The 120,848-nt window shown below is 42.5% G+C and overlaps 4 protein-coding genes across 14 annotated transcripts; 2 read left to right on the forward strand and 2 right to left on the reverse strand.

The window, feature by feature from the left end:
* Positions 1-32,064: 32,064 nt before the first annotated feature.
* Positions 32,065-59,398, forward strand: LOC115148991 (calphotin). Of its 2 annotated transcripts, XM_029691388.1 has the most exons (9): positions 32,065-32,406; positions 48,940-48,975; positions 49,136-49,247; positions 49,441-49,581; positions 49,685-49,753; positions 55,385-57,571; positions 57,838-57,900; positions 58,717-58,819; positions 58,963-59,398. In XM_029691388.1, the coding sequence occupies exons 2-9, from the start codon at positions 48,963-48,965 to the stop codon at positions 59,059-59,061; spliced, it is 2,787 nt and encodes a 928-aa protein (XP_029547248.1). In that variant the 5' UTR covers positions 32,065-32,406; positions 48,940-48,962; the 3' UTR covers positions 59,062-59,398. The 2 variants fall into 2 exon arrangements, with proteins under 2 accessions (XP_029547248.1, XP_029547249.1); XM_029691389.1 differs by lacking the exon at positions 49,685-49,753.
* Positions 59,399-59,514: 116 nt separating this feature from the next.
* On the reverse strand, positions 59,515-66,018 carry plp1b (proteolipid protein 1b). Of its 2 annotated transcripts, none has more exons than XM_029691390.1 (7): positions 63,794-64,079; positions 63,197-63,383; positions 62,747-62,903; positions 62,199-62,376; positions 62,004-62,077; positions 61,729-61,794; positions 59,515-60,823 (listed from the first exon to the last, which is right to left on the reverse strand). In XM_029691390.1, the coding sequence occupies exons 1-7, from the start codon at positions 63,831-63,833 to the stop codon at positions 60,749-60,751; spliced, it is 777 nt and encodes a 258-aa protein (XP_029547250.1). In that variant the 5' UTR covers positions 63,834-64,079; the 3' UTR covers positions 59,515-60,748. The 2 variants fall into 2 exon arrangements, with proteins under 2 accessions (XP_029547250.1, XP_029547251.1); XM_029691391.1 differs by lacking the exon at positions 63,794-64,079 and adding an exon at positions 65,863-66,018 and having other exon boundaries at positions 60,576-60,823.
* Positions 66,019-67,524: 1,506 nt separating this feature from the next.
* LOC115148994 (neuroligin-3) lies at positions 67,525-92,561 on the reverse strand. 4 transcript variants are annotated; one of them, XM_029691396.1, is made up of 8 exons: positions 92,344-92,561; positions 88,916-89,597; positions 88,046-88,105; positions 87,395-87,454; positions 85,882-86,031; positions 84,928-85,113; positions 71,840-72,629; positions 67,525-69,890 (listed from the first exon to the last, which is right to left on the reverse strand). In XM_029691396.1, exons 2-8 carry the CDS (start codon positions 89,397-89,399, stop codon positions 69,020-69,022), a joined length of 2,601 nt encoding a protein of 866 aa, XP_029547256.1. In that variant the 5' UTR covers positions 89,400-89,597; positions 92,344-92,561; the 3' UTR covers positions 67,525-69,019. The 4 variants fall into 4 exon arrangements, with proteins under 4 accessions (XP_029547256.1, XP_029547253.1, XP_029547254.1 ...); XM_029691393.1 differs by lacking the exon at positions 88,046-88,105 and having other exon boundaries at positions 87,404-87,454; XM_029691394.1 differs by lacking the exons at positions 87,395-87,454; positions 88,046-88,105.
* A 3,098-nt stretch (positions 92,562-95,659) lies between these two features.
* cchcr1 (coiled-coil alpha-helical rod protein 1) lies at positions 95,660-108,190 on the forward strand. Of its 6 annotated transcripts, none has more exons than XM_029691398.1 (21): positions 95,660-95,981; positions 96,449-96,740; positions 96,848-97,015; positions 97,184-97,301; positions 98,935-99,129; positions 99,254-99,417; positions 99,518-99,632; positions 99,872-99,973; positions 100,136-100,279; positions 100,440-100,550; positions 100,997-101,103; positions 101,369-101,481; positions 101,632-101,704; positions 101,887-102,011; positions 103,023-103,211; positions 103,416-103,517; positions 103,676-103,827; positions 104,344-104,491; positions 104,654-104,689; positions 107,354-107,506; positions 107,929-108,190. In XM_029691398.1, exons 1-20 carry the CDS (start codon positions 95,915-95,917, stop codon positions 107,491-107,493), a joined length of 2,661 nt encoding a protein of 886 aa, XP_029547258.1. In that variant the 5' UTR covers positions 95,660-95,914; the 3' UTR covers positions 107,494-107,506; positions 107,929-108,190. The 6 variants fall into 6 exon arrangements, with proteins under 6 accessions (XP_029547258.1, XP_029547257.1, XP_029547259.1 ...); XM_029691397.1 differs by having other exon boundaries at positions 107,354-107,495; positions 107,821-108,190; XM_029691399.1 differs by having other exon boundaries at positions 107,354-107,495.
* Positions 108,191-120,848: the final 12,658 nt, after the last annotated feature.

The following is a 120,848-nucleotide window of genomic DNA, read 5'->3' on the forward strand; positions in this document are numbered from 1 at the left end:
TACTTTCAAACTTTCACCACAGTTCTCACCTCAGATCAACATAATTTAGGGTAGCCTACTCAGGTAAAGCCAAGGAAGTGTGATATTACAAATACTTTTAATTTTCTTGAATCCCAATTGGAATCTGTTCATATTAGACCTGAGGGTTTTTATGTACGTCTGGGTCACAGACTGAGTGGGTGTGGGCGGCCTCACTTCCACATGGATAGGGGAGTTGGGAGCTTCGACCTGGGGCCAGGCAGCTTTTTAACTGGGGTTTTTGGTAATGTGGACTGGCTGCCCCTGTCCTTATTCACAGCCGCAGCAGCAATGACAGCACAGTGTATGAGCTTGGCACTGGTGGTCACAGAGCTCTGAAGGGCACGGCAGGGTATAGAGGTATGACAGTCAGGGTGCAGGGGCAGCCGCTTGGACACACACAGAGCTGACTCCATCACTGGCTACACTTTGACTTCCATCTCCCACCACTTTAGCTTCGTTTTTATCTGCTTCTTCTCCTCTGCCTTTTCTCTCTCATTATAATTTGCCATCTTCCTCTCCATGTCCTTCTCTTTCTCATTGACCTACCTCTTTCCCTCTTTTCTTCTCTTCCTTATGCTTTACCTTCTCTCTTTCCCTCTCCCCTCTCACTCCCTCCCATGATCTCTCCCTCTCCTTCTCTAGCCATCTCTCTTTCCTGCTCCTTTATCTTCTCCTTCTCCTTTGGTTTGTCTTTTTCTAGTAGTCGACGAAGTGGATTCTTTTTTAACTCTGTATGATCTCCGGAGGTGGATGGAGTTGGGGAACGCAACAATCAGAAGTGTAATTAAATTAGATTAATCATTTAGGGCAAATAAAAGTGCATCAATGGAGGTCTTGCCAACCAGCACACATGCATTATTGTAGCAAAATAATATTAATTAATATCAATGGGAGAAGTGAAAATATGGTTGAACTCAAACAGATGCTGCTTAGTTGCTGACTTCTAAAGATGTCTGAAAGTGAACGTTGAAGGAGTTAAAGATGCTGCAGGCCTCCTCCGGCTTGAACGTGACATCATCCTCACAGAAGTCCACCAGGTCCTGTTGGGCCTGCAGTAGAGCTTACACCTCTGCCTCCTCCAGCCTCCCCTCAGTGCTCTAACAACAGACCACAACAAAAGTCTTGCAAACTACCTTTCATAACTTACGATTGTTAGTCCAAATTCCAATCAAATTACTCACAAATTACTTAACTTTATATTGTATTTCTGAAACATTTGAAATGGCAGTCTTGCGGCCTTATTTTGAGGTATTATACATTATTTTACAGGAAGCACTTACCTAGAGAAGGGATTTGATTTGCTGTTGGAGAGCAGGTTCAGTCTGAATTCTCATCTGTAATGCAGTTAGTCTGCTGTGCAGCTGAGACAGATGCCCATGCACCACATCCACAGACAGTCTGATGGGTGAGAACAGCAAAAGGTGAGATTAGTCTGTAAAGGGAAATAACATTGTTATTTACAATGGACTGAATGAGTGAATGAAAGAATGAGTGAATGAATAGATGAAGGAATGGCTCAATAAACCAACCAACCAACCAACCAACCAATCCACATAATTGATTACTTTACATCTGTTTTTGAGCTGGGTAAACCCCTAAAGCATGCAAAAACTGTTACAGTTGTGGCCAAAAATATGGGCACCCTTGCACTTTTTTCAAATAATGCAGCTGTTGAAATAAAAAAAAACATTTTGGTATCCACGTATGTCTTTGGTTTGCAGTTGAACAAAACAAAACAAAAAAATTTGAATAACATACCAAATGTTAGCTTATTACACAAAGAAATCCTAAAACGACACGGACAATGTTATTGGCACCTTCTAGAAGTAGTTTGAAATCATTTGATTTCAAGCAGGTGACGCTCCTTTACTTTGGAATTGAACTCACATATGGTGAGTTGCAGGTGCCTACAATATAAAAATAACTAATTCAACCAGCTTTAACAGAGGAAAGGACTCATTCTCCTGTTTTGCGTCACTATGTGTGCCGCAATGAGCATGGAGAAAATAATTATGAGGTCAGACACAAGATTGTAGCCAAGCATGGACAATCTCAAGGCTACAATTCCATCTATAGAGACTGTGATGTTCCTGTTTCCACCGTTCGTAATGTTATCAAGAAGTTTAAGGCCCATGGCACTGTAGCCAACCTCCTTGGACATGTCGGCAAGAGAAAACTTGATGGAAGATTGCAGCAAATGATTGTTTGAATGGTGGAGAAAGCACCTCAATCAACTGCCACACAGATTCAAGCTGACCTTCAGACACAAGTTATGACAGTTAACTCGCACCATCCATCACCAACTCAATGAAATGGGGTTATATGGTAAGACACCGAGGAGGACCCCACTGCTGAGAGAGAGACTTAAGAAAGCCCGACTGCAATTTGCTAAAACACATCTGAACATGCCAAAATCCTCTGGGAGAATGTCATGTGGACAGATGAGACCAAATTAGAGATTTCTGGTAAAGCACACCATCTTTATGTTTACAGAAAACAAAATGAAGCCTTCAATGAAAAGAACACCTTCCCCACAGTCAAACATGGAGGTTTGGGGATGTTTTTTAGGGTTGCTATGCTGCCTCTGGCACTGGGTGCCTTGAACGTGTGCATGGCATCATGAAACCAGGAGAATACCAAGGCATTTTGGAGCGCAATGTCGGACCCAGTGTCAGAACGCTGGGTCTCCGTCAAAGGTCATGGATCGTCCAGCAGGATAATGACCCCAAACACACTTCAAAAGGACTCAGGAATGTTAAAGACAAAATCCTGGACTATTCTGAAGTGGCCAGCACTTAATCCCATTGAAAACTTGTGGAGAGATCTGAAAACAGCAATTGGGAGAAGGCACCCTTAAAATCTGGGAGAACTGGAGCAGTTTGGACAAGAGGAGTGGGCCAAACTTCCAGTACAGTGAAGGAAGCTCATCGATGGCTGTAGGAAGGGCTTGATTGCAGTTATTTTGACCAAAGGCTGTGCTACCAAATGAAGTCTAGGGTGTCAATCATTTTGTCAATGCAATTTCTGTTTATTTTCTGAATTAAATGGATATATTAAGTTCTGAATCAAAAACAAAGGTTCTGTAATATTAACAGTGAAATAAAGAATTGTGGAGACCAAATACTTTGGTCAATTTCAACTTATTTTTAGGGAAAATTGTGAGTTACTTGAAAAGTGCAAGGGTGCCAATATTTATGACCATGACTGTATAATGCTGCTTCTTTTCTGTTTTAAGCATGTGAGAACTATGTCAGCAACTGGTCATGAAGCACCCATAACATCCTAAGTGTGTCACTGAACTGGAGGCTGGACCCACATGGCTCAGCGTGAGGGCAAAGGACAGCAGGGTTAGGTCTTTCCTAATGGCTTCCTTAGAGGGGACAGACATTATTATTTCCTTTCTGAGAGACCCAAGCAGGACTGTTTTAAGAGTCGAGGCCGGCTCTAACCTTTCGGGGGCCCTAAGCAAGATTTTGTTGGGGGCCCCCCATCTCGTGGCAAATCATTTAAGTGGCCCCTCTCTTGACAGCGGAGATAAACATTTACGTTTTTAAAGTAAATTTCCTGCAATTCTACATATTTTGCCATGGGGCAGAGAGAAAGATTTTGCAATTTTATAACAATTTGAATGCAATTCTACTCATTTTGCGATGGAGCAGAGAGAACTTTTGCAGTTTTACAGCTTATTTCCTGCAATTCTACACATTTTGCCATGGGGTGGAGACATCTCTTTGCAGTTTTAAATGCCTACAAGAGAGAATTCACTTTTTTTTCTTCAGCTGAAAGACAATGTCCATAGTTTGCCCATGATGTTGCAAAATTATTTAAGTCAATAAGTCATTGTTTTAGTCAAAGTATGATATATTTGGGATTGAAGTGGGAAATCCGACGTGGTAACTTTGGATATTATCCATGCCAATGCCGTGTGTTTCACCTATGATATGACATTCTAATACTTTTCAGTCTACGTTTCTTTTCAGGGCAGTTTTATTTGAATGTTACCACCCACCAGCATGGCATTGTTTATTAATCAGAAACACCTGCAAAGTTCTTCCTCTAAATTCCTACAACTCAAAAAACAATTCATGACTTATGCCATGTTAAAATGACATGGGAGTGAGAATGACTAACAAAATCAATGGGGGCCCGCTGGAGGTCAGGGCTCCTGGGCGCATGCCCTGCGTGCCCAGTCAGCATTCGGCCATGATTACTACAAGTTTAGATAGCTGGCTAGACTAACTACCAATCAAAGATTTGACATGGCTAATTTTCAGCTAATTGAGTGACTGACATAATGAGAGAAATTGCTGATGCACAACCAAATTTTGAAATTGCAGCTGGGGTTTTTTACTATTCTTACTCTCAGACCCCGACTGAGTTTGGGGAGGGTTAGAGGGCCTAACCGACTGCTTATGTCGCATATGCCTGAAAGGAGTGTTATAACATCCATTTGTGAAGTATTTAGCAGATTTTTACCATGACCACATAATGCAACAGGTTCATGTCTGGTTGGTTGGCTTTAGTGTCAGCGAGTTTGAGCAGAGAGGCGATGCGGAACCCAGCAGCATTACCTGTGTAACCTCCCTGTTGATGAAGGTCAGAAGGTGTGACACGATCAGATCATTCCCTCCCACTTCCACTCATTCATACTCATGCACTCAACACATTTGGAAAGAAGAGAGAATAATGGTTTTCAATATCTGGCTCCATTGGCTGTCTAGGTGCCAGATGACTGCTACTCCCGGCATTCATGTAGTTTCCTGCCCTCGGGACCAGCCGTAGGATGGAGTGCAACTCTGGGCAGCTCAAAAGCTATAAGAAAGAGAGAAAGAGAGTAATGTCACTAAGATCAAATCAACAGGCAAGTCAAATAAATCTTCTAAGAAAGTTCAGGGATCTGAGAAAAACAATCACAATCACTCTGGCTCATGCGATCTCCTCACCTGTGGCTGCAGACACCATGTAGCATGCTGAAACACACAGTGAAGACCAGCCACCAAAAAAAAATGTAATCACCTGGGTACCTCCACTAGTAGGAGCATGAAGAGGTCAGAGTCTTCAAGATGGTTATGCTCCGCCCGGTATGCCCTCAGACGTCTCTCCTACAGAACAGGACACATGAGTCAGTACTCTGTAGGACAGAAAACCATGTAGACATAAAGACCTCTAAATACAGACAGATGATATGAAGAGACAGACAGAACTCCACTGTACCTCCTCAGTCTCAGGCAGCATTTTGCACAGTTCACTGAGCATGTCACTCCCATAATGCTGCCCAGCCCCCTGTTTTCCACTATCTCCCTCACTGCATTATGAAGACATGAGACAACAGCCATGAGTTATAATGAGATATAACATGGGTCATACCTCTGTCTCTGTTTGTTTGGCCAGGGGCATGTTACATGGCAGGGATTACATTTTAAAAAAGTCTGATAGTGACATTATGTTGTAAGCCTGATGAAAGTGGGCTTAAAATATGTTTCCCACCTCTTGAACTGCTGGAGGAAAATCCCTCCGTTCATACTGTGCTTACCTGTAGGCATCACCAGAAGTCAGACATACAGAAACAGAGAATAACAGTCAGAACAACAATCAACATTGTTGCTTGATCCTGAAACACCTCTATTATTCCCCAAATGCTGTCCCTTTTCATAAATTGAGCATCTTTTTAATCCTCCCTTTCTTACATGTCACTGTCCTTCCTTTCTTCACTTTCCTACCCTTGTTATTTCACTCTAATTCCTGATGATGTCATCCTATGACTGTTTATGTGCTATATAGCGTCTTGAATAGATTCAGAGATGGTATGAACAACTAAAACAACATATTGCAGTGTATTTTTAGCATATCTAAAGACGGTAATTACATTTATATTGATTAAAGGTCTATTTTGTGCAATTTTACAGCTGGGCAGGACCCTGTTCGACTATTCAAATCCCATTCAGGGGAAGTGTGACAGTACTACCAATCAGATTTTCATAAAATATAAAAGCTGTTTACATGAATGGTTATTATATTTCAAACCAATAACAAATATTAATTTTAACACCAAAAGCTAGATTGTTGAATTATAATTGGCAGAATGACAGCCTTCATTCTAGAGCAAGGTTTAATAGTATGGCAGTTTTTCATGGTTTTCAATGGGTCACCTCATCTAAGAAACCTGACCACACACACTAAAATGACGTTACACTAACCAAAACAATTTTTGTCATTCAAAGAACACATTCAGCAACAACCCAATAACATCTGTTGTGATTAGGTTGCCAAATTACCATAGTACAGTAGCCTACCCTCAAACACAAAATGTTCTACTACATCTGATGTTCCACTAATGCTGACTTTACCCTAAATGCCATGCCAATATACACTACATATACAAAAGTATGTGGAGGGAACAATCCAGACGTTTTTATGTGAAAATAAATAAATACAATTTCAGATTTCAATCTTCAACAGGTCTTAAACAAAGTATGCCATGACTATGAAAATGTTTTGTTGAAATTTAGATTATTCTATAATCAAATCTCAACAACACAAAAAGTGTGAATTTTTCTCCATTCTCCATTGATTCAGAATATATCATTTTCATAGTTATGGCAGGCTTTGTTTAACCCTTTACACTCGTGGGAATTGGCTAATTTGGATAGGGCTACATGTAAATGTTTCTTACAGAATAAATATGAAAAGCATATGCATAAACCATGATAGCAATTCAAAGGGAACAATTTGGAGAAAATTGAAAAATGATTAGACCAAAGATGAGTACACAACACCTGACAAGACTAAATCCAAACATTACACAGTTTATGTGCATTATACATTTACTGTACTTTTTTTTGCAGCGTTTGTTGATAATGAAATATGAAAATACTCGGGATACATTCAGTATCATGATAAGACTATTCCTGGAAAATCTGGGGGTACGTGCAACATGAGACAAAGAAATTATTAGGGTTTAAGTGAGAGAACTAACTGGTGTCTCGAAGTGGCCACCACCTCTCCAAAGTTTGCAGAGTTCCTAAGCAATTTAAATGCACTTTTATGACTCAGTCTTCAACTATAAGCTACTTTTTGGAGCTCTCCTAGCGGTGCCGTTGAAGAACTAGAGCAAGCACACTTGTAGAACCCTGCATCCCCACAATCGCACAATTACTGTTACACACAATTACACATAATTCAACCACTATTGGGTTCAAATACACATTTCGATTTGTGAACAGGCATCCACAATCAATAATAAGTGATATCCGTATCGCCGTAGACTACACCACTACTGGTGTGATACAAATTTGCATTTCTTCTTTATAATAAGTTTAGGAAGCAACATGTGAAAATGTCCTATTGATCTGATGGTCTAGGTCTTAGACTCTAAGACATTGGTCGCTCCCGTGGGGGACCCAGGTTCATATCCCGTATGTTACAATGGTGCTCAACGTGGGCGGTCTCTTATGGAGGAGATCAAAGGGGGGTAAATGTAGCGGCCATGGTTACTTCCAAACCAATGTCTGCCCTTGGCACAAGAGGGAATTTCCTCTTGGTCTAAGACGTTATTTGCCTCAATGAGTGACCCAGGTTAATATCCCGTGTGTTACACTAGCTAGCTAGAAAACGGATCTACACACACAATAATACCAAAGACAGTACAGTAGAAATTGAATAAAAATCCCTGATCACACTTGTAGGTGATGTCATGGCGACGTTGGCTAACTAAGCTCACGCGTAGAAACGTGAGCGAGAACAGATAACGTTCCTAGAGAATGAGTTGAAGAAAATGCAATCCCAAAATAATGAGCTGTGTGAGAATGTATCTGAACTTCAAAAGTACTCTCGCAGGTGGAATCTGAAAATCCAAGGTGTAAAAGAGGTAGAGGGAGAGAATATTAGGGAAGCAGTCATTAATATCCCGGGAAAGGTGGCTCCGTCTATCAAAGACAGGCTAAGAGACGTGATTGATGTTGTACATCGACTTGGGAAACGAAGATCTGATGGACCCCCTCGCAATATCATCTTGCGCTTAACTCTGCGCCATTACAGGGACATCATCTGGAAAATGGCCAAGGAGAACGAGTTTCTGGACGAGAAGAAGCTCCGCATCAAAGAAGCTCAGATACCGCAGGATCAGGCTGCCAGAGAGAAACTGTGGCCGCTTATACAGAAGGCTCGACAAGAGGGAAAGAAGGCTGGGTTCAAGGACCCACACACATTTATCGAAGGAAGAATGATTACTGGGTAACTCGGTTGACATTAACCTAATTGGAACTGTGAGTACTACCTAGAGTACAGTTAAGGTACTGCCACAAATAAATGTACCGTTCGAACTACAACTGATGAACACTTGCCAAAAAAAAGAGAGAAGTAAATAGATTAATTATTCTGTTAACCACCGCTACCTCAGCCGAGCGTAGTTTTCCGTCGGAGTAATCCTCTCAAGGTTCATTGTTTGTTTTAATGTTCACATTACTATTTGTGTAATCTAATTTGTGTTCGTTCTTTTTTTAATGCAGTTCGTTTTCAATTCACTCAATATCGTTAGTCTGAATGCTAGGGGTTTGAGAAATCTTACAAAAGGAAAGCTTTATTTTTATATTGTAAACACAGTAACGCAGATGTTGTCCTTCAGTAAACTTATTCGGATGAAAGTGATTTTACATTTTGGATAGCACAATGGGGAGATATGGCCTATTTCAGTCATGGATCAAATCATTCTGCTGGTGTTTTGATACTTATTCGCAAGTTTAAAGGTGACGTTCTAGAACCCATCTTTACAAGACAGATGGGTCATAGTAACTGTTAAACTTGACTAAATCTTTTCATCATTTGTAATGTATATGGACATAACTCACGTGCTCCTAATAAGACCCCTTTTACCAGGAAAGTACAGGATTTAAGCAACAAATACTCAGAGGCTTTTCGAATTATTTCAGGGGATTTTAATGAAACACCTGATGCACCTGCTGATCGTTTTCCTCCTAGAACGAGTCAATGCCCTCAAAATAGCAATATTATCACTACATTATGCAAGGATCTCTGTGTTGAGGATGCCTGGCGTTATTTCAATCCGGATGCAAAGGGTTATACCTGGACCAACAAAACTATGTCACGTAAATCTAGAATAGATTTAGAATAGAATTTCCCCTTTTTTGTTACAATTTGTTATAGATGTAGATCATCAGTTGGCTCCCTTTTCTGATCATCACTTGATTTCCCTGAATTTACAAGCTACTAAAAAAATCAAAAGGTACTTGAGGATATTGGAAATTAAACACTTCTTAAAGATACTACTCTCATTGAAAACATCAAATCGTTAGCTAAAGATATTTTTGCAAGAAAAGACTTGGGTCATGGAAGTAGATGGGAATTTTTCAAATGTAAAAAGTCAGAGTGGTAGCCATTAAACGTGCCAAAGAGCTGATGCAATTAAATAACCTTACAGAAAAAGAGATGATGCGCAAGCTTGACAGTTTTTTAAAGAAAGATAATATATCTGAAGAAGAGGCGTTTGTATTCAAGTCTTTACAACTAGAATTCGAACAGCTTTACACAGATCTGGCAAAGGGTGCCTTTGTAAGGTCAAGAGCAAAATGGATTGAAGAGGGGGAATAAACACTAGTTACTTTTTTGCACTTGAAAAGAGAAACTACAAAAGAAAATCTATAACTGCACTCAAAATTAACAATGTTTTATGCAAAGATCCCATTACGATATCATCATTTGTCAATTCCTTTCATGAAAACCTTTACAGCTCTCAATTTCAGGAAGATGGTTGTGAAAGCTATATTTGCCACATTCAGAATTATGTCTCTGTAATTGAGGATGATTTCCACTCAGTTTGCGATTCACCTCTGTCAATTGAAGAACTTAGAGAGGCTCTGAATTCAATGACAAAATGGAAATCACCTGGCCCTGATGGCCTGTCAGTTGAATTCTATCGACAGTTTTGGGAGTTACTAGAAGACCCGATTTTATTTAATGAAAAAAAAAAAAAAAATCAAGATTGCATTAAAAGTGGGGAAATGGTCTCCACTATGAAACAGGGCCTTATTTCATTGATTCCGAAGCCCGATAAAGACCCTTCTCTCGTTGACAATTGGAGACCAATTAATTTATTGAATATTGATTACAAATTGATTGCTCTGGTTTATGCCAAAAGATTAAAGAAATTAATAGGTACCATTTATAAATGAGAGTCAAACAGGATTTATGAAGGGACGTCTCATAAGCTCTAACATTCGTTTAGTCTTGGACCTTATAGATTATTCAGATGCAATTGACTTATATTTTTGGACTTCTGTAAAGCCTTTGACACAATTGAACATGAATTTCTCTTTAGGTCTCTTAAACCTTTTGGATTTGGTGAAAATTTACCAAAGTAATTTGCATGTTTTACAAATATATAAATAGTTCTGTGCTACTAAACCTTAATACTTCCAAAAGATTCAGTATCAACAGAAGTGTACGACAGGGGTGCCCAATTTCACCATTTTTATTCATTTTGGTTGTGGAACTTCTATCTCTAGATATTCTGAATAATGCAAATTTGTATGGCTTAACCATTTTTAACAAAGAAAACAACATTTCCTTACTGGCTGATGATACTACTCTTTTCTTAAGGGACAAAGACCAGGTCGCCCATGCCCTTAATGCTATAACTGCATTTTCTATTGCATCAGGATTAAAACTGAATGTTTCTAAATGTGAAATCTTATGTTTATTTGACCCTGATGATAAAGAAATAGAAAATATTCCTGTAAAGGACTGTGTTAAATATTTAGGAATACATCTGTCAAAAAAACACTTAGTCAGACAACATTTGAATTTCTCTCCTAAAACTAAGAAAACCAAAAATATATTCAATACTTGGCTACAAAGAGATCTTTCAATACTTGGGAGAGTACTTCTGTCCAAGGCAGAGTGACTGTCTCGTTTTGTGTAACCCTCATTATCGTTATGTGTAAATCCTGCTACTTGTAATGAGATCAATAAGACCTTTCTTGACTTCATCTGGAAAAATAAGTCTCACAAACTAAAAAAGTCACTCCTTTCTAACAAAAGAGCTAAAGGCAGTCTAGAAGTGTTGGATTTTGTTGTCATAAATAACACTTTCAAGATAAACTGGTTGAAAAGATGTTTGATCAATACTGATTCAATATGGTATTTCATTCCAAATAATGTGTTTAATAATTTGGGAGGTCTTCAGTTTTGACTGAAATGTAATTATATTCCTGAAAGATTACCTGCTAAATTGGCTAGATTTCACCAACAAGCTTTAATGGCCTGGAAAATATGTTTCCTGCACAATTTTTCCCCACATAAAGCTCTTTTGTGGAATAATTCAGACATAACTGTAAGGAATAAGTCATTGTTCTACCCCAGCTGGCATTAGAGGAATATTGACTTTGTTCTTGATGTTTTCGACAACAAGGGTAATTTTCTCACATATGAACAATTTATAACATTGAAAGAGTTTCCAATATCTTTCAGAGTTTATTTCTGTGATCAAAGCCATTCCCAGTGGTCTAACTACACTAATGAAAACTCTTCTTAGCTTTGGTAATGATCACAAAGTTTATCCAGATCTTAGATTGGAAGGCGTGGGCTTACTTGAGAAATCTTGTTGTAGTAAATATATAAGACAAATTCTTCATTCACAAAACCAACTTACACCGAGAGGAAAGTTTTTCTGGATCATGCTTATTCCTGACATTGTCTGGAAAAATGCATGGTTAAGGCCTTACAAATATTGTATACCAAACAAAGTTAAGAAAGTACACTTCACAATTTTACATAAGATATATCCATGTAATTCTATGATATCCAAATTTTTGGCAATTGATGATATCTGCGGTTTCTGTGAAAAAGAAGGTGAGAATCTGTCACTTGTTCTTTGAATGTAAATTTGTGTCAGAATTTTGGGAAAACCTTGCAAAATACTTATTTACCATTATTTACCAACACTACCTATGTTTTTGACATGAAATATATAATATGTTACTATTGCAGTGATAACAAGACCACTGAAATGATTGTGAATTTTTTTATTCTTGTTGCCAAATACTTCATACACAAACAAAAATTCAAAAATTCTATACCAAAATTACATTTTTTTGATTGAATTTAACTTTTATTAAAACATTAACCCTAGTGAACAATAACAAGAATGACATTTTCCTAAATCATTACAATAAGATTTTTTCAGAGTGATTACAATTGCACTAGAATTGTTTATTTTTTTTATATTTTTTGTTTGTTTCAGTATTTTCTTGTTAATACCTACGTTCTGTTTTGTATGATGTAAGAATGTAAATTGTTGATCTGTAATTAAAATAAAACAATTATAATGCGTAGAAACGTCATCAGGTCTAATGACGGCCGTCTCGCGTCAAACTGCGCATATGCTGGCTGTCAAATCAAAGGCACTCCTATGATGTTATTTTCTACGAAAATGTAAACGTGTCAGTTTGTCACTTTCACAAAGTTGGAGTATTAACATGTTCAACTACTTAAGACATTTGCTCGAATCTAGGTTATGACTTTAGATTTCTCATTGACTTCTCAAACCCCAAACCCAGATTCAGAATATACCATTTTCATAGTCATGAGATGCTTGGTTCAATAACTATTGTGGAGAGAAACCCGAATAGCCACCGAATATCCAATATTAAAAAGTTACTTTAACTTTTTGGCTGCAGTTCAGTGTTGCCTCCAGCAATATAATTCCACTTACTAAAGTTTTACAACTTTTGGACTGTCCAAGCGCCCGAACCCGATGCACTGAGGTAAATGAGGCTACCCCTACCCACCTCTGATTGGGATGCACCACTGAGCTTGGTGTTCTTATTTTGTAAACCAAATCAACGTCTGACAAATGCACTATGTAAATCTTCTCAAAGTTTAAATCAATCACCTGAGTAGCAGTAAAACACTTCAAGGTAAGGATATTCTTGTCTGTGCAGTCACCAAAGGACATGGAATAGGATAACTCGGAAACACATTGCTCACAATACTTCATTCTGTAGCTAGAGGACTCCTGGTACAGTATCTCCAGGAGTGATAAGTATAATTATTTTGTCTTTATCTGTTGTGGTCTAGTACTGTTTTTTGATAGGTAGGGCCATCTACTTTAAGTGTTGCCTGTCTTCCCAGTGCCCTACTTGGTGTGTGAACTGCTGACTGCTCATAATTTGCAGATAATTGTAGACACATCAACAAGGATCAAGGGGCAGGGCAATTTGTGACCTGTTTTGGTAATCAGTGGCTGTGTTGGAGGGGGAGTCGTTTCACCTCTGCTAGGCAATCAGCAATTAGTACAGGGAGGTGTGCGTTCCACCTCTGCTAGGCAATCAGCAATTAGTACAGGGAGGTGTGCGTTCCACCTCTGCTAGGCAATCAGCAATTAGTACAGGGAGGTGTGCGTTCCACCTCTGCTAGGCAATCAGCAATTAGTTCATGGAGGTGTGCGTTCCACCTCTGCTAGGCAATTAGTGTTAGTACTCCAGTCTCCCCTGGCGTCTCAGCGGCAGATGTAAGCGGGGATTGTGTCAGTGGTTTTGTTGCAAAACTAAGACGGTTCTGCAGAGTTATTTATTTTTTATTTGAGGAGTGCTCCACATCACTCTCTCAATTGAGTATCTTACCTAGTTATTTTCAGATCTCATTTTTGCTCTGTTGGAGCTTTGGCAACTATGTGTGTCAGTAGTGGTTTTGTTGCAAAACTAAGACGGTTCTGCAGAGTTATTTATTTTTTATTTGAGGAGTGCTCCACATCACTTTCTCAATTGAGTATCTTACCTAGTTATTTTCAGATCTCATTTTTGCTCTGTTGGAGCTTTGGCAACTATGTGTGTGTTTTCGCACCTGTCCCCTTGGCTGCAATCCTTCTAATTCAGTGTACCCTGTGCGCACAACCCATGTGGAATTCCGGGTCTCTGGCAGCATTTGGAACTGCCAAACTGCGGTCAAGAAAGCCAAGTTCATCTCAGCCTACAGTGCATTCGTAAAGTAATCAGACCCCTTGACTTTTTCCACATTTTCTTATGTTACAGCCTTATTCTAAAATTTATTAAATATTTTATTTTCCTCATCTACACACAATACCCCATAATGACAAAGTGAACACAGGTTTTTAGAAATGCTTGCACATTTATTAAAAATAAAAAACAGATCATATTTACATAAGTATTCAGACCCTTTGCTATGAATCTTGAAATTGAGCTCTGGTGCATCCTATTTCCATTGATCATCCTTGAGATGTTTCTACAACTTGATTGGAGTCCACCTGTGGTAAATTCAATTGATTGGACATGATTTGGAAAGGCCCGCTTGGAGTTTGCCAAAACACATCTAAAGGACTCTCAGACCATGAGAAACAAGATTGAATGCCAAGTGTCACGTCTGGAGGAAACCTGGCACCATCCCTACGGTGAAGCATGGTGGTGGCAGGATCATGATGTGGTGATGTTTTTCAGTGGCAGGGACTTGGAGAGTAGTCAGGATTGAGGGAAAGATGAACGGAGCAAAGTACAGAGTTCCTTGATGAAAACCAACTCCAGAGCGCTCAGGACCTCAGACTGGTTCACCTTCCAACAGCACAACGATCCTAAGCACACAGCCAATACAATGCAGGAGTGGGTTCGGGGACAAGTCTCTGAATGTCCTTGAATGGCCCAGCCAGAGCCCGGACTTGAACCTGATTGAACATCTCTGGAGGGACCTGAAAATAGCTGTGCAGCGACACTCCTCATCCAACCTGACAGAGCTTGACAGGCTCTACAGAGAAGAATGGGAGAAACTCCCCAAATACAGGTGTGTTAAGCTTGTAGCGTCGTACCCAAGAATACTCAAGGCTGTAATCGCTGCCAAAGGTTCCTCATCAAAGTACTGAGTAAAGGGTCTGAATACTTATGTATTGTTAGATTCTAGGTGAAACTTGGAACATTGTTATACGCAGAAGCATAGTATATAAAGGAGTGAAAGAGATTGCTTTTTACATCAGAAGTTAATGGTTATCTGTAGGAGACAGATGGCTTTGGAATGTGTTGGGTGAACAGGAGGAAGTCACAGGATTGCTATAGGGGAAGCGAATGGACATCTGTGGATTAGGTGAAGGAGGGGTTGAGGTCAGATCCCCTGAAGGGAGAAATGGTTTATTACCCTCTTCCTGTCGAACCATAAAATGTAAGGATTGGAGCGAAGGAGTACCTAAAGTGGAGTGTGTGTGTGTGTGTGTATATATATTACTTGTGGTGGTGGAAACATTTTTTGGTCTGAATACAGCTGTGTTGACCCTTTGGGAAGAATTAAAATTGGTTAAGCTTCTCTAGTGTCCGTGAGTTATTTACTGAAAATTAGAACGTAACAATATGTGATTTTTTATTTTTTTTGCCAAAGATTTCTAAAAACCTGTTTTTGCTTTTTCATAATGGGGTATTGTGTGTAGATTGAGGGGGGAAAAAATGATTTAATCAATTTTAGATTAAAGCTGTAATAACAAAATGTCAAGGGGTCTGAATACTTTCTGAATGCACTGTAAAGGTGAAACTAGGATGCATTCTTCAAATCTATTAAACTATAACTATGATAATTAACCTATTCAGAGAAACCCGATCACAACCCAAAACAGTGGTATGAAGTATTGAAACTGGTAACCTAATGTTGGAGAGTAGGACATTGTTCCCAGGTGGATGACACAAGGACAGCCAGAGATGAATTGCTTAATCCCCCCAGTACTGTGGATGTGTTTCGATTTTAACTCTCATCAGGTTTTGTTTCACACACGTGCGCACACACCAGACCACGGGAAACATACAAAGGCAGGTTTCACTTGCTACCGCTGCAACATTGTATAGTCATATCCCTCAAAGCTATTGGGTTTAATTCTCTACAGTTGTTTTAATCATTCATCTAAATAGGATGTTTACAAGTAGAGCTGCATTATACTGTTCTGTGGTCACTTTAACACTATCAGATTTAATTGTTTACTTAAAGTAGCTATTGTTGTCTAGATGGATTCTGAGGAACACGAAACATTATTCCTGATCTTACTGTATAAATACATTCCTTTGTTGCTGGGCAGGTTCTTCCTGCCAAAAATGTGACTGGGCCAGGAGACCTACGTCAACCTTTGTTGTACCGAGGAAACATTGTCTTTTCCCTGTCAGATACCATGACCGTATCATGCACTGTTGTCTCTTTTGAGTTCAAGGTACAGTGAATATACAGAAAATAAGTTTGGTTTTAAATAGAGCTTTGACTGGAGTACACATCTAACATCCACTCAGAGCTGTGAGCTACAGTTCTACTGATGGGCTCAAGTGGGAGCCAGACACCCTAGTCTCTCTCATGGAGGCTACAACACCACCATCTAGTGGTGTAGAGAGCTCAAGCTGCAAAATATATCACCTGGTGTTGATGGACGTTCCCACTGACAGCTAGGAGGACGCCTCCACATGTATTATGTTATCCGTTACGTTTTAATCGTAAGATTATACACACCAGCACACACATCCACTGTTATGTATCATATCTAAGTGGTAGGAGGAGTAACACTTTTTATCTGTTGAGATGCCACAGGAGAGAGCTTCCTCTGCCTGGTATCTCAGCTGCATTCCTTAGGCCCTCAGACTTACCAAGGCAGATCAAAGAAGGAACATGCATGTGTAAATGCAGTGTATCAATTACACATTGCTCTTGTCTACCTTAGCCCCTACGAGCATGTATGCCAACACTGTTGTATGACGAGTGTCTCTTTCAGGTCAAGCTGTGCCATATTTATGGCCACTGGCTGGCATTGGAAATAAAACACTATAATTGTATTCATCATTATGTTTTAGATTGTTTATTTGTCCCTTTATGAATTACACTCTTTGGAATTATTTGTGTAAATATTATAGTTCTGAGTAATAAAACTGCCAAGCGTGCTCTTCCATTTTTTAAAATGTGTTATTTCACCTTTATTTAACCAGGTAGGCCAGTTGAAAACCAGTTCTCATTTACAACTGCGACCTGGCCAAGATAAAGCAAAGCAGTGCGACAAAAACACAGAGTTACACATGGGATAAACAATCGTACAATCAATAACACAATAGCAAAATCTGTATACAGTGTGTGCAAATGAAGTAAGGAGGTAAGGCAATAAATAAGCCAATAGTGGCGAAGTAATTACAATTTAGCAATTTACACTGGAGTGATAAATGTGCAGATGAGGATGGGCAAGTAGAAATACTGGTGTGCAAAAGAACAGAAAAACAAAAACAAATATGGGGATGAGGTAGGTAGTAGATTGGATGGGCTATTTCCAGATGGGCTGTGTACAGCTGCAGCGATCGGTAAGCTGCTCTGACAGCTGACGCTTGAAGTTAGTGAGGGAGATATAAGTCTCCAACTTCAGTGATTTTTGCAATTCGTTCCAGTCATTGGCAGCAGAGAACTGGAAGGAAAGGCGGCCAAAGGAGGTGTTGGCTTTGGGGATGACCAGCGAAATATACCTGCTGGAACGCGTGCTACTTGTGGGTGTTGCTATGGTGACCAGTGAGCTGAGATAAGGCGGAGCTTTACCTAGCAAAGACTTATAGAAGACCTGGAGCCAGTGGCTTTGGCGATGAATATGTAGCGAGGACCAGCCAACGAGAGCATACAGGTCGCAGTGGTGGGTAGTATATGGGGCTTTGGTGACAAAATGGATGGCACTGGGATAGACTGCATCCAATTTGCTGAGTAGAGTGTTGGAGGCAATTTTGTAAATGACATCGCCGAAGTCAAGGATCGGTAGGATAGTCAGTTTTACGAGGGTATGTTTGGCAGCATGAGTGAAGTAGGCTTTGTTGCGAAATAGGAAGCCGATTCTAGATTTAACTTTGGATTGGAGATGCTTAATGTGAGTCTGGAAGGAGAGTTTACAGTCTAGCCAGACACCTAGGTATTTATAGTTGTTCACATATTCTAAGTCGGAACCGTCCAGAGTAATGATGCTAGTCGGGCTGGCAGCGATGGGTTGAAGAGCATGCATTTCATTTTACTAGCGTTTAAGAGCAGTTGGAGGCCACAGAAGGAGTGTTGTATGGCGTTGAAGCTTGTTTGGAGGTTTGTTAACACAGTGTCCAAAGAAGGGCCAGATATATACAGAATGGTGTCGTCTGCGTAGAGATGGATCAAAGAATCACCTGCAGCAAGAGCGACATCATTAATATATACAGAGAAAAGAGTTGGCCCGAGAATTGAACCCTGTGGCACCCCCATAGAGACTGCCAGAGGTCCGGACAACAGGCCCTCTGATTTGACACACTGAACTCTATCTGAGAAGTAGTTAGTGAACCAGGCGAGGGCGTCATTAGAGAAACCAAGGCTGTTGAGTCTGCTGATAAGAATACAGTGATTGACAGAGTTGAAAGCCTTGGCCAGGTCGATGAAGACGGCTGCACAGTAATGTCTTCTATCGATGGCGGTTATGATATCGCTTTGGACCTTGAGCGTGGCTGAGGAGCACCCGTGACCAGCTCGGAAACCGGATTGCATAGCAGAGAAGGTACGGTGGGATTCGAAATGGTCGGTGATCTGTTTGTTAACTTGGCTTTCGAAGACTTTAGAAAGGCAGGGCAGGATAGATATAGGTCTGTAACAGTTTGGGTCTAGAGTGTCTCCCCCTTTTGAAGAGGGGGATGACCGCGGCCGCTTTCCAATCTTTAGGAATCTCAGACGATATGAAAGAGAGGTTGAATAGACTAGTAATAGGGGTTGCAACAATTGTGGTGGATAATTTTAGGAAGAAAGGGTCCAGATTGTCTAGCCCAGCTGATTTGTGGGGATCCAGACTTTGCAGCTCTTTCAGAACATCAGCTGTCTGGATTTGGGTGAAGGAGAAGGGGGGCGGGAAAGCTGTTGGCCGGGGTTGGGGTAGCCAGGTGTAAAGCATGGCCATTATGCTTCAGTGTTGGGGAGTAGTGAATTACATGTAGTTCAAATAGTAATTTAACTACATTTTGCAGTAACTTGGTGGTAGTTGAACTAAATTAAAATTAAAGTAGCTAAAATTGATTGTGTAGCTCAATGAAGTGACTTGTAAATGATTTGGACATGAAGCGCGGAAATGATAATATACTGTAGGTACCATTGACTTGCATTGGATTTGTGCCACAAATGCTAAAATGTTCTAGCTTTAAACAGTGGCCAGGTAAACAAAACCAAAGCATGGATTACTGTCATAACTTGTCCATAGACTGCTTACAGGGTAAGCAACCTGGACTCTAATTTGTATGATATGTTATATTTGGTATGGTATATATTCATTTGTGGATGTCCATCATACATTTTTTTATGATATGTTATGGATAACAATTCATATGATATGTTGCAAATTGCAATTCACATAATATATTACGAATTACAATTTGTTGTGACTAACGTTAGCTAAGTGGCTAGGTGGCTAACACTAATGTTGGCTAGGTGGCTAACGCTAATGTTAGCTAGGTGGCTATAGTTAGCTAGGCTAAGTGTTAGGAGTTAGGTTAAAGGGTTCAGGTTAGGGGAAGGGTTAGCTAAAATGCTAAGTAGTTGCAAAGTAGCCAAAAAGTAGTAAGTAGCTGCAAAGTTGCAAATTAGCTAAAACTGTAAGGTTGTCTGTGATGAGATTCAAACATGCAAACTTTGTTTACGTTATACGACCACCAATCCACCCTGACCAACCACCCTCCTTTCATTTTTGCCTTAAGTAACCTTCTGTCTTATTTAACCATCCCAAATGTAACATATCTTAATAATTTAAGTGTCCCGGATTTTCATTTAATACGTTATGTCTAGTCTATGAGAACAGGCTGGGTTAAGGAAACCAATGTGTAATTTGGTTGAACTATCCTTTTAATAATGGTGGCTTTAGTATCTGTGTCACATAAGTAACTTGACAATATTTAGTGTGTAGAGACTCAAAGCCGGGGGGAAACAACTGGTTCTCACATTATGGTATGAACGATTATCTTTCTGCTTTTATTGTTATCGCTAAAAAGTTTTCACTGTCTGGTGCTACTAGTGTTAACCTCATTATTCACACATTATTCACATCCTCACAGAAACAGAGATCTTCTGTTGAATCTGACAATTAATCTTGATGGTTGTACAGTCGTCTCAAAAAAAACTGTGAAGGACCTCGGCGTTACTCTGGACCCTGATCTCTCTTTTGACGAACATATCAAGACTGTTTCAAGGACAGCTTTTTTCCATCTACGTAACATTGCAAAAATCTGAAACTTTCTATCCAAAAATGATGCAGAAAAATGTATCCATGCTTTTGTCACTTCTAGGTTAGACTACTGCCATGCTCTACTTTCCGGCTACCCGGATAAAGCACTAAATAAACTTCAGTTAGTGCTAAACACATCTGCTAGAAACTTCACTAGAACCCAAAAATTGATCATATTACTCCAGTGCTAGCCTCTACACTGGCTTCCTGTTAAGGCAAGGGCTGATATCAAGGTTTTACTGCTAACCTACAAAGCATTACATGGGCTTGCTCCTACCTATCTTTCCGATTTGGTCCTGCCGTACATACCTACACGTACGTTACGGTCACAAGACGCAGGCCTCCTAACTGTCCCTAGAATTTCTAAGCAAACAGCTGGAGGCAGGGCTTTCTCCTACAGAGCTCAGTTTTTATGGAATGGTCTGCCTACCCATGTGAGAGACGCAGACTTGGTCTCAACTTTTAAGTCTTTATTGAAGACTCATCTCTTCAGTAGGTCCTATGATTGAGTGTAGTCTGGCCCAGGAGTGTGAAGGTGAACGGAAAGGCACTGGAGCAACGAACCGCCCTTGCTGTCTCTGCCTGGCCGGTTCCCCTCTCTCCACTGGGATTCTCTGCCTCTAACCCTATTACAGGGGCTGAGTCCCTGGCTTACTGGTGCTCTTCCATGCCGTCCCTAGGAGGGGTGCGTCACTTGAGTGGGTTGAGTCACTGACGTGATCTTCCTGTCCGTGTTGGCGCCCCCCTTGGGTTGTGCCGTGGCGGAGATCTTTGTGGGCTATACTCGGCCTTGTCTCAGGATGGTAAGTTGGTAGTTGAAGGTATCCCTCTAGTGGTGTGGGGGCTGTGCTTTGGCAAAGTGGGTGTGGGGTTATATCCTGCCTGTTTGGCCCTGTCCGGGGGTATCGTTGGACAGGGCCACAGTGTCTCCCGACCCCTCCTGTCTCAGCCCCCAGTATTTATGCTGCAGTAGTTTATGTGTCGGGGGGTTAGGGTCAGTCTGTTATATCTGGAGTATTTCTCCTGTCTTATCCGGTGTCCTGTGTGAATTTAAGTAGGCTCTCTCTAATTCTTTCTTTCTCTCTCGGAGGACCTGAGCCCTAGGACCATGCCTCAGGACTACGTGGCTTGATGACTCCTTGCTGTCCCCAGTCCACCTGGCCGTGCTGCTGCTCCAGTTTCAACTGTTCTGCCTGCGGCTATGGAACCCTGACCTGTTCACCGGACGTGCTACCTGTCCCAGACCTGCTGTTTTCAACTCTCTAGAGACAGCAGGAGCGGTAGAGATACTCTGAATGATCGGTTATGAAAAGCCAACTGACATTTACTCCTGAGGTGCTGACCTGTTGCACCCTCTACAACCACTGTGATTATTATTATTATTTGACCCTGCTGGTCGTCTATGAACATTTGAACATCTTGGCCATGTTCTGTTATACCTGGCACAACCAGAAGAGGACTGGCCACCCCTCATAGCCTGGTTCCTCTCTAGGTTTCTTCCTTGGTTCTGGCCTTTCTAGGGAGTTTTTCCTAGCCACTGTGCTTCTACACCATGAATTGCTTGCTGTTTGTGGTTTTAAGCTGGGATTCTGTACAGCACTTTGAAATATCAGCTGATGTAAGAAGGGCTTTATAAATACATTTGATTATTCTACATGCAATGCATGGTCGTTCTGAGAAAGTTGCACATATACCCTCCTGTGTCATGCAAACTATGTACCCTCCCTCCTTAACCTGTTCTTTTGCATGCCTATGTATGTTCCAATTAGATTAACACCAAGGTTGGCTCTAAGCTAAAGAACATGGTTACCACACACAAGGCTATCCCAGACAACCCTGAGGCTACGGCTGAGGACAGGAACAAATACAAGAAGTCCCGTTATGACCTCCACAGAGTTATCAAACGAGCAAAAGGCCAATATAGTAATAAGGTGGAATCATATTACACAGGCTCCGCTGACCGCCACATGTGGCAGGGGCTACAGTCCATTACAGATTACAAAGGAAAACCCAGCCGTGATCTGCCCAACGATGCCTCTCTACCAGATGAACTCGATGCATTTTATGCATTCTTCAACAATAACAATACCCTTCCGGGTGTGACGACCCTCACCAACCCAGATGACCGGATGATCTCGCAGATGTGAGTTAGGTCTTTAATCAGGTCAAGGTCATGGGCTGATGGTTTTCCTGGGTGCGTTCTCAGAGCATGCGCAGAACAGCTGGCAGGCATATTCACGGCGATTTTCAAACTCTCCTTGACCCAGTCTGTAATCCCCACATGTTTTAAGATGACCATCATCATTCCTGTTCCATGTAGCACTCACATCTGTAATCATGAAGTGCTTTGAAAGGCTGGTTATGGCATAAATCAACTCCATCATCCCAGACACCCTAGACTCACTCCAATGTGCATACCACCCCAACAGATCCATCGACGACGCAATCTCAATTGCCCTCACCCACCTAGATAAGAGGAATACTAGTGTGAGAATGTTGTTCATTGATTACAGCTCAGTGTTCATTGTCCTCTCCAAGCTCGTCACCAAGCTTATGACCCTGGGACTGAACGCATGCCTCTGAAACTGGATCCTGGACTTCCTGACAGGCTGACCCCAGGCAGTGAGGGTAGGCAACATCACCTCCGCCACGCTGACCCTCAACACGGGGGCCTCGCAGGGGTGTGTGCTTAGTTCCCTCCTGTACTCCCTGTTCACCCACGACTGCGTGGCCACGCACAACTCCAACACCATCATCAAGTTTGCTCACGACAAGATGGTAGTAGGCCAGACCTGGCAATGTGGTGCTGGGACAACAACCTCTCCCTCAACGTCAATAAGACCAAGGAGCTGATCGTGGACTACAACAAAACACCCCCATCCACATTGACGGGGCTGCAGTGGAGAAGGTCGAAGGCTTCAAGTTCCTCAGTGTCCAAGTCACTAAGGACTTAAAATGGTCCACACACACATGCACAGACGTGAAGAAGGTGTGACAGCACCTCTTCCCCCTCAGGTGGTTCAAAAGGTCTGGCATGGGTACATACAGTGCATTCAGAAAATATTCACACCCTTTGACTTTTTTCCACATTTTGTTGCGTTACAGCCTTATTCTAAAATGGATTAAATAAATACAAATCTTCAACAATCTACACACAATACTCCGTAATGACAAAGCGAAAACAGGTTTTTTAGAAATGTTTGCAAATGTATTAAAAATAAACAACAGAAATACCTTATTTACGTTTTCAGACCCTTTGCTGTGAGACCCGAAATTGAGCTCAGGTGCATCCTGTTTCCATTGATCATCCTTGAGATGTTTCTCCAACTTGATTGGAGTCCACCTGTGGTAAATTCAATTGATTGGACAGGATTCGGGTTTGTAAAGGCACACACCTGTCTATATAAGGTTCCACAGCTGACAATGCATGTCAGAGCAAAAACCAAGCCATGTGGTCGAAGGAATTGTCCGTAGAGCTCCGAGACAGGATTGTGTCGAGGAACAGATCTGGGGAAGGGTACCAAAACATTTCTGCAGCATTGAAGGTCCCCAAGAACACAGTGGCCTCCATCATTCTAAAATGGAAGAATTTTGAAACCACCAAGACTCTTCCTAGATCTGGCGGACCAGCTAAACTGAACAATCCGGGGAGAAGGTCCTTGGTCAGGGAGGTGACCAAGAACTGTTCCTCTGTGGAGATGGGAGAACCTTCCAGAAGGACAACCATCTCTGCATCACTCCACCAATCAGGCCTTTATGGTATAGTGGCCAAACGGAAGACACTCCTCAGTAAAAGGCACATGACAGCCTGCTTGGAGTTTGCCAAAAGGTACCTTAAGGACTCTCAGGCCATGAGAAACAAGATTCTCTGGTCTGATGAAACCAAGATTGAACTCTTTGGCCTGAATGCCAAGCGTAATGTCTGGAGGAAACCTGGCACTATCCCTACAGTGAAGCATGGTGGTGGCAGCATCATGCTGTGGGGATGTTTTTCAGCAGCAGGGACTGGGAGACTAGTCAGGATTGAGGGAAAGATGAAGGGAGTAAAGTACAGAGAGATCCTTGATGAAAACCTGCTCCAGAGTGCTCAGGACTTAAGCATTTCATGATACCTGTTGTATTTGGCACATGTGACAAATACAATTTTATTTGATTTTGACCTCAGACTGGGGCGAAGGTTCACCTTCCAACAGGACAACAACCCTAAGCACACAGCCAAGACAATGCAGGAGTGGCTTCGGGATAAGTCTCTGAATGTCCTTGAGTGGCCCAGCCAGAGCCTGGACTTGAACCTGATCTAACATCTCTGGAGAGACCAGAAAATGGCTGTGCAGTGACGGTCCCCATCCATCCTGACAGAGCTTGAGAGGATCTGCAGAGAAGAATGGGAAAAATCCCCAAATACAGGTGTGCCAAGCTTGTGGCGTCATACCCAAGAAGACTTGAGGCTGTAATCGCTGCCAAAGGTACTTCAACAAAGTAGGGGAGATCGAGGTATGTTGTCGCCTTCCCTGTGGCTCAGTTGGTAGAGCATGGTGTTTGCAACGCCAGCATGGGGAGTGCAACACCAGGGTTGTGGGTTTGATTCCCACGGGGGGCCAGTACAAAAAAAAAAATGCATGAAATGAAAATGAAATGTATAAAATGTATGTATTCACTACTGTAAGTCGCTCTGGATAAGAGCGTCTGCTAAAATGTAAATGTAAAATGTTGTCACACTTTTCACGCTGTGAAATATTAACTGGGCACAATACATCACAATGGTATAAATGTCATACCAAATGAAAGAAGGAAGTCTTGGGAATATATTTTGTATTCATTACAGCTTCCTATCTCATTTCAGTACGGAGTTGTAGACCGTTAAATAGAGAGTGTGCACTTGTGACAATTTGCCCCATCAGCGGGTAAATTGTCACATTGGATTATCAACAAATAAGAACACAACTAATTAATTGTGAATATTGATTTTAATTTCAAATTCAAAACCAAATTCAACTTCATTAAAGAACTCAAAATAAAAACAATCATGCCAGAGAATCTGGCAAATCATGCCTTTCAATCAAAATAATAATGTTGGCAGAGCACACGTTAATTAAGCGGCATGACCACTTTACTTTGAAATCGAAAGTTCTCTGGCGTGCACATAGATGCACGGTAATTGTTGGAATCGTAATGGAATGTAATGCTGCAGATAACTGGCTTAAATGTCGAAAGTCTTTAACAAAACAGACTGGTGTTTAAACACACTAATGCACTAATACACCGTTTTGTAACAGCCTATACGACATACATCTGTATCTGATTAATCAGACTCATCTTCAGAGTCACAGTTCTAGCACACAAATTGCCTGGCCTGGGGTGTAAGCATCATGGGCCCATTTGTTGCATCTCACACACTTCACCTAAGTCTCCTTTAGAAGGCTGTTTGAAAATGGCTCCACACAGACGAGGCAGAAGCACTCCTCTTCATCTGATGATGAATCTTCTATGATTTTTATTTTTTAAGCTGCTGCCTTGTTCTTTGCAGATCCAGATTTTGACTCCCCCCACCCCCCCCCCTGCTTCCCATTCTTTCGGAAACAGCCTTTTGCTAGATTGTGACTTATTCTTTTCTATTTATATTACCTGCTTCACTAGTGTGTCAGATAGAATTGCTGTTTTGCGCCGTTTTCTTTCTTTGCAAGCTGGTTTTCAGGGGCCAGCTTTTGGATATGGCCGGATGTCCTCTGGAGTTGGTAGTCCGCTGTCAGCAATGGCATTGCTGGGAAAGGGTGACTTGGTGCTAGCATAAGAACTGGGCAGGTTTGTGTCTGATCTCGTGCTACGCAGGGCTGGAATGGTGCTGGGGCCTGGCAGGTTAGTGCTGGGGCCTGGCAGGGAGGAAATGGTGCTGGGGCCTGGCAGGTTGGTGCTGGGGCCTGGCAGGGCTGGAATAGTGCTGGGGCCTGGCAGGTTGGTGCTGGGGCCTGGCAAGGCTGGGATGTTGCTGGGGCCTGCCAGGACAGAGTTGGTGCTGGGGCCTGGTAGGTTTGGGTTCTGAATGGGGAGATCTGTAATGTAGGATGTCGCAAACTCAGTTTCCAGAAATGCATCCCTGTTGTAAGGTTGTACTCCAGCTACCCTAAAGCCAGCCTGAATGTTCAAGGGGGTTGCAGCCAGAGGATAGGCAATTGCCATAATCCCAGGAATACCATAAATTGACAATGTCTTCCCGGGATTGTTCCTCATCCAGGCACCACACGCAGTGTTTATGTGCCTCTTTAGCCGATGAGAGCAATGGGGTGGGAATAACAGCAAAACTATGCAATTTTCTTTGGCATAATTGAGTCAATCAATGGATAGATGAGACTCGTGGTTTTGTCCAAAAGGAGTAAACAGGGCTTCTCCTTTGAGCACTTCGTATGCTCGACAAAATGTTTCAGGAAGTCAACAAAGTGCACATCTTTCATCCACCCAGAGGGATTTGCCCCTCCTTTGCTGCCAGGTGGCCCGTTGATCAGGAAATGATCGCGGAAGTTGACACGGGGAAATAAAATATGGAGGTATACTATTCCCTGTGTCTGAGACAGCACAGGCCAGTGTGACGAGGGTTCCCCTTTCAGCGGTCAGTGACCCTACTTGCATGAATCCACGTCTGCCCACCACTTTGTCAGGTTTATGTATAGTGGTCACCCCAGTTTCATCGACATTCCATATGTCTCCTGCTCCAAATTGATATGTCTGTAGCACTTCTGCTACATTGTCGAAGAAAGCATTAACATTTTCTCTGTTGAAACTACTTGTCCTGGCGAGGCTAGTTGCCTCTGGCTTTCTCAGCAACAGCGTTGGGTGCCGTTTTAAGAAGCCTGTAAACCACTCCGAGCTGGCCTTTTTCTGCCCACATTGGCGCGAACTTCAGCTGGTGTGCCACAGCAAACTGGTAGGCAAGCCTTCTGACCTCACATGGGTGACAGACCAAAATAAATGTCAGCTGACCTAGTAATATGCTGAACAAGCTGCATCTCCAAATCAGGTGAAAAAACCTGCCGTAGCTTTGTATAGCCAACCACTGTTGTTGGCATGACTGTCTGACTTTCAACTTCTTCTTTGGTAACCTTTTGACAATACTGAGTCAGAGTACAGTAATTTATGTCAAAATCCTTCCCTGTACTCCTGATTGATTTGTTCTGCAACTTCACCTGCCTCACTGCCTTTAACATTATGCCAGGTGGTGTGCTGCCATTCTGTCTTTCTTTTATCATTTCTAACCCTCTTTCTTTCCTTCCATTTTTCCTTCAAAAACACATTTCCTCATTGCAGTTACATATTCATTACAGGCTTATTACACCCACCTCCCTGTCTACTATCCTTGTTGCCACAATGCAATTCATAACACCACACTAAATTCATGACACTGTATGAAGTAGTGTGTGTGTGAATATACTGTCTCATACAGTAGGCATGTAGTGTGTTAGTAGACACACACACACACACCAGAGCCTGTCTTGTGTAGTCCAGGGACATGTCTGCTGCTCTAAACAATACGTGCATATATAATAATCCATTTACAGTAACATTTAATCTTATTATCAGAGCTGATTACACAATCACAATGATTTTTTAGCATTTTCTATGAGTCTATGAATACTGGGGCAAGTTGTCAAATGTGAAGACTTGGCCCAAGGTCATTGAGACAACTTTCCCCAAACTGACATGTGTGCTAATGTTGGCTAAATCTCAAGGTTAGCTCAACATAAGACAGCAGCTAAAGTATCAAAAGACACATTATTGTCTCCTCTACTCAGTGCAAAATTATAATTTTGAACATTCATACCTAACAAAGTTTTATTGCATCAAATGTAAAGTGCCAATTTTTTACCTTTTTGAAGGGGAAAAATAAGAAACTTGTGCTCACCTCAGATTAGAGTGACCTTGACCACATGTGAACAGGAAATTCACCATTTGTGTAGTCACACAAAGTAGCTATTTGATTTTTGAGATCGCATCTCTTGTGTTGGAGGTATGAACAGTTTGACAACATACCCGTGTGACAACTTACCTCGCTCTCCTCTACTGAGTAAAGGGAAATTTGCAAAATTTCTAAAACCTGTTTTTATTTTGTCATTGCGTAGTATTGTGTGTAGATTGATGAAGAAAAAAATAAACATTTAATACATTTTGGAATACCGCTGTAACGTAACAAAATGTGGAAAAGTCAAGGGGTCTGAATGCTCTCTGAATGCACTGTAAATCACTGGGGCCTAGCTCTCTGCCATCCAGACTCCAAACTCAAGCCACGCAAGCCATAGACTGTTTTCGCTGCTTCCACAAGGCAAGCGATACCGGTGAATCAAGTCTGACACCAACAGGCTTTTATCCCCAAGCCATAAGACTGCTAAATAGCTAACTAAATAGCTAACTAAATAGCTACATGAACTATCTGAGTAGACCCTGGCATTTTATTTTTGTCTCTATGCACACTCACAGGACTCTACAAACTCATGCACACTGACTGTTAAACACACACACACAACATGCACACAAATTTATACTGACTCTACGCACACACACTTACATATGATCATCATATAGGCTGCTGCTATTCTGTTTATCATATATCCTGATGCCTACTCACCTTACCCCACCTCTATCACTCCAGTATCCCTGCACATTGGAAATATGGTATTGGAACTGACTGATCCCTGTATATAGCTTACTTACTTTCTCGTATTCTTCTTATTTTTATTTGGGTTTTTTGTTCTACCTTATGGTATTTTAGTGCTACATTGATATCGATTATTGCATTGTTGGGCCTAGTAAGGTATTTCACTGTACTTGTGCACGTGACATTCAAACTTGAAAATAACAGAGAACAGATCAGAATGTCCCAGCCTTCTCATGTGTCATAAACAATCTTCATTGTGCTCTGTCTGAGAATGATTGGCCACTGACATGAATCATCAGTCCACAGATGCAGAACATTGTCTTCATATAGTTACGTTTTTTCCTTCTGTCTTTTTTGGATACGGTGAGGTGGATTCAAATGCCGCAAATTCCCATCGAAAGCCCCAGGGCAGAGGGAGGCAGAGGGAGGTATTGTAAAGGACTAGTCTTTGTGTAAAGAAAGTTTTGGTTAGTTTTGGTTCTACTGGTTCCATATTGTGCTTAGACGGTGGGTAGGAATGAGGGGGTGTGGGTGGATGAGGGTTTCAAGCTTGCAGGCACACAGACATTTAATGAAATAACCCACAAAGTGTATTCACTAGAGTGTTAACTGACTCATGTTGATTGGCCTAATATTAAAGCTTAGCTATGAGGGCATGGCCAGAAACCTCCCAGTAAATCCACTTATTCATGGTGTATGGGTCTGGTCTATTTTTGCGTGAGTGTGACTGTGTGTGGTGCATACAAAGAGGAAAAGCCAACACCCCTTGGCCAAGTTCCTTATGTATAAGGGGGAGAGAGAGTGGTTAGTCAAAACAGGAATGACTGTGATCAGTTATAGGTACTTAATCTCAACACATAACATCACCAAAAACAAGACTAATGCTCAATTTAATCTGGGGCAGTTGAATGGCTATACATGAGTAGTTTAATTCAACAAGGACAAGTCAGACTAACATTCTGATAGCTCCTCATCAAGACACTAATACTTACTGGTGTCGAAAAGCCAGTCTGATTTGCTTAATTTATTCACCTGAGCCTTTAGCAATTTACTTTCTAATGATAAAAAGTTATGTGTTGACACAGAGAGCACACCAGATGGGTTAGTGTCTTAGTGACTGTTTTTTATGACTGCTGGTTAAGCAATGCATCTGGGTTTCAATTTAAACGTTTTTGAAAGCTAACCTGCTCTCAGAGCATTTTGTATTATTCTGTATGTAAATCTGAGACACTCAATTTAGTATGATATGTTACGTTTCGTATGGTACGCATTAATTTGTGGATGACCATCACTCATTTCTATGATATGTTACAAATTACAATTCGTATTATATCTTACGAATTTGCAAAACCTACTATATGTTACGAATTTGTAAAACGCATGATATGTTGTGAATTCTAGCTAGGTGGCTAATGTTAGCTAGGTGAGTAATGTTAGCTAGCCTGTTTGGGATAGGGGGCAGTATTGAGAATTTTGGAAAAAATATGTGCCCATTTTTAACTGCCTCCTACACCAACTCAAAAGCTAGAATATGCATATTATTGTTCAGGTTTGGATAGAAAACACTCTGAATTTTCTAAAACTGTTTGAATGGTGTCTGTGAGTATAACAGAACTCCTATGGCAGGCAAAAACCTGACAAGGTTTCAAGCAGGAAGTACCCTGTCTGACAAGGAGTCGTGCGTCTTGCATCTGTTTATTGAAAAGTAAGGATCTTAGCTGTAACGTGACAATTCCCAGGGCTCCGATAGGCTCTCAGAACCCGGGAAATAACTGAAGGTTAACGAGGCAGCCTCAGGCTGAAACACATTATCGGCTTTGGCAAGTGGCGGCTCAGAGGACCTTTGAATGAGGCGCGTGCACGATTCGCTCCTCGTGCACGATCGGCTGTTTAGGCTCAATGCATATTCCGGTCGGAATATTATCACTTTTCTACGAGATAAATGGCATAAAAATTGGTTTTAAAAAGCGGTTGACATGCTTCGAAGTACGGTAATGGAATATTTAGACATTTTTTGTCACACCAATGCGCCATGCGCGAGACCATGATGAAGCATTCTGATAGTGTCTAGAACTCACGAACAAAACGTCGCTGTTTGGATATAACGATGGATTATTTGGGACCAAACCAACATTTGTTATTGAAGTAGAAGTCCTGGCAGTGTATTCTGACGAAGAACAAGCAAGGTAAGAACATTTTTCTTATAGGAAATGTGATTTTGGTGGAGGCTGACCTGGGTGTGTGTCTAAATAGCTAGCCCTGTGATGCCGGGCTATGTACTTAGATTATTGCAAAATGTGCTTCATCCGAAAAGCTATTTTAAAATCGGACATATCGAGTGCATAGAGGAGTAATGTATCTATAATTCTTAAAATAATTGTTATGCTTTTTGTGAACGTTTATCGTGAGTAATTTAGCAAACTGTTAGTAAATTCCCCGGAAGTTTGCGGGGGTTATGCTTTTTCTGAACGTCACATGCTAATGTAAAAAGCTGTTTTTTTTATATAAATATGAACTTGATTGAACAGACATGCATGTATTGTATAACACAATGTCCTAGGTGTGTCATCTGATGAAGATCATAAAAGGTTAGTGCTGCATTTAGCTGTGGTTTGGGTTTATGTGACATGATATGCTAGCTTGAAAAATGGGTGTCTGATTATTTCTGGCTGGGCACTCTGCTGACATAATCTAATGTTTTGCTTTTGTTGTAAAGCCTTTTTGAAATCGGACAGTGGGGTTAGATTAACGAGATTCTTGTCTTTAAATAGCTGTAAAATAGTCATATGTTTGAGAAATTGAAGTAATAGTATTTCTAACGATTCAAAAATCGCGCCACTGGATTTCAGTGGCTGTTACGTAGGTGGGACGAGTTCGTCCCACATGCGCCAGAGAGGCTAGACTAGGGGTTAGGGTTAAGTTTAGGAGTTAGGTTAAAAGGTTAAGGTTAGGAGAAGGGTTAGCTAACATGCAAAGTTGCTAATTAGCTAAAATGCCAAAGTTGTCAGTAATGAGATTCTAACTCACAACCTTTGGGTTGCTAGACGTTTGTGTTGTGTTTTTTGCCTTAAGTAAACATCTGTCTTATGTAACCATACCAAACGTAACATATCATACTAATTTGAGTGTCCCGGATTTCTGTTTACTATGTTACGTCTAATCTATGAGACCAGGCTGTGAAAGCAGGAATTAGTAAGAAAAAGTCTTGCCTCATGTTATGATCCGGTTTTATCTGGTATCCTTTTGCCTCTCTAGGAATGTCTTTCAAACATACAAAGAAAAAGGAAGTAAGACATAAATAATAAAATGACAGTCACAATGCTCCCCTCTGCCCCACTCTGAGATCACTGCATGGAATACTAGCATCCAGGGGTGGTACCTGTGGTGTAAGGCAGTCTCAACCTTCCCACAATGAGAGGCATCTGTGCTGTGTGAGAGGAGGACCTGACTTGCTACAAACCCAGACCAGGTACTGCGGCACTGCTATCATCCACAGTACTGATTCCAACAGGTGAGTTCTGCCTGCCTTTTATCTTTTAGACAACAATCTGAAGACTTTATAAAATACTGGGAGGGAGAGATTATGTTGCTAATTCAGACTGCTCTCACTGCAGAACATTTAAATGATTTACATATGCATACACATTATCTTTAAACGGATATTTATGTTGTTGCTTTTGCATTCCTTGAGAAACACTTTCAACAGGTTTCACTACAGGTTCTTAGACTTACATTTGTTTTGGTGCTGCTAGTCTTGACCATCTGTAGAGTATGAATAATCCATTACTCAGTGGAGAGTGTGTATAATGTGAGTGTGTGGATGCATACACAGTTGCCCACAATGATTGGAGTGGCAAATTGAGAATATATTTTACAACTGGTTATAGATTAATGTAAAATTTGGCAAATTTCCATTCTTTGGAGTAGAACACATGATTCCAGCATCCTTGCTTTGTTGCAGTCATTGCAGATTGTAATAACAATGTCTGGACACTATAGAGCATACCTGTTAATACTGTGTCGGGGGTAAATGTATAATTATTTCATTCATTACTGGAACAGATTTTGCCAAGTGCATCTGCGCTCTCTGTTTAGCAGCAGTGTCTCTGATCAGTTTAGCAGCTGTGCGAGTGGGAGGGGCGGTTCACCGGATCTTTTTCTGCAGTTAATTGAAGATCACTCCGCGACACACGATGCAGCGTCGTTCAGCAGCAGATGACAGCCACTGTCTTGTCGTTCTCACTCACCTCTGTCATCAAATGGACTCAAACTAGCCACATGTTCTGACTGAGCTCATACAGCGATACATTTATCTAGCGATACATTTATCTCTCTTGGTTTCATACACGGCCTGACAAAACGTCCACAGCATGAAGGTAAACCCAGGGAGTTATTTCAGAACAGGGCACAATGCTTCAGGAAAACGTGCTTCGACAGTGGAAAAGTAATTCAGCTAGCAAGGCATTGTCATTTTCTAACAGGTGATGATGATAAGCAGAAATAAGGAATTCACGTTACTATCGCTCATAGTACTAAAGTAGATGTGAGTTTCTCTTTCGAACAATCCCCATGTACACAGCTAATAGCTAGCTAACGTTAGCCAAACCAAGTTAGTTAAAGTAGCTACTGTACTTAGTGCAACCCTACCTAAGTAACAGTACAGATGAAGATAAATAATTATCTGAACTACTGTATAAATTATTGTTAAACAATTCCAGGTTGGAACTGTTGCTGTTAAAGTACAAGTAATAATTTTTATTCTGGAATAAACTGATTGAAGCAAGATCCTTTTTGAGGTAAACACACTCACACAGCTTTGAGTTGCTCATCTACAGCAGGAAGCGGCCCCCTGCCTGACTGAGAAAGCAGTAGATATTATTTTCCAGTTTGGCACCACATACCTAAGTCGGGGTTCTCAACTCTGGTGTACCTCAAAAAAAAAAAAAAAACAAGTACAGAAACAGACCCAATTCTGAGCATGACCTCAGGGTTGCACTGTCAAAAACTGAGCCCAGAATCGACATACTTGTTGAAAACTTCAAGCAGCCACACACCTCTCATTATGACTGTGCGTGTTTGTTTTCTGGTCTACATCTGTGTGATGTGATCAAAAGGTTTATTCCAGACAAAATAAGAAAATATTTATTGTATTTTAACAGCAACAGTTCTTACCTAGACCTTTTTTTCAACAATACTTTCTATAGTAATATGTACACTAGGCCTGATAATCTTTCAATGTACTGTTACTTAGGGTTACACTATCAAAAACTGATCCTGTGTGTGTGTGTGTGTTCTCTTATACATCTGTGTGATGTGATCAATCAGTTTATTCCAGTTCAGAATTCAATTATTTATTGTATTTTAACAGCAATAGTTCCAATTTAGACAGATATGTAAGAGTGTTTTTAATGGGGAAAAATAAACCATTAATTGTTCTTTATATGGGTATTTCATTGTTATTTGTTTTTGTCTATATTGCATTTGTTTTAGGCATAAGGGCAATTAAATGTACTGATATTTATGTATAGTTTTCATAAGCTTGGGTCCCAGGAAAGCACAGCATTTCTAATTTGGGTCCCAGGCTGAAAAACATTAAGAACCCCTGTTCTAGAGGCCTATAATAATTGGTATGTTCATGTACATCTGTACATATTTGTTGTTACATAATTTTGTGGGTTTTGCATATGTTGGTTAAATGTGATGCCGATCATTCCTTTAGAGTCCCAGAATGCGGTAACACTGGTTGCTAGTAAAATGTTGGCCCATAAATTGTTTGTGAAGTCATGGTAAAAAGATGGATGACTGACAGAATCAAAGCTCTAGATCTTTCCCTCAGGGCTTTCAGCTCCACTGAGTAATCTAATATCTTAAAAACATTCCTTACCCCTGGATACTTCAACTGGTAATTATACAGGAGACAAAAGTAAAAGGAGCACTCTGTTTCTCAAGAAACAATCTGACCCTCTGAGGCCTGTAGTCTGTGGTAATAATAGCCTCACGGAACCCCTATCCCAATTTGTATATTTTTTCATAAAGTTGGTTCCTTTCCTCACAGCTTTCTTTGGCGACACCACTGACGTGCTAAAGATCCTTGAGAATGTCAAAGATGAATCTAATGACATACTTACAAACATCCCCATGCAGGAGGCCTAGAAGCCCTCTCCCACCATATACACACCCTGAAGGTCTGCTGCCCACTTCTGGTTTTATTTAGACTTTAACCGAAATGGCGTTAACTATTAACTTTTTTCAATATGCGATGGGAGCGGCAATTGTGCCACGTTATGTTAATTTGTTTATAGCTTTCTATGCTGTATCTAACACATTGCTGTATCTAACACATTATTTTATAATATTGTCTTGTGGCGCAGATATATGGATGATATTCTGGTAGCCTGTAGGGGCACAGAGGTTCACCCACCTGAGTAGATTTGTGTTGTATGCCAACTCCCCATTTTTTGTTTACAGAAGAGCATTGCACTTCCTATTTAACCCTTATTTTACCAGGTAAGTCGACTGAGAACACATTCTCATTTACAACAATGACCTGAGGAATAATACAGGGGAGAGGAGGGGGAAGAATGAGCCAATTGGATGCTGGGGATGATTAGGTGGCCATGATGGTCAGATTGGGAATTTAGCCAGGACACCGGGGTTAACACCCCTACTCTTACGATAAGTGCCATGGGATCATTTTTGAATGATAATTTTTTTAGGGGGTAGATCAGCTTTAATATTGCAGATAGATTGTAGCTTCCATCAATGTAATTGTCTGCATCATTTCCAATCCATCGTGTGTGTGTATATACATATACATATATATATATATATATATATATATATATATATATATATATATATATATATATATATACAGAACCAGTCAAAAGTTTGGACTCACCTACTCATTCAAGGGTTTTTCTTTATTTTTACTATTTTCTACATTGTAAAATAATAGTGAAGACATCATCAAAACTATGAAAATTCCATATGTGTTATATGTCGTAACCAAAAAAGTGTTAAGCGAATCAAAATATATTTGAGATTCTTCAAGTAGCCACCCTTTGGCTTGATGACAGCTTTGCACATTATTGGCATTCTCTTAACCAGCTTCACGAGGTAGTCACCTGGAATGCATTTCAATTAACAGGTGTGCCTTGTTAAAAGTTAATTTGTGGAATTTCTTTCCTTAATGCGTTTCAGCCAATCAGTTATGTTGTGACAAGGTTGGGTTGGTATACAGAAGATGGTCCTATTTGGTAAAAGACTAGAGGTCGACCGATTTTATGATTTTTCGATACCGATTATTGGAGGACCAAACAAGAGCCGATACCGATTAATCGGCCGATTTTTATTTAGAATTTTTTTTTTTTTTTTTTTTGCAACATATTTCTTTATTTTATTTATTTATTTGTAATAATGACAACTACAACAATACTGAATGAACACTTATTTTAACTTAATATAATACATAAATACTATCAATTTAGCCTCAAATAAATAATGAAACATGTTCAATTTGGTTTAAATAATGCAAAAACAAAGTGTTGGAGAAGAAAGTAAAAGTGCAATATGTGCCATGTTAAAAAGCTAACGTTTAAGTTCCTTGCTCATAACATGAGAACATATGAAAGCTGGTGGTTCCTTTTAACATGAGTCTTCAATATTCCCAGTTAAGAAGTTTTAGGTTGTAGTTATTATAGGAATTATAGGACTATTTCGCTCTATACGATTTGTATTTCATATACCTTTGACTATTGGATGTTCTTATAGGCACTTTAGTATTGCCAGTGTAACAGTATAGCTTCCGTCCCTCTCCTCGCTCCTACTTGGGCTCGAACCAGGAACACATCGACAATAGCCACCCTCGAAGCAGCGTTACCCATGTAGAGCAAGGGGAACAACCACTCCCAAGTCTCAGAGCATGTGACGTTTGAAATGCTATTAGCGCGCACCCCGCTAACTAGCTAGCCATTTCACATCGGTTACACCAGCCTAATCTCGGGGGTTGAAGTCAAACAGCGCAATGCTTGAAGAATTGCGAAGAGCTGCTGGCTAACGCACGAAGGTGCTGTTTGAATGAATGCTTACGAGCCTGCTGCTGCCTACCATCGCTCAGTCAGACTGCTCTATCAAATATCAAATCATAGACTTAATTATAACATAACACACAGAAATACGAGCCTTTGGTCATTAATATGGTCGAATCCGGAAACGATCATTTCGAAAACGAAACGTTTATTATTTCAGTGAAATACGGAACCGTTCCGCATTTTATCTAACGGGTGGCATCCCTAAGTCTAAATATTCCTGTTACATTGCACAACCTTCAATGTTATGTCGTAATTATGTACAATTCTGGCAAATTAATTACAGCCTTTGTTAGGAATAAATGGACTTCACACAGTTCGCAATGAGCCAGGCGGCCCAAACGGCTGTATATACCCTGACTGCTTGCACGGAACGCAAGAGAAGTGACACAACGTCACTTCCCTAGTTATAAGAAATTCATGTTAGCAGGCAATATTAACTAAATATGCAGGTTTAAAAATATATACTTGTGTATTGATTTTAAAGAAAGGCATTGATGTTTATGGTTAGGTACATTGGTGCAACGACAGTGCTTTTTTCGCAAATGCGCTTGTTAAATCATCACCCGTTTGTCGAAGTAGGCTGTGATTCGATGAGAAATTAACAGGCACCGCATCGATTATATGTAACGCAGGACACGTTAGATAACTACACATGGTTGATGATATTACTAGTTTAACTAGTGATTATGTTAAGATTGATAGTTTTTTATAATATAAGTTTAATGCTAGCTAGCAACTTACCTTGGCTTCTTGCTGCCCTCGCGTAACAGGTAGTCAGCCTGCCACGCAGGCTCCTCGTGGAGTGCAATGCAAGGCAGGTGGTTAGAGCGTTGGACTAGTAACCGAAAGGTTGCAAAAACGAATCCCCGAGGTGACAAGGTAATAATCTGTTGTTCTGCCCCTGAACAAGGCAGTTAACCCCCCATTCCTAGGCTGTCATTGAAAATAAGAATGTGTTTTTAATCTGACTTGCCTAGTTAAATAAAGGTGTAAAAAATATATATATAATCGGCAAATCGGTGTCCAAAAATACCGAATACCAATTGTTATAAAAACTTGAAATCGGCCATTCCGATTAATCGGTCGACCTCTATAAAAGACTAAGTCCATATTATGGCAAGACCACTCAAATAAGCAAAGAGAAACGATAGTCCATCATTACTTTAAGACATGCAGAGAATAAGTTCATTAGTGACCGGCCTCAGAAATTGAAGCCTAAATAAATGCTTCACAGAGTTCAAGTAACAGACACATCTCAGCATCAACTGTTCAGAGGAGACTGTGAATCAGGCCTTCATGGTCGAATTGCTGCAAAGAAACCACTACTAAAGGACACAAATATGAAGAAGTTACTTGCTTTGGCCAAGAAACATGAGCAATGGACATTATACTAGTGGAAATCTGTCCTTTCGCTCTGATGAGTCCAAATTTGAGATTTTTGGTTCCAACCGCCGTCTCTTTGTGAGACACAGAGTAGGTGAACAGATGATCTCTGCATGTGTGATTTCCACCGTGAAGCATGCAGGAGGAGGTGTGATGCTGTGGGGGTGCTTTGCTGGTGTCACTGTCAGTGATGTATTTAGAATTCAAGGCACACTTAGCCAGCATGGCTACCACAGCATTCTGCAGCAATACACCATCCCATCTGGTTTGTGCTTAGTCCCACTATCATTTGTTTTTCAACGGGACAATGACCCAACACACCTCCAGGCTGTGTAAGGGCTATTTGACCAAGAAGGAGAGTGATGGAGGGCTGCATCAGATGACCTGGCCTCCACAATCACCCAACCTCAACCCAATTGAGATGGTTTGGTATGAGTTGGACAGCAGAGTGAAGGAAAAGCAGCCAACAAGTGCTCAGCATATGTGGGAACTCCTTCAAGTCTGTTGGAAAAGCATTCCAGGTGAAGCTGGTTGAGAAAATGCCAAGAGTGTGCAAAGCAGTCATCAAGGAAAAGGGTGGCTACTTTGAAGAATCTCAAATATAAAATATATTTTGATTTGTTTAACACTTATTTGGTGACTACATGATTCCCTATGTGTTATTTCATAAACTCATCAAAAAATGAAACATCATCTCACTGTCAACTGTTTATTTTCAGCAAACTTAACATGTGTAAATATTTGTATTAATGTAAGATTCAACAACTGAGACAAACTGAACAAGTTCCACAGACATGTGACGAACAGAAATGGAATAATGTTTCCCTGAACAAAGGGGGACTCAAAATCAAAAGTAACAGCCAGTATCTGGTGTGGTCACCAGCTGCATTTTATTTATTTTTATTTCACCTTTATTTAACCAGGTAGGCCAGTTGAGAACAAGTTCTCATTTGCAACTGCAACCTGGCCAAGATAGAGCAAAGCAGTGCAACGAAAACAACAACACATTTACATTTACATTTAAGTCATTTAGCAGACGCTCTTATCCAGAGCGACACAGAGTTACACATGGGATAAACAAACGTACAGTCAATAACACAATAGACAAATCTATGTACAGTGTGTGCAAACGTAGTAAGATTAAGGAGGTAAGGCAATAAATAGGCCATAGAGGCGAAATAATTAACATTTTGCATTAACACTGATAGATGTGCATTAAGTACTGCAGTGCGTCTCCTCCTCATGGACTGCACCAGATTTGCCCGTTCTTGCTGTGAGATGTTACCCCACTCTTCCACCAAGGCACCTGCAAGTTCCCGGACATTTCTGGGGGGAATGGCCCTAGCCCTCACCCTCTGATCCAACAGGACCCAGACGTGCTCAATGGGATTGAGATTCGGGCTCTTCGCTGGCCATGGCAGAACACTGACATTCCTGTCTTGCAGGAAATCATGCACAGAACGAGCAGTATGGCTGGTGGCATTGTCATGCTGGAGGGTCATGTCAGGATGAGCCTGCAGGAAGGGTACCACATGAGGGAGGAGGATGTCTTCCCTGTAACGCACAGCGTTGAGATTACCTGCAATGACAACAAGCTCAGTCCGATGATGCTGTGACACACCGCCCCAGACCATGACGGACCCTCCACCTCCAAATCGATCCCACTCCGGAGTACAGGCCTCGGTGTAACGCTCATTCCTTCAACGATAAACGCAAATCCGACCATCACCCCTGGTGAGACAAAACCGTGACTCGTCAGTGAAGAGCAATTTTTGCCAGTCCTGCCTGGTCCAGCGACGGTGGGTTTGTGCCCATAGGCGACGTTGTTGGCGGTGATGTCTGGTGAGGACCTGCCTTACAACAGGCCTACAAGCCCTCAGTCCAGCCTCTCTCAGCCTATTGCGGACAGTCTGAACACTGATGGAGGGATTGTGCGTTCCTTGTGTAACTCGGGTAGTTGTTGTTGCCATCCTGTACCTGTCCCGCAGGTGTGATGTTCGGATGTACCGATCCTGTGCAGGTGTTGTTACACGTGGTCTGCCACTGCGAGGACGATCAGCTGTCCGTCCTGTCTCCCTGTTGCGCTGTCTTAGGCGTCTCACAGTACGGACGTTGCAATTTATTTCCCTGGCCACATCAGCAATCCTCATGCCTCCTTGCAGCATGCCTAAGGCACGTTCACGCAGATGAGCAGGGACCCTGGGCATCTTGCTTTTGGTGTTTGTCAGAGTCAGTAGAAAGGCCTCTTTAGTGTCCTAAGTTTTCATAACTGTGACCTTAATTGCCTACTGTCTGTAAGCTGTTAGTGTCTTAACGACCGTTACGCTGGTGCATGTTCATTAATTGTTTATGGTTCATCGAACAAGCATGGGAAACAGTGTTTAAACCCTTTATAATGAAGATCTGTGAAGTTATTTGGATTTTTACAAATGATTGTTGAAAGACATAATTTCACTGTGACCTGATGCTGACTGTCAGGCAGTGAGGCAGGCATTTGCTGAATGAGAGAGTGGTGGGGAGGGCAGGAGTGGTGTGTGTTGAGAGAGCACTACATTACTCAGATAACATGTGAGGGAGAGGTTGTGAGCAGATAAGCTCCCACACTTTTCAGCATGTTTTTAAAAATAGATAGATTTAGAGTTAGACAAACTTAGAGTTTTTGGGATGGACATATTCTGGATGCTACCCTAAACAACATAACCTTCACTCCAAATCAAAACTCCAAACCTACAACCTGATTTTGGATGGAATTACTTGGAAGGCTTCCTACATTCAAGGATTATTATTCCCAAACTATACATCAAATGCTCTGGCAAACAAGCAGACCTGAAAACACCATCCAACCTGGAGCTGAGTGAGGAATGCTTAGTCTGAAGCAATTTTTTTACTTTCAAAAGCCAAGAAGAAAAATCCATTTCAATTTTAGATTTTTCTTAATTAGGACTGAATGCTCAGGCTACCAAACTTTGCTAGAACAAAAAGATACAACTTCAATTAGCACTGACGTGTGAAGCGAGAGGTGTCGAAGCCTTTGAGCCCAACAAATGGTAGGCTACCCCACCCAAATCCAGAGGCTTTGAAGCCCCGTCCTGCTGTTCAGAGACCAGCCGCTGGCATTTTCACAAGAAATCTGCCTCCAGAAATAAAAACTTCACCCAAGGGGTTGTAACACCTACTCCCGTTACCTGCTGCACTGCTGCTTGGATTCCACCTGGCAATCTGTTCACCGTCTGTTCACCGTCTGCCCTGGCCTATCTCCCCCTGTCTGGTACTGGTACCACCCCCCCACACCCTCCCCGAGCTTTCGCTCACCTCCAGCATACGTTCACTGTTGGGGCGAGTGACTCTAAACTTACAATGGTTAGCCCCAAGTCGTTATATTTAATTTTTTTCTTGTGCATTTTTAGATATAACGTGATTTGACACTTCACCTGTGCTAAATAACCTTGAGCCTTCTTGGATGGGCATAATGTAACTCTATGGCAGCACCCAAGGGGCTTGAATTTTTTAGCTCTACCCTTAGATTTGGTGGTGTCGTAGTGGGACAGAACACTGAGCTAATCACGGCACAACTAGAGAACATTACCAACTCCTACGCTCCGTATTTTACGCTGGCTGCCCCACCACCACAGAAAGCACTGAGCTAGGCTGGAGATGCCTTGGAGCTGCCTTGGTCAAGAAATCAAAAAAGAGACCAAGTGTGTATGCGGCTTTATTAACTCAATTATTATTATAAAAAAAATTTGCAAACGGATACTTGACACGTAAGGATAGGACCCTTTTTTTCCATTTTCGCCTAAAATGTCATACCCAAAATGTAACTGCCTGTAGCTTACGACCTGAAGCAAGGATATGTATATTCTTGATACCATTTAAAAGGATACACTTTGAAGTTTGTGGAAATGTGAAATGAATGTAGGAGAATATAACACATTAGTTCTGGTAAAAAGATAATGCAAAGAAAAGAAACGTGTTTTTTTGTTCCATCTTTGAAATGCAAGAGAAAGGCCATAATGTACTATTCCAGGTTAGACACAATTTCGATTTTGGCCACTAGATGGCAGTAGTGTATATGCAAAGTTTTAGACTGATTCAATGAACCATTGCATTTCTGTTCAAAACTGCCCAAATGTGCCTAATTGGTTTATTAATATATTTTCAACTTAACTGTGCACTCCTCAAACAATATCATGGTATTATTTAACTGTAGCTACTGTAAATTTGACAGTGCAGTTAGATTGTCACGAATTTAAGCTTTCTGCCCATATCAGATGTCTATGTCCTGAGAAATGTTCTTGTTATTTTTTTTTTTAAGGGGTGGATCATCTTTAATATTGCGGATAGATTGTTGCTTCCATCAATGTAATTGTATGCATCATTTCCAATCCCCTATATTTATACACATTTTACAGACACAATCTATTTTAAAATAGTTATATTTTGTTTGTTTTTAGTCCTTCCTCTATTTCTGATGTCCATCCAGTTTGATTTCTATTTGTAACTGTGCTATTTCACAACATTTCTGAACCTATATACATTTTACAGATCTTGTATGTTTTACATTGGTTATCTTATATGGACAGTACCAAATAAATCTATATCCACAGTAAAACGAGTCCTATATCGACATAACCTGAAAGGCCGCTCAGCAAGGAAGAAGCCACTGCTCCAAATCCGCCATAAAAAAAGCCAGACCACGGTTTGCAACTGCACATGGGGACAAAGATCGTACTTTTTGGAGAAATGTCCTCTGGTCTGATGAAACAGAAATCAAACTGTTTGGCCATAATGACTGTCGTTATGTTAGGAGGAAAAAGGGGAGGCTTGCGAGCCAAAGAACACCATCCCAACTGTGAAGCACGGCAGCATCATGTTGTGGGGGTGCTTTGCTACAGGAGGGACTAGTGCACTTAACAAAATAGATGGCATCATGAGGAAAGAAAATTATGTGAACATATTGAAGCAACATCTCAAGACATCAGTCAGGAAGTTAAAGCTTGGTCGCAAATGGGTCTTCCAAATGGACAATCACCCCAAGCATACTTCCCAAGTTCTTGCAAAATGGCTTAAGGACAACAAAGTCAAGGTATTGGAGTGGCCATCACAAAGCCCTGACCTCAATCTCATAGAAAATCTGTGGGCAGAACTGAAAAAGCGTGTGTGAGCAAGGAGGCCTACAAACCTGACTCAGTTACACCAGCTCTGTCAGGAGGAATGGGCCAAAATTCACCCAACTTATTGTGGGAAGCTTGTGGAAGGCTACCTAAAACGTTTTGACCCAAGTTAAACAATTTAAAGGCAATGCTACCAAATACTAATGGAGTGTATGTAAACTTCTGACCCACTGGGAATGTGATGAAAGAAATAAAAGCTGAAATAAATCATTCTCTCTACTATTATTCTGACATTTCAGATTCTTAAAATTAAGTGGTGATCCTAACTGACCTAAGGCAGGGCATTTTTACTAGGATTAAATGTCAGGAATTGTGAAAAACTGAGTTTAAATGTATTTGGCTAAGGTGTATGTAAACTTCCAACTTCAACTGTAGGTGCCTCCCACTATTTTCCTTCTCAAGGCTCTGATGAAGTGGATTCAAGCCGAAAATCGAGCATATTGTTTGTTTGTCCCGTCAATAAATCTATTAGATTTACGCAGTACCAGAGTGCTCCTTTTTTTTTCTCCCGGATCATCACCAGTTGAAGTATCTTGGGTGTCAAAAGCTGTATTGGAGGCGAAGTCAGGTGCAGGAGAGCAGAGTATAATGAACAGGCGCACTTTTATTATAATTCCAAAAACGAGAGCACTACATAAATCAAACGCACTCAAAAAACGGAACATAAAAGTAAAGCGCGTAAACTAACACACATAACATGAAACAATTACACACAAAACATGATGGGAAACAGAGGGTTAAATACAAGTAGCTTAATTGGGGAAATGAAAACCAGGTGTGTATGGAAACAAGACAAGACAAATGGATATATGAAAAATGGAGCGGCGATCACCGAACGCCGCCCGAACAAGGAGAGGAGTGACAGTACCCCCCCCCCCCCCTTGAAGAGCGGCGCGCCGACACCGGCCTTGAGGCCAACCCGGAGGACAAGGCGCAGGGTGAAACTCAGATCCAAAACATCTGCAACCAGAACCCAGCACCTCTCCTCCGGCCCGTACCCCTCCCAGGGACTGAAGGCCCCCCACCCGACGCCTCGAATCCAGGATGGAATGAACGATGTACGCCGGGGCGCCCTCGATGTCCAAAGTGGGCGGAGGGACCTCCAGCACCTCAGATTCCTGGAGGGGACCAGCCACCACCGGCCTGAGGAGAGACACATGGAACAAGGGGTTAATACGATAATCAGAGGGAAGCTGTAATCTATAACATACCTCGTTCACCCTCCTCAGGACTTTAAATGGCCCCACAAAACCGCGGAACCAGCTTCCGGCAGGGCAGGCGGAGGGGTAGGTTACGGGTCGAGAGCCAGACCCGGTCCCCCGGTGCGAACACCGGGGTCTCACTGCGGTGACGGTCCGCGCTGGCTTTCTGGTGACGCGCGGCTCGCTGGAGATGGACACGGGCGGCCTCCCATGTCTCGGTCTGACCCTGATGCCACGGTGCCAGAACCAGCTGGTACCCCAATATGCACTGAAAGGGGGAGAGGTTAGTGGAGGAGTGGCGAAGCGAGTTCTGTGCCATCTCGGCCCTGGGCACAAATGCTGCCCACTCCCCCGGCCGGTCCTGGCAATAGGACCGCAGAAACCTGCCCACATCCTGGTTGACTCTCTCTACCTGCCCGTTACTCTCGGGTGAAAACCTTAGGTAAGGCTAATCGAGACCCCCAGACCATCCATGAACGCCTTCCAAACTCTCGACGTGAACTGGGGACCCCGATCCGACACTATATCCTCAGGCACCCCGTAGTGCCGGAAGACGTGTGTAAACAGGGCCTCCGCAGTCTGTAGGGCAGTAGGGAGAGGGAGGAGGAGATGACAGGACTTAGAAAAACGATCCACAACGACCAGGATCGTGGTATTTCCCTGTGAGGGAGGAAGATCCGTTAGGAAATCCACTGACAGATGTGACCAAGGTCGTTGTGGGGTAAGGGATGTAACTTACCTCTGGGCAGGTGTCTCTGAGCCTTACACTGGGCACACACCGAGCAGGAGGAGACATAAACCCTCACTTCCTTAGCCAAAGTGGGCCACCAGTACTTCCCAGTCAGACAGCGCACTGTCCGACCGATCCCCGGATGACCAGAGGAGTGAGACGTGCGGGCCCAAGAGATCAACTGGTCATGGACAGCAGACGGAACGTACATACGCCCAACGGGACACTGGAGGGGAGCGGGCTCTGTACGCAACGCCTGCTCAATGTCCGCATCCAAATCCCACACGACCGGCACTACCAGGCAGGAGGCCCGGGAGTATGGGAGTCTGATCCATGGGCCAGTCCTCTCTGTCATACAGCCGGGGCAGTGCGTCTGCCTTCTTATTCTGGGAACCTGGTCTGTAGGATAGGGTAAACACAAAACGGGTAAAAAACATGGCCCACCTTGCCTGCCAAGGATTCAGTCTCCTCGCTGCCCGGATGTACTCCAGGTTGCGGTGGTCAGTCCAGATGAGAAAAGGGTGTTTAGCCCCCTCAAGCCAATGTCTCCACGCTTTCAACGCTTTAACCACAGCCAACAACTCCCGGTCCCCCACATCATAGTTACGTTCCGCTGGGCTGAGCTTCTTCGAGAAGAAAGCACAGGGGCGGAGTTTCGGTGGCGTGCCCGAGCGCTGTGAGAGCACGGCTCCTATCCCAGCCTCGGACGCGTCCACCTCCACAATGAATGCCAAAGAGGGATCCGGATGGGCCAACACTGGAGCCGAAGTAAACAGAGCTCTTACTTGCCCAAAAGCCCTGTCCGCCTCAGCTGACCACCGCAACCTCACAGGACCCCCCCTTCAGCAGTGAGATAATAGGCGCAGCAACCTGGCCAAAACCCCGGATAAATCTCCGGTAGTAATTGGCAAACCCTAAAAATCGCTGCACCTCCTTTACCGTGGTGGGAGTCGGCCAATTACGCACGGCTGCACTGCAGTCACTCTCCATCTCCACCCCTGATGTGGAAATGCGATACCCTAGGAAGGAGACGGCCTGCTGAAAGAACAGGCATTTCTCAGCCTTGACGTACAGGTCTTGCTCCAACAGTCGTCCAAGTACCTTGCGCACCAAGGACACATACTCGGCGCATGTAGTGGAGTAAATCAGAATGTCATCGATATACACCACTACACCCTGCCCGTGCAGGTCCCTGAAAATGTAGTCTACAAAGGATTGGAAAACTGATGGAGCGTTCATCAACCCGTACGGCATGACAAGGTACTCATAATGCCCTGTGGTGGTACTGAACGCTGTCTTCCACTCATCTCCCTCCCAGATACGCACCAGGTTATACGCAATCCTGAGATCCAGTTTCGCGAAGAAGCGCGCCCCATGAATTGACTTAATCGGCGTGGCGATAAGAGGTAGCGGGTAACTGTACTTCACCGTGATTTGATTGAGACCTCTATAGTCAATGCACGGGCGTAAACCTCCATCCTTCTTCACAAAAAAGAAACTCGAGGAGGCGGGTGAAGTACAGGGCCAAATGTACCCCTGACGCAGGGATTCAGAGACATATGTAACTGTGACTCCTGGGAAGCGCAGCGTCTGCCAGAAGATTTATCGTACAATCCTCCCGTCGATGAGGTGGTAATTTAGTCGCCTTTTTACAGAAGGCGAGAGCCAAATCGGCATATTCTGGGGGGGATGTGCACGGTTGAGACCTGGTCTGGACTTTCCACCGTGGTAGCACCAACGGAAACCCCTACACACCCCCCTGAGCACTCTCGCGACCACCCCGTGAGAGCCCTCTGTTGCCAGGAAATAGTGGGGTTATGCAGAGCCAACCAAGGAAGGCCTAGTACCACAGGAAATGCAGGCGAGTCAATGAGAAAGAGACTGACTCTCTCCTCATGATTCCCCTGCATATCCATGGCAAAGGAGATGGTGGCCTCCTTGATTAGCCCGGACCCTAATGGTCGACTATCTAGAGTGTGTACCGGGAAGGGTCTAACTATAGGAAAAATAGGGATCCCTAACCTAATGGCTAATGCTCTGTCAATAAAATTCCCAGCTGCGCCTGATTCGACGAGCGCCTTATGCTGGGAATGTGGAGAAAACTCAGGGAAACAAACAGGCACAAACAGTTGATCAACAGAGGACTCTGGATGAGTGTGGTGCGAACTCACCTGGGGTGACGCTAGAGTGCCCTGCCTGTTGCCTCGACTCCCAGAGGAACCAAACGGCACCGACCGGCAGTGTGTCCTCTGCGGCCACAAATGGCGCACGTGATGGCTCCTCCTCCAGTCACCCTATGAGCAGCCCCTCCTAACTCCATGGGCACCGGAGCGGGGGTGCTGGACGATGGAACCAACAGAGCCCCCTCTGGACGTCCGTGAGTGACCAGCAGGTTATCCAACCGGATGGACAAATCCACCAGTTAGTCGAAGGAAATGGTGGCATCCCTGCAGGCCAGCTCACGTCGGACGTCCTCTCGTAGGCTGCATCGATAGTGGTCGATGAGGGCCCTGTCATTCCAGCCTGCTCCGACGGCCAAGGTCCGGAATTCCAGGGCGAAGTCCTGGGTGCTCCTCGTTTCCTGTTTCAAATGGAAGAGCCTATCCCCCGCCGTTCTGCCCTCAGGGAGATGGTCGAAGACGGCCCTGAAGCGACGGGTGAACTCCTCGAAGTGGTCTCGCGCCGTGTCTCCTTCTCTCCACACGGTGTTTGCCCACTCCAGCGCTCTTCCTGTGAGACAGGAGACGAGGGTGGCCACTCTCTCCCCTCCTGAGGGAGCTGGGTGCACAGTGGCCAGGTAGAGGTCTAGTTGTAACAAGAATCCCTGGCACTGTGCTGCCGTTCCATCATACTCCCTGGGAAGGGAGAGACGCATCCCACTGGAACTCTCCCCCCGGTGGAACGGATGGAGACAACCCCGGTTGTGCTGGTCGAGGCACTGGAGAGACTTCCTGTCTCTCCCAGCAGTCCATGGTCTGGACAACGCGATCCATCATGGCACCAAGATGTTGTAACATGGCCGAATGTTCCTGGACGCAATCCTCGACTCCTCTAACCGGGGTACCTGCTCCTGCTGACTCCATTGAAGGGGTGTAATTCTGTCAGAAGGTGTATTGGAGGCGAAGTCAGGTGCAGGAGAGCAGAGTATAATGAACAGGCGCACTTTTATTATAGTTCCAAAAACGAGAGCACTACATAAATCAAACGCGCTCAAAAAACGGAACATAACAAAAAACGGAACATAGAGTATAATGAACAGACACTGGGGGAAGGAATGTTTTTGGGGATTTTCAAGTCCTTCAGTCTAGCAACTGATTCCCCTTTTTTGTTTAAACTGGGCTGAAGTGCCTTTGGGTATACCTTTTTCTAATGCAATATATAGTTAGTACATACAGACTTCTGTTCTGTACATACTATGACCCCCAGCCAATTAGCCAACAATCGTGTTCTTTGTTTCAATAGGAAGCAAAGACTTGGACTGGACCATGGCCACCAAGGGTGTGTTGACCTACATAACTCTGTAACTTAACACTATGTAAAACATCACTGCTCCATCATGAGCAATTTTGGTATATCAAAACACAGAATAATATGAAGTGTATATGTAATGTGCGTGTGTGTAATGTGTGTGCATGTAATGTGTGTGTGTGTGTTGTAGAAGTTAACAGAGCACAGGTGGTTCGAACCATGAAGGTGCGTACTTCCCTCAAGGGAGATGGCAGCTGGATCCGTAGAGTGACAGACCCAGATGAAGAGAAGGGAAAACCACGGTAACCCATTCCAAACCAAAATCCACCCGCTTTATGTTTTAGGAGACAATGGAGGCACATTTATCTTTGTCTAAGACATTAAGGATTTATCTAAAGCATTAATTGCAATTAACAATTAAGTAAAATGTTATATTTATGGCGCTGGTCTATTTGGAACTAACATTCCACAACCCCACTATTTTCTTCTCTCAAGCAAGCCAGAACTTCCAAAGAAACCCACTGGTCTCTTTTCAGCTGAATCCAGTCCTGTTACCTCTCTTGCTCCATGCAACCCCTACAGTCCTACAGTGACACCAGATGTTGACCCACTGACCCCTAAGGAAATCACCAAATGGTAAGATGACAATTACCTTTGACTGTGCATGCGAGGAATCAATATTGGACAGTTATTAAAGTGCAATAACATGTCATAACTTAATTACCCCTTTCTTCTGTAGGTCATTGACATCTAGCAGGGTCGGACCCCTGGCAAAGTCCTATGTCCTCTCAGCAGCTAAGAAATTTGAGTGGGTGTTTGTGTTTTAGTGTAGTGTTTTTTTTTAATGTATATTTACACTTTTATTTATTTTTATCTACACATAAAACTCAGTAACTGAGTCTTTTTTCCTTGTAAAATATGAATAACATATTGTTTATCGCTTCCAGTATCATTGTGGAATCATGTAGTATGGAATCATGTAGGAACCCAAAAAGCGTTCAACAAATCAAACCAGATGGGGTGGTGTATCGCTGTAGAATGCTGTGGTAGCCATGCTGGTTAAGTGTGACTTGAATTCTTAAAACTTCTTATGGGCAGGTGGGAAGGTAGCATCCCACCTGGCAAAAATCCAGTGAAATAGCAGAGCGTGAAATTCAAACTGCAGAATTATAAATATTTAACTTTCATAAAATCACAAGTGTAATACATCAAAATAAAGCTTAACTTCTTGTTAATCCAGCCGCTGTGTCAGATTTCAAAAAGGCTTTACAGCGAAAGCACGCCATGCGATTATCTGAGGACATCGCCCCGCATACAAAAGCATGAAGAACATATTTCAACCAGGCAGGTGCGCCACGAAAGTCAGAAATAGCGATATAATAAATGCCTTACCTTTGATTATCTTCTTCTGTTGACACTCCAAAAGGTCCCAGATACATCACAAATGGTCCTTTTGTTCGATAATGTCCTTCTTTATATTCATAAAAACTCAGTTTAGCTGGTGCGCTTCAGTCAATAATCTACCCAGTTTCCCTCCATCAAAATGCATACAAAATGAATCCCAAACGTTACTAATAAACTTTTCCAAACAAGTCAAACAACGTTTATAATCGAACCTTAGGTACCCTAATACGTAAATAAACGATCAAATTTAAGACGGAGAATCGTTATTGTCTTTATCGGAGAAAAATACCAAAGAATGCGGTCTCTTCCACGTGCTTGGAAACACTACAGCCAAAATGGGAGCCACCTAGAAAAACTACAATTTCTGCCTCATTTTTCCAAAACCAGCATGAATCTCTTTCTAAAGACTGTTGACATCTAGTGGAAGCCCTAGAAACTGCAATCTGGGAGGATTTCGCCTTATAATAAAAGTGACAGCCATTGAAAACAGTGGTAGGATGAAAATTGTTTTTTTTGGGATGGTTTGTCCTCGTGGTTTCGCCTGTCATATCAGTTCTGTTATACTCACAGACATAATTTTAACAGTTTTATAAACTTTAGAGTGTTTTCTATCAAATTCTACCAATTATATGCATATCCTAGCTTCTGGGCCTGAGTAACAGGCAGTTTACTTTGGGCACGCTTTTCATCAGGACGTGAAAATACTGCCCCCTACCCAAGAGAGGTTAATAAATCACAGACAGTGTCACCAGCAAAGCACCGCCACACCATTACACCTCCTCCATGCTTTCCGGTGGGAAATACACATGCAGAGATCATCCGTTCACCCACACTCACTCACTCTCTCTCTCTCTCTCTCTCTCTCTCTCTCTCTCTCTCTCAATTTTCAATTTGCTTTATTGGCATGACGTAACAATATACATATTGCCAAAGCTTATTTTGGATATTTACAATATAAAAATAAATAAAAAATGAGAATCAAAAATTGTCAACGGGACAACAGTAACAACAATAACCAAGGGTCAAAATAACCATACATATAACAATAATCATACAATAGAGGACATGTGCAGGTTTATTGGTCTGTCAGACACTGTCCCTCATCTTATGGCAGGCAGCAATGTAGTGCGCTGCCAACACACAGCTCTCTGCGTCCTCCCCCAACAGGATGGGTAGCCTATCCTCATCAGAGAGGTCTTTGAAACATTGAATAAGGGTTTCAAATTTGGGGAAATGACACTCTCTAATTGTTTTATATTTTTGACATTTTGTCAGGAAATGCAGCTCCGTCTCAGGTTCTGCTGTGGTGCAGTGGTTGCACAGCCTTTCCTCTACAGGGAGCCAGGTTGTCCTGTGTCTACCCTTCTCAATAGCAAGGCTGTGCTCACTGAGCCTGTACTTTGTCAAGGTTTTTCTAAGGTTTTGATCAGTAACCATGGTCAAATATTTAGCCATAGTGTACTGTCGATTTAGGGCCAGATAGCACTGCATTTTGCTTTGTGTTTGTGCTTGTGTTTCCCAATAAGCAATGTAGTTTTGTTTTGACTGTGTTGTAATTTGGTTTATTCTGATTGGTTGGATGTTCTGGTCCTGAGGCTTCAGTGTGTTAGTAGAACAGGTTTGTGAACTCAGCCCGAGGACCAGCTGGATGAGGGGACTCTTTTCTTTGCTCAGCTCTTGGCATTGCAGGGCTTGGTAATGATATGAGAGGGGGTGACTGTATTTTAGATGTTTCCAAAACTTAATTGCTCTTTTTTGAGTTTTTATTATTAGTGGATATTGGCCTAATTCTGCCCTGCATGCATTGTTTGTAGTTTTCCTCTGGACACGTAGGAGAATCTTACAGAACTCTGCATGTAGGGTTTCAATGGGGTGTTTGTCCCATTTGATGAAATCTTGTTTTGCAAGTGGACCCCACACCTCACTGCCATAAAGTGCAATTGGTTCAATGACATATTCAATTAGTTTTAGCCAAATTTTAATAGGTATTTCAATTTGAATTTGCTTTTTAATGGCGTAGAATGCCCTGCGTGCTTTCTCTCTCAGTTCATTCACTGCCTCATTAAGGTGTCCAGTTGAGCTTATTTTTAAACCTAAGTAATTGTAGTGTGTACAGTACTCTATATATTTTGTACCAATTGAGAACTTTGGTCTAATTCCCTGAGATCTGGATCTTCTCTGGAAAATCATTATTTTAGTTTTTTTGGGGTTTACTGCCAGGGCCCAGGTCTGGCAGTACTGCTGTAGCAGGTCCAGGCTCTGCTGTAGGCCAGGTGCTGTGGGTGACAGCAGGCATAGGTCATCTGCGAAGAGTAGGCATTTAACTTCTGAATTGTGGAGACTAACACCAGGGGCTGAGGGTTTTTCTAGAATAGTGGCCAATTCGTTAATGTAAATATTGAAGAGTGCAGGGCTCAGATTGCAACCCCGACGAAGGCCCCGCCCCTGGTTAAAGAATTCTGTTCTTTTCTTACCAATTTTAATGCTGCACGTATTGCCAGTATACATTGATTTAATTATATCATATGTTTTACCCCCTACACCACTTTCAATAACTTTGTAGAACAGTCCTGTATGCCAAATAGAATCAAATGCTTTTTGGAAGTCGATAAAGCAAGTGTATATTTTGGTATTATTTTGGTGGACATGTTTATCTATCAGGGTGTGTAAGGTGTAAATATGATCAGTTGTGCGATGTTTTGGTATAAATCCAAATTGGCTTTTACTCAAGACATTGTGCTTATTAAGGAAGTTTAGAACTCTTACATTGATGATACTACAGAAAACCTTCCCCAGGTTACTGTTCACACAAATGCCTCTGTAATTGTTAGGGTCAAATTTGTCTCCATTCTTAAAGATTGGGGTTATGAGTCCTTGATTCCAGATGTCAGGGAAATAACCTACACTCAGGATCAAATTAAACAGTTTTAATATAGCCAATTGAAATTTTGCACTAGTGAGTTTGAGCATCTCATTTAGGATGCCATCAGGTCCGCAGGCTTTTTTAAATTTGAGAGCCTGAAGTTTCTTATAGAGCTCCTGGTCAGTAATTGGGGAGTCCAATGGATTTTGATTGTCCTTTATAGCTTTTTCTAATCCATTCAACTTCTCATGGATTTGCCGTTGTTCTGCGTTTGTGTCAATTTGAACTGTGTTGTAGAGTGTTTTGAAATGGGTTGTCCATATGTCATCATTTTGTATCGCTAATTCCTCTTGTTTAGATTTTTTTAGTTTTTTCCAATTTTGACAAAAGTTGTTTGTGTTTATGGACTCCTCAATTAGTGTCAGCTGCTTGCTGTTGTACTGTGCTTTTTTGGTTCTGAGTGTACGTTTATAGAGTTTTAAAGTCTCACAGTAATGAAGGCGTAATTCACCATTATTTGGGTCTCTGTGCTTTTGGTTGGATAGTGTTCTAAGTTTTTTCCTTATAATTTTACAATCTGCATCAAACCAGTTGTCATCTGTGATTTTTTTAGTTTAGTTTTTTATCAATTTCAATTGTGCTTCTTTTGCCGTTTGCCTGAATATATAGTTGATGTTTCGTACTGCTAGATTGATGCCTTCTTTACTGTGAGTGAATGTGGTATCCAGAAAGTTATCTAAGAGTGTTTGGATATTTTGGTTCCAGGTTGCTTTCTGGTATTCTTCTGTGCTGTTTTGGGCCCATCTGTATGAATTTCTGATGTTGTACAGCTTACTGGGCTGTGAATGTGTGGTTGTTTCCATGTCTGTTCTTTTGAGGAACAACGTAATTTGGCTGTGATCAGACAGAGGTGTTAGTGGCTTGACAGTGAATGAGCTGAGAGAGAAAGGGTCCATGTCTGTGATCATATTGTCTACTGTACTGTGGCCAAGAGGTGAGCAGTAGGTGAATCTCCCCAAAGAGTCCTCCCGTAACCTACCATTGACAAAGTACAGACCCAGGCTTCTACAGAGCTGCAAAAGATCCCTTCCGTTTTTGTTGACGGTGCTGTCACTGTTGTTTCTATGGGGGAGATTAAGACAGTTAGAAACAGTATGGCCTGTAATAAAGCTGTCCCCTCGTGTGCTCGTTAGATCAGGTAGTGTTCCTGTGCGCGCATTTGTGTCAAAATCTGGTGAATCTGGTGCAGTCCATGAGGAGGAGATGCACTGCAGTACTTAATGCAGCTGTTGGCCACACCAGATACTGACTGTTACTTTTGATTTTGAGCCCCCCTTTGTTCAGGGACACAATATTCAATTTCTGTTAGTCACATGTCTGGAACTTGTTCAGTTTATGTCTCAGTTGCTGAATCTTAGGTTCATACAGATATTTACACATGTTAAGTTTGCTAAAAATAAATGCAGTTGACAGTGAGAGGATGTTTCTTTTTTTGCTGAGTTTAGTTGAAGACTCTTCTTTGAGTCATGAAAGTGCATTGAAATGACTTTGGAACTGTGCACACTTTGGAGAGGTGTGGCCACCACTTAGACCTCACTCAAACTCTTGTAATTGTTTTGTCTTATGTTGCACCTACCCTAAATTTCCCAATAATATTCTTATCATGTTACTGAATATATCCAGAGTATTTTCAGATTTCGTTATCATCAAACGTGGCTAAAAATACAGTAAATGTAAAATGCACATAAAATCAAGTGTAATGTTTGGATTCAGTCTTGTGTCAGGTTAACTGTTGTGTCCCCACCTTTAGCCTAATAATTTTTCCATAATCTCCCTTTGAATTACTAACATGGTTATGTATATAATTTCCATATTTTTCCTGTAAAAAAAGATTTCAATCTAGCCCTATCCATATAGGCCATTTCCCAGGAGGGTAAGGGGTAATGTATTCACTATGAAGTAGCCAAGCACATCCCCAGCTCCATTAAAATTTATGTTTCCTTACTTTGTTTTATGCAATAATAGATTTGGTGCACATTTAGAATATAATTGAGGAGAAATATAGATAGCAGGTGCTGTTGTTCACCCTGCCAGAATTAGTATAATGGGTGCTTGAATCAGTTACTGCCATAAAGCGTATTTAAGTGCTAATTCTGTGTGACTGATTTACAGTAGGCCTGAGGAGTTGTCAGACGCTGTGGAGGAGTCAGTGGATACACCAACAGCAGAATCAGAAGACAAATCTCTTGGGAAACCTGTGGAACAACCTGCGGTGGAGGAATCTGTAGATGAACCAGCAGCTGGAAAATCTGTAGATGCACCTGCTGACCAACCAGAGGCAGCAGAGCCCTCTGAGACAACGACTGAGGAACCTGCATCTGTGGAAGAAGCTGTTGGAGAACTCATCGCAAAACTCACTGCAGAACCCACCGTGGGACCCACAGTGGAACCAGCAAGTGAAGTCCAATCAGAAGAGGCTGCTGTAAAATCAGTCTTAGAACCTGTAGCGAAACCTGTTGACAGTGTTTCTGAAGAACCTGCAGTTTGGCCAGCGGCTGTGGAGGCAATTGAACTTGTAGTTCAGCTTGTGGTTGCAGTTAAACCTGTAGTTGAGCCTGTGGCTGCAGTTAAACCTGTAGTTGAGCCTGTGGCTGCAGTTAAACCTGTAGTTGAGCCTGTGGCTACAGTTAAACCTGTAGTTGAGCCTGTGGCTGCAGTAATACCTGTAGTTGAGCCTGTGGCTGCAGTTAAACCTGTAGTTGAGCCTGTGGCGGCAGTTAAATATGTAGTTGAACATGTGGCTGCAGTTAAACCTATAGTTGAGCCTGTGGCTGCAGTTAAACATGTAGTTGAACATGTGGCTGCAGTTGAACCTGTAGTTGCGCCTGTGGCTACAGTTGAGCCTGTGGCTGCAGTTAAACCTGTAGTTGAACCTGTGGCTGCAGTTAAAACTGTAGTTGAGCCTGTGGCTGCAGTTAAATCTGTAGTTGAGCCTGTGGCTGCAGTTAAACCTGTAGTTACGCCTGTGGCTACAGTAAAACCTGTAGTTGAACCTGTGGCTGCAGTTATACCTGTAGTTGAACCTGTGGCTGCAGTTAAACCTGTAGTTGAGCCTGTGGCTGCAGTTAAACCTGTAGTTGAGCCTGTGGCTGCAGTTAAACCTGTAGTTGAGCCTGTGGCTGCAGTAAAACCTGTAGTTGAGCCTGTGGCTGCAGTTAAACCTGTAGTTGAGCCTGTGGCTGCAGTAAAACCTGTAGTTGAGCCTGTGGCTGCAGTTAAACCTGTAGTTGAGCCTGTGGCTGCAGTTAAACCTGTAGTTGAGCCTGTGGCTACAGTAAAACCTGTAGTTGAGCCTGTGGCTGCAGTTAAACCTGTGGTTGAGCCTGTGGCTGCAGTTAAACCTGTAGTTGAGCCTGTAGCTGCAGTTAAACCTGTAGTTGAGCCTGTGGCTGCAGTTAAACCTGTAGTTGAGCCTGTGGCTGCAGTTAAACCTGTAGTTGAGCCTGTGGCTGCAGTTAAACCTGTAGTTGAACCTGTGGCTGCAGTTAAACCTGTAGTTGAGCCTGTGGCTACAGTTAAACCTGTAGTTGAGCCTGTGGCTGCAGTTAAACCTGTAGTTGAGCCTGTGGCTACAGTTAAACCTGTAGTTGAGCCTGTGGCTACAGTAAAACCTGTAGTTGAGCCTGTGGCTGCAGTTAAACCTGTAGTTGAGCCTGTGGCTGCAGTTAAACCTGTAGTTGAGCCTGTGGCTGCAGTTAAACCTGTAGTTGAGCCTGTGGCTACAGTTAAACCTGTAGTTGAACCTGTGGCTGTAGTTAAACCTGTAGTTGAGCCTGTGGCTGCAGTTAAACCTGTAGTTGAGCCTGTGGCTACAGTAAAACCTGTAGTTGAGCCTGTGGCTGCAGTTAAACCTGTAGTTGAGCCTGTGGCTGCAGTTAAACCTGTAGTTGAGCCTGTGGCTGCAGTTAAACCTGTAGTTGAGCCTGTGGCTGCAGTTAAACCTGTAGTTGAGCCTGTGGCTGCAGTTAAACCTGTAGTTGAGCCTGTGGCTACAGTTAAACCTGTAGTTGAACCTGTGGCTGTAGTTAAACCTGTAGTTGAGCCTGTGGCTACAGTTAAACCTGTAGTTGAGCCTGTGGCTGCAGTTAAACCTGTAATTGAGGAGTCAACATCTGAACCCATCATTGAAGCTGAAGCTGTGGCTGAAGCAGCTGTTGAAGTTGTTCAGGAATTATCAGCTGCTATTGAACTTGAGGCATTAGACGTGGAGCTACCTGCTGCTGAAGTCGTGGCAGATGATATAATAGCACCTGCATCAGAACCTACACCATCCCCTTGTGGGGGTCAGGTTCCATCACTGTGAGTTTGCCCTCATATTAAGTTGTCCTAATCCTTTCCTATTAGAGACAATACAATTATTTTAAAGTCATTTGAGTGGTTAAGTTAATCAGTACAGTAAACAAGCACACATTTCAAATGTACATTTACCCTTTAAGTTATTCGATACATGCATACATACAGTCAATACATGCAGTAGTAATGCAGCAAGACACCCGCATAGTATGTACATTTTCTACATTTGGGCAGTGCAATTTTAGTGTCTATTTGTTTCTGTAATGTTTCAGCATTCAGCAACAGGAGGATGCTGAACCACAGCATCAGATAGTCCATGACTTTCGTCACACCAAGTAAGTGTTGTCATTCTGTCCATGTTCAGACTATAGTAGGCCTAAAAGGAGCACACCTTTACTATGAGTAAGGGGAAGACAGTTTTTTTTATATTACACCAATAATTACCCCAGCATAATACTACACATTGCAGAATGCGCATTTCTCCTCATAAAAGTACAGTGGTGTAAAAATACTTTAAAGTACTACTTAAGTAGTTTTTTGGGTATCTGTACTTTACTATTTATAGTTTTGACTATTTTACTTTTACCTCGTTTTACCTCATACATTCGTTAAGAAAATATTGTACTTTTTACTCCATGCATTTTCCCTGACACCGAAAAGTACTCATTATATTTTGAGTGCTTAGCAGGACAGGATAATAGTCAAATTCACACACTTATCAACAGAACATCCCTGGTCATCCCTACTGCCTCTGATCTGGCGGACTCACTAAACACAAATGCTTCATTTGTAAAAAAAAATATCTGAGTGTTGGAGATTGCTCGTGGCTTTCTGTAAATAAAAAAAACAAGACAATGGTGCCATCTGGTTTGTTTAATATAAGGAATTTGAAACGGTTTATACCTTTACTCAAGTAGGACTTTACTGGGTGACTTTTACTTGAGTCATTTTCTATTAAGGTATTTTTACTTTCACTCAAGTATGACAGTTGGGTACTTTTTCCACCACTGTAAAAGTAAACTTATTTTGTGCCAATTGATAACAATCGAGTCTGTTTTAGCTATGCCAAAGGTTATAGTGTATTTTCTATACTTAAGAAAGAGATGTTTTAACCGTACTCGATAGTGATGAACTTCCCCTCTCCCCTGCAGGGATGGCAAAGCCCTTTGTTCATACTGTGACAAGTCAATTGATGGAAATGTCAAGATCACAATCAATTACCCACAAATCTACAGCCACCCAGACTGTTTTAAGGTACAGCACCCCAACCCTTGTCCAGACACCCCATTGTTAAAAAAATAATCTGTCAGTGAACTGAACATTATGACACTTGTTTTTTGGTGATATGGTAGTCCTCTCTCTCTCTCCATACTGAGGGGAATATTTCCTTTTTTCAGTGCGGGTTGTGCGGTAAGGCCTTGGGGGACATGACGACCGCCATGTTCGTGCATGGGAGAGTGATCCACTGTGATGGCTGCTTTATTAAAACCATGTAGGCCCCAGGGCTTCTCATCACCTTGACACAGAGGGCACAGCAGTGTCATCCCTGGAACATCCCTGTCACCAACACAACCATTTTGACAGATTACTTGCTAACATTGTTCTTTTTTTTTGTAAGATATTATATTTCCAGAGTTATCATACATTTTTCTTCCCTGACACTGAATGCCATTTTTTTGTGAATGTAAGACTTTTTTTCTGTAAACAAATAGTTAGTTTTTTCCCCATTTATTGTGTTTTCACCATGTGGACGGCATGTATATCTGTAATGAGAAAAAATATATAAATTATTTATGACAGTTTCCATAATTTATGTCAAGAATTAACTTCTAATAACGTTTGTCTTGTTGTTTGTTGTTGTGCATTATATTACCCATGTGGACAACCTCACTGGAAGTTTTGTTTTACCATTTGACATTTGCATGACATTGAAATGAAGCACAATATTTTAATGCCTTGGTTTCAAAGGCTTTGATACATTTTAATGGCTAATCAATTCAACACAGCATTATATACACACCCAATTCAGTAAATAGCATAGCAGGCCACTCACCAGCCAGAAATCCCCTGGAAATCAAACACTACAGTTTAAAAGCAGAGAGCATTAATACATATGGAGAATGAAAACTGAGTATCTTATTTAGCTTATACCTTTAGCACGTCCATAGAATTGGGTTTCCTTGCATCCCACACACAGTAATCAGTCAAAAGGACAAACAATAGGTACTACATCAAGAGTGAGTGCAAAAAAGCTGCCATAAGTGCTTTGACACCCTTAGACAAGAGCGACTCCCACATTACACTCCCACATTTCACTTGAGCGTTGTGGAGAACTTTGGCACATTCTGCTGTTTGCTCTAGTTACAGTAATGGACAGCTCATTTACTAACACAATCTAAAGCAACAGGAGCTAGATCATGTTCACAATCTATATACATATCAGTAAGCAAGGCGACTGGGGTCGGTTTCTTAGTTCTGATTAGCATGGAGAGCAGCCATCTCTCCAAGTCACTCAGATTTAGAGAGCTAAATAGAGCCCACAATCTGACAATAGCGTCAGTGACACTTTATAAAAGTAAAAAAAAAAAAAAAAGTGTGAACCAAAACCAGAGACGCTACATCCATTGTGAAAATTAGCAACAGACATCAGAGAGTCATCCTCCTGGACTGAGAACCAAAGGTATAAGACTGGTGAGCAGGGGGAGGGGCTTAAAGTTATAACGACCCAACGTGGTCTCAGGGCAATCTGTATTATTCTCAACGTAAATCTGTGACACTCCATTTAGTATGATATATTACGTTACATTAGGTTACGTTATGAATGGAATAGCGGTCAAACAATATCATACAGTCACGGATTGCGCCCACCCCTCCTCTTTGACCAACCTCCCTACTTTCGTTTCTGTCTAAAGTAACTAGACCATTAGTCGGTATCATACATCTTGGAGGTGCTCAGAAATACATAAAGTATGGCTCTGAGGCTAGGCTGAGGTGATAAACCTGCTGGCCAGATGAACGATGTGTCAGTAATTGGAGCCCTCCAGGGAAGCAGCCAGCAGTAGGTAGGGGATCCAGGTTGCAGGTGTGTCTCACAGGGGATGGATGAAGTTCAGTGGTGTGATGTGTAACTGCCCCCCTCAGGCCCAGTCTATGGGGTGATGGAGACGTGAAAGGGCACAGTTTTTAACAGCGCAGCCCTTTCCTGCCCAGGAACCGCAGGACTGCATAGTTATATGTGGTGGCTACCACATACATAAACTAGAGAGAAAGATGAAGAGTGGGACAAAAGAGAAACTATTAAAAAAATGAAAGAATTCCAAAATATGTTTTTGCAAAAGTGCAGCTTCTTTCAGATGACACAATTATTCAATAGCCTCACAAGCTGATCTCTCTTCGTGCACACATTGATCACTTCCATATGAGGCGGCAGCGTAGCCTAGTGGTTAGAACGTTGGACTAGTAACTGAAAGGTTGCCAGTTCAAATCCCCGAGCTGACAAGGTACAATCAATCTGTCGTTCTGCCCCTGAACAAGGCAGTTAACCCACTGTTATTGAAAATAAGAATTTGTTCTTAACTGACCTGCCTAGTTAAATAAAGGTAAAATAAAAAAAATATGCCCTCACAGGGCTCTCTATTGGTGAGCTTTTCTCTTATGACCTGGCTGGTCTTGTCATCTTAATCATTGTTGAAAATCAAATAAAAACTTAGCTACTGTGCTGAGTATGATACATTTTTCTATTTCTCTGTTATTATTCTTCTATGCCAAAGAGCCTCAAATTAACCCCATACCTCTTTGGTGGTATGCCTTAAACTAAGCCAAATGGAGCTGCAAAATTCAAGTCGGTAATACTTTATAATAACTATCCTTTATAAGCCATTTATAAATGAACTAAATATTACCAAATTATGTATACATCTTTAAATGATTAGTACATTATTAGTAACTGCATTAGTTAAACATAATAATTTTTGTAATTTTTAACTAATATAGTTACTAGTAATGTACTGATATTTAACTATTATTAATCTGCTAATAGTTTATTTACTAATTTATAAATGGTTTATGAAGGATAGCTATTATAAACTGCGTTATAAATTATAAACTCTGAACTTAAACCAAGAGGTTGACAGGCCCCATAGATTCATCACGTTCTTTCTCACCAGAGCCAAGAGAGCGATCCCTGCACCAGCAAAGGCAGCAATGTATAGGTCATAGGTGACGAAGAACTGCAAAGACAAAACAAGCAAATATGATCAAATGCATTTTAGTACACATTATAAAAGGGGGCCTCATAGAGTGCATGTATTGTACATTGATTTGCAATGCAGAATGATAATTTAGCTATGTGTTTTGTGGTTTAAAGGTTACATAATCCAGGAACATTCTCATTCTTTCAAAGTAGTTTTATTGTCAGACAGAGCTACCACCAACTCACCTCTTTTGTTTTGCAAATGGATGCCAAGGTCATTCCACAAGCCTTCCCTGGCATTGCATTCCAAGGCAGCAGTCCTAAAGTGAAGCTTGTCTCATTAATGTGAAATGAAGTACAGTACATTTCAAATGTAAAAATTGTATTAAAAAGAAAATAACATAAGGTGGCCCAGCTGGGCCCGTCATAAGCTAAACGTACCATACTGCCGGGCATCCATGCAGATCCAGCCATGCTGGTTGATGCTGGGTGTCGTCTCAGCCAGGATGTTGATGGTGTGGCAGGTCTGTGCCATGTTGAAGAAGAAGAAGACGGGTATGGCTGTAAAGGCAAACACCGCCAGCCAGATCACTGCCAGGACGTATGTCACAATGATGAACTGTGTAGCAGGAAGCACAGTAGGAGGTCACAGGAAGTTATTGGTCAAATTCCAGGGAATCAGGATGTGACACAACATGTCCCATGAGGCCTTATTACTGCAGTAATACCCCACCACAGAGGGTAAATACTCTAACATGAGCCTAATATCCCCAGAGCATAATATATGAGGGATTCATGGGTAATTAACTGATGATTAATTAACTACTCTATGAATTGTTTATGGATTGTTTTTCAACCTCTATTGCAGTGGGTGGGTTACAAGCTAGAGTACAGTAGGCTATAGTGTCAATATTATTTTAGCAACCTAACAGCGAGGTGACGTCATTCCCTCCTCCCCCCTCACCTCTCTCTCCCACTCCCCTACTCACCGTCAGACTAAGGCAGCGGCCACATCTGGTGCTCCGGAACTCCCCGAAGGTCTGCTTGACGGCACTGGTGGTGTAGAATCCCTCGGCCAGCAGCAGGATGCAGTAAAGGAAGAAGAAAGAGGCCAGGCCATAGATCACGTACTGGAAGTACTTGATACTGGGAGACAAGGACAGGTCATAATAAGGAGAGGTCAGATATACAAATTTGCTGTTGAAGGGTGGCTGCTCTCAACCTATCTAAAGGAAGGGGTACTACTACTACTACTACTGCTACTACTACTACTACTACTACTACTACTACTACTACTACTACTACTACTACTACTACTACTACTACTACTGTAAGAGTCTTTACATTTATGTTGCTTGATTTGCACAACCTACCTACAAATACAAACACTTACTAGGAAGAAAATTCTACTCATCAATTAAAAGGACCACTCAACTCACAATGAGGCCAGGACAACATAGTCTTGTATGTTACGAGCGAAGTAAGTCTCAGCGAGAACCTCTGTGTTGGCCAGTGCCTCGTGCCCACAGCCACAGAACAGTGCCATGCCGGTGAAGCAGAGCAGAGTGGCCACCAGGGACGGGTAGGGCACTGCCCCCAGGCAGCGGATACAGCAATCATAACAACCTGGTGAGGGGGCATAATACATCAACACACAGGCGGCACACACCGCACACACCAACACACAGCACATCTACGCCACAGTCCAGACACCTGTCAGTCACCCTACTTGGGGAGCTGTTGAAAAGAAAGACCCCACTGTTTCTGCTGAAAATCCATCAACATCCACCAACAACTTCCATCAACAGGCATGAAAGCAACAGAAACATTTTAGCGAAACACAACAGCGAAACCAAGTGCAGCAGAGCAGCGTATCCAACCAAGTAACGTTAAAGCGCCCATACAAAACCAGCCGCCAATGACTTCACAGCACTCTCATACACTTCCTCCAATGTAAGCTGTGCTGGGGAAGCAGATAGGAAACATCCAGACTGTTAATGGCTGTATTGGTATAGGAATCAGAGAGAGAGATGCACCTAGGGCTTTGCAAAGCCAAGGCTGTCTGACCGGAAACATTTGCTGCTTTCGATCTTGTGCTCCTCAACAACAAGCAAAGAGTTTATGAACCAGTGATGCTAAAGGCTCTTCTGCAGGATATTGCAACTAAAGAACAGCTCTCTGCACTGGTTTCATCCGTGTGTAAAAGCTCCTCAGCTCCTGCCAACAGCTCACAGTTCAGTCCCTCTTCTCTCCAGAGTCCAACCCTCTTTCACCACCACCCGCCACCACAGGCGTCACCAAGAGAGGAGAGAGAGAAGAGGGCACTGAAGGATGGGCTCCAGGGGCTTAGAGAGAGAGCCTGTCTTTGTGGCGGGATACACAGTGCCCTTTGTCTTAACTAGGAGTGGAGGAGAACAAAGGCCAGTGATGTCAAACAAACAAAGACCACACTAGCACCACCTCACACACACAAAACAAGCGCACACACCACACACACACACACACACACACACACACACACACACACACACACACACACACACACACACACACACACACACACACACACACACACACACACACACACACACACACACACACACACACACACACACACACACACACACACACAACCCAACAATCTAATAAACAAGCCATCGGGCGCCTGGGCAGGTGGGGCGGAGGTCAGGGAGTACCTCCACCACCAGGATTCTCACAGTACCGCTGGCAACGTCAGTGCTATTCACCCAGTCCAGCCCACAGCTACAGCTGGCTGGGACTGGTACTATGGCACCGAATAAGTGTCTATGTTAGCAGGGGTGGGGACTGCGGTTCAAGTGTTCAAGGGTGGGAGGAAGCACAATGAATGGGTGGGGGAAACTGAAATATCTTCACAACAACAACCAAGTGGCTCATCAAAGTTGTATGATCTACAAACCCCATTCGGGAATGGCAAACACTGTCATGATCATACATAATAGATGACTGAGCAACTATTGCACACTGACTAAATGTTCCTGTAATATTATGGTTTCTGTGATTTTACTTGGTAGGAAGGAACAAAGTATATTAATGAAATATACTGCCATTTAAATAAAAACAGCAACAGCTGGAAAGTTGTTTGAGTCCCTGGAAATTACATCAGCTGCAGACGCCCCCTCTTCAGCTGTGCTTTGAAACGCCACGATAACCTATTAATAAAATCACAGCACAGATACCACTGAAGGATCCTACCAAACTAAGTCCTTAAATCATGCTAAATCTGAATCAACTGTAGTGCAGAGAAACTATTTTGTTTGAAGAAATAGTAGTGAAGGAGGAATAGTTGGTCGACTTAAACTGACTCCAGAGTCAGATCTACCGCGTGAATCAAAGGATTCCATGAAACTTAAACTGACTCCAGAGTCAGATCTACCGCGTGAATCAAAGGATTCCATGCAAATGTGCTAATTATGCCCTGGACAAGACTGGAAGTGTGAGAGCCTTTGACGTGATCGACCTTGCATGACCTCTCCCTGACAGCAGCCTGCGCTGGTCCTCTGTCTCTCTGAACCCCAATGAGTTCAATCCACCTCTTAGAAAATATCTTACAGATATTAGCTGTGTGAGAGCTGGTTTGATTTTAATTTTAATCTCATTGATTAGATGATGATCCTGAATGTATTTGAATCGCATGTTTTATTTTCAAGGAATTGCAATCAATATTTTGAGTAATGAGTATCAATAAGCTTAGCTTATCTAAAATGTTCCAAATTGGCTATTTAGTCTACAATATTATCTACATGCAACCTGGAATAATATTTGAGCAATCCTGCCTATGTTTCTAATGTTGCAATACTACCAATGTTGTGTTATGAATAACCCATGAGGTACCCACAAGTGGACATTATAATCTTATCAGACAATCATACAATCAACTTGCAATAAAACCAGCAATTATCACAATATTAATCAAGCCTTCATATTGTTCTCAAGTGAAGCAACAATTATATTTTCTAAAATATATATATATATATATTTCAAAAGTAGATTAAATATATTCCACAGACTTTTACTATTAAGATAGTCATAGAAAATATTAAAAACTCATTAGATAACCACTTACCCATGTTCAGAAAGAGGTATGGGGTTATTGAGGTTTAGCTTGGCGGCTTTGTGACTGTGATTTGAGAAGTTATTCCCCACCACTCCTATATGAATCTGACTCAAGCTTTTGTCTGACCAACAATAGACAGACCCCCAGCTCCCAGAGCCAGCAGATCTTAAAGACACAAAGTCCCTTTTCAGCCACTACCCATCACTAATGCAGCCCTGGGTTCAACATTAAGGACAGTGCAGGGGTCAAAGACCCATAGACCCTTGCTTTTCAGTCACTCTCATGCATAACAAGTTCACACAAACACATAGCCTTTTCTGTGTAGTACACTTGCAGCAGACTTCATTGTAAACATTGCTGTGGCATGTCTCCCTATAAATTGGCTTTGGATTTTAGGAGTACGTTATTACATAGATACAGCTTGTATTAACTTTACAGGCATGGGTGCCCTTGATTTATAACTTGTTTTAAATGATAGCAATCAGATACAACTCAATGAGCAGCACTTCATATCATTTCACATTTCAAAAGATATGCCATATTTTTCAAAATTTCTCCTAGACTGAGTATGACATCCTGTATTCACCAATCCAGAGCAGAAACCTTATAACAATTTCCCTAAATACAATCCTATTCCTATGCGTACAGATCTACTATCTTAATTTGAACACTCTGTTTTTGCGGAGAATTTTCCAGCGCAGGAAGAAATTCAAATTATAGTGTATTTGAGGTTTAAAAAGGCTTCTAAAGTTTGTAATTTCTACTTTGAAATGTCAAACTTGATTTCCCCTAACAAAAAATGTATCAACCCCTACAAAAAAAATGTCCATTACTTATAATCCACATAATAATTCAGATTTCCTGTTGCTGCATAATTATTTTCCTGCTGTGAGAAACAGAGTGAAATTAAGATAGCAGATCTGTAGGCCTTTTTACTGTATGTGTGATCATCATGTGTGATCATGTGTGGGCTGCTGCATGAGCAGTTTATTCTCTCTTAGTAGCCAGGCTATTCATGGTCTGCATAGTATGTGTGCTGCCTATCTGAGGTACGTAAAGGGCACCACATGGTCAATGAGAGCAAGCTCTGGCTGCTGGGTGTGTTCGGCTCTTCAGAGAAGCATCTTCAGGAAACACAGAGAGATATGAAGAATATACAGACCAAAGGTATAAAACAAAAGGCCTACCATGTAAATGCCACTGGACTGACATTGATTAAGAAGACTAACAAGGGGACATTGAGGGCTGGATCCAGCTGCTACCCTCCCTCCCCTCCCCTCCCTCATCCCTGACCCAGTTGATGTCAAAGCCCACTCCTTACAATGGCCCCAGTGTGCAGCTGGAGCAAACACCACACTGTCTTTTTGGAGTGTGCCTGTACCCTCTTATCCTCTTTGACTTTCCCCAGTCATAGCCCTTGACCAAAATATCAACATACAGTTACAAATGTACCATAGATTATGATAATAAGCTAAAGCTGTGTCTATGTAATCTCAACTGGTCCCAGTCATATATGGGGCATTGCCCCGATGCTGAAATCCAAGCTGAAATTGTGCTGTTTGTTTTCCGTTGAAAAATAATCTTGATATGTGATACAATTGAATTAGATTGGCCATCTAGCCATATCTGACTCATAGTAAAGCTGTTCATGGATTTGGACAAGAAGACAACTCAGTTCCAAAAAATCTTTAATCAGCCCATTGATATTGAACAGTAGTATTAGTCAATTGTGTTCTATGATCGTATCAAAGAAAGCAAGATGACAATAATTCTCAGAGCGATGTGCGTTCTCCCAGAATAATACTGTGAAGTGTTCACATTGAATTCAAAAGAGCCTTTCATAGTAATGCTTCAAAACGTGTTATGCTGCAAAATCTGGGTTTTGTGTAAATGGGATGAAGCCTATGGGTGAAACTCAGCTTGCTCAATCTGCAATATTTTAAGCAAAACTCTTTAAAATCTGATTGATTCAGGTAGTTTATACATACAATTGTGATATACTTAATTATCTTACTGAATACCTTTATATTCATATAGACAAATAACAATAAAAAACCTGCTGGTCTAAGTTTATTCTGTACAAAGAAGCCAAGCCAATGGAATCATATCAGTTGTTTAGAGTAGGTGCCATCTTAAGCTATTCTCTGTTTATAACAAAGCAGAAGTCGCATTCGCAGTACGTGTTTAGCAAAAGAAGACACAGTTAACTGAAAAATAACAAAGGTACTTAAACAGACGACCATAGATCGGAGTACAACACTAATATGATGAAAGCCAATACTTCAAACAAATGTCTTATCAATTTACACTTTTACATTACACTTCGCATGTGCGCAGACACACGCACGCCCACAAACATACGCGCACACAAACAGACACAAACACACGCACACACACGCACACACGAACGCACACACGTTGTGCATATTCAAATAGAAATATTGTTTGGATAAATGTGATACTTTTACTACAAATTGTAATCAATGTTGTAGTAAAGGTTCAATTCATCACAGTCGCCGTAACAGTATTTCTCTAAGCAGAGAATGTTACAGTAACAAGCCATTCTTTAGTCAGTAAGTAAAAAATACCCTTTTAAGTTGTGAGTAACATGAGGAATATGTATAAAATAGCTTCATAACACAGATTTTCTGCTTTTTACAAATGTCCTTTCAGTCAGGGATGAGTCCAGATGTTAATTGTTCCACAAAGAATTGTTGAAAATCAAAGCAGATATCATAGTAAGAAAAAAGCTTCCCGTACAAATCCAACTGTACAAACATTATACTGAGGTCGTACAAGAAAGAAACAAATAAATGTTACCCTCAAAAGACAAGAATGGGAAATAAAAAGCTTTTTTCCCACATTTTAACCAGCTCACAAAGGCTTTGAAAATGATTATAAGAAAATGACACTGCTTATAGACCTCCTTCTGTGAGGAAGAGGAGGCAGTAGTATATTGGTGGCAATTCTGCACCCTTCGAGCAGAAAAAGCTTTGCATGGCTCTTGCAGCATGAACATAAATTCAAACTTATCTTACCCACGCATCCCATCCCAACTACTGTTTTGTATTCATTCCTAAACTACTGTACAGCACAGCACGCACCTCAACTCACCTCTACAATCTCTGTCCCCTGTGGTCTGTATGTCATCTGTCCCAGGCTGGGTCTATACCCGGGTGGTGGAGTGGGAGTGGGGCAGGCCTGTGGAGTTGTACCCGGCTGGGAAGGTGCTGTAGGGGTGCATATTGGGAAGGCCCATCAAGGAGTTGGGGATCATGGTGATATTGTTGGGTGTCATCAGGGGGATGTCATCTGGTGAGCGGCGCAGGGTCATGGTGTAGTCCATGTTGGTGGAGAGGTGCAGGGGGTCGTGAAGGTCATGGAGGTCATGGAGGTCATGGAGATCATGGAGGTCATGCAGGGTGTCACACTGGTTCATCTGGCTGCTCTGGGTCATCTGATGGGACAGGCTCTCGTCGATGGTGGTGGTGGTGTGGCTCACTTCGTTGCCATTGCTTTGTCGCTGGGGGCTGGCTTGATGGGGGCTGCCGTGGCCATCCTGCCGGCTGCGCTTGTCCTTACGGTAGTAGAGCGCGGCGAAGGCCAGCACATTGAGGAACAGTAGTGAGGCGCCCACAGCGATGGTGACACTCAGCTCAGTGGAGTAATCTCTCGGGTTAGCCACGATCAGAGGACCCGTTTCCTCCCCATCCCCATTACTGCTGTGGGCCGTGGAGACAGGCGGACGCTTGGTGGTGCCAGTCCTCTTACCGTTGGAGTTGGTGGTGTCCTGGGGAGGGACCTTGGTGGTGGTGGAGGTGTATTGGAACATGTCATGGAGGTTATACAGGTGGGGCACCAGGTGCTTCCAGAAAGCGACCTTGGTGGCGCGGTAGTGGTCACGGATGCGAGGCTTCAGGCCGATGTGAAGGTACAGCTGGTCATGGGGGTTGTACTTGGACCAGGCCACCTCCTCAAAGCGGTTGGCCTTGGTGTGGATGAACTTGGTGTCCTGGGGAACTGGCTTGTTGGGATCCCTGCAAACAAACAGTGAAGACAGGGATCAGAGATTGACTACTCATATAGAAGACATTAAGCTTTCATTTGTTTCATTATGGGGGATGTCAACAGGCAAGTTGCGAGCTGTGAGACTGGTTGATGTAATGTCACAGTCTCTCCTCAAGGGCTCAGCATTCCCTACATCAGTGTTCCCAACTTCAGTCCTCGAGTGCCCCAAACAGCACAAATCATTGTTGTAGACCCGGACAAACTCACCTGATTCAACTCAATGAGGGCTTGATGGTTAGTTGGCAAGTTGAATCAGGTGTGCTTGTCTGGGGCTACAACAAAAATGTGTACCGCTGAGGGTACTCGAGGACTGGAGTTGGGAAACACTGCCCTACATTTTTCATTGAAGCACATTCAAAACCCTACTTCTACTGAGAATCATCTACAATTCTACAGTACCTTCAGAAAGCATTCATACTCCTTGACCTATTCCTCATTTTGTTGTGTTACAGCCTGAATTCCTCACCCATCTACACACAATACCCCATAATGACAAAGTGAAAACATGTTTTTAGAAATGTTTGCAAATACCTAATTTACATAAGTATTCACACCCCTGAGTCAATACTTTGTAGAAGCACCTTTGGCAGCGACTACAGCTGTGTGTCTTTCTGGGTAAGTCTCTAAGAGCTTCCCACACCTGGATTGTGCAACATTTGTCCATTATTCTTAAAACAATTATTCAAGCTCTGTCAAATAGGTTGTTGATCATTGCTAGACAACCATTTTCAGGTCTTGCCATTGATTTTCATGTAGATTTAAGTTAAAACTGTAACTCGCCCACTCAGGAACATTCACTGTCTTCTTGGTGAGCAACTCCAATGTAGATTCAGCCTTGTGTTTTAGGTTATTGTCCTGCTGAAAGGTGAATTCATCTCCCAGTGTCTGGTGGAAAGCAGACTGAACCAGGTTTTCCTCTAGGATTTTGCCTGTGTTTAGCTCCATTCCGTTTCTTTTTTATCCTGAAAATCTCCCCAGTCCTTAATGATTACAAGCATACCCATAACATGATACAGCCACCACTATGCTTGAAAATAAGTAATGTGTTGTATTCGATTTGCCTCAAACATAACATTTTCTAGTATTATTTTAGTGCCTTGTTGCAAACAGGATGCATGTTTTGGAATATTTGTATTATGTACTGGCTTCCTTTTTTCACTCTGTCAATTAGGTTATTATTGTGGAGTAACTACAATGTTGTTCATCCATCCTCAGTTTTCTCCTGTCACAGCCATTCAACTCTGTAACTGTTTTAAAGTCACCATTGGCCTCATGGTGAAATCCCTGAGCGGTTTCCTTCATCTCCGGCAATTGAGTTTGGAAGGACGCATGTGTCTTTGTAGTGACCGGGTGTATTGTTACACCATCCAAAGTGTAATTAATAACTTCACCATGCTCAAAGTACAGAGATGAGGTAGTTATTCAAAAATCATATTAAACACTATTATTGCACAAAGAGTGAGTCCATGCAACTTGTTAAGCAAATGTTTACTCCTGTACTTATTTAGGCTTGACATAACAAAGGGATTGAATACTTATTGATTCGATATTTCATTTGGAAAAATAAAAATAATCAGAATTCCACTTTGACATCATGGGGTATTATGTGTAGGCCACGGACAAAAAAATCTAAATGTAATCATTTTTTAATTCAGGCTGTAACACAACAAAATGTGGAATAAGTCAAGGGGTGCGAATACTTTCTGAAGGCACTGTACATGTGAAGTGTGTCTATACTGTATATCTATAAATATTGGTTCTTCTGCACAGGCTTCAATGCGCATCTAAATATGATTAGGAAAACATTTTGGGAAAATACAGGGACACAAATGGGAAATATTCTGAAAGAAGTGAAAGAATGACCCCATTATTTTACTATACAATCAAGGCTGACCAGATCTCAGTGTAATGTACTCACCCACTCTTAGCGAAGTTTGTCCAGTAGGTCATGACCACAGCACTGAGCATGATGTCGTTCCTGGAGAAGTTGCACGGGAACAGGTCAGTGGCTCCCACCATGGGGATGCCAAACACATAGGGCACCTCGTCCCCGTGGGCCGAGTCCGACCACACAGGCTTCATCAGGCTCTGGCAGTGGTGGTAGAAGGCGTAGAAGTATGTGGGCGAGCCGTAGCGGGCGTGCAGGTCAGCCGTCACCACCGAGGGCTCCACCCACTGGTGGTCAGTGAACAGGGCGACTAATGTCTTCCTCCTGGTCTCCGGGTTGTCCCTGTCAGCCCAGTCCGTGTACATGAACTTGATGGTCTCCCTCAGAGTGTCCTTCCCCTCCGGGTAGCCATACAGGCTGTCCACAAAGTCCGACACAGCAAAGTCAAAGTCGCTGCCAGATACGCCGTCCTCCAGGTCCACAACAGTCTCCACAAAGCGCAGCCCTTCCCCCTGGTTGACGCCCAGCATGATGTCATAGTTGAGGAACTCGCCCTGCTCCATCAGGATCTCGGGATCATCGGGGATGACGTCACCATCAATGACGGGGCCGAAGGCTACGTGGTAGCGGGCTGGCTGGATGTCCTGCTCCACCAGCTCTCTGGCACTCTTCTTCTGCAGGCAGGACACCATGTCCAGGGTGTCCAGCACGTTGCAGCCCACCCTCTCGGCCAGCATGCGGGTGTACTTGACAGGCTGGTAGTTAACGGCCCAGCTGGACAGGGCTGAGCCACTCTGGATGATGGCTCTGTGGAACAGGCCTGAGGAGATCACAGCATGGACAGACACAAACATAGATCAGAGGAGGGCTGTTTGGTCAACAACCATCTGAGAAAATACATTTTTAGGCCTACCCATAAAACATATTGGTAGCTTCATAGGATCTCTATCTAGGTTCTGATGATGAGAGGTCAGTTTTGACCAGACTTTTGATGATAATTTGTGCTCACCGCACAATTTCATCTGAGATCATGATAGACAAACCTCATCAACATCGCTTTTTCAATCTGTGTATCTGCAGTCTCAGTTAACTTTCATTTTCCTTTAACGAAAGATAAATCACTAAATAATATCGAGGGAAAGGATGGAACTCTAAAAATGATATTAATTCTAATTGAGAGTATATAATTTACAATTAAAAATAAAGCTTAGTAAGTGGTGCATATGCAAGGTCTCAAAACATTGGCCACATTAAAAAGGGATTTGAATTAATTAAACTCTCACTCAACACAAAGGCATCATATTTGTGGCACTCATCTGTGAGAGCAATGATTTTGGGAATGAGTCAGTGACTCCACTGTGAATACACACAGTAGCCTTGTTGAAAACATCACTGTTAAATGAACCTTTAAGATTACATTTTAAGAAATACTATTAATTCAACCTAACTTTGTGCAGGAATTGGTCCAGTGATCTTGATGTGGAATAGCTCTCTCTCTCTCTCTCTGCTGACACTCACAGCTCTCTCACTCTCTCTGCTGACAGTCACAGCATGTCCATCAGAACCAAGTGTAATGGAGGTCCGTGGACAGCCAGGCAAACCAAATAATAAACATTGACAGAAACCATGCTCCAAAATCAATACCACATCAGGGGGTGTGTGAGCAGGTGTGTATGCGATAACAGGCAGCCCTCATGCAGGGAACTAAAAACACCACAGTAGCACACACAAAGTCAGTCATCGCATCGTGCCTCAATAGCTGCGTCCTCAGGGACACTCTTTAACCAAAGACTACTTGGCTATGCAGGGCCACCATTTTAGTTGACGGACGTGTACAGTAATTTTGAAATTTGATTGTGCATCAGAAGTTTCTCTCTATTTATCAATTAGCCCATGTCAAAACATCTTTCAGATTGGTAAATTAGTCTAGCCAACTACCTTGTATGAATCATGATCGAATTACCGACTGTGAACACAGGGAACGTGCCCAGTGGCCCTGACCTCCAGGGGGATATTGTTAGGCACTCACTCAGAAATCATATTAACAAGTTATTGCAAAATGTGTATAATTCAGACCTGGGATACCTGTAGTTTAAACATAGTTTGTGGAAATGACTACTTTTTAAAGCTATTTAAATACAGATCTCAGAAAGTAACTACTTATTAAAACAATTTGAATACAGATCTGAGAAAACAAGTACTTAAAAAAATATTTGAATACAGATCTCAGTAAGGGACTACTTTTCTGAAACTATTGGATTGGCTGCCTTCAACTAATGACAGGACTGTATCGGAACTGCATGTTGAAGATAGAATGAATTGTCACAACTTCCACCGAAGTTGTTTCCTCTCCTTGTTCAGGCGGCGTTCGGCGGTCGGCGTCACCGGTCTTCTAGCCATCGTCAATCCACTTTTCATTTTCCATTTGTTTTGTCTTGTTTTCCTACACACCTGGTTTCCATTTCCCTCATTATTTGTTGTGTATTTAACCCTCTGTTCCCCCCATGTCTTTGTGTGGAATTGTTTGTTGTAAGTGCTTGTGCACATGTTTACTGGTGCACGTCGGGTTTTTGTACCCATATTCTGTTGCCGTTGATTTTTGGATTGAACTGCTCCGGCTACTACCTAGTTCTGCTCTCCTGCATCTGACTTCCCTGCCACCGGTTACGCGCCCCTTTACATGAATAGAGCACACACAATCTCCTATACTATTCCAATCTATCTGGCAGTCATATTTGATCTATACAATACATTTATATCTGAACATTTTGTAAATGTCCATTCTCCTGAATGTCAATTGCCCCAGGTGTACATAATCAAGTCAAACCAATTAACCAATGACATTTTGTACAGATAAGTATAAATAAGTTGTGACACTCAACTATTGTATGGCTCTTTCAACATGCCACTGAAAAGGTCGAAAGCTGGAATTAATTTTATGATACCTGAAAATACTGCAGAGTAATTAAAAGCCATTTGCAAACACTACAAACATCAATTTGGATACTTACAAAAAACTACTTGGAACCTCTGTCCATCTGAGCATAAGTGTTCTTCTTTCAAACACACACTATACCATCTGTAAAGGGATAGTTTTTTGATTTTCCACCTACCTTAGCTGTAGTTGATTTCCTTTCGACACTTAATAGCCATATTTTGTTACTATTAGCATTCTCAGTAACACTTAACATTAAACTGTTCTTGTGTCTGTGTAATAAAACTGTAATTACTTTTGGAGTAACATTTTATTAGCTAACCCTAACCCTTTTAACTACTGTACACAAGAGGAATAGTGACTGTTTCTTACTCTACTTATGTAATAACTCCATTAATATTAAATTATAAAGCCATTTCCAAAGTCCTATGTAACAACAATGTTTCTATTGTAATAATCAAAAGTACTACACATGTATAACAACTTGATGTCAAGTGTTAGTATTACCTTGTCTCATTATGAAAATATATTTGTTAGTCATTCTGAAGCAGTAAAAGTGGTCTACTCTAATGTTGAGGTGATTCCACGTCCCTCATGTATTTCATTCAGGGCTATAGGCTATATTGAGGTTCATATCTAAGAGCTCTCCAAACCATGTACTTATGATCATATATTTAGATTAACTGAACTGTAGTAGTTTTTTTGTTCTTTATCAAATATTTGACTGCCATCAAATATTATTACTTTTTTAAAACTTGCATATTTTCAAATACCTCAAATATTAGGTTTTTATGAGAGATATTCAAAATACTTTCAAATATGATTTGTTTTTCTGAGACCTGTATTTGAATATTAATGCTGAGCGATTAACCGAAATCAGGGTTATTTTTCAGTTTTTAAACAACTAATTGACTGACATCTGTTCAAATACAGTGAGGGAAAAAAGTATTTGATCCCCTGCTGATTTTGTACGTTTGCCCACTGACAAAGAAATGATCAGTCTATAATTTTAATGGTAGGTTAATTGAACAGTGAGAGACAGAATAACAACAACAAAAATCCAGAGAATCGCATGTCAAAAATGTTATAAATTGATTTGCATTTTAATGAGGGAAATAAGTATTTGACCCCCTCTCAATCAGAAAGAATTCTGGCTCCCAGGTGTCTTTTATACAGGTAACGAGCTGAGATTAGGAGCACACTCTTAAAGGGAGTGCTCCTAATCTCAGCTTGTTACCTGTATAAAAGACACCTGTCCACAGAAGCAATCAATCAGATTCCAAACTTTCCACCATGGCCAAGACCAAAGAGCTCTCCAAGGATGTCAGGGACAAGATTGTAGACCTACACAAGGCTGGAATGGGCTACATGACCATCGCCAAGCAGCTTGGTGAGAAGGTGACAACAGTTGGTGCGATTATTCGCAAATGGAAGAAACACAAAAGAACTGTCAATATCCCTCGGCCTGGGGCTCCATGCAAGATCTCACCTCGTGGAGTTGCAATGATCATGACAACGGTGAGGAATCAGCCCAGAACTACACGGGACGATCTTGTCAATGATCTCAAGGCAGCTGGGACCATAGTCACCAAGAAAACAATTGGTAACACACTACGCCGTGAAGGACTGAAATCCTGCAGCGCCCGCAAGGTCCCCCAAGGTCCCCCTGCTCAAGAAAGCACATATACATGCCCGTCTGAAGTTTGCCAATGAACATCTGAATGATTCAGAGGACAACTTGGTGGAAGTGTTGTGGTCAGATGAGACCAAAATGGAGCTCTTTGGCATCAACTCAATTCGCCGTGTTTGGAGGAGGAGGAATGCTGCCTATGACCCCAAGAACACCATCCCCACCGTCAAACATGGAGGTGGAAACATTATGCTTTGGGGTTGTTTTTCTGCTAAGGGGACAGGACAACTTCACCGCATCAAAGGGACGATGGACGGGGCCATGTACCGTCAAATCTTGGGTGAGAACCTCCTTCCCTCAGCCAGGGCATTGAAAATGGGTCGTGGATGGGTATTCTAGCATGACAATGACCCAAAACACACGGCCAAGGCAACAAAGGAGTGGCTCAAGAAGAAGCACATTAAGGTCCTGGAGTGGCCTAGCCAGTCTCCAGACCTTAATCCCATAGAAAATCTGTGGAGGGAGCTGAAGGTTCGAGTTGCCAAACGTCAGTCTCGAAACCTTAATGACTTGGAGAGGATCTGCAAAGAGGAGTGGGACAAAATCCCTCCTGAGATGTGTGCAAACCTGGTGGCCAACTACAAGAAACATCTGACCTCTGGCAAAACCCCGACAAGGGTTTTGCCACCAAGTACTAAGTCATGTTTTGCAGAGGGGTCAAATACTTATTTCCCTCATTAAAATGCAAATCAATTTATAACATTTTTGACATGCATTTTTCTGGATTTTTTTGTTGTTATTCTGTCTCTCACTGTTTAAATAAACCTACCATTAAAATTATAGACTGATCATTTCTTTGTCAGTGGGCAAACATACAAAATCAGCAGGGGATCAAATACTTTTTTCCCTCACTGTATTTGAATTCCATTTCGTTCTGTTTTTTTCTGAGCTCGATATGCAGTTTCTATATAGATAAATCAGATCAAGCCTGAACTGTGCAATGTAGTAGGGAGTTGTAGTTTCCAACAGGCCAATATTCTACACAGTTTAGCGCAGAAAACGTGGTAATTAACTACAATGACCATAATCGATTGCACGCCCGCTTAAACTTGTCCGGTCTGTGCGGAGCAAGACATGGAGACTGAGAGAAGAGAGAAGGCCAATCGAGAGGGATAGAAAGCAGTTGCTTCGCGAGCCTGAAAATACATGATCTAAGTGATTGACAGTTGGTTTTCAGGGTCATAAAAGTATGCCTTATTTACTTTGAAGAACTACTAAAATAGTGATTTTGTCAGACAGCATAGGCAGCAGCAGCTCTATATGAGATGATTACTTTGAATTAAATAATAAAGTCATGGGGCCTCCCGAGTGGCGCAGCGGTCTAAGGTGTCACTACAGACCCGGGTTCGATCCCAGGCTGTGTCACAACCGACCGGGAGTACCATAGGGCGGCGCACAATTGGCCCAGCGTCGCCCAGGTTAGGGGAGGGCTTGGCCGGGGGGGCTTTACTTGGCTCATCACACTCTAGCAACTCCTTGTGGAAGGTCGGGCGCCTGCAGGTTGACTTCGGTTGTCAGTTGGATGGTGTTTCCTCTGACACATTGGTGCGGCTGGCTTCCGGGTTAAGCGGACGGGTGTTAAGAAGCGCGGATTGTCTGGTCATGTTTTGGAGGACGCATGACTCAACCTTCGCCTCTCCCGAGCCCGTTTGGGAGTTGCAGCGATAAGACAAGATCGCAATTGGATATCATGAAATTTGGGAGAAAAAGGAGGTAAAATGTATTTATTTTATTATAATAAAGTCATAAAATGTTTACTAAAGTAAAGTAATGTGAATAAATGCTTAATAAGTGATAAGTAGAAATGGGCATTCACTACTGTTTTTTCATTTTTTTATTTTTTTTATTTAACCTTTATATAACTAGGCAAGTCAGTTAAGAACAAAGTCTTATTTACAATGACGGCCTATCTCGGCCAAACACTAACCCGGACAACGCTGGGCCAATTGTACGCTGCCCTATGGGACTCCCAATCACGGCCGGTTGTGATACAGCTTGGAATCTAAACAGGGTCTGTAGTGACGCTCCTAGCACTGAGATGCAGTGCCTTAGACCGCTGCGCCACTCAGGAGCCCAAACGGGACTTTCAATGTTTTTATTCTGTGTTGTTACAGCATTCAACCCACATAATGCATACTGTCAGATAAAGACAGTATATTCAGAGGGCCATAGATTACAGTCAGTGCAAGGACCTGAGCATTGAGCTGTGTAGCTTCAAGCTACCAGGACATACATCACATCCACTAACCAAAGCAGACATGTCTGGAAAACAAAGGACAAATCCCACTGCTCTTTAGTCCCTTAAATTATCCACTTTGATTATACTGTATGATTCACTTCTATTATTCACTTAACTGACCTTCCTGTTTTTTACTTTGTTATGATCCCATCAAACCAAATTTGGCCTGTAGTGAAACAACCTCATTTTACACAGCCAGGCAGTGGAAAAACATCTGGAAAACATTTCTCCCAGTGAATATATATATATTTTATTATATTGCCAATGGTGATCGTGGTTCTTGATTAATCCTTGAAAAATATATGATATAAAGATTTGCGTAGTCTGTTTGTATACCACAGTATCACGCTGGCTCACACAATCTCAGTGAGAGGGGCCTAAGCCGGCTCTGGTGCCTTTAGAGCTGTGGCCTGATGTAATAAAGGGCTGATTGATTAGAGGAGAAGAGGTGGTGTGTGTATGTGTGTGTGTGTGTGTGTGTGTGTGTGTGTGTGTGTGTGTGTGTGTGTGTGTGTGTGTGTGTGCGTGTTGTGGGTGATGGAAAGGCACAGACGCCACTATCTTTGTTTCAGATTGAGTGACATTCCTCAATTCATTCACAACCCTCCTTCCATTTACTCTCATGAGGGCAAGAAAGAAATACGAGCAAATCTTTCTGAAACGCTGGGGATAAATTAGTGAGTGTAAAACAGAGTGAGGTTTAAAGATTATTATATTGATTAATAGATGCTGCACAGTATGTGCTCTGTGTACACATGTCTTGATGTATAAAATGTAAATATATAAAGTTAAATTGATAGATAGCTAGATAGTTAGACTCCATCCATACACTACCTTGAATTTATAGGTGGATCTGTTAAAGGGGTTCACTCTTTAAGAGGCAAAGCTTTTAGTCTGATTATATTTAGGAGAGGAGAACAATAGCCATCACTTAACTGTACCACTACCCCACCACCCTAGCCACATATCCAAACAATTCACTTCCTCTGAAGGACTCGATTGGATCCATTTGGAGTTGGGGCGTACCACAAATAGAGTACATTTCGCGTCCCTTTGATATTTTAAGTAGAAATTGTTTACCAATAGTGAATTTCAAAAGCCTGTTAAATTAAATGAAGTGCCCTTTATTATAGACCACATGGAAAATTCGGCATTTTGACATGAAGATTTTAACCCGCTTAACCCCAAATGTATTCAAGGTTTCACTATCACTGTAAAGCTCTAGTTATATTCTTGCTTTGACAAAGACATTTCTGAAGATTTGTATTTATTTTATTTATTTATTTAATTTTAAGTCTGTCCCTCATTTTAAAGTCAACCCAGTTACGTGAACTGAACTCGTTTGAATATAAAATCTCATTTTATTAGTCACATGCGCCGAAAACAACAGGTGTAGACCTTACAGTGAAATGCTTACTTACAAACCCCTAATCAACAATTCAGTTTAAAAAAATACAGATTAGAATAAGAAATAAAAGTAACAAGTAATTAAAGAGCAGCAGTAAAATAACAACAGCGAGACTATATACAGGGGGGTACCGGTACAGAGTCAATGTGCGGGGGCACCAGTTAGTTGAGGTAATATGTACATGTAGGTAGAGTTATTAAAGTGACTATGCAGAGATGACAACCACAGAGAGTAGCAGCGGTGTAAAAGAGGAGGGGGGGGGGGGGGGCAATGCAAATAGTCTGGGTAGCCATTTGATTAGGTGTTCAGGAGTCTTATGGCTTGGGGGTAGAAGCTGTTTAGAAGTCTCTTGGACCTAGACTTGGCGCTCCGGTACTGCTTGCCGTGCGGTAGCAGAGAGAACAGTCTATGACTAGGGTGGCTGGAGTCTTTGACAATTTTTAGGGCCTTCCTCTGACACCGTCTGGTATAGAGGTCCTGGATGGAAGGAAGCTTGGCCCCAATGATGTACTGGGCAGTTCGCACTACCCTCGGTAGTACCTTGTGATTGGACCCCGAGCAGTTGCCATACCAGGGAGTGACGCAACCAGTCAAGATGCTCTCGATTGTGCAGCTGTAGAACCTTTTGAGGATCTGAGGACCCATGCCAGATCTTTTCAGTCTCCTGAGGGGGAATAGATTTTGTTGTGCCCTCTTCACGACTGTCTTGGTGTGCTTGAACCATGTTAGTTTGTTGGTGACATGGACACCAAGGAACTTGAAGCCGTCAACCTGCTCCACTGCAGCCCCGTTGATGAGAATGGGGGCGTGCTCGGTCCTCTTTTTCCTGTAGTCCACAATCATCTCCTTTGTCTTGATCACGTTGAGGCAGAGGTTTTTGTCCTGTCACCACATGGCCAGGTCTCTGACCTCCTCTCTATAGGCTGTCTCATTGTTGTCGGTGATCAGGCCTACCACTGTTGTGTCATCGGCAAACTTAATGATGGTGTTGGAGTCGTGCCTGGCCGTGCAGTCATGAGTAAACAGGGAGTACAGGAGGGGACTGAGCACCCCTGAGGGGCCCCTGTGGTGAGAATCAGCATGGCGGATGTGTTTTTATCTACCCTTACCACCTGAGGCGGCCCATCAGGAAGTCCAGGATCCAGTTGCATAAGGAGGTGTTTAGTCCCAGGGTCCTTAGCTTATTGATAAGCTTGGAGGGCACTATGGTGTTGAACACTGAGCTGTAGTCAATGAATAGCATTCTCACATAGGTGTTCCTTTTGTCCAGGTGGGAAAGGGCAGTGTGGAATGCAATAGAGATTGCATCATCTGTGGATCTGTTGGGGCGGTAGGCAAAGTGGAGTGGGTCTAGTGTTTCTGGGATAATGGTGTTGATGTGAGCCATGACCAGCCTTTCAAAGCACTCTGTGAGTGATCCGGGTCTGTAGTCATTTAGGCATATTACCTTAGTGTTCTTGGGCACAGGCACTATGGTGGTCTGCTTAAAACATGTTGGTATTACAGACTCGGTCAGGGAGAGGTTAAAAATGTCAGTGTAGACACTTGCAAGTTGGTCAGCGCATGCTCACAGTACACATCCTGGTAATCCGTCTGGCCCTGCGGCCTTGTGAATGTTGACCTGCGGAGAGCATTATCACACAGTCTTCCGGAACAGCTGGTGCTCTTGTGCATGTTTCAGTGTTCTTTGCCTCGAAGCGAGCATAGAAGTAGTTTAGCTCGTATCCCTGGGCAGCTCTCGGCTGTGGTTCCCTTTGTAGTCTGTAATGGTTTGCAAGCTCTGCCACATCAGACGAGCGTCAGAGCCAGTGTAGTACGATTCGATCTTAGTCATGTATTGACACTTTGCCTGTTTGATGGTTCGTCGGAGGGCATAGCGGGATTTCTTATAAGCTTCTGGATTAGAGTCCAGCTCCTTGAAAGCGGCAGCTCTAGCCTTTAGCTCAGTGCGGATGTTGCCTGTAATCTATGGCTTCTGGTTGGGTATGTACGTACGGTCACTGTGGGGACGACGTCATCAATGCACTTATTGATGAAGCCAATGACTGATGTGGTGTACTCCTCAATGCCATCGGAGGAATCCCGGAACATATTCCAGTCTGTGCTAGCAAAACAGTCCTGTAGCTTAGCATCTGCTTCATCTGATCACTTTTTTATTGATCTAGTCACTGGTGCTCCTGCTTTAATTTCTGCTTGTAAGCAGGAATCAGGAGGATAGGATTATGGTCAGATTTGCCAAATGGAGGGCGAGGGAGAACTTTGTATGCGTCTCTGTGTGTGGAGTAAAGGTGGTCCAGAGTTTTTTTCCCTCTGGTTGCATATTTAACATGCTGATAGAAATTTAGTAAAACGGATTTAAGTTTCCCTGCATTAAAGTCCCTGGCTACTAGGAGCGCCGCCTCTGGGTGAACGTTTTCTTGTTTGCTTATGGCGGAATACAGCTCATTCAATGCTGTCTTAGTGCCAGCCTCAGTCTGTGGTGGTATGTAAACAGCTACGAAAAATACAGATGAAAACTCTCTAGGTAGATAGTGTGGTCTACAGCTTATCATGAGATACTCTACCTCAGGCGACCAATAGCTCGAGACTTCCTTAGATATCGTGTACCAGCTGTTATTTACAAAAATTCATAGTCCGCCGACCCTTGTCTTACAAGACATCGCTGTTAGCGTATAACAAGCGTATAACCAGCCAGCTGTATGTTGATAGTGTCGTCGTTCAGCCACGACTCCGTGAAGCATAAGATATTACAGTTTTGAATGTCCTGTTGGTAGTTTAATCTTCCGCGTAGGTCATCGATTTTATTCTCCAAAGATTTCACGTTTGCTAGCAGAATGGAAGGAAGTGGGGGTTTATTCGATCGCCAATGAATTCTCAGAAGGCAGCCCGCCCTCTGGCCCCTTTTTCTCCTCCTCCTCTTCACGCAAATCAAGGGGATCTGGGCCTGTTCCCAAGAAAGCAGTATATAATTTGAGTCGGGCTCGTCAGACTCGTTAAAGGAAAAAAAGGATTCTGCCAGTCCGTGGTGAGTAATCGCAATCCTGATGTCCATTAGTTCTTTTCAGTCATAAGAGATGGTAGCGGCAACATTATGTACAAAATAAGTTAAAAAATAAGTTACAAACAATGCAAATATACGAACAAAAAACACAATCGGTTGGGGCCACGTAAAACGTCAGCCTTCTTCTCCGGCACCATTTTGGTGAAACTATTCCTTTTTTAGTTGAGGATAAGGATTGTATATAGCGCATTCGGAAAAGTATTCAGACCCCTTGACTTTTTCCACATTTTGCTACGTTAATGCCTTATTCTAAAATGTATTCAGTAGTTTTTTTTCTCTCATCAATCTACACACAATAACCCACAATGACAAAGCAAAAACAGGCTTAGAAATGTTTGCACATTTATAAAATATAATGATAATAAATATCACATTTACATAAATATTCAGACCCTTTACTCAGTACTTTGTTTAAGGCACCTTTGGCAGCGATTACAGCCTCGAGTCTTCTTGGATATGACACTACAAGCTTGGCATACCTGTATATGATGAGTTTCTCCCATTCTTCTTTGCAGATCCTCTTTAGCTCAGTCCCTGCCGCTGAGAGTTCAATCTTCGTTTCATCAGACCAGAGAATCTTATTTCTCATGGTCTCAGAGTCCTTTAGGTGCCTTTTGGCAAACTCCAAGCGGGCTATCATGTGCCTTTTACTGAGGAGTGGCTTCCGTCTGGCCACTCTACCATAAAGGCCTTATTGGTGGAGTGCTGCAGAGATGGTTGTCCTTCTGGAAGGTTCTCCCATCGCCACAGAGGAACTCTGAAGCTCTGTCAGAGTGACCATCGAAGTTCTTGGTCACCTCCCTGACCAAGGCCCTTCTCCCCGATTGCTCAGTTTGGCCAGGTGGTCAGCTCTAGGAAGAGTCTTTGGTGGTTCCAAAGGCCACTGTGTTCTTGGGGACCTTTAATGCTGCAGACATTTTTTGGTACCCTTCTCCAGATCTGTGCCCCGACACAATCCTGTCTCGGAGCTCTATAAACAATTCCGTCAACCTCATGGCTTGGTTTTTACTCTGACATGCACTGCCAATTGTGGGACCTTTCCAAATCATGTCCAATCAATTGAATTTACCACAGGTGGACTCCAATCAAGTTGTAGCAACATCTCAAGGATGATCAATGGAAACAGGATGCACATGAGCTCAGTTTTGAGTCCCATAGCAAAGGGTCAGAATACTTACGTAAATAAGATATTTATATTTTACATTTTTTATAAATTTGCAAACATATCTAAAAACCTGTTTTCCCTTTGTCATTATGGGGTATTGTGTGTAGATTGATGAGGGGAAAATATAATTTAGTACATTTTTTAATAAGGCTGTAACGTAACAAAATGTGGAAAAAGGGAAGAGATCTGAATACTTTCCGAACACACTTTATAATGTAAAGGTAAAACTAAATAATGGCATAATACAGAAATATAATATTTTATTTTTGCATAAAAACATCAAAGTAGAAATAAAAGCAGATAACACTAGATCTGTTTCAACACAGTGAATAAAGTCACTTCCCTGAAGCAATACTACAGAGCACAACACATTAATGTTAATGGTCCACATAAAGCTATACATTGAGATGAAGTACCAGATAATGTAGTACCTAGTATGTGTCTGTGAAAACTGCAGGCTGAGGAATCACGGGGCCTGTGTGTGTTTATCAGGCAATAAAGCTATATAAAGGCATTCCCATTCGGCATGAAATTCCCTGGTGACTATCCCCATCCCATCCCACCCCCCCCCCCCCCCCCCCCCCCCCATCCTGTCTATACAGGTTGAGTGTTAGTCTTACCCTCAGAGTGGTGGGACAGTGTGAGCAGGCTAACGCAGGAGGCTCCAATCCCAGATCCAAAGACAGTGATGCGACCAGGGTCTCCTCCAAAATAGCCAACGTTCTTGCTGATCCAACGCAGGGCTTGGATCTGGTCCAGGAGTCCATAATTTCCTTTAGCTGCCTGGTCACCTGTACTGAGGAACCCTGAAGTGTACAGAAGAGGATATTAGTGTTATTTAACTTCTTTCTTGTCACACTTTTATCTGTGATTTACCATACCAGAGCAGGTTAAATACCTAGCTCAGTACATCATTCTCCTCCTCCTCCTCCACCTCCTCCTCCTTTTCATAAGGATACTCTCACTGCACGGTTCCTTGAGTTGCAACCAGTCTTTTTCTCCAATATGCGTTCTCCACTATGCAGTATCAATCACAGACAGGGGGGCAGGCCCTTTCCGCCCCTTGCACAGAGATACATGAAATGTTACAGCTGTGACATCGCTCCTACAAGAAAGACTCCAGACCTTGGCTGTGATTCCTGCATCCCTTCCTATTTAAATCAGTCTTCCAGGCCTGACAAAAGCGGTCAATTTCTCTGCAGGTTAGTTAAAAAAAGATGAACAGTGTTTTGGAATATTGTAGCTTGTATACACCAAGCAGGCGATTAATAGTCCTAACCATTATCCTCTGACTGAGGATTTCTAATCTTACTCCCTCCTCAATACAATAACATACTGAAAAAGACCTTGCCTTCATAACCTGGGACTATACATTATACACCAGGAGAAAATGACTTACATAGCAAATGATAGAAATGTAACAAATTAATTTAAGTTTGAATAACTGGCATAAGCGTACATATTAATTGGATCTCTGTGTGGAGATCAACATTATGAGTAGAAGAAAATGTATCTTCTAGACTGAAAAGAAATTCCACAGACACCATTCAGAGATAGTAAGAGAATCCCATCACCTAGTACTCCGACCCTGTAGTTGAGAGTGATGACGATGACATTCCCATAGCTGGCCAGCACACTCCCATCGATCATGTTCCCTGTCCCCTCCATGTAGGATCCTCCGTGGATGTAGACCATCACAGGCCTAGCCTCAGTGTTCCGAATGTCTGCAGAGAGAATCAGCCATTTACTATTTGTACTGTAAAGGTTTACAGGCAAGGTAATGCAACATCAGAATACTGTAACCCCTACCAGACGGTAGACTCAGCAACATTTACACCACTAAAGCTGAAGGTAAGCTCAAGGTAATGGTATTGATTTTAGCAGATGTGCTTCGGTGATTAGGGTCTTGGTTGTGACGCACCAATGGAGACAAGAATGCAAAGCAAGGACACTATTCATACAGGCCTAACAGGGATCTATATTATGTCAATATTTTCCCCCCACAAAACTGTGTTTATACTAGAGTCTGAGCCATGTTCTAATATTCTATTATTAGCAATATACCGTTTTCACATCTAGTATCTCTAAAGTGTATCTGGTTAATACCATGTGTTCACTATGTTCAACAGAGCATGCTTCTTCAGACAAGGTGGTTGTTTCTGTGCACCACACTCCTATCAATTCATTTGTCATAATAGTGGTTAAATTGCAGGACATGATTTTCTCTGCATCTAAAACAACAACTACTAAATATAGTTTTTTCGTCAGAATAAGGCATATAAACCCTCCCCACAATATAACTGCCCTCCCCAATGAAAAAAATTACTAAGAAATAAATAAATTGTTCACAAAAAGAATAAGGCATATGACCTTAACTGTAAGTTCAGTGTCAATGTGAGAAAGGCGTGAGTTGCCATAAAATAACATAAGACACCCATTTCCTACATCACACTCAATCTCTTGAACAGTACGGTATGTAGTGAATAGTAATAGCTTCATCCTCATACGGTCCTCTCATGAGACCCACAGAGAGGTAGTGGAGGAGACTTTGAGATAAGATGTAGTTGGTTATAGATAGCACAGTCTGTGATCCCTAGAAGACACAGCAAAATGTTCACTTTTCAAAACATGAAGAGGTACTGTATATGTGCATTTATTGCACTCCCATTCCATTTATAGTGCTATAAAATAATATCTTTGTTGATTGGTATAGCCACAAAGACACAAGAAATAACCCATGTGAGTCATTGTTCAAATGGAGTAAATTTGGGATCAATGGCAAATTGACCAGCATTTGTCTTCAAGGGGGCTGTTAGAGGACAAAATCAGTATTCAGTGTCCCAAAAAATCCATGACACAAAAAATACTGCAGATATGATATGGATATCCAAATCAAATCAATTGAGAGTGAAATAGCGAAGACACTGAGAGAATCAGGTGACTTATAATTGACTTGGCATGCCCACTGATAAACTAAGGTTTAACCACTTCTGAGTTGTCAAAGGTAAGATCGAAGACGAAAGTCTAGGAAAATATCAAAAGTCAAAAAGTGTCCAAAAAAAAAGTCATGCATTAAACTTTGAGCACCAAAAATACCTTCACTGTCACCATGAGAGAAATCCACTCCTTGACTCTTGCTGTGGGCCCCTAGGAATCACATCAAGGAGGGAAAAAAACAAAAAAGTACAAGAGAATTCAAAAATAGCATGATTGACCACCAAGGAAGGAAGATAGTGATATCCCAATCTGTGTCTCAGAAAATCTGTCAAAAATGGCATTACTGTAAAAACAAAAGGATGTTTGTTTGCAGTAAACATAGGCTATGCAGAATTTGAGGTAAGATATGATGTACTCTCCTTTTCATTGCCATGACTCAATCAGAAAAAAATCGATTTATATATTGTACAAACAGTAACTTTTGACATCAGAATGTTGATTTCTTTCATTAATGGCTATCCAATAATAACAAACAGAAAATGTATAGAAATCAATGTGTTTTTCGAATAAACATGTCATGGGTGGATGTTATTGTGTGGAATGATCTTACTCTGGATTGCTCTTAATTTCTCACAGCAGAGACACACACAGTCTCAGGCATTGATGGACGCACACACCTCTGACCGACATATATCGGTCTCTACTGTGTTTGATTTTCAAATACGATGACGGTGTGATCTTGGTTTTGAGCCAACTCTGAAGTCACTTTGCTTCTTTTTACTCCTTTGTTAGCTTACATACCTTCTTCTCTACATACTTTCTTGTTGGGTTTTCTGGCACATTCCTTGGATATTCTTTTGACTGAAAAACGAATGAAAGACTACAAAATAACAGAAGGCTCTGAAAAATTGAAGAAGTATGCAGGCACCCAATTCCCAACCCGGTTTACTTTGCATCACCTCAGGAACTATACAAGGGAGGTAGTGGGATAGGGGGTTAAAGATATACATCGAATTAAATAATAATCATAATGATTTCACAATGTTGCACAGTCCATTTTCACATGCACTCGGTCTGTATATTGTATGAGCCCTAATACTCTACAAAATAAATGAAGGAAAGGAAATGTGTTTATCAATCACAATAGTGTTTACTTGAGACTAAGCACCTCCGAATTTGTCAAGTAAATATTGATCTACAGATCCATAGCATAGAAATATATAAATGTATTGCACCTCAGATTGTTACACGGTTAAGGCGTTCACATTGTAAACAACAGGCCTCTAGTGCACAATAATAAACATTTCACCGGCCTAACAAATGTCTGAGTCTGATTTATCATAACTATTGAGCCATTCCCAGTAGTTAGGTTAGGCCATGCTGTAGGCTATATTCTGACTTTAAATTATTAGTTGTCTGACGCAATAATAGGTTTTATATCAGTGTGTGATTTTCCCGTAGAGAACACAATGAACGGAGTCAACAGTGTAACAGGATGAAGAAGAGTTGGTGACATGACTTTGGATGAGAAAACAACTTGGGGTGGCACAAATGAGATGCACAATGACAACTGCTGCATACGCAAAACATGATGATTGCAAGGTGACAGCAAGGGTAATACAGTAAACAACATGGATTGTCCCTTTGGTCCATTTTACCCATTCCACTCACCATCCTCTGTTGGAATATAGATGTTTAAATACAAACAGTCCTCGTTCTGATCCTGAATGAGGTTGGCCACTGTGTCCAGGTTATAGGTAAACCATATGGGCATCATGATCTCAGGCACTGTGTTGCGGATGTTCTGAGGGCACACGGGCATGAAGTGGGTAGCATTCTTGATCCCTGACCAGGAAGAGGGCTGCTCTGGGGGCATGAAGCGCTTCTCCCCGATGGGAGGGGCAGCGTATGGCACCCCAAGGTACTGGTCAACGGGCTTAAGGACCTCGCCTGGCACCGCGACCCGGAGGCCCCTCAGCTTCCCAAACTGGGTGTTCACAGTCGGGTTGAAGTTCTGGCTGGTCACCACTGTAAATGGCCAGTAGGAACATAACATCCACATTAAAAGACCACGGCGGGTGGCGATGGTTGCGGTTCCTCGCCGATTTGATAGGTGTGCAGGCAACACATGGTGCGTAAACTCTGCCAAACACATGTTCTGGGCAAGTGAGTGCCCTTGCACCACACCAATGTACACTCGAGTGTCCTCTCAACCCCTATGACCTACTGTATTCCACTTAACCAGGCATCGCTCAACCTGCCCTGGGCTCCAATGGTTACTAAAAACAAATTAACAAAGCCCAGGTATTCACTCATCTCCAGCTCCAATTCTCATTGCTGTTCTGAAACCGAGCTGCAAACAAGAGAGACAAATGGTTAGGTGAGCAAACATCGGTGGGTTGCTTACTGCAATGCCCCTGAGTATACTGACGGGACTATGTTGCCAGATTACTTGAAAACTGGGGCTTCTAAATATATAGAGCGAGAGTTGCTCATCATCCGTATGCTTTCACAGAAGATAGGCTCCCTGTAGACAACCCACACAATCATTTCAAAGCAAACTAATCACTTGGGAGAACTCAAGGGACCATTTGAACACACTACTTTGGTGAGTGGTAGTATTGTCTGTAATCCAGCAGAATGTGAATGTAAATACTGTATATGTAAATATATATAACAGAGGATATGCTCATTGGCCTCAATTGTCGTCTTTTTTTTACGATTCACCTGGGACAAATATTACTCTACAAATAGGCGATATAATTTCCAGCGTCATGTTCTGTATAAACACCCTTTCATGGTTGTAGTGTGGGCTGACATTACCATGGGGAGAAGATTTGAACTATCTGAAAAAACATCTGCATCGATGAAGGCAGAATGTTGTATACTGCAGTGCATCTGGAAATAAGGGATTTAGTAGTATACTGCACATTCACTTTCTCTCATTTAAAAGACAGTAATGAACGGGACAGAAATATCAGAAAAACGACACTGATGTAACCTTTCGGTGGAAGGATGAAAAGCTGTGATGGAAGGAAGTACAGTGCCATATAATCATGTTCTTACCCATGATGCCTGCATGTGTATTGTATAGAGCCACAGCAGCATGGCAACAACAACCCTCCAGTAAAACAGCTAAACAGTAGACTAAATCCTAATGAAAACAGTGAAACAACAGTGTTGCAGAGCTACAGGCAATAGAAACAGTGTAACCAGTCTCCTGGGTCATCAGGCTGGGTACTTGCTTGTCGGTATGTATGACTCCAAGAACATGCAAGCACAAGTTTGTTTCCCTAAATTAATTCCTTTAGCATTTATTGATAGACCATGGTAGAGGAAACCGGAAAGTGAACCTACTCTTTTATGGAATGAACAGATAATGATTCTGTCAAAAAACGGAAATATCTCTGAGTCCTCTATCTCTTCAAAAGTGTACAAGCTGGGTTGTGAAAATAGAACAGGAAGGAGTGGTGAATGTAGCTAGGACCATGTGTGGGTGGGGGGTAGTTAACATGATAGAAAAATGTCTATCATGTCTCATTATCACCTATATAGGCTGTTTTTATTTGTTTATTTTCAACTTGTGCAATGATTGCAATTTATTGGATGATGTATGGATCCAGAAACAGGCTAAAGGTTGACAAAGTAAGCCTCAGCTACTTATACTTTGAGCAGGTTAATCAGGGGGCCAGGCAAAGCTGACGAGGTGTATTCCCTAAACACATAGGATTGCGTTTAGACTAGCAGGGGAGATGGAAGAGACTTCCCGACAAGACATGAATACGAATAGATTACAACCCTCTGTCTCTTATACTTGCAATGCTGTGGGAGCTATCAGATGCCCATGCAGTGTGTGTAGCCTACATTGAAAATAAATAAATAATCCAGAGTTCTCAATATCCTTATATTAAAATCATCACTTCAAAATACTGACAGGCCAGCCCTGTGTCTAAGTCTGCAACTAAATGCCGCAACCTGTCCTACTTTCCTGAGCTGTGTGCAATTTTCAGTCCCAATGAAAAGGCTGTTGATTAAGAAAATACATAGAGAACACCAATGATCACTTTGAGTGTAGGCCATTAGCCTAATGCTTGCGAATATACTCAAATATGTCAAATACAGACAATTAACCATAAGTTAGAGCACACTCAAAACAGGTGTGTTAACATCATGAATATAGTCTACAAATGTTGCATTTATGGGCCACAGCTGGGCAAAAAAATAATTTATGCATTTAAAGATGCGTTTGAAAAAACAACATTGTTGAGGTCCGTTATTGCGGTGACAGGCCCACAATAATGTAATGATATCAGTGGCCCTATTGGCTAAGCCAGTCATAAGCACAATTACAACCACATCCCCAATGACAACTTGTAGTGAATTACTCTACACGGGGAGTGTAATTGGACACACATGACATGCTTTGACATCTCGCCTATACATTTGTGTTAATGAATCCCAATTGCATTATAGCGATTCCAAGGTAGCAGCCTGTGACCATTGGCAGAATGGTGATGGCTAAAAGGTAACCGGAGTGCGGCGCAAATAAAGCAGTTTATTTCTCTTCTCTCTGTAAGGCACGCAATGTGCTATAGCCAAATCCGGTGCCCTTGCAATTTAATCAGTGTTAATCCTTCCAAATCGTTCAATTAGTCCAACTCGCTTTAGTGTAAAAACTAAAACATGCACGGTTACAGGGTATAAGGATGATAATGTCACAGAACACCTCGTTGAAGGTGAGCTGGTGGCATTGATTCACCAGTAATAGGCAACGATGCGTTAAAATGTCAGAGTGAAAAAGAGACTGAAAACCAGACGTTCACACAAAAGACCAAGCCACAGACAGCCCTGCTCCTCCAAATTCCCAAATAAACACCAAGGATGCGGTTGATGAATAAAACGTTGCAAATGTTGACCCTAATTATCACATGCAAAACATCTAAATATCATCAACATATTATACAATTATGTTTAAATGTGCTGCAATTAAAATACATCCTATTATGAAAAGAATACCCATGATCCTGCTATGTGGGATCGTGGTGTGTAGTAAAATCTTGCCAAACCTTCATCTCATGGAAAGGGAATTTTCGACTCACCTGCTCTAACAGAGGCTCCTACTCTTCATCCCCGGTTTGCTCTTCTCCATATCATTTCGTTTTCATGGCACTGCATTGATGATCACATTTCATTATTATTTTTTAAATCGCATGCAAATATTTTGCTTTCAATTCACATGTTCTATTTTGTCTTCTTGATTAACATTAATATATTAGCCCTCTTGGTTTGTGCGCGCGCAGCTCGTTCGCGACGGCAAGGTCAGGAGCGCCCACTGTCTTCGCGTTTCTAGGCAACCATGGGGATACGCGTGAGCTGACAGACAGGCAGTAAAGAAGTAAAGGGAATGTATCTCTATCATGGCCTAATCAAAATTATGTATATTTCATTATAATAATTAGGCTATATGGAATCTAACGCATCAGGTAGACTTTCCCCGGGTCCCTTGTGTAATCAATAAAATGTATTTCTAAAGGCCTTTTACATCAGAAGATGTCACAAAATGCTATACAGAAACACAGCCTAAAACCCCAAACAGCAAGCAATGCAGATGTAGAAGCACAGTGGCTAGGAAAAACTGCTAATGAAAGACACAGAGTGATGCAGACTCAGGTCTCATCTAATTTAAAATTCAAATATAAGGGTCTAAATGTAGGCTGTGTGTGTGATAGCCTAAGCATAGCCAATGCTGTTTAAGGATAGGCCTATAATCTGCATTGTCTTCCTGACAATTCAATGGGAATCATTCGAAAATATTCAGCAAATTCTGCTAAAACCATGTCAACGTTTGAATGGGAAAATGGTGCTGGTAATGAATAAGGAATTTAGCATTGGATTAGATGTCTTTACTAAAACATTAAAATGTGAATGGTCTAATATAGTAAATGGTTTATAGTTGTAAAAGAAGTTCCAATTATAAAGAGGCGCTCAGCATCACCCACCCAAACACATGCAGTATCTGGTGCTGATGCTGCGTTGGACAGCTCTCCCTTGTGGTAAATTTAAATATCACAGCCATCGTGGGCAACTTCAGTGGGAAACGATGTTTTAAAGTAACTGTCCAGTGAAAATCTCACTTTAAAAACCTCATAATCTGTTAACGCGTACCCAAATAATGTTGTTGACTGGTCCTATACTTATATTTGTGACCAAAGTACAAATTAGAGAAAGAAATGCTTCCAAAGCCCCACCTCAAACCGTTTAAAAAATAATTGCTATTTCCTCATAGAGGATGACTTCATGTTTTTTACTGAGACTTTTAATTGGCTCACTGTCTGAGCAGGCCAATCAGCTCTTTACTTGTCATTTATATTTTTATTGACCGGTATACGCCCTCACCATTTTGTTGTTGGGGTACCCCATAATGATAGAGGACTCATCTTGTATCTGTGCCGTTATAGCGTCTGTGACAGCACGGGCAGCGCCAATGAGGCTCTCTCTATTTTGAAGTGGTAAATTTTCTTCTTCACGATTGGCTAATCCCTCCTGATGATCCGGTTGGACATGACTCCAACAGGGTCACTAAAAGCTGGATCAGCCAATGAAGTTGTAAGTCCCACCTAGTTGACTACATTAAAATGTTGAAAGCCTTCAATGGCGCTGCCCATGCTAATATGGCCTTTTGGCCACTAGAGGCCACTATCATTCTCTATAGATGTGTTAGCTGACAAAATCACGAAAATTAAACCAAATTTTTTTTTAGAACTAAACCAAGATAGACCACAGCATGTTGTTTCCAATGGGAACAAATTAGTCATAGTGGGCAGAACAAGCAAGGAGGTGGGCAGAGACAAGCCCGAGCATCGTCTGCATATTTCCGTTAGCTAACGCCTACTTTGTGAATTGCGCATATGCAATAACGCCATTCGCCTGAACGCACCTTCTAAACAACGCGATTTTTGAAAACCTTTGCAAATGGCAAAGTCTACAAAACTTAGTCCACTCTTTTCGGAACAGATTGTAGTTTTGGGAACAGAAAACGGTATTGAGATCAAATGTTTCGTCGATTAGAACATTTGCAGAATGTCGGCCAAAATCCATCTCGTTCCATGCTCTCCCACTGGTCGACAGTGGGCTTCGAGTGGGAACGCCAAGCGGATGCTTCACATTTATACATCCAGTGAAATATCTGTCTCATTGTTCTATCTGTGATTATACAGTATGTGCGCTTCCATGGGGCAGAAGTCAGCGTGTTGTTGTGATTCTGGACGGCCAGATTGCTAGCAAGAATAACAAGAAACTCCATGTGGGGAATCGTAAATGGCTCGTTTTATCTTGTTCTTGATACCATGTCTTTTTTTGGCTGATTTCATGGCAATGCTAATATGGCAAAAATTCACTAACCAACAACTGTAAGGATGTATTTGAGAGGAAACAAGTGCTCATTGAGCAAATGTATTTATGTTTTCAATAAACATTGTAGACGAAATATAGTTTGCATGTTGTCAACAATCAAAGCCAACCCCTTGCTGTTTTGCCCCATTGTTGTGCACACATCAGTTCTTAGGAAAAAGAGGATCAAGCACGCCCCCATTCTCATTGACGGGGCTGTAGTGGAGCAGGTTGAGAGCTTCAAGTTCCTTGGCGTCCACATCACCAACAAACTATCATGGTCCAAGCACACCAAGACAGTCGTGAAGAGGGCATGACAAAACCTACTGTATTCCCCCTCAGGAGACTGAAAATATTTGGCATGGGTCCTCAGATCCTCAAAAGGTTTTACAGCTGCACCATCGAGAGCATCCTGACCGGTTGCATCACTGCCTGGTATGGCAACTGCTCGGCCGCCGACCGCAATGCACGACAGAGGGTAGTGCATACGGCCCAGTACATCACCGGGGCCAAGCTTCCTGCCATTCAGGACCTCTATACCAGGCGGTGTCAGGCCCTAAAAAATTGTCAAAGACTCCAGCCACCCTAGTCATAGACTGTTCTCTCTGCTACCACACGACAAGCAGTACCGCAGCGCCAAGTCTAGGTCCAAGAGGCTTCTAAACAGCTTCTACCCCCAAGCCATAAGACTCCTGAACATCTAATCAAATGCTACCCAGACTATTTGCATTGCCCCCCCCCCCTTTTACACTGCTGGTACTCTCTGTTATTATCTATGCATAGTCACTTTAATAACTCTACCTACATGTACATATTACCTCAATTACCTCGACACCGGTGCCCCCGCACATTGACTCTGTACCGGTACCCCCTGTATATAGCCCCGCTATTGTTATTTTACTGCTGCCATTTAATTATTTGTTATTCTTATCCCTTACTTTTTGGGGTATTTTCTTAAAACTGCATTGTTTGTTAAGGGCTTGTAAGTAAGCATTTCACTGTAACGTCTTCACCTGTTGTATTCGGCGCATGTGACAAATACAATTTCACTTGATTTGATCGATATACATCAATGTTTTTTTTTAAATCTATTCCCGTTTACCAAAACGATTGAGAATGCAACGCCCACGCAACTACCCCATACACGTAACTACGTAAACAGGAAGAGTCGTTGCAGCGACGCGTCGCCGTTAAAGTGTTGTTCAAAATGATCCCGCGCACAATAAAAAGTGTACTCTTTTGTAACTTGTTTTAGAACAGTGGTCATTTTATGATTCTCTGATGGAAAGATGCAATGAGTATGAGAAGCTGAATGCCCCGTCCGATTTTGTGGCATCAAGTGTCTCAAGTAAGTCCTAAAAAGCTAGCTAGCTAAGTTAGTTGGCTAGCTACCCGGAAGCTAACGCCAGCTGCACCTAACGTTACCTAGCACTTTTTTAGCATTGCTAACTAATTACTTAAGTTATAGAATTTTCTAAGTTATACAGCAGCATAAGTTGTGTCTTGTTGCACCAAACGTACCTAGTCGCGCATGCGCCGAACCTGTCCTCTTGGATGGCATTGGGACCATATGGAACATTTCACAAATACAATTAAATGTATTTTGATGGGTACACTTGCTGTTTTTACTTCCTCCATGGGTACAGTCGCAATGGCCGCCAGTCCACCCATTATGCCACCATTGACTTGAATGGGGATGTCCATTCTATTCATTCTATTTCTATATTTGGGACAGCATCCTTACTCGCAGGTGTACTGTCACATGCTTGTTGCAAGTTAATTCTCACGTACTGAATACTGCATATTGTTTTTCAGAGGGTAGTCAGAGGACCCTGATGCCCCCATCCCATTTCACCGCAAGCACCCAGTCTGCCTCCATCATAGTACCAGGGACTGTAACGGGACAAGGGACAACACCAATAAAATGGGTCACCCATGCCACAACACCCCCATCGGACTCTGGCCCTGCCAACCCATGGCTCACCATGGCTCAGGCCAAACAGGAAATTCTAGAACTACACAGAGAAAACCAGAGGATTCTGATGTTACAGGGAGACCGCTCCAGAGGAACGAAGTCAACAGAGGATTCTGCCCACTCCATAGCGAGGTCAGGTGCTGCCCTATACGCCTTGCTTATGAAATCCACTTCATTCACTTCTCACTCATGTCTATTAACATAACACCTGACCTGCTCCTCCCACCCCCCACACACAGGTCTGGAGTGAGAGGTGAGCAGGCCTCCAGGTGGGAGACAGAATGGAGACTGGACACAGAGCGTTTCCGGGCAGAGTCAGAGAGGCTGAAAGGCCAGGTAGAAGCACTGAAGGAAGTTGCAGGGAAACAGAGAGAGGAGATGAGGGACAAAGAAACTTCTCTGAACAGGTATTGTACTGTATAGACACTGACTTGTCATTATGGCATATTAGTAGCCTAGATCTTACATTCCTCATTCAATAATTCACATTTTATGGAGAAATCTTCTATTCTAAGTAGACCGACTTAAAATAAAAAGTGATATTCCCTTCCCTCTCCTTACACCCTGTATTGCAGGCAGAGTCATGAAATGGAGGCGATGCGGGAGGAGTTATATAAGACTAAGACTGAGCTCAGCCAAGTCAGTGTGGAGCTGGTCCAAAAGAGAGAGGACAAAGAGAGACTCAGCACCCAGGTAACAGTTATTCACAAGAACTCTACATTTGTGTAGGTTGTCATCCCAGCTCACCTCTGTTTTATGTGTGGTAGTAACTAAGGGAAAGTTCAGTTATTTGCATCTAGCTTGCAGCAGCTGTGGCATGATTGCAGCATCATCAGCAACAATGGCATGATTGCAAAACTATACAGTGCATTCGGAAAGTATTCAGACCCCTTGACTTTTTCCACGTTTTGTTACGTTACAGCCTTATTCAAAAATTAGTTCAATATTTTTTTCCTCATGTATCTACACACACTACCCCATAATGACAAAGCAAAAACAGGTTTTTAGAAGTATTCAGACCCTTCACACAGTACTTTGTTGAAGCACCTTTGGCAGCGATTACAGCCTAGACTCTTCTTGGGTATGACACTACAAGCTTGGCACAACTGTATTTGGGGAGTTTCTCCCATTCTCTGCAGATCCTTTCAAGCTCTGTCAGGTTGGATGGGGAGCGTCGCTGCACAGCAATTTTCAGGTCTCTCCGGTGATGCCTTTTACTGAGGAGTGGCTTCCGTCTAGCCGCTCTACCATAAAGGCCTGATTAGTGGAGTGCTGCAGAAATGGTTGTCCTTCTGGAAGGTTCTTCCATCTCCACAGAGGAGCTCTGTCAGAGTGACCATCGAGTTCTTGGTCACCTCCCTGACCAAGGCCCGTCTCCCCCGATTTCTCAGTTTGGCCGGGCGTTCAGCACTAGGAAGAGTCTTGGTGGTTCCAAACTTCTTCCATTTGAAGAATAATGGAGGCCAATGTATTCTTGGGGACCGTCAATGCTGCAGAAATGTTTTGGAACCCTTCCCCAGATCTGTGCCTCGACACAATCCTGTCTCGGAGCTCTACAGACAATTCCTTCGATCTCATGGCTTGGTTTTTGCTCTGACATGCACTGTCAACTGTGGGACCTTTATATAGACAGGTGTGTGCCTTTCCAAAAATGTCCAATCAATTGAATTTACCACAGGTGGACTCCAATCAAGTTGTAGAAATACCTCAAGGATGATCAATTGGAACAGGATGCACCTGAGCTCAATTTCGATTCTCATAGCAAAGAGTCTGAATGTAAATAAGGTATTATTATTGTAATTTTTTTAATACATTTGCAAAAATGTCTAAAAACCTGTTTTCGCCTTGTCATTATGGGGTTTTGTGTGTAGATTGATGAAGAAAAATGGAATCAAATTTAGAACAAGGCTGTAACGTAACAAAATTAGGAAAAAGGGAAGGGGTCTGAATACTTTCCGAATACATTGTATATTGATGGTCCAAGAAATGGTATAGAAGCCAAGTCAGGTATGCTTGCAGCCCCCTGAATACTTTCCGAATACATTGTATATTGATGGTCCAAGAAATGGTATAGAAGCCAAGTCAGGTATGCTTGCAGCCCCCTGAATACTTTCCGAATACATTGTATATTGATGGTCCAAGAAATGGTATAGAAGCCAAGTCAGGTATGCTTGCAGCCCCCAAGGACTGTAATTTTGAATCACTGCTTCAAAACAGCTATTGGTTTAAATCAATTCCCTGTTCCCAGGCTTCCACTCAAACCTCTTCTTTATTTACTACTACATTGACCTTGTATTGGACAATGCCTGCTCTCTGTGGTGTGCAGCTGGAGATGCTGGAGAGGAAGTCTGGGGAGGAGGCTGAGAGGCTGAGGAGGGAGGTGGAGAGGAGCAGACAGGAAACCCACAGGCTGACCAGGCAGGCTGATACAGCCAGGATGCAGGCTGGGGAAGAGGCCAAGCAGGAGTTGCAGAAACTAAATAAGCAACTGGAGGAATCCCACAGGAGACATGAAACACAGGTAAGAATATTTTTTTCTGATTGTTTGAATTTCTTTCTGAACAATTTAACAAACATGGCGCAAATAATTCATTTTTTACAGATGTGTAAGTTTTATTGTGAATCTCTTTATTTGTTCCCTCTAGTTGCAGCAGTTGACTGCCACCCATGACGCTGAATTGTCCACGGTCAGACAGACGAGCTCTGAGGTGCAGGAGAGGTTATGTCACCTGTCACAGGAGGTGACTCATCTGAAGTGCTGTCTACTGGAAGTGTCTGCAGAGAGAGATGGACTGAAAGAACAACTAAGGTAGATGTTATATTTGATCCCAAAGCTTTGTAAATATACTGCTTTGTTCAATGGATGAATAAATTGATAGTATCTCATTTTTGGGTTCTTATTTTTTCAGCCAAATGGGCAATGCTTTTGAGACCCAGTCAGCAACGTTGCAGAGTCTTAGAAACTACATTGGACAACTTACCCCTGAGAGGGGGTTGGAAGAGAAACTAACTGAAACCATTCAGGTGGGGAGATTCATTGATGACATTGATTTAGATCAAGTTACTTCTGTGCTCTAAGGAAACACACAAGGAAAAAGACAGTTGGTGCTTAACCAAGCAGAGAAATTGATTGTTCTTCCAGCAAAGTCTTGCCTGTAGAACAAGGTGAATCTTGCCTCATTTAATCTCAATGTGTGGTATGAGCATATTTTGATATTACAATGTAATAAGTAGTCAATATTCTAATCTGAATTCCTCTATAGACACTGAATAGGGAGAAGGAGGCTCTGCAAGTGATAACAGAGCTTCTGACGGTCAGACTCAACTCTGTGAACGACATATTGGCTCTACAAGAGGAGGAGATGGTAGGGAAGGTGTTTGAACCATGCTTGTGTGTTCACAGCCCTATAGCTGATGCAAAATCCTCTTATTTCTTTCAGATACTTGATTAATATCCATTCCTCCATGTGAGGGTGACTATATCTGAGTGGTTTGTGGGTTAAGTAAAGGCTTTGTCACGTTCACAGACTCTGTCAGACCCTCTCCTGAAAGCTGGGTCCAAAGCCACTCGGGTTCTGCGTTGCTGGAGAGAGAAGGTCTTCATGTTGTTGGTCCAGCTTCGCTCAAAGGATATCGAACTGAGGGGAGAAAAGGATAAACTCCTCTCAACCGTATGTGATTTAGGAGGCTTATAACTTAAAAACTTGACGAACTCCAACCACTGTGAAATAATGTTCAGTGTAAAATAGGCAAATTGTGATTCGTGATAAGGGACATATTCGAAACGTGCAGAAAACATCCATGAGTCTATTGTGTCTCCTGTTGCTTCAGATCTCGTCTCTGGAGCAGGAGGTGAAGAAGGAGAAGTACCAGTCCAGTGTGTTCCAGCACAGCCTGCAGGACAGAACAGCTGAGCTGGAGCTGGAGAGGGTGGCTAGGGAGGTGAGGAGGAGCAGGGGGACAGCCTCTGTGGGAGTGTCTCAATGCATCTCTTCATAGGATGGCTTTCCTCCATTTTGTTGAGACATGATGCATCTGCTGTTGCCAGGGGGAGTTGCCAATTACCATTGTCGTGTTAGTACAGCAGAGGGCGCCACTTCTCATGTAAAACCTCTTACGCACCTCCCATCGGTATTAAGAGAATACAAAAAATGCTTCCTTTAAAAATGTTATAACAATGATTACAATTTCCAGATTAAATACTCTCAAACAATTCTCAAAAGACACGATTGAACCCCGAAGTCAGTGTGAGATGACATTAAACTTTTTTCAGAAGTTTGACATTTAACTGTGTATGTAATCAAAAGGTCACTATGACCTCATCAGAAAGGAGACCCTAGTAGTTGTCTTGTGGCAGATCGGTTTTTATGTTTGTCTGGTCCTGTCAGGCCATGGAGCAGGACGTGGATACAACTAAGAGGGAGAACACAGAGCTGAAGAGCTGGAGTCAGGAGGCAGAGGCTGGACTGAGGACCATGACAGAGGATGCCCAGCGGTAAAGAGCTGACAGATAGACAGGTCCACTTGACAACCACTATACAAGTCAAGCTTCGCCTGAGATATTTAAGTTGTACTAACTGTAATTTTGTACATTGGGCACCTAATCTTTTCCAGACTTTCCCAGCTTTCACAGTCCATATCACTCATACCATCTGTTGTAAAATGTCCAATGACACAGGGTGAATTTGTGTACTACTCGATCCTACAATCCTCATTTGATGTAAAATCTTTTGTTATAGTACCAGTTCTTCTTTCTGCAGATTCAGTCAGGCGTTTGAGGCTAAGATGTCAGAGGTGGAGACCGTCCAAACACGTCTGAACAGCTTTGGCCAGAGGCTGACCTTTGCCAAAAGAAGAGTGGACACAATTCAAGGTCTGTCTATAGATCTGAAATGATTTCTCCCTGCTTAACTACAGGAAATCTTACAACAGTGAGTTTAAATTGCATGTGCCCCTGGATAATTCTTTGCACTGTTTTATTCTGGATCAGTTTGACCACATATTCACTACTTTTGTCTCGCAGGTCTAATGATGAGGAAGGAGGCCCTACGGAGAGTGCAGCAGGCCACTAAAGCAGCCAACCCGGTCTCTGAGCGGTATGATAACTGACCACACTGGACCACCTTGGCCCTGGGTCTCCCTGAACCCGAGCTAGCAATGGCCAGTTATTAATCAGGAAAAGGCCTTGACTTGTAGACAGTCTGTTGCCTCAGTTTGTCTCTACCACGACATCTCCCATTGCCTCACTAGTTGTGCTGTCCTCTTTCTCGATTCACAGTGCCGCTGTCACAGAGCTCCAGGCAGAGCTGGCCTCGGCGTGTGAGGAGAGAGACAAGCTCAGGCAGGAGCTCAAGAGAACCCCCGAGCTCATTGAGAGTGCCCTGGCTGATGTCCGTGAACAGTGTACGCTGTTTAGTCATCTGTTCAGAGAGATTCAGACTTACATGAATTCCTTGTACCCTGTAACTGTACCTACAGTAGATTTGGATGCACCATCAAATCACATTTTATTTGTCACATTTGCCGAATACAACAGGTTTAGACCTTATAGTGAAATGCCTACTTACAAGTCCTTAACCAACAATGCAGTTTTAAGAAAAATAAGTGTTAAGTTAAAAATACAATATAATTAAAGAGCAGCAGTAAAATAACAGTGGCGAGGCTAAATACAGGGGGTATCGGTACAGAGTCAATGTGCGGGGCACAGGTTAGTCGAGGTAACTGAGGTAATATGTAGGTAGAGTTAAAGTGACCAGAGATAATAAACATAGAGTAGCAGCAGCGTATAAATGGAGGGGGGGGGGCAATGCAAATAGTCTGGGTAGCCTTTTGATTCAAGAGTCTTATGGCTTGTGGGGTAGAACCTGTTTCGACCTAGACTTGGCGCTCCGGTACCGCTTGCCATGCGGTAGCAGAGAAACAGTCTATGACTAGGGTGACTGGAGTCTTGGACCATTTTTAGGGCCTTCCTCCTCTTGTATATCCTGACTATGTGGTAGTAGAAATACTCAGAATACAGTACACCAGGGGTGTCAAGCATACAGCTTGTTAGGTGGTTCAAGCCGGACCGCGGGTGGTTTGAATCCGGCCCACGGGGGGAGCAAAGTCAATATACTTTTTAAAATAACCAAAACCAAATGAAAACACTGTAGTAATGATAATGAACCTACATTCATACGGTTCATTGACTGTGTCCAGCTCGCTAATAATTACCGTAATGAAAGATAGAGAGTCCGGGAGCATCGAAAATTCCCCAAATTATGGATCGAGGCCTATATTTGGCAATTTTCACAGCGAGGAAAAATAACACATTTTCCGTGCGGCCCTTTGGACCTCGCTGAAGACTGAATGCGACCTCCTGGGCAAATGAGTTTGACACCCCTGCAGTACACCATCTGTGTTCCCCCTCTCCAGTTGATAGTGAGGTGAGGCAGCTGAGGCAGGCTGCAGAGCGAAGCAGGGGGGAAGCCCAGGAGGCCCAGGCAGCCAGAGAGGAGGCCCAGCAGAGGCTGCAGGAGGCCCACACACAGCTAGAGGAGAGCAACCTCAACCTAGAGCAGCTCCATGCACAGCTGATCAGCCAACAGGAGGCCAGTGACAGAGGTTAGAGAGGAATCAGGGCGGACTGAAGTGTACAATGCCAGGATTCCATTGTAATTCAGTCAATTAAGTTTACTGTCTAAATTTAAAATATCTTATGTTCTGCAAGGATTTTTTGATCTATTCATCAAATTTCAATTTCTCTTGAAATCGATGTGACCGAATTGTTGACGTCACAAAATGTTCTGTTTGACTGTGTCCCATCAGCCCTGCGAGAGAGAGTGTCTGAGACAGAGGATCACTGTGCTCAGCAGCTTAGAGTGATGGAATCTCAACTCAACACGGCCAGAAGAGAACACACCAAAGCAGGTAGCGTACACATGACTCATTCATCACATAATGTCCATCTCAACACAAGCATGTGAAAGGGTCATGTAGAGTTCAGAGGATTCATATATGCATCTACAGAAATGTACTGTAGTGTAAATATATATGGCTAAGACTGATAGGACTCCTGTCTGTTATAGTGGTGGCCCTGCGTCAGTTTGAGAGACAGGCAGAGAGAGAGAGGGAGCAGGAGAGAGAAGCACAATGCCTTCAGAGTGAACACACCAAGAGAGAAATCCTGGATCTACAGAAACTACTGCAAGAAAAGGACAGGGATAGAAACCTACTTTTGGTGAGTTCATTGTTTTTTTCCATGTCTTGGTTTATTGTAAGTTAGCCACGGACCTCAGGCTTCGTTCACGTACTCTACGTTCTGAAAGCCTGGTGAACTTGTCGTCAGAAAGACGCTAAAAAGGGGTTCGTCTAGATGGAAACTAGTATTTCACATGGTTCAAGCTCTGAACAGAAACATTTTCTGACTTCCAAAAAGCAAGCTGACATAAGATACAAAAAAACAATGCTACATAGGCTACTTAAACTTTGTCTGACATGGTAGAAATAAATGAAAATGACAAAAAAAAATGCCTCTCCTAACGGGGAATGTCATTTCTACTCAGAGCCAATCAAATGTGAGCGTTGAATGCCAGCGCCTCCAACAGTGAACAAGACGAGTTTTGGAAGGATGGCCTCTGCGAGACTTATTGTTTGCCATGTTGAGAAAGTTTTAAAAAATTGTGAAACTGACGACTATCAGGACACTTTCTTACACAGATCCATTTTCAGTATTTGTATATTTTGCCTCCCACAGGCGACTGTACGTGAGAGGGGTCTGATGAGTGAGTATAAGGCAGCTCGGACCACAGCCCTGCAGACTTCTGTGGCCTTGGAGGAGCAGCAGCAGAGACCCTCAAGGAAGAGCAACACTCTGAGAGCCAAAGACCAGCCACAGACCAGAGGTAACTTCCACCTACACACCATGCTGTCACTTCCTATGAATACCTCTTGTATTATAATCTAATACAAGTGTGTGTGTATATATAACACTTTATACACTGACTATACCAAAAATTAGGAACACCTTTCTAATATTGAGTTGCACTCACCCCTTTTGCCCTCAGAACAGCCTCAATTCGTCAGGGAATGGACGCTGCAAGGTGTGGAAAGTGTTCCACAGGGATGCTGGCCCATGATTCCAATGCTCCCCACAGTTGTCAAATTGGCTGGATGGCCTTTGGGTGGTGGACCATTCTTGATACACACAGGAAACTGTTGAGTGTAAAAAACCCAGCAACGTTGCAGTTCTAGACACAAACCGGTGCACCTGGCACCTACTGCCATACCCCACTCAAAGGCTCTGAAATCTTTTTTTCTTGCCCATTCACCATCTGAATGGCACACGCATACAGTACCAGTCAAGTTTGGACACCTACTCATTCAAGTTTATTTTTTATTTTTTTGGACTATTTTCTACGTTGTAGAATATTAGTGAAGACATCAAAACTATGAAATAACACATGGAATCGTAGTAACCAAAAATGTGTTAAACAAATAAAAAATATATTTTAGATTCTTCAAAGTAGCCACCCTTTGTCTTGATGACAGCTTTGCACTCTTGGCATTCTCTCAACCAGCTTCATGGCGAATGCTTTTCCAACAGTCTTGAAGGAGTTCCCACATATGCTGAGCACTTGTTGGCTGCTTTTCAATCAATCAAATGTATTTATAAAGCCCTTCTTACATCAGCTGATGTCACAAAGTGCTGTACAGAAACCCAGCCTTAAACCCCAAACAGCAAGCAATGCAGGTGTAGAAGCACGGTGACTAGGAAAAACTCCCTAGAAAGGCCTGAACCTAGGAAGAAACCTAGAGAGGAACCAGGCTATGAGGGGTGGCCAGTCCTCTTCTGGCTGTGCCAGGTGGAGATTATAACAGAACATGGCCAAGATGTTCATAGATGACCAGCAGGGTCAAATAACAATAATCACAGTGGTTGTCGAGGGTGCAACAGGTCAGCACCTCAGGAGTAAATGTCAGTTGGCTTTTCATAGCCGATCATTCAGAGTATCTCTACCGCTTCTGCTGTCTGTAGAGAGTTGAAAACAGCAGGTCTGGGACAGGTAGCACATCTGGTGAACAGGTCAGGGTTCCATAGCCGAAGGCAGAACAGTTGAAACTGGAGCAGCAGCACGGCCAGGTGGACTGGGGACAGCAAGGAGTCATCAGGCCATGGTGCTTTTCCTTCACTCATTCCAACTCATCCCAAACCATCTCAATTTGGTTGAGGTCGGGTGATTGTGGAGGCCAGCTCATCTGATGCAGCACTCCATCACTCTCCTTCTTGGTCAAATAGCCTTTACATAGCCTGGAGGTGTGTTGGGACATTGTTCTGTTGAAAAACAAATGATAGTCCCACTAAGCGCAAACCAGATTGGATGGTGTATCGCTGCAGAATGCGGTGGTAGCCATACTGGTTAAGTGTGCCTTGATTTCTAAATAAAACATTGACAGTGTCACCAGCAAAACACCATCACACCACCTCCTCCATGCTTCACGGTGGGAACCACACATGCAGAGATCATCCGTTCACCTACTCTGCGTTTCACAAAGACACGGAAATTTAAAATTTCGACTCATTAGACCAAAGGACAGATTTCTACCAGTCTAATGTCCATTACTTGTGTTTCTTGCAAGCAAGTCTCTTTTTCTTATTGGTGTCCTTTAGTAGTGGTTTCTTTGCAGCAATTCGACCATGAAGGCCTGATTCACGCAGTCTCCTCTGACCAGTTGATGTGTTGAGATGTCTGTTACTTCAACTCTGTGAAGCATTTATTTGGGCTGCAATCTGAGGTGCAGTTAACTCTAATGAACTTATCCTCTGCAGCAGAGGTAACTCTGGGTCTTCCTTTCCTGTGGCGGTCCTCATGAGAGCCAGTTTCATCATACCGCTTGATCGTTTTTGCGACTGCACATGAAATGTTTCGTGTTGACTGGCCTTCGTGTCTTAAATTAATGATGGACTGTCGTTTCTCTTTGCTTATTTGAATGGTTCTTGCCATAATATGGACTTAGCCCTATTTGGTAAAGGCCATCTTCTGTATACCACCCCTACCTTGTCACAACACAACTGATTGGCTCAAACGCATTAAGAAGGGACTGCGGTTGAAAATTACTGCGGCACTTTTACTGAAACGTTGATTAATGTGCACTGTCCCTGTAAAAATAAAATAAATAAACTCAAACTCAAGGAAAGAAATTCCACAAATTAACTTTTAACAAGGCACACCTGTTAATTGAAATGCATTCCAGCTGACTACCTCATGAAGCTGGTTGAGATAATGCCAATAGTGTGCAAAGCTGTCATCAAGGCAAAGGGTGGCTACTTTGAAGAATTTCATATCAAATATATTTGGATTTGTTTAACACTTTTTTTGGTTACTACATAACTCCATATGTGCTACGTCATGGTTTTGATGTCTTCACTGTTATTCTACAGAGTAAAAAATAGTAAAAATAAAGAGAACCCCTGGAATGTGTAGGTGTGTCCAAACTTTTGACTGGTACTGTGCAATCCATGTCTCATGGCTTAAAAATCCTTCTTGAACCTGTCTCCTCCCTTTCGTCTACACTGATTTGAAGTGGATTTAACAAGTGACATCAATAAGGGATCATAGTCTGTCATGGAAAGAGCAGTATACTATTATCTATAACATGTTTATAGCAAATGTATAAAACAGAATGAAACTGTTATTGGACTACAGTTAACATGTCTACAGACACACAGTAGTAACCAGTGAACTGTTCTGTGTGTTCCCTGTTAGACTCGCTACTGTCAGTGCTTGGGGACCTTCGGACTCTGAGTGCTGCAGTGGTCCACAGCTCAGAAGACGATGCAGAAGAGGAGGGACATGGGGACAGGGTACGGTATTCCAGAACCAGAGGGGACGACTCACTAAAGTGACGGTCCGCAATAAGTACTAGGAACTTTTATTTCTTCTGCATTTTTATTTTTTTAAATTGCGATTCATTTGTTTTGAGATTTGAACTTTTCAAGTCTCAAATCTTATTTTTTTTTTTAATACACTCTTCATGACTAATTGACATTTCATTACGTACATGTAACTCAGACTCCATGTTGATGGTATTATGTGGGTGGATGATTTAGTGCTTTCTTAATGTCTATAAAATGGCACTGTCGACACAACAGCAATGTTCCCAGTTTGAAAATGCATTGGATTTTTGAAGATTTCATGGATTTACTTAATGTTAATTGACTTTTGGCTGACAGGCTCCGGCCGGAGGAGAAGCTTACTGACTGTGATGAGTTCATATAAGGTAGGTGGGTGTGTGGCCTGTTCTCCCAGTCTAATCAATAAGTCAATGTGCTTTCTCCCAGGGCCTCACAGCGTGACAGGAAAATCAAATGAATGGATAGCTTCGTTCAAAACAGTGTGCTGCCTTCCGCTGGAGAAGACTAAAAAACATGCCTGTTGTGACCCTGAGTGCTCTGAACTGTATCACTGGAGACGTGAGATTGACCTCTGCTGATGTTTCTATAGTCTTGCTAATGGTTGTGTTTATGAAGACATGGATCATCATCTTTGACAAAGTTGTGTATTTGTTTGTGATGTAATAAATTATGTTGATATTTAAAACTTTCGTTGTGTCTGGGAAGTGCTGTTTTGATGGAACTTAGAACGCGTTTCATGAAAATTTGGATTGCCTGTCCTCCATTAAGGAATGGAGAGATCGTGACCGTATGTGAAAACTCAGATGGCTCTTACTTAAAGTGACCTGGTGATTCACGGTCTATCAGAAGCTGTCATCGCCTGATTATGACTATAAGTGGAAGTCAGGCCTAACTGGAAGAGATGTTCAATTTAGTCACTATATTTAGTGTTATGAAAGTATGTCCCCTTTTTATGTTTTAGTGATATATATTTCCATTATCAAGCACTAGCTGGAGTGATCAATTGGCTCCAGAAAAACAACCTGGACTGCAGCAGAGAAAAATACACAGGTGTGTATATATAAGCATTCATGATTATGATTAGCTATACTAATGATACATTAATTGAAATTAATTTAAGTGTAGCCCTGGTTCCTGTTTGTGTCCCTTGCCATCAGCCTCTTGTTGTTTTTCCTTTTACAGAACACCATTACAGTTTCACGCAATTTATGCAGCACTAATTGGGACTGAGGCTCTCCATGCCAACAACAAACTCAATCAGGCATATCCATCAGAGGTACAATACAAATCCTGGTGTTGGAAGTGCTAAGATAACCAAGCTATCTGTACAGTATTGACTAGCTGTAAGTGGGCGACGTGCTAGATGCTAGTGTAAAGGCAGACTGAGATTGTGAATGTGCTGGCTGTGCACGTGAGAGTGCATGGTGCAGGGTGATTTGTTTCCCAGAAGGCTGTGAAGCAGCAGCAGGACCATCTGATGGATGTCTGCTTTATCTGTCCCCAGCAGTGTCCTCATCAGACCCTAGCAGCTCTAAGGCATTGTATTGTTTGGTGCAGAGAGGACCCCTGACGTGACGTTTATCCTATGCAGTTAGGGGTGCCATTTTCCATTCCAATGTCCTCTGTCAGGTTTCTGTTATCACAGAGTGTTTAACTTTGGCTCACTGACACAAATGACTTTGATTCATGTATTGGTGATGTCGTGTTCATACACAGGTTGACATGAATGTTCTCTTTCTCTACATGTTAGCACTATAATGATGAACATTTCTGGCATGATCAATGTGGGATCGTCTGATTAGGCCTATATCTCTGGAGGACTACTCAATCCATCTAATTTAGTGGGATGCCAATACATTTCTTTGGATGGAGGCAAATACTAACACTAAACTCTATGTACTGATCTATAGTATAGTTTAATCGCAAATGTAATTGATAAACACAAGTACTCTAGATTCAACTCCTCTATTTCACATGCACATTACCACCTGCAGAAACATTTTCAACCAGCAGAGGGCATTGCTTTCCAATAACGATGACTGACACAGCAGATGACGTCATGTGTATCTTTCAGTGGGCTTAGTTTGGTTCGTTGCATAATGTCTTGATTTGTTATTACACTATAGAAGCACTGACACAAATTCACACTAACAAACCAAGACACAGAAACCCCCTATTACTATTGGCTGTTGGAGTGTGCTGCATTTTGCACCGAGGTCAGCGACTACTTCTAAAATGCATTTTTTTTATGTCAGCTTCTAAAGCTTGTACCATGTTCATACTGCACATTTCCCTGAAGAAGTGACAATTCCCATTGCAATCCATTACTTTATTAGGCTTAATACAATGTCCTGTCTGAGCAAAGTGAAGTCTTTCTCCTGGTGAAACGGCAATAACATGCAGCACTTAGGCAGGAGAGGAGACTCGCCCACCAGCACTTAAAACCCTTCTATCTCTATGTTTCACTTATCCACAAATAGCCAAGTGTGCAATCTTCATGTCAGCACAGTGATAACAAGGTTCTGATGAAAAACCTACAGAAGCCACCACATTGTCTCTCTATTCATAACCAAACTGGTAAATGGATTTTATAATACATAACCTACCAGCTGAAACTTAGCAGTATATTTCAGCAGCTTCGCAAAGAATACTGTGGTATGGTAGCAAGGTATCATAGTAGTAGCTAACTTACGAATAATTGAATGGAGCTAGACGACATGAAATAAGCGAGGCGATAAAAGCTTTCAATAAGCTCCCAGCCCTTTTTATTAGCAATTCAGAATTAATGATATGTTAAATAAGAAATTCCGACGAGCAGGAAGGTGCTGACCTCCTTGGCTCAGTCATCTTCCTTACTTAATGATGCTGGGCAGCCTCCCTGTGAGCAGCTGTTGGTGTGTTGGAGAGGAGGTACAGACAGAGCCGTGGGGAAACCGTGTCTGCTATGGCATTGTGCTGTTTTGTGGTTAGGAAGATGATAAAATGGAGTGAAAATGGAGAAAACAAACATCTTAAACCAAAAACAAACTTGTCTTTGGACCATATGACTCATCAAATACTTATATAACATGATTCTGATTAAGCATTGCCATCAGGCATCTGCAGAATTTCAACACTGATCTGTATATTTGGAATAGGCTGGTTAGTTTGTGTTATACTTACCACATAACCTGACCAGGAAAGATTCCAGGCCCTAGTTCTAATAATAACTCTAGAAAACACTGTTCAGTCTGTGTTGGCCAAGGATGTTCAGGCTGACCTGAGGACATAACAGGCATGGTGGTTTAGCTAGCTGAGGCGGAAGCTAAGGCTGATGTAATTCAGTCAGTCAGTGCAGTGCTCACCACCACCAGCGCTCCATGCTGGACCAGGACATGGTGGATGGCTCAGTGCTGTGGCAGGCCATGCTAAAGGGGACAGCAGCATGCATAAGGAGCTGTGTGGCTGGGAGGATGCAGCCCAGTAACCCTATTTATAGATACAGTAAGTCTGGGGCATTACCTTAGGGAATGGCAGCAGTGTACTGAACTGTCCTATCTTAAAAATGAAACTTTTGCATGGATAAGAAATAAACTTACACAGTACAATGTACAGCTATGTACTTTATTTTCAAACAAGGCTCCACAATACTAATAATGGAAATTAAGGATACGTTATCATTAATAAGTTTAGAATTCTACAAGGACAGAATTCAAGGTTAGTTGAAATGGATAAACATGTATAACCCAGGTCCGCAGTAGCCTACACAGCACTGTAGGTAGAGAAGCAGTAATGATCCAGGTCTGCAGTAGCCTACACAGCACTGTAGGTAGAGAAGCAGTAATGATCCAGGTCTGCAATAGCCTACACAGCACTGTAGGTAGAGAAGCAGTAATGATCCAGGTCTGCAGTAGCCTACACAGCACTGTAGGTAGAGAAGCAGTAATGATCCAGATCTGCAGTAGCCTACACAGCACTGTAGGTAGAGAAGCAGGATTGATCCAGGTCTGCAGTAGCCTACACAGCACTGTAGGTAGAGAAGCAGTAATGATCCAGGTCTGCAGTAGCCTACACAGCACTGTAGGTAGAGAAGCAGTAATGATCCAGGTCTGCAGTAGCCTACACAGCACTGTAGGTAGAGAAGCAGTAATGATCCAGGTCTGCAGTAGCCTACACAGCACTGTAGGTAGAGAAGCAGTAATGATCCAGGTCTGCAGTAGCCTACACAGCACTGTAGGTAGAGAAGCAGTAATGATCCAGGTCTGCAGTAGCCTACACAGCACTGTAGGTAGAGAAGCAGTAATGACCCAGGTCTGCAGTAGCCTACACAGCGCTGTAGGTAGAGAAGCAGTAATGATCCAGGTCTGCAGTAGCCTACACAGCACTGTATGTAGAGAAGCAGTAATGACCCAGGTCTGCAGTAGCCTACACAGCACTGTAGGTAGAGAAGCAGTAATGATCCAGGTCTGCAGTAGCCTACACAGCACTGTAGGTAGAGAAGCAGTAATGACCCAGGTCTGCAGTAGCCTACACAGCACTGTAGGTAGAGAAGCAGTAATGATCCAGGTCTGCAGTAGCCTACACAGCGCTGTAGGTAGAGAAGCAGTAATGACCCAGGTCTGCAGTAGCCTACACAGCGCTGTAGGTAGAGAAGCAGTAATGATCCAGGTCTGCAGTAGCCTACACAGCGCTGTAGGTAGAGAAGCAGTAATGATCCAGGTCTGCAGTAGCCTACACAGCACTGTAGGTAGAGAAGCAGTAATGATCCAGGTCTGCAGTAGCCTACACAGCACTGTAGGCCGAGAAGCAGTAATGATCCAGGTCTGCAGTAGCCTACACAGCGCTGTAGGTAGAGAAGCAGTAATGATCCAGGTCTGCAGTAGCCTACACAGCACTGTAGGTAGAGAAGCAGTAATGATCCAGGTCTGCAGTAGCCTACACAGCACTGTAGGTAGAGAAGCAGTAATGATCCAGGTCTGCAGTAGCCTACACAGCACTGTAGGTAGAGAAGCAGTAATGACCCAGGTCTGCAGTAGCCTACACAGCACTGTAGGTAGAGAAGCAGTAATGATCCAGGTCTGCAGTAGCCTACACAGCACTGTAGGTAGAGAAGCAGTAATGACCCAGGTCTGCAGTAGCCTACACAGCACTGTAGGTAGAGAAGCAGTAATGATCCAGGTCTGCAATAGCCTACACAGCACTGTAGGTAGAGAAGCAGTAATGATCCAGGTCTGCAGTAGCCTACACAGCACTGTAGGTAGAGAAGCAGTAATGATCCAGGTCTGCAGTAGCCTACACAGCACTGTAGGTAGAGAAGCAGTAATGATCCAGGTCTGCAGTAGCCTACACAGCACTGTAGGTAGAGAAGCAGTAATGATCCAGGTCTGCAGTAGCCTACACAGCGCTGTAGGTAGAGAAGCAGTAATGATCCAGGTCTGCAGTAGCCTACACAGCGCTGTAGGTAGAGAAGCAGTAATGATCCAGGTCTGCAGTAGCCTACACAGCGCTGTAGGTAGAGAAGCAGTAATGATCCAGGTCTGCAGTAGCCTACACAGCACTGTAGGTAGAGAAGCAGTAATGATCCAGGTCTGCAGTAGCCTACACAGCGCTGTAGGTAGAGAAGCAGTAATGATCCAGGTCTGCAGTAGCCTACACAGCACTGTAGGTAGAGAAGCAGTAATGATCCAGGTCTGCAGTAGCCTACACAGCACTGTAGGTAGAGAAGCAGTAATGATCCAGGTCTGCAGTAGCCTACACAGCGCTGTAGGTAGAGAAGCAGTAATGATCCAGGTCTGCAGTAGCCTACACAGCACTGTAGGTAGAGAAGCAGTAATGATCCAGGTCTGCAGTAGCCTACACAGCACTGTAGGTAGAGAAGCAGTAATGATCCAGGTCTGCAGTAGCCTACACAGCACTGTAGGTAGAGAAGCAGTAATGATCCAGGTCTGCAGTAGCCTACACAGCGCTGTAGGTAGAGAAGCAGTAATGATCCAGGTCTGCAGTAGCCTACACAGCACTGTAGGTAGAGAAGCAGTAATGATCCAGGTCTGCAGTAGCCTACACAGCACTGTAGGTAGAGAAGCAGTAATGATCCAGGTCTGCAGTAGCCTACACAGCGCTGTAGGTAGAGAAGCAGTAATGATCCAGGTCTGCAGTAGCCTACACAGCACTGTAGGTAGAGAAGCAGTAATGATCCAGGTCTGCAGTAGCCTACACAGCACTGTAGGTAGAGAAGCAGTAATGATCCAGGTCTGCAGTAGCCTACACAGCACTGTAGGTAGAGAAGCAGTAATGATCCAGGTCTGCAGTAGCCTACACAGCGCTGTAGGTAGAGAAGCAGTAATGATCCAGGTCTGCAGTAGCCTACACAGCACTGTAGGTAGAGAAGCAGTAATGATCCAGGTCTGCAATAGCCTACACAGCACTGTAGGTAGAGAAGCAGTAATGATCCAGGTCTGCAGTAGCCTACACAGCACTGTAGGTAGAGAAGCAGTAATGATCCAGGTCTGCAGTAGCCTACACAGCACTGTAGGTAGAGAAGCAGTAATGAGGTTGGTTCTCATGGCCTTTATGTGTTGTCAGACTTGTCAGTCAAGTCACGATGACCTCAGCCAAATGATTCTTGTCATGTCAGTCATGTGGGCCCCAGATTGAGAGAACATCAAGGGCGGCCAACCTAAAGGTCCTGAAGGTCAACTAGGAACCTGCAGTCCCCAAGGGGGTTGAATCAGTTAACTGAATTTATCATTAGACTCCAATCTGGCAGAAACATCCTGCTACACTACAGTTTAATATTACATTATAATGTATACTTTAAAAATGTTTTATTTCTGGTTTCACTGACCGCGATCAGTTGTTCAGCTATGCCTCTCTTTCACAAATAGTTATTTAGATAGTCACGCATGCACAGTACCAGTCAACAGTTTGGGCACACCTACTCATTCCAGGGTTTTTCTTTATTTTTACTATTTTCATCATTGTAGAATAATAGTGAAGACATCATAACTATGAAATAACACATATGGAATCATATTCATGCATTTGAGCCAATCAGTTGTATTGTGCCATTTTTTGAGAAACGACAGTCCATCGTTACTTTAAGACATGAAGGTCAGTCAATCTGGAAAATGTCAAGAACTTTGAAAGCTTATTCAAGTGCAGTCACAAAAACCATCAAGCGCTATGATGAAACTAGCTCTCATGAGGAACGCCACAGGAAAGGAAGACCCAGAGTTACCTCTGCTGCAGAGGATAAGTTCCTTAGAGTTACCAGCCTCAGAAAATGCAGCCCAAATAAATTCTTCACAGAGCTCAAGTAACAGACACATCTCAACATCAACTGTTCATCAACTGTTCATCAACTGTTCAAAGGAGACTGTGTGAATCAGGCCTTCATGACTGAATTGCTGCAAAGAAACCACTACTAAAGGACACCAATAATAAGAAGAGACTTGCTTGGGCCAAGAAACACGAGCAATGGACATTAGACCGGTGGAAATCTGACCTTTGGTCTAATGGCTCCAAATTTGAGATTTTTGTTTCCAACCGCCATGTCTTTGTGAGACGCAGAGTAGGTGAATGGATGATTTCCGCTTGTTTGGTCCCCACCATGAAGCATGGTGGACGAGGTGTGATGGTGTGGGGGTGCATTGCTGGTGACACTGTCGGTGTCAGCATTCTGAGTTCCTCTGTCCAGTGTCTGTGTTATTCCTTTTTATTGCCCAGTCTGAGATATGGCTTTTTCTTTGCAACTCTGCCTAGAAGGCCAGCATCCTGGAGTCGCCTCTTCACTGTTGACGTTGAGACTGGTGTTTTGCGGGTACTATTTAACGAAGCTGCCAGTTGAGGACTTGTGAGGCGTCTGTTTCTCAAACTAGACACTCTAATGTACTTGTCCTCTTGCTCAGTTGTGCACCGGGGCCTCCCACTCCTCTTTCTATTCTGGTTCGAGACAGTTTGCTCTGTTCTGTGAAGGGAGTAGTACACAGCGTTGTACGAGATCTTCAGTTTCTTGGCAATTTCTCGCATGGAATAGCCTTAATTTCTCAGAACAAGAATAGGCTGGCAAGTTTCAGAAGAAAGTTATTTGTTTATGGCCATTTTGAGCTTGTAATCGAACCCACAAATGCTGATGCTCCAGATATTCAACTAGTCTAAAGAAGGCCAGTTTTATTGCTTCTTTAATCAGAACAGTTTTCAGCTGTGCTAACATAATTACAAAAAGGTTTTCTAATTATCAATTAGCCTTTTAAAATGACAAACTGGGATTAGCAACGGGCCATTGGAACAATCAATCAACCAATCAATCAAATGCATTTATAAAGCCCTTTTTACATCAGCCGATGTCACAAAGTGCTATACAGAAACCCTAGAAAGACCAGAACCTAGGAAGAAACCTAGAGATGAACCAGGCTCTGAGGGGTAGCCAGTCCTCTGGCTGTGCTGGGTGGAGATTATCAAAGTACATGGCAAAGATGTTCAAACGTTCATAGATGACCAGCAGGGTCAAATAATAATAATCACAGTGGTTGTAGAGGGTGCAACAGGTCAGCACCTCAGGGGTAAATGTCACTTGACTTTTCATAACACAGGAGTGATGGTTGCTGATAATGGACCACTGTACACCTATGTAGATATTCCATAAAAAATCCTGCCGTTTACAGCTGTATTTCTGATCAATTTGATGTTATTTTAATGGACAAAAAAATGTGATTTTCTTTCAAAAACGAGGACATTTCTAAGTGACCCCAAACAATCACGGCCGGATGAGATACAGCCTGGATTTTGATTTGTTTGACACTTTTTTGGTTCCTGCATGATTCCATACAGTATGTGTTATTTCATAGTTTTGATGTATTCACTATTATTGTACCATGTAAAAAATAAAGAAAAACCCTTGAATGAATAGGTGTGTTCATACTTTTGACAGGTACTGTATATCCTGTTCAAAACATAGCCATTTAACACTACACTGAATCGTGATCATGGTAACCTCTGAGCTGTAATAAGCAGCAGTACAACCAGACCTAGTTTATCTCCCAGCTATAAGGTTACAGTACGTCCTCTTATCATGAGTCTTTTGAAACTTGCTCCATTTAATTACCCCACCAAAATGTTCTTAGATTCACCCGGAAATTGGGAACAACACCCTTTACCACCCCTCCCATGTATACAGCTCCTCCTTTTGTGACTCTTTTCTTCTTTTACAGTTTTCTAAAGTATGTGCACAGTGGATATCTCATCAAGGGGAAGAGAGAGACGGTGGGATGCTTTAGAAACAGAGCATCGCTAATTAAAATTGCCAGGCTAATTTGCTCCACTCTCTAAGCACTGACACTTGGCCGGTGGGATATTCTCCATCTGAAGACAGAGATGTTGGAATCAAATTACCGTTAATATTAATCTGTGCTGCAGCACCTTAGCTCCTTGTAGTTACCAGCATGCTAGTACAGGATAAAATAGCTCTCCAACGTATGTGATATTCTGAGCTATTCTCATTACTTTAAAAGACACAGTGGTAGTTCTACTGCATTACTGTAGATATTCCTATTCATCTGCAATTAGAGCTAAATTGCCAGTATATCTTGCTGTCAAATGGAACTGTACCATGTAGTGGCAGTTTCTCTTCCATTAGAGGATGCTGTATGAATTATAGAGGGAGTTGATGTTGTTCAAGACAATTACTGCATCCTTCCAATTGCCCCTCTATTAAAAAATACTGTGAAATGGTGCGGAGGACGATCAGTGCCTTCCTTCTGCCAGGAAGTAACAAACCGTTGATTCATATCAAATCAAAGTTATTTGTCATACACGCCAAATACAACAAGTGTAGACCTTACCGTGAAATGCTTACTTACAAGCCCTTAACCAACAATGCAGTTCAAGAAGAGTTAAAAAAAAATGTTTTTAAATAAACTAAAGTAAAAAATAATTAAAAAGTAACAATAACATAACTGTAACGAGGCTATATACAGGCGGTACCGGGACCAAGTTAGTGTGAGGGGGTATAGGTTAGAGGTCATTTGTACATGTAGGTAAGGGTGAAGTGACTATGCATAGATAATAAACAGTGAAATAGCAGCAGTGTACAAAACAAATTGGGCGGGGTGTCAATGTAATAGTCCGGTGGCCATTTGATTAATTGTTCAGCAGTCTTATGGCTTTGGGGTAGAAGCTGTTGAGGAGCCTTTTGGTCCTAGACTTGGTGCTCCGGTAACGCTTGCCGTGCGGTAGCAGAGAAAACAGTCTATGACTTGGATGACTGGAGTCTCTGAAAATGTTATGGGCTTTCCTCTGACACCGCCTATTATATACAGTTGAAGTCGGAGGTTTACATACACTTAGGTTGGAATCATTAAAACTCGTTTTTCAACCACTCCACACATTTCTTGTTAACAAACTATAGTTTTGGCAAGTCGGTTAGGACATCTACTTTGTGCATGACACAAGTCATTTTTTCAACAATTGTTTACAGACAGATTGTTTCACTTATAATTCACTGTATCACTATTCCAGTGAGTCAGAACTTTACATACACTAAGTTGACTGTGCCTTTAAACAGTTAGAAGCTTCTGATAGGCTAATTGACATCATGTGAGTCAATTGGAGGTGTACATGTGGATGTATTTCAAGGCCTACCTTCAAACTCAGTGCCTCTTTGCTTGACATCATGGGAAAATCAAAAGAAATCAGCCAAGACCTCAGAAAAAAATGTGTAGACCTCCACAAGTCTGATTCATCCTTGGGAGCAATTTCCAAACACCTGAAGGGACCACGTTCATCTGTACAAACAATAGTACGCAAGTATAAACACCACTGGACCACGCGGCCGTCATACCGCTCAGGAAGGAGATGCGTTCTGTCTCCTTGAGATGAACGTACTTTGGAGCGAAAAGTGCAAATTAATCCCAGAACAACAGCAAAGGACCTTTTGAAGATGCTGGAGGAAACAGGTACAAAAGTTTCTATATCCACAGTAAAACAAGTCCTATATCGACATAACCTGAAAGGCCGCTCAGCAAGGAAGAAGCCACTGCTTCAAAACCACCATAAAAAAGCCAGACTACGGTTTGCAACTGCACATGGGGAGAAAGATCGTACTTTTTGAAGAAATGTCCTCTGGTCTGTTGAAACAAAAATGGAACTGTTTGGTCATAATGACCATCAATCAACCAATCAAATGTATTTTTAAAGCCTTTCTTACATCAGCTGATGTCACAAAGTGCTGTACAGAAACCCAGCCTAAAACCCCAAACAGCAAGCAATGCAGGTGTAGAAGCACGGTGGCTAGGAAAAACTCCCTAGAAAGGCCAGAACATAGGAAGAAACCTAGAGAGGAGCCAGGCTATGAGGGGTGGCCAGTCCCCTTCTGGCTGTGCCGGGTGGAGATTATAACAGAACATGGCCAAGATGTTCAAACATTCATAGATGACCAGCAGGGTAAAATACTAATAATCACAGTGGTTGTAGAGGGTGCAACAGGTCAGCACCTCAGGAGTAAATGTCAGTCGGCTTTTCATAGCCGATCATTGAGAGTATCTCTACCGCTCCTGCCGTCTCTAGAGAGTTGAAAACAGCAGGTCTGGGACAGGTAGCACGTCCGGTGAACAGGTCAGGGTTCCATAGCCGCAGGCAGAACAGTTGAAACTGGAGCAGCAGCACGACGAGGTGGACTGGGGACAGAAAGGAGTCATCAGGCCAGGTAGTCCTGAGGCATGGTCCTAGGGCTCAGGTCCTCTGAGAGAAGGAAAGAAAGAAAGAAAGAAAGAAAGAAAGAAAGAAAGAAAGAAAGAAAGAAAGAAAAAAAAGAGAGAGAGAATTAGAGAGACCATAATTAAATTCACACAGGACACCGGATAAGACAGGATAAATACTCCAGATATAACAGACTGACCCTAGCCCCCCGACACAAACTATTGCAGCATAAATACTGGAGGCTGAGACAGGAGGGGTCGGAAGACACTGTGGCCCCGTCCGACGCTGAAGGCTCTGGTCTGCAGACCACCGCTGAAGGCTCCGGACTGAGAGGCGTCACTGGAGGCCCCGGGCTGAGGAACGTCACTGGAGGCTCCGCGCTGAAGAGCGTCTCTATAGGTTCCGGACTGGGGACCTTCGCTGCAGGCTCCGTGCCATGGGTCATCACTACTGGTTCCGAATCATGGATAATCACTGGAGGCTTTGTGCCATGGATCATCACTGGAGGCTCCGGGCCATGGGTGATCACTGGAGGCTTCGTGCCATGGATCATCCCTTCAAGCTCTGGGCCATGGATCATCACTGGAGGCTTCGTGCCTTGGATCATCCCTACGGGCTCCGGGCCATGGATCATCACTGGAGGCTTCGTGCCATGAATTAACACTACAGGCTCCGGGCCATGGATCATCACTGGAGGCTTCATGCCATAGATTGTCGCTGGAGACGTCAGACCATTGACCATCAGAGGCTTCCTTCGGGGCGCTGGAACTGGTCTTACTGGACTGGGGAGACGTACTTCGGACCGCGTGCTCACAGCAGGCACCGGCCTTACCGGGCTATGGTGGCGCACTGGAGGTCTGCTACGTGGGACTGGTATAGGAGGCGCCAGGCTAGTACCACATACCTTCAGGCTAGTATGGGGAGCAGGAACAGGACGTACTGGGCTAAGGTGGCGCACTGGAGGTAGAGTGCGCGGAGCAGGCACAGGGTCCACTGGGTCTTGGAGGCGCACTGGAGGTCTGGAGCGCACGGCCTGCACAACCCGCCCTGGCTGGATATTCAACTCCGCTCGATCGGTGCGGGCACAGTTCACACCGGCCTTTGTATGCGCCCTGACAACACAGTGCGTGTCACCGCAAAATACGGTGTCTGCTCCATCACTTGCTCCTCATAATAAGCCCAGGAAGTTGTCTCAGGACTCCATCCTGACCCTGCCTCAGTTGTGTTGTGACAAGGTATTTAACCTTTATTTAACCTTTATTTAACCTTTATTTAACTAGGCAGGTCAGTTAAGAACAAATTCTTATTTACAATGACAGCCTAGGAACAGTGGCTTGTTGAGGGGCAGAACAACAGATTTTTACCTTGTCAGCTCGGGGATTCAATCTAGCAACCTTTTGGTTACTGGGCCAACGCTCTAACCACTAGGCTACCTGCCGCCCCAGGTAGGAGGGGTGGTATACAGAAGATAGCCCTATTTGGTAAAAGACCAAGTCCATATTATGACAAGAACAGAGAGAAACGACAGTCCATCATTACTTTAAGACATGAAGGTCAGTCAATATGGAACATTTCAAGAACTTTGAAAGTTTCTTCAAGTGCAGTCGCAAAAACCATCAAGCACTATGATGAAACTGGCTCTCATGAGGACCGCCACAGGAAAGGAAGACCCA

This window comes from Salmo trutta, chromosome 15 (genome assembly GCF_901001165.1).
Source record: "Salmo trutta chromosome 15, fSalTru1.1, whole genome shotgun sequence".
NCBI lineage: Eukaryota > Metazoa > Chordata > Actinopteri > Salmoniformes > Salmonidae > Salmo > Salmo trutta.

Excerpts from the sequence above, each read along its gene's own strand:
- LOC115148991 (XM_029691388.1), top strand. Across the intron at positions 49,754-55,384 it reads TCAGCAGCTAAGAAATTTGA|TAGGCCTGAGGAGTTGTCAG; the intron begins GTGGGTGTTTGT and ends ACTGATTTACAG. Across the intron at positions 57,572-57,837 it reads GGGGGTCAGGTTCCATCACT|CATTCAGCAACAGGAGGATG; the intron begins GTGAGTTTGCCC and ends GTAATGTTTCAG.
- cchcr1 (XM_029691398.1), top strand. The coding sequence starts at position 95,915 with ATGGAAAGATGCAATGAGTATGAGAAGCTGAATGCCCCGTCCGATTTT. Across the intron at positions 97,016-97,183 it reads AAAGAAACTTCTCTGAACAG|GCAGAGTCATGAAATGGAGG; the intron begins GTATTGTACTGT and ends CCTGTATTGCAG. Across the intron at positions 101,705-101,886 it reads GCCAACCCGGTCTCTGAGCG|TGCCGCTGTCACAGAGCTCC; the intron begins GTATGATAACTG and ends CTCGATTCACAG.
- LOC115148994 (XM_029691396.1), bottom strand. The coding sequence starts at position 89,399 with ATGTGTTTGGCAGAGTTTACGCACCATGTGTTGCCTGCACACCTATCA. Across the intron at positions 88,106-88,915 it reads CTATATTCCAACAGAGGATG|TCAAAAGAATATCCAAGGAA; the intron begins GTGAGTGGAATG and ends TTCGTTTTTCAG. Across the intron at positions 86,032-87,394 it reads TGACAGTGAAGGTATTTTTG|ACATTCGGAACACTGAGGCT; the intron begins GTGCTCAAAGTT and ends TTCTCTCTGCAG.
- plp1b (XM_029691390.1), bottom strand. The coding sequence starts at position 63,833 with ATGTTTCCGGTCAGACAGCCTTGGCTTTGCAAAGCCCTAG. Across the intron at positions 61,795-62,003 it reads CCATTTGCAAAACAAAAGAG|TTCTTCGTCACCTATGACCT; the intron begins GTGAGTTGGTGG and ends TTGTCTTTGCAG. Across the intron at positions 60,824-61,728 it reads GGATCGCTCTCTTGGCTCTG|TTTATGTATGTGGTAGCCAC; the intron begins GTGAGAAAGAAC and ends CTTTCTCTCTAG.